Source organism: Lactuca sativa, chromosome 1, assembly GCF_002870075.4.
Source record: "Lactuca sativa cultivar Salinas chromosome 1, Lsat_Salinas_v11, whole genome shotgun sequence".
Lineage (NCBI taxonomy): Eukaryota > Viridiplantae > Streptophyta > Magnoliopsida > Asterales > Asteraceae > Lactuca > Lactuca sativa.
Window position 1 is genome coordinate 163901702 of NC_056623.2, and position 144179 is coordinate 164045880.

General features: G+C 39.4%; 1 protein-coding gene across 2 annotated transcripts; it reads right to left on the bottom strand.

Annotated features, from left to right (window-relative positions):
- Positions 1 to 38239: 38239 nt before the first annotated feature.
- On the bottom strand, positions 38240 to 41839 carry LOC111908302 (putative zinc transporter At3g08650). 2 transcript variants are annotated; one of them, XM_023904124.2, is made up of 6 exons: positions 41682 to 41838; positions 40269 to 41036; positions 39910 to 40194; positions 39689 to 39817; positions 39463 to 39560; positions 38240 to 39368 (listed from the first exon to the last, which is right to left on the bottom strand). In XM_023904124.2, the coding sequence occupies exons 2-6, from the start codon at positions 40752 to 40754 to the stop codon at positions 38546 to 38548; spliced, it is 1821 nt and encodes a 606-aa protein (XP_023759892.2). In that variant the 5' UTR covers positions 40755 to 41036; positions 41682 to 41838; the 3' UTR covers positions 38240 to 38545. The 2 variants fall into 2 exon arrangements, with proteins under 2 accessions (XP_023759892.2, XP_052620372.1); XM_052764412.1 differs by having other exon boundaries at positions 38710 to 39363; positions 41682 to 41839.
- Positions 41840 to 144179: the final 102340 nt, after the last annotated feature.

Consider the following 144179-nt stretch of genomic DNA (forward strand, 5'->3'; position numbering starts at 1 on the left):
TGGGCCTTGGGATGCCATTTGGGGATATGGGCTTTTTGAGCAAATGGGTTAGGCCTTGGTTTTGGGCCAAGTAAGAAAAGGGTAAAATGGTCTTTTTTCCATTTAGCAAGTTGTATTATGGAGTGGTCCTTTGATTCTGGGTTATCCAGTTAATTATTAATTGAGATTTTATTTATTGTTAGTTGGTGCGAGGTTATCCGGTTCAACGACCCGAACAGTTATTTGGTTATCAGCGAATTGAGGTGAGTCTCCTCACTGTACTCATGGGTTAAAGGCACCAATGCTGGCTCACTAGATTATGTTATGCTAATTGTCCTTGTGACTCTTGCATGGTATGTTGGGTTAGGCCCATTTGTATGTTGGGCTAGGCTCATGGATCAGTAAGGACTAGGGCCATTGTATGTTATTGACTTTTGCATTTGTATGATCGGGCTAGGCCCCTTGGTTTCATAGGGCTAGCCCCATTATGGTGGGTTGGGCCCAATGTGAGGGCTAGGCCCAATGGTATGTATGGTATGTGGTATTTTGGAGAACTCCATAAGTTTGTGCTTACTGTTTTTATGGTTATGGTTTTAGTTACATTAGGTTTGAAAGGGAAGGGCCCGATGTGATCACAACACATCCATCCATGTTCCCGCTTTGTGATGATTTTGGGATTGTACTATGATGACTGTTTTATTATGAAACACTTTTAGATGTTTGAATAAAAGATAATTAGTGTTTTTTACCTCATAATTTTTGGGACGTTACAAGTTGGTATCAGAGCCTTGGTTTGAGGGATTTCGACACACTCTCGGGTATGTCTGAACTCAAACTAAGGAATTGATAATCTTTTGAAAGAAAATCAGTTTTAAAAGATTTTGTTAGGGGAATAAATTTCAAAAAGGATTTTATAAATACAAAGGGGTGTGATGCGTGCAATCGGCTGAGCTCACGTAAGTGATTCCCAAAATACCCATACATGTTGATACGTTATATGATATGAATGTTTGCATGCTAAGATAAGGCTAGAGATATTTTCAGGAATTGAATGATAGATTGGACTGATATGTAATGCCTTGTAGCCTAGGAAGCATTGGATGCTAGATTAAGAATATGTAATGGTATCAGTAATTTCTAAGTGTATGCTTTAAAAGATTTATACGATTAGGATCATATAGCCCTAGAATGAATGATTTGGATTATTTCATGTTCCTCGTTTAGTTGTGGTCCTAGGGTAGAGTCTTTCATTCGACAGTCTATTTGATTATGTATTGTGTATAATTTGGCTGTATAAGGCAACTGGCAGTGAGAGTGGAAGTTCCTAGCATGGATTATAGTAAGTGAGCTTTGGAGGTTCTTTGTTTGTTCTATAGCTTGGAGTGTTACTGCACGAATGTTGCTTACTTTGTGCTTTATGGAACTCTTAATGATGTAAGTTAGCTATTGAGTGAATATGTTAAGTCACATGTTGCAAACGTTAAATAATCTCATAGTGATGGATTTGACTTTATTTGTGTAGCTCTCATTTGAGTCTAGCCATTGTAGGGTTGAGTCTTTCACTCGAAGGATTATCTAAGCTTTGCGACAAGCGATTATATTCATGAAGTAGTTAGCTGGCATTAGTGAGAGTTCTTCAGCAGCTGATGGCAGGGTGAGGTCGAAAACCTAGGAAATGATTTATTGGGTTTCATTGCACTGTTTAGCGATGTCACACCCCGCTAAAGCGGAAACACGAGGCGTGGCAGTATAAAGGGTTTCATAGCAAAAGTTAAAAGACAACACCAACCATAGTATTAAAAATCATTACAAATTTACAATGGGTTTGAACAACTTTTACAAGAAATTATAATGAAAATAGAAATACAACACATGCGAATGCTCCTAAAAGTGAAGTGTCCCTAAGTGCCACTTACTCGATAATTCCTGAAAAAGCATGTAAAACGAGCGTCAACAATAAAAATAGTTGGTGAGTACTCACAAATAAACAAAATAATCTTGGTTCCATGGGTTGAAATCAAAGTTTTGATAATAGTTTCCAATAATACAAGTATATTGTTAAAATGAGTAAATAAGTTTGTACAAAAACAAAGTTCTTTGTCATCATGAGAGATAAAGTATATTGCCCAAATGAGATGCAACATTCATATTCTCATGGAAGATAAAGTTCGTTACTCAAACGAGTAAACAAGTTTCATTGCTAAAATGAGCTGTCAATTTCGTTGCTACAAGGAGCAAACAATTTCATTGCTAAAACATGTATATAAGTTTCCAGTAGTAAAAGTCCGTTGTTGTAATGAGAAATAGAGTTCATTGCTATAATGAGAAATAAAGTTCATTGCTATAATGAGAAACAAAGTTGATTGCTATAATGTGAAACAAAGTTGATTGCTATATTTGATAAACGAGTTTATTGACATAATAAATAACAAGTTTATTGCTATAATGAGTAACGAGTTTATTGCTATAATGAGTAACCGGTTTGTATGTGTATGAGCAAACAATGAGTTCTCAACCAAACCTATGACTGAAGCCCTATCAAGATGTATGCTTATCGTTCCATAGATGAATATGGTATCATGCACTCCAGCAATAGGGTGAGTGAGGAGTTGTCAATTCCTAATAGCGCTATCCATAATGACCATTGGCTCAAATAGTTAATGGTTAGAGATAAGGGAAGGGCCTTAATACGATAAGTTCTCATGTTCCGTGTTGCATAGACATACATAGAGAGATATAGCAATAAAATAGCAATCATGTTTGATACAAATCAATTTAAATACAACATTCAAATAATAGTTTTTCAGGACATGCTTTTCCACCCCAAAACATAAAAACTAAAAATAGGGGAGTGCGTGAATACTCACAATATGCAAAATATAGCAACCAAGTTTATACGAGTCAAATAAATACAACGAATATAAATAGTTTAGGACATGCTTTTCCACCCCAAAACATTTAAAAATCGCAAATAGGGGATTGGTGAATACTCACAATATGCATTGAGATGATGCAAATGGTGCCTTGACTATGCTCCACTCGTACCACTATCGATTCCTACAATAATGGTATTCGCTAGTGAGTCTCTAATCGAAATCTAACACTAGTATACTTACTACTACAATAGAATTATGCCTATAGTGTGCCAAAATTTAATATTGATAAGTTATAAACATTTTTCTGTTAAAATTAAATTCCAATGAATCAATTGTTATATAACAATTTAAGTGTAATTTCTCACTATTGAAATGTTAATATTTAACATTTTAAGAGGCGTTCCAATGGTTAAACATTCGAAAACTAAATCAATTAAGTTATAAAATTTCCCAAACTTTGAATTTCAGTTTTAATTGAAGTCAAAGACCTCAAGATAAATTTTCTTGAATTTTTGATTTGTCTAACTATTTTTCACCATTTTAGTTTCTTGAATAACCATAAAATCATGAAAAATACTAAAAAGTTAATAAAAATTTACCAAACTTCAGATTTTGGTTCTAAATGTATTAATAGACTTCTAGATACATTTTCATGGATTATGGATATGTATAACCATTTTTCATATATTTAATTCTCTAAATTTATAAAAATTCATGAAAAATAGCATTCAAAGGATAAAAATTCTCAAACTTTTTATTTTACTGTTATTACACATTAATAAGCTGGGAAAAATATAAAAATCGATTTCCAAGCTGTTTAATTATATTTTATGATTTTTGAGCATTTATTCCAATAAAAATTGAAATAAATAGAAAACAGTTTCCAAAATTATCCAAACTTTTTATTTAACTGTTATTATACATAAAGTGGCTGGGAAAAATATAAAAGATATTTTTCAGTGGGTATTTCTATTTTTCCTTGTTTTATCCCCTTAAATAATCATTAATAGAAGAATAAATAATAAACAGTTAAAATAAATTACCAAAAAATTTTGTAACATCATTTACAGTGTAAGTAATCCGGGAAAAATACCAAAAGTGGTTTTCATATTGTATAATCCGGTTTTGGGTATTTATGTGTATTTAAGTGTATTTAAGTGTATTTAACCTTAGAAAATAGGAGAAAAATAGTTTACAGTAGAGAAAAATCATAAAAATGTTTATGTAACCTCCTAATGTACAACATGATGCTCTGGTAAATGTTCATGAATTTTGGATAATCGGAACTAGTTTTCCTATTTTTAGGCCGTTATAATTACCAAAAATTGGGAAAAATAGGAAGGCATGATGAAAAATTCTGAAATTACTTTTATGAGTCTCCCACCAAAGGTAAGAGCTGTGAAAATTGTTAGATACAATTTTCACACTCCCTAAAGTGGTTTTGTGATTTATTATACCCAAACAAAAAGAAAATAGAAAATCATACTAAACAACAACATAAATCAATGAAATTTAATGAGAGGTCATTATTCACCATAGGGGTCATCCACGAACTTATTCCGGATTTATAGACCTCTGGAAGTATTTTATGTGATTTATGCCCTTGTTTTCTTGTAACAATTTTAATAAATCAAGGAAATGATAAAAACTCTTGAAATTTTTCAGATGTTCATATTACCTTAATGGGAATCTGGAAGAATTTTTATCTGAACAGAAAAGAACTTTTACATATTTTTATAGACAAAATCATTTACATGCACTACTTTGATCATCAAGCTCTTTAGCTTGGTGTTCATCACATGCATCACGGTTTGAAGATCATGCATGGACATATGTTGGTCATAGTGATGTTTTTAAGGGAAATACTTGAATGCATAAGGTGTATGAACCTTTAAAACTTGTAAAAATCCAAACTTTAGTGTTTGACATAGGTTTTGGTCCTTGGATTTGACCATTAAACAACATGCATGTTGTTCTTGGGTGAAACCCTACCACCATCATCATAAAAACCGTGAGTTGGTGCTAATGTTCATGATTTTACATTAGAATGGAGTAGAAGATGGAGAAAATCCATGAAAACAAGTAAAAGTTGAAGGAAAAGAGAAGGAAAATGAATGGGTTTCGGGTTTACCTTTAAGAACACCTCAAGATGATTAAGATATAGAGTTCATGGTGTGTTCTATGACCCATTTTCTGGAGAATTTCATGGTTGAGGGAGGGAGGAAGAGAGAATAGAGAGAAAATGAAGTGAGGGAGTGTGAGAGAGAGAAAGAGATGGAGTGGGTGAGTGAAATTGATTAATGACTTGGGAAAATGGTGTATTGGGAAGAGGAGGAGGGTCTTGGGAGAGGGGGGGGGGGGCTGAGATTTTGGGTGAGAGAGGCTCCCTCTCTCTTGTTTGTTTTATAAAAATTTCAATCTTTTATAAAAATATCAAACTTTTTATAAAATATACACTAAAATCAAGTTTTTATTCATAAAACCTTTATTTTTTTATTTATAAATTAAGGGTAATGTTAATGAGTTAAATTTTATTTGCCTTGGATATATTATACTAATTTTAATTATTAGAAGATAATCTTACAAGGTTTTTAATTATTTTTATAGAATTTTTAAGGTTAAAGTTTGTAAATATGAGTTTTTAGGGCATTTTGGGTTTTTGGGAGTTTGTAAATCTTTGGATATCAAAATTACTTGAATTTTGAGACTTCAAACTATCTTAGACTTTCATAAATCTTATTCAAATTAGAAATATTGTTTGTAATTTATTTTTATTGGTTTATTGGCATTCTATGTAGTGATTCCGAAATTCAAACGAAACCGAGGAATCAAGTATACTAGTCTTACTCTTCAACTTTGACTTAAGTTTCTATGAGACTTTGACCTAATTTCTATTTCTAGGTCAAGTGCATGATGTGTGTATATGATTCATGAAATGTTGTTCGAGTCAAAGAGTGACCCAAATATGGATAGTCACTACAGCTCAGTAGATGTAGAATTCACATATCAATGTGAAATCTAAGTACACTATCCATTGATTCTAATTGTTTCCAAGTTTCTAGTAGGTTATAACTTAGCTTCTAGTTACTAAGTCTAGTATGTGTAGTGCCTATATGTGCAACTAAGTCTAGTCAAATCTAGAACCGACTCGAATTTTGACAGTTGTCACAAGCGAGTACTTAGAGTATCATTTTGAGAAGGCGACTTAGAGGATTCGGGATGATTCTTTAGGAAAGTATGGATAGGTGTGGAAGGTAGTATTGGTCCCGTACTACTGAAAGCACATGATCCATAGTCGAATCGAGGAGAGTCAAGGAGAGTTTAGGAAGTCTATTGGATAAGGATTGATGGTTATGTTCTGATCATTTTTATGATTTCTTTTCAGAATGGTTATGAGCACTCATGGAGGAGGTTCTCATTCTGGATCAGGCTTAGGTGCAAGTTCGAAGCCGATTGATGAGCGGATGTGGGAGTTCATCTTGTTGGAGATTACCCATGGTATTTTGGAGCAAACTCTAGTGATCTTCAGTATGATCAAGGAGGGGATTATGGAGATTTTGGATGAGTGTTTGGACGCATTCCGTACTGAGGTTATGGCTATTGTTGGAGCTCACACTCTTTCTTTCGGTGAGTTTCGTGCTTGTGGAGCTCCCCAGTTCTTTAGGGAGAAGGACTCCATTGCTAGTAGGAGATGGTTAGTGGATATGGTGAACACTTTCCGGATGAGTTTCTGCCCCGAGGGGTCAAAGGTCAAATTTGCCTCTTGTCTTCTAAAAGACAGAGCCCGGGATTGGTGGGAGGAGGTAGACTTCACTTTAGGAGGCGAAGCCCTGGAGATGATGACTTGGGATGAGTTTGTGATCTAGTTTAGGGCCAACTTTGCACCAGCTATTGAGGTGCAGCAATTGGCGAGGGAGTTTCAGGACCTTCTCCTGACGACTGAGACTATAACAGAGATCACTACCAAGTTCTGGGAGAGAGTTTTGTTGGTTCCGCAGTATGCAACAGACGAGGAGATGAAGAATGTAAGCTATCATGACATCCTGAAAGATGAAATTATGAAGTTTGTGATTTTTTCAGGGTGCTAGACCCTAAATGATATGATTTCTAGAGCCTAGGAGCGTGAGATTGATTTGGAGCACCTCAGAAAGAGGTAGTAAGAGCAGACTCAGATTACGGTCAACTAGGTGAAGAGGCACAAGACTCAGGATTCATGTATGGGAGGCCATTAGGGTCGGGGTCGTTGTGCCAAGTGTGGGAGTATCCTTGAGGAAGGATGTCGGGAGACAGGCTGAGGATGTTTCAGTTGTGGTCAGATGGGTCATTTTAGTAGGGATTGCCCTTGTGGGTCGGTTCTGATGTGTTTTCATTGCATCTAGGTGGGCCACAAGAAGGCCGGTTATCAGATATTGAGGGGTGGAATAGTGAATGCACCTGCTCCAGTTACTTTGAGGATCACTGACAATCATGAGGGTAGGATAGGAGCCCCAACAGCGAGGAGCCAAGCATTGCAGTTTCAATCGGGGGAGGCCAGAGTTTCATCAGATGTTGTCGTAGGTATGTTATTTTTTATACTCTTCCATATCTTATTATCAGTATTTGTAGTTTCCTTGGAATATTGTGTTGGTATGTGTAAGCATCATATTTACTTTTGTTCTTTGTTATTGCCTGGGTTATATCATTGAGAATTGTTATATGCCATTTTTGCATGCCAAGAGTTATTAGTGGATCGTATCTTGCTAAGTGGGATTCAGTTTGTTCAATGTTGTTCCATTTCTTTGATGGGGTCAATTCAGGGGTATCATTTGGAAGATCTATGGATGAATTAGCATGGTTCAACAATGAAGGCAGAGTTCAGACATGTTAGCATTTGTTTAGGTAGGAACGTCAGTTGTCTATGGAAGGACCTTTGGGTCCAATCACTACCGTTGCTAAGGAAGGAGTGATAGCAAGAAGATGAAGGTGGCAGTCACATGAGTTTGTTTGGACATTGGAAGTGCCAGGGAAATTTCATAGTCGCAAAGGTTTAAGATGGTTAGAATGCAGAGACCGTTATGAGAATGCGAAGTTGGAGTGAAGACTCGCCAGTTTCGGTCAAGAGTTATAGCCTTTGTCACCAACATAAAGGACTTAAGGATTGGTGTTGTATCATGGGGGAGCGATTGGGGTTATTGGACTTGCTAAGATTTCAGGAAGTGTTCATCTAGATTTCGGGTGTTTGCGCAATCATAGAGAAGGGCTAGTAATGGAATGCTAGTATTGGCAAGCTCAGGTTGCTGACAGTTTGAATGATAAGGATGTAAGATGGGTTAGAAATCCAACAAATTTGTGTGGGTTGGAAGAGCATCGGTGAATCCAAATGGGGTAGAATCGTTCAGATCTGCAAGAGTAGAATCAGGTGTGGAATTAGGGAGAGTTTCACATCCCAGTCAGGAGGGAAGATGAATCAAGTGGCCGTCTGGATTGAAATTATGTAGGTTGGAAGTTTAAGAAACTTCCAATAGCTAGGTGACGCATTCTTTGTGATGTATAGCAAGCATGTGGGTTGATCCAGGTTGAGGGTTGTGTTAGATCCTCTCTGCTTGTTCTTTTTTGATGAAGGCTTTGGGGTTCGAAGCATGACCCGAACACCTGATTAGGGTATAGTTAGATGCTTGATAGACTCATGGTGATTGTGGTCGGTGTAGTAGATGGACGGTAAGACCATGTGCGCGGCCATGGCAACATGGAAGTGTTGTAAGACTACGAGATAGCCGTAGCATTTACTAGGATATTAGACAATTGTGAAATGTTGTAAGCTTGCAGTAGGATCTTAGTATTCACCAGATTGAGGTAGACCATTGTTGGCGTGGTCGTTGGTATAGAGGAGGATTAGCTCATGCCTTGGCCATGGTGGACACTATTGACGGAAAATATCTCCATGTTATGGTGGGAGGACCATTGGGGTTCGAGACAAGGTTAGTCCTAAGTAGCTATCAATTGGATGAGACCTGTGGGCATGGCCCGTTTGTTGGTATAGACTAGGTGAGACCTGTGGGCGAGGCCCGTATGGTTATGACAGTGCAGGTGAGACCCGGTAGGGGTCGGTCGTGACAAGGTATTGGATCATGGTTAGAGTGGGATCACTATGTGGTTAGTGAGTGGCATAAGAGTGATTCATAGGATAGGGTAGACCTATCAGTTGGACTCTCAGGAACCTGGTGGCTGGATCAAGTGTGAGATTGGCAGTCTTAGTAGTGGATTGAAGATTTTTATGTCCCAGTTTAGTGGGAAGTCGTCGTGAATCAAAAGATTTTGAGTGAAACACAAGTGTAAATCCTAGGATCTCAGGTTATGAGTTATGGGTTAAGGAGTTTGTATGCTAAGGGTATCAGTTGAAGGGTTCAGGGTCAAAAGGATGTTTTCAGTTATGATGGTAGAAAGAGGCTCTTGTGATTGTGTTTTGGATTGGTTCCACCTGTGTGGAGGTCAGGCAAGTTATGGGACTTCAGAATTATAGAAGTAACTTATTGGTTCGATAGTTAAAGGAGCAGTGATTTTTTCAGCACTAGAAGGTTTTGTGCAGAATGTTGGTTCCCAGGAGGCTGGTAAAGAGTGATTTCGAGAACGAAATCTAATTTAAGTGGGGTTGAGTTGTAACACCCGGTTCCAAATCGTTTCCTAATTCGGGGTCGTGACCCAAGGATTGGTTATCATAAGGCTTAGGGCCTTAGGGTGTGGGTAATGTAGGTTAGATGATCAGGGAGTTCGGTTTATGATTTGAAGACCAAGGGTATAACCGTGAAGTGGTAGTACGAGCTTTTAGGAATTTTGGATTTTAGTTCGAGAAGTTTTAAGTCAAGTATGAGTTGTAAAAGTGTAGAGCTTCTTGTTACCTTTCTGTGGATATAAGGATCATCGAAATCGTACTTAGAACGAAGAAGATATGGCATTTGGAAGTTTGAAGGTTTAAGGGCCAAACCTAGTATGTGGGGCGTACTTGGTAAGTATGTTGGGCGTACTAGGCAGGGAAGTCATGGGTGCTCTTTGAAGTACGCTGGGCATACCAGAAGTACGCATGGTGTACTCCAGTCAGACCCAAACCCTAATTTAGGATTTTGGACACTATTTAAGCTCCTTAACTCAACACCAAATCCTATTATCTTCAGCCTCAATCCCATTGCACCCTTGAAACAAAACCCTAGCCCCCATTAGTGTGGTTCTTGATCTTTTGGTGGTATTTCATGCATTTTGGTGCTCATAGAAGAAGGAGGAGCTTCTTGGAGAAGTGTGGGATTGCTTGGAGCGTTTGGATCAGGGCTTAGTGCATCTTGATCTACCTTCTAGAGATATAAAGTTTTTAACTTGATGACTCTAGGTGTTAGATCTAGTCTAAGGAATGTTTTGGGTTCATTTTGGTCCTTAGAGTCACCCATGTGAGTATGAGATACTCCAAGAGCTTAGAATGTTGGATCTTGGCATTTGTGAGGTCCCTTGTTGTCACACCCCAAAACCACGAACGACGGAAACGTTCAGGGGTGGAGGACGTCATATACAGTATCACAACAGTGTAAAATAGTAAAGAAGCAACAACATCATCCATTGCATTATAAGTAAAGTTTTAATACATGTGTTCTTTCATTGTAATAAGACACCAAAAATATATAATCAAAATAAAAGACGAGACTTGTCTGCTTCGTCTTCTCAAAATTTGGCCACCGTACCTGTCTACTGATGACCTGAGAATACAAGTTATTTTGAAAGAGAGTATCAGCTTTAAAGCTGGTGAATTCATAAGTATTTAAGTGTCATTGTCTTGCTTTGAAAAGCTGTTTTAAAAGTCATGTAAACCTTTAAATGAAAATGTTGATATAAGTATGAAAAAGACCTAGAAAATCCCTTATTTTCTATTATTATGAAATGTAGTCTTCAAACAAGACCCGAATGTTTTGTAAGTAAAATGGTAGTTTTTTCTTCTATTGACTAGTACTAAAGTACTTAGTCTAACTCATCGTTTATGTGAAAGTATCACAAAATAAAGTAAACAGGAAAAAGTATAATCATGTAAGTGTTATCCCTAGATTACCAGGATTAACACGACATCACCGAAGCGAAAGGGTATAACCTAATGAACATCTGAAGATTATCCAATTAACCTCTGTAGCGAACAGAAGGTTCCAGGAATGGTTAGTCCCGTAACTGGCTCTACATCGCTGTAAGAGAAATAGATAACCTAATGAACATCCGAAAATTGTCCAATTAACCTCTGTAGCAAACAGTAGGTTCCAGGAATGGTTAGTCCCGTAACTGTCTCCTAATATAAGTAATAACCTTAGGCATTCGTAGATGTCCATTAACCTCTGTAGCGAATAGTGGTTCCAGGAATGGTTAGTCCCGTAGCTGACTCTACATCGCTGTAAGCAAAATAGATAACCTAATGAACATCCGAAGATTGTCCAATTAACCTCTGTAGCGAACAGTAGGTTCCAGGAATGGTTAATCTGGTAACTGACTCCCGTTGAACTAGGATGGGCTGGATGATTTACTGAAAGTACTAATAAATCATCTTTACGAATCGAGTTTCAAGTATTCATGTAAGTATACACAGGTAATTGTATCTACGTAAAGGTATTCATGTAATGTGTTCATGTAAGCGTATTCATGTATCATGTAAGCATATGTACAGGTACTCATGTATCAGGTAATGTACTAGTAAAGACTCATGAATGAACTGACTCTTGTGTGATTCCTTGTAATAGGAATAATGTTTGATATCTTCTAACTATCCCTATGATAGTTAACTGAAAGGTAATTGGTTGTTCAAGTAGGTTTATACACCCTTGTTACACAAGAGTGTGGGAAACTAAATGAAGGATGAAAACTATAATCTCTAACATATATATGAACATATGCGTATAAGTATAGTTTGATTCAAGAAGGTAAAAAATGGTTTTGTACGACATTTAAGAGTTTTGAACAATAATTAACAATGACTTGATGTCATTTTAATAAACATTTCAAAAGTAATATGTTTTGATAACAAAGTATTTTTAAGATAGAATGCATCACATTTTGTAGTATGTGAAATCTATTGAATGAAAACACAGTTATAAAATACATATACATGATTTAATAACATGTTGTTTTCTACTTGTATTCCCCCCCCCCCCCCCAATTAAAGCATTTAAAATCATTTAAAACATTGATTAGGGGTATGAACTCACCTGTAGATGGTGGTTTGGATGAACTGGACGGTGTAGGATTGTTAGGTGTCAAGTGAGGACTTGTACACACACTACGATCCTAATGAACATATAATCACACATATATGCACTCAATTAGTCTTAAATTACTAATTGATAATGTTAAGACATCCTAGAACATAATAAACACTTTATATAAGTGTTTTAAGCCCTAAGGATTGCATCTAAGCTATTGTGGGGACAAGGCACTTGGGTTTAGGGTTCCAAAGGACCCTATACTTGAGTTTACTCTCCATATAGCATCACACATGGAGTTTACGGTTGTAAACTCTTGAGTTTACGGCCGTGAACTCCTAATCTTGGTGATATTTTGTGTTTTGAAGTTCCAAATGATCCCTAGAATTATTCCAACTTGGTGGTTTAATTCTTGGAAGGGTTGAAGGCATAGAAACACCCCTTTGAGGAGTTTACGGCCTTAAGGCCATTTCCTTTAGAGTTTGCGGCCGTAAACTCTTAAGGATGGGTGTTTTTGATGCTTTCAAGTCTCATACTCATGTGGTATAGGTCTTAAACTTTTATCCCAAGCATATGAAGGCCTTAGGCACACTTTGGTGCCTTTGTTTGATGTTCACGGCCCAAGAACCTTATTAGGGCCGTGAACTCACTTTGAGGGGTGTTTTTGATGTATTTTGGTCCATGATTTAAGTGGGAACAATTCCATGTAAATGTCCAAGGCTTTAGGTGTCTTAAAAACACACTTTGGTCCATGATTTTGGAGTTCACGGTCCAAGATCTTCTTGGGCCGTGAACACCCAAAACTTGGTGATTCTTGGTTGTTTTCATGTCCCTAATACACCTATATATGAGTCCAAGGTAGTAGCATAACACGAGGGAAGGTCTAAGCATTGTTTCGGGAGTTTACCGCCCAAGAACACCTTGGGGAGTAAACTCCTAAATCTAGTTATTTAGCTATCTAAATCATGTTATAAACACATAATAAGCTTTCTAACACTACTAGAGAGAGTTACTCAGGTTTTGGTATAAAAACCCGAAGATCCGTGAGAGAGAAAATGGCTTTTCTCTAGTTGGAAATGCGAATAATGAATGAATTTGGTTCAAAATTCTATTTATAGTCCAGAGATATTTTTGGCAGAAAATATTTTTATTCCTGAAATGATTTCTAATATAATAGAGTGTTGGAATAACAGTGTTGCACGAAACCCTGGTGCATCCACTCTCCTGATATCTCCTGAAGTGTAAACCCTGAATTACTCAAACTTACACAAAAAAGTCTGAAAATTTACTGTGACTGTTATAACTTCTATTGAAGTGATATTGTTTGTATAGAATGGAAATTTCGGGTTGTCACACTTGTTCATAAGAATGTCATCTTGATGAGTTATTTTGGTTCACGCATGAGTTTGGGTGTTTATTATGGATTTTATTAAGGATTTGATCCCATTAAGCCATGTAAAGGAGTAAAGTTGCCAACTTTACGTGATAAGACATCTCCTTATGGTCATATATGAGTTTGAAAGTCCTTGTCTTAACCATTAAGAGCTTTTATGAGATTTTTGGCTCTCTTCTGAGTACGTTGGGCGTACATAGGAGTACGCTCGGTGTAATGCGTGGTTACGCATCAACGTCTTGTACCTTGTGCTTCAGGGGTACGTATGTGTGGCGTACCCTTCTGGTACGCGAGGCGTACTACCTAGTATGTCAATATTGAGCCTTTTAAGGTTTGGGCCTTGTCGGTTTATTTGACTCCTGACTTTGGTCCGTGGATAGACTAAGGGCTCTCTTGGAATTAGGTCTATGATGGTTTTTAGACCCAATTAGGAAAATGGGCCATATTGGGCCTTGGGATGCCATTTAGTGATTTGGTCTTCTTGAGAAAATGGGTTGGGCCTTGGTTTTGGGCCAAGTAAGAAAAGGGTAAAATGGTCTTTTTTCCATTTAGGAAGTTGGATTATGGAGTGGGCCTCGGATTTTGGGTTATCCGGTTAATTATTAATTGAGGTTGTATTTATTGTTAGTTGGTGCAAGGTTATCCGGTTCAACGACCCGAACAGTTATTTGGTTATCAGTGAATTGAGGTGAGTCTCTTCGCTGTACTCGTGGGTCGAAGGCACCAATGTCGACCCACTAGGTTATGTTATGCTAATTGTCTTTGTGACTCTTGAATGGTATGTTGGACTAGGCCCATTTGTACGTTGGGCTAGGACCATTATATGATCGAGCTAGGCCCATTTGTATGTTGGGCTAGGCCCATGGATCAGTAAGGGCTAGGCCCATTGTATCTTATTGACTTTTTCATTTGAATGATCGAGCTAGGCCTATTAGTTTGGCAAGGCTAGGCCCATTATGGTGGGTTGGGCCCAATATGCGAGATGGGCCCAATGTGAGGGCTAGACCCAATGGTATGTATGGTATATGGTATTTTGGAGAACTCACTAAGCTTTGTGCTAACTATTTTTATTGTTATGGTTTCAGGTACTTCAGGTTCGAAAAGGAAGTGTCTGATGTGATCGCAACACATCCACCCATGTTTTCGTTTTGTGATGATTTTGGGATTATACTCTGATGACTGTTTTATTATGAAATACTTTTGGATGTTTGAATAAAAGATAATTAGTGTTTTGATTGAATTAAAAATGATATTTTTACTTCATAATTTTTTGGACGTTAAATTTTTTACCCCTCGTCACTAAAAGTGGGTATTGTTTGGTCTATTTAAGAAGAGATCTTACTCGCTCGTTCATGGATTGATGTAGAAGAAGATTCAACCCACAAAGAAAAGATCTTACTCGCTCGTCCATATGGCATAGAGTATAAATTTTCTACCCCTTCGACTACTTTTTGGAGGAGAGTCTTCGACATATACAACTGTCAAGTCGTTCAACCTCAAAGAAAAGTTATACTCTACGACATATGGAAAAACGCACACGCACTCACAACTCAGTTTACCATTGTGTTTCGTAGGGTGATGCATGAATCTGGAAATGGTGAAAACGAAAATACTTTGCTTGATAATTCTCTTAAGGATTACCGTGTTGAAACTAGAAAATATTTCAGGCTGTTGAGTTTTGGCAAATTGTGAGGCGTTGCCCCAAATGGCGTCAAATTTGAAGTCTTTTTCTTCTGGAGTTCAAGTGGTCTTGTGATGTTTTAAATTTCTATGGTTTTTCTTTGAATTTCTATGGTTTTTTTAATTTCTATGTAACACCAGTTCCAGGTATTACTTAATTTATTTAAAGAGTAAATTACACGAATGGTCCCTATGGTTTAGGGTAATTTGTGTGTTTGGTCACTAACTTATTTTTTTAACTCGGAAGGTCCCTACTGTTTGTTTTTGTTATGCGCTTGGTCCCTGTCTCACCTAAAAAGACTATTTTGCCATTGATTTTTTAACTTATTTAAATAAACACACCCTCAACCCCAACCCCATCACATTACCCTACATACCACACTATTTTTCCCTATTTAAATAATAGTCTTTTTATGTAAGACAGGGACCAAGCGTGAAACAAAAACAAAAAGTGGGGACCAAGCGCGTAACAAAAACAAACATCAGGGATCTTCCGAGTTAAAAAAAAAGTTAGGGACCAAGTGCGTAAATCACCCCAAACCATAGGGACCATTCGTGTAATTTACTCTTATTTAAAATCTAGGGTTTTGGTGTGTGGACTTGGCGAGTTGGGAGTCCAACTCGTCGAGTAGAGGGAATTTTAAGGATGCGGAATCTACACCCTATTCGACGAGTTGGAAGGCTGACTCGACAAGTAGGCGCTATAATAATAAAACCCTAATTTTAGGGTTTTCACCGTATATAATCTCCTTATGAGCATTGAGGCTGACCTCCCATCAGCCTCCAAACCCTAAGAACGTCTGTGCTAACCCTAATCTCTATTCTCTCCCTTTTTGTAAGCTAGAGTGATCTTTGAAGCTTAAGAAGAAGGAGATAGTGAGAAGATCCAGCAAACCAAGCACCCATCCTCGAGCTTAATCATCTTGTGAACTACTGTAAGTCTTCAAGACTCGATTTTTATCAAAGAATATGGATAGATCTTGAGTTTACTCTTCATTTCCTACCTTTCTTGTTGTATGCATGCATAGGATTCATAAAGCTTGCAACTTTATGAATCTCCAGAGCAAAATGGTCCCAAGGTGGGCTAGATCTGGCTTTTGATTGAGCAAGGACACCATGCAAGGGGTTAGGGCTTATTTCCCTCTTTATGGCCATTTTGACCTAGGGACATGTATTGGACATGCATGTCCATAAAGCATCCACCTTTGGAACGTTTTGAGGACGAGAAACCTTTCTGGAAAGGAGGGATTTCAGATCCCTAGAGTTTTGGATCAAATGGCAAAGCTTTGGAGCTTTCCAACCTTTATTAAGGACCTTAGAGCATTTGGGACGGTTCTAGAAGGTAAAGTTGGAAACTTTATCCTTCTACGCACCTTAGGGCTTCAGATCTAAGCCCTGGAATCCTTATATTTGGTGTATAATCACAACTAGCAAACATGAAGGGGGATTCGGCGAGTTCCCATAGCAACTCAACAAGTCAGGTTGGATTTCCCCATTTTCTATATATCAAGCAAGCTCGGCGAGTTGACTAGGGTTTTATCAGGTCTTCTGGACTCGGAGGGAACTCGACGAGTCGATAGATGCATTCGACGAGTTGAAGTCAACATGGACCATTGACTTTGAGTGATGACCTTGGTTTTGACCGAGGTTGACCACGGTTGACTTTGGGGGAAATTTAGGGATTATGACAAGTCTATCTTATGATGCTTTTCGGCAGTTGAGTCGGAGCAGCACGAGGGACATACCTGATTGAAGTTTGTCAGTTTAGCATTCGCGAAATGTGAGTCTTGTCACCATACCAATGGGTTTAAGGCACCAGCCCAATTTATGATATGTGGATTATTAGTTGATTATGAATTATGTTAGTGTGGCATTGTAGGCGGAGACCACGTAGGGGTTCCCATGGCATTTGGTATAAGACCTTGGAGGGTTTCCATGGCATCCTAGTATACTTGCATGAATAGTTGTTTGTTATCTGTTTGGCAGAAAGACCATGTGGGGGTTCCCATGGCAGGAAGACCATATGGGGGTTCCCATAGCAGATAGTAAGACCACGTGGGCGTTCCAGTGGCACCAGGTGTAAGACCTTAGAGGGTTTCCATGGATTCCTTGTATGTTGGTATGCATGGCTTGTGTGATATATGTAGTTTTATAGTTAATGTGATATGTGTTATGTGGATTGTATGTGGGGTATGCTCTGGGGAACTCACTAAGCATTAGCTTATAGTTTGTGGATTTGTTCAGGTACATCTGAACCCAAGGGCAAGGGCAAGGCTTGATGGCGTGGCGTGCACTCTCTCGCTAATATTTTGTGGGAAACTCTGATGGTTTTAAATAAAGATGTAATGAATGTGGATTTGAAAACATTATGTTGGGATTTCATGATTTATGGAAATGTGTTTGATTAATTAAAAATGAAAATTTTATTTTGAAAATTTGGATTGTTACATTACATGTTTTTAATGGAATTTAAGTTTTTAAATGCAAAAATGGTCTCTGTGGTATGCATTTTTTCCGAGGTTCAGTCCAAGCCTCGACTTTTTTTGCTTCATGGTCCTTTTGGCCTAGCTTGTATGTGGATTTGGTCGCTCCCAAAACTAAAAAGACTAAAATGCCCTCCTAATATATTTTTATATTTTTTCTATTTAATTTTAAGTTTTATTAATTAAAAAATTAAGGGCCTCTCTCTCTCTCTCTCTCTCTCAAAACCCAACCTTAGTCAAACTAAAATTAAAATCAAAACCTTAAGAACAAATCGTTTTTACTCTTCCAGATTAAAAATAAACAAGAAAAACCAAACCAAACCCACATTGTGCCCCCATTTCTCTTTCTCTCACACATAAATAACACAAAAAACGTATCCATCTAACAAGTATCTCTAAAACACCAAATCAGTTAACTTATTTTTGCTACCATCATCCCACAACAGATCTATAAAATCAAAATGAAGATTAATATAGAAAGCATTAGCATCACCCTCAGGTCTATTTCTAATATAGGCGATGAAGAAAGCTTCCATTTCTTTAATTTTGACATCGTAAAGATTGGAGAAATTAGTGCTCTCCTAAGAAATAGGTCAACAATGATGAGGATTATAAATCAAAGACAAAAATGGTTTTTCCAACAATTCTTCCTATAACACTCCTTTAAACTCACCACCAAAGCTTAATCTCTCAATAAAAGATCATTAAATTCACGGGAGTTTACCAGTTCTCAGGAATCACCAATTACCACCTGCTCTATTCCCTACTAATCCTAGATTTGTTGAAAGAGCAGCAAGATCAAAATTCACTGGAATCGCAGAAGAAAACAAAAACATCAACATACTATCAATGTTTTCAACTCAAGATAACACAATAATAAGGTGATTCCAAGGAGGAATCATCAGTTTATGAACATATCCTAGGTGGGGAAACTGAAACTGAAACATGAATGAAAGGGTAGAGAAAGGGGAATGGGTGAATACATAGATCAAATAAACAAGTGACTGGTAATCTAGAGTTTACCAGTTCCAAGTTGGATCGATTAAACCAAATAAATGAGCATGGATATTCAGAATTCTGAAAATGGCTTTCAAAACAGGGTATAAATTTGATGATCAAACCTCCATAACCAGAATACTTGAATCGGTGGCAGAGGAAATCTTGGATAGGGTTAAGCAACCTCTGAATCAGCCTTTGTTGGTTGTTGCTGTAAGAATCGACGATAATCGGCCTTTGTGTGAATCAGTGTTGACCGTTAGCCTCCATTCCTTCCTTCACCACCTTTGATCCATCTCCACAGTATCCACCAAAGATCGATCTCCACTATCAACAACAAATTAGGGGTGAGGATCATCATCAGTGATGGCATTATTTAAGGCTTGTCGATTGTGAGAGAGAGAGAGAGAGGTGTATGTGGGTCCCTATTTTTCTTTAATAAATAAAAATATATTTTGAAAAAATGGAAAATAAATTTAATAAGGGTAATTTAGTCATTTCAGTTTTTAGGAGGGACCAAATCCATGTACAAACTAGGCCAAAATGACCATGAAGCCAAAAAAAACCGAGGTTTAGACTAAACCTCGGAAAAAATGCATACCACAATGACCATTTTTGCAGTTTTGTCTGTTTATTTTCTATTTTAATTAAAAAAATAGCATGGCAAGTGTGGCAACCCGCACCATGCAAATGATAAGTTTTGGCTAAAATATGGCAAATATGACGTGACGCCTACATGGACCGTGGCAAGTGTGGCACCACACCCACTAGCCTTATAGGAGTTTTGGGTGGGTGATTCAAGGCTTATGGGTCAATTTCCCAGGCTTTATGTGTTAGAAGTTGATAAAGGCTTTTTTATTGTAGAAAGATGATTAATGAAAAGACTGGAATAAACATATCAGGGGTCGTACCACTAATGCTTTCAAATCCTTTCTTAGTTACGTGGAGCTCAGTGTTGATATCGATAGATGGTTGTGGGAGTTAGAGTCAGATGGTGTGTTCGTGGTTAATAATACCAAATGTTACATTGATGATGCTACCCTTTAGTCAGATGGTAATGGCAATAAATGGTGTAATTGGTCCTATATACGTTAATGTTTTGTGTGGCATGTCTTGTTGAATAGCACCAGGAAGAATGTGGTAGATAAGAATTAGATTACATATGTTTTCCAACATGAGATCTGTTTCAAACACAAGAATTAGACTACCAAATCAATTGCTCATCAAATTTGATAAAGTTGGGAATATCAAACTAAATGAGCAGTTAGTCTTACAAGATGTCTTGTTTGCAGGGGAAGATCCAATGTAGAGCCCGGGGTAGCTCGGGATGCCCCTCAAAATGTTTTTTTTAGTAGTGTAATTTTTTTGTAAAATTTTTTTTTATGTTGCGGTGATACCCTAGAAAAAATTTGGGCTACCCCCAAAAAAATTGTGGTACCCCTTTACTTTGACTTTGGCCCCGCCATTGCTTGTGTGCTTGTGTGCCTCAATTTTAGTTAAATCTTGTATCTATTACTTCCTTAACAGCCCATGATAAGGATTTAGTAGTCATGTTATACTATAATCATGCTATTATTAAACATATTTCAAGAAAGAATGTGATTTGCAACGGGGATGTTATGACTAAACTCTATTTGTTGAAGGTCAAAGAGATGGAAACAATTACAGCTGTTATTACTACACAAAGATGACATCAAAGATTATGTCATTCATCTTTTGATAAAATCAAGTGTCTTGATCATGTTTTTAATTGTGATAAGCATGACAATTCCATTCCTTGTATTGTTTGTCCTGTTGTTCAACATAAAAGACTAGGTTTTGTTTCTTCAAACAATATTTCTAATAAAACATTTGAGTTGGTGTATTGTGATACTTGGGGGGCCTTATCACATAAATTCATACCAAGGTTTTCAATATTTTATTATTATTATTGATGACTGTACAAGGTACACATGGATCTATTTGATTAGGAATAAGCATGGAGCACAAAATATAATTCCTCGGTTTTTAAGCATGATACACAGACAATTTAATACTCATATCAAATCATTTATATATGATAATGCAAAAGAGTTTCATATCAATGCATTTTTTCAGAAAGAAGGTGTCCTGCACCAATGATCATGTGTAGAAAGGCCTCAACAGAATGCGGTAGGTGAACAAAAACATCAACACTTATTGAATGTTGCAAGAGCATTATTTTATCAAGCACATCTTCCTTCTTCTTATTGGTATGAATGTGCCACAACAACCGCCTTTTTAATCAATCGTACTCCTTCAAGGTCTATTGGGAACATTTATTCATTTGACAAATTATATGGGAAATTTCCAGATTATGATCACCAAAGATCATTTGGTTGTTTGGTATTTGCTTCTACTTTTCCTGCACATAGATAGACAGAAGTTTCAACAAAGGATTAGGGATGCAGTTTTCATTTGTTATCCTATGGGAATGAAGGCGTACAAACTTTTAGATTTGGAATCTAAACATATTTTGATCTCTAGAGATGTATTCCATGAAGACATTTACCTGTTTCAACACTCATTAACTGAATCTACTACAAATCCATTTATTATACAAACCTTACCTCATCATATTGATCCAATGGTTGATCATCTTGTTTGTCCTTCGAATGATTTAGCTAATATTGAAAGTGATGATAATACCCTTCTTGATAATCCAGTTTCAAATGCTCCATTCCAACGACCATCAAGAAACAGGAAACCTCCATCTTACTTACATGAATTTCATTGTCATCTTTTGCAATCTACTTCTCAACCATCTACTGTTAACTACCCAGTTTCAGATGTTATTTCTTATGAAAAGTTGTCCCCATCTTATCAAAAATACATTTATGCTCTTTCTACTTAAGTTGAACCTACTACTTATAAAGAGGCGTGTTAATTTCCATAATGGATTCAAGCTATGAATGAAGAATTACAAGTCCTAGAGTTGAACAACACATAGTGGTTCCATTACCTAAAGATAGGAAACCATTGGAGTTATAAATTGGTGTTTAAGACAAAAAGAAGAGCAAATGGGTCAAAAGAAAGATATAACGCTTGGCAGCCAAAGGTACCAATAGAAAGATATAAGTCTCGTTTGGTAGCCAAAGGTTTTAATCAACAAGAGGGCGTTAATTTTCTTGATACTTATTCTTATAAGGTTTCAATGATCACCTTGAGATCGTATATTGTATTTAACGGTATTTATAATACATACAAGATACAAAGAGATAATAACAAATACTAGATTGCAGGAGATAATATAAATCTTATCTATTCTTAAGTTTTATCTCTAATACCCCCTTTCAAGCGCAAAGGTGGCGGACCAACACGTAGCTTGGCACAGAATTGCTCAAATAAGGGTCGTGGAAGACTTTTGGTGAAGATGTGTGCAAGTTGTAGATCAGTGGGCACAAACCGTGTGTACAACTTTCCGGAAGCAACGAGCTCTCGAACAAAGTGATAGTCAATATCAATGTGTTTGGCATGTTTATGAGATATTGGATTTTAACTGAGGAACAAAGCACTCCTGTTTTCACATAGCAATGTGGGACGTTCCAGAGGCAGAGCAAAAGGTTCCCGTAAGAGATGAGTTATCCACACTGTTTCAGTTGTCGTGTTAGCCATAGCTCGGTACTCCGATTCACAACTCGATCGAGAGACAGTAGGATGCTTTTTAGCACTCCAAGACACCAAGTTTCCTCCGAGAAAAATAGAATAACCATAGATGGATCTCCGTGTTTCAATACAACGTGCCTAATCTGCGTCTGAATAACTAAGAAGAGAAGAAGAACGAGGATGAGTGAAACATAGCCCATACGAGAAAGTACCCTTAACATATCGGAGAATCCGCATTACAAATTGAAGATGGTAGGAGCATGAAGGAATTGGCTGACTTGATTAACAACATATGACAAGTTAGGACGCATAATTGTTAAATATTTAAATGCACCTACTAAAGATCGATATGTGGTTGGATAAACAAATGGTGATCTAGTGGAAACAAGCATATATGTGGTGGATAATGGAGTGGATACTGGTTTGCAGTCAAGAAGATCAACTCTAACTAGAATATGATGTGCATATTTGGACTGAGATAGAAACAACCCATCATCCATATATGAGACCTCGAGACCCACGAAATAGTTCAATGTTCCAAGATCCTTAACAGCAAATTCCGAGTGAAGATTGGAAATGAACTTGGGAACAAGAGGTGGATGATTACCGGTAAGGATGATGTCACTAACGTAGACAAGTAAGTACAAGATGTAAGAGTCGCGTTTGAAGACGAATAGAGAAGTATCAGCTCGACTGCATATAAAACCAAGTCTAACAAGAAACAAGCTTAAACATTGAAACCATGCTCGTGGTGCTTGTTTGAGCCCGTACAACGCCTTCTTTAGTTGACACACATGATTGGGAAAACGATCATCAACAAATCCGGGTGATTACTCCATGAAAACAGTTTTAGCTAGTTTTCCATTTAAGAAGCATTATTTACATTCAATTGATGTAAGGAACATTTATGCATGACAGCTAGAGACAGCACAATACGAATAGTTGCAAATTTGACGACAGGACTAAAAGTATAAGTATAGTCAAGCCCAAAAATTTGACTGAATCCTTGAGCAACTAAGTGAGCCTTGAATCTGTCAATAGTACCATCAAAATTGTATTTAATGCGATAGACGCATTTAGAACCTACAAAATTGGATTCACGTGGACGAGGCACCAAGTCCCAAGTATGATTGGAGCGTAAAGCTCGCATCTCATATTCCATTGCAGATAACCATCGTGGGTTTTTGGCAGTTGTTTTGTAGCCATGAGGTTCTTTGGAGGCAAATAGAAGTTGATGTAAGGGAGACTGATGGAGAATAGCGAGATCAACTATGTGTCTTGGTTTCACAATACCATCTTTTAGGTGTGTTATCATTGGATGAGTATTATGATGAAACAGTTAGTGAAGAAGGCAGATTTGGAGATGGAGTCGGGTCATCAGCAGGAGAAGGAGAACCTACAGTTGTTGGCTGCTGTAGCGGTGGAGATGGGGCTACTATACGATCAGGAGTGGCAGCCGAGCTAGGAAAATTAGATGGTGGACATAAAGAACATGGAGAATCAGTGGCTGCTATAACAGTTTGTGTCGAGTCAGAAGGAGATGAATCTAGAGATGATGGATCAGATAGCAAAGATGTAACACCGTAAATTTCAAAACAATTTTTCGCATTTTATAAAAACATAATTAATTTATTATTCATAAAAACATCATTGTTTGAAACTCAAATTCATATCATAAAACAATCCCAAGATCTCATAACATAAAAATCCCGTGTGTGTACTGATCAAGCTGGCGCCTTCCTGCGATCCTCACTAGTAACTGAAACAAACAACACCAAACACTGTAAGCACAAAGCTTAGTGAGTTTCCCCAAAATACCATATATATATATATATATATATATATATATATATATATATATATATATATATATAACACATATTAGCCACTCGAGGCTATAACTCTTTGGTTCCGTGCACCCAACTCTATGAACCCTCAGGCTCTATCTCTGTGAACCTTCCGGTTCTAACTCTGTAGCATGCACAGCATAAATCACATAGAATAATGCAGTGCAACACATAACACATATATAGCATACAACACTGTATCACATAACTCTAATTACCTACTCAAGGTAAAGTATAGTGAGAAGACTCACCTCGCGTATCTCGGTAACTCGTAAAATCCGGAAATCACTAGTGCTCGATCTCCCGAGCTATAGTCCTCCTATAACACAAGTATATCTCTAATTAACACTATCCCAACTATGGTTGACTAATTCTACCAAGTCAACACTGGTCAACCCTGGTCAATGGTCAACGGTCAACCCAACTCGCCGAGTCTGGCGTAGACTCGCCGAGTCCCTACGGGAACCCGATTCCTCTGAATCCCTTCCGACTCACCGAGTCACTCACCCAACTCGGTTACTCAACCCCTGGTTCGAAAGCACGGAACAACTCACTCCAACTCGTCGAGTCTGCCAATGGACTCGACGAGTTCATTCCATGCACAACTCCAAACGACCTTCTGAGGTCAGATCTGTTCCACTAACTTATAGATCCAGTCTTTCCAAGCTTATTTATCACGTAAAGTTTATGTCTTGGCGCTCATATCACACCTATTGACTCATAAATGGTGTTTTAACCTCAAATACAATGATCCCAAGCCAAAACCTCCATAGACTCATATAAAGCTTGGATAAAGAGGCACTCTGGACCTCCATGGGTCCAGATCCATAACCTTACTCGCTTAAGGGACCATGGGGGCACTAGATCTAGTCACAAAAGGGCTCAATAAGCCCTAATTCAACATGAACATCACCACAACGGAAAATGGTTCGAAAATAGTACCTCAAACCTGATGTTCTGGACATCAGATCTTCAGGAAGTTAACCCTCTTGCTTCCTCTTGCTGTAGCTTCCTTTCCCTTGCTAGAAAACACCTCCAAGGTCGACAATGGCTCCTTCTCTCACTCCAAACACTCAAGCTCACTAGGGTTTCGCTCTGGGGGCTGGTGAGCACAAATGACGGCCATAAGTCCCTTTAAATAGGTCCCAAACCCGAGAAATTAAGGTTTCATTAAACAGCGCGGACTCGCCGAGTCCACAAATGCGACTCGTCGAGTCCGGTCATTAATCCGGGTGAGAAATCACGTCTCTACTCGGCGAGTCTACGCACCAACTCGCCGAGTTCTTCCACAAAACTTGAAATAAAATAAATAGATATAATACCTGAAATTCCGGATGTTACAATTCTCCCCAATTGAATCAGACTTCGCCCTCGAAGTCTCATCCCTGAAATAGCTCCGGATGCTACTCATGCATCTCTCGCTCTGGCTCCCAAGTCAACTCGGATCCTTGCCGATGTTGCCACTGAACCTGCACCAGAGGCACCTCCTTGTTTCTCAGAACCTTGATCTTCCGATCCATAATAGCAATTGGCCTCTCCGCGTAGTTCAGGCTCGCATCCACTTGAATGTCCTCTAACGGCACTACTGCCGACTCGTCGGCTATACACTTCCTCAACTGAGACACGTGGAAGGTATTATGAATTCGCTCCAACTCCGCAGGTAGCTCCAGGCGATACGCTACCCTGCCCACCCTTGCAATTACTCTGAACGGCCCAATATACCGGGGCCCTAGCTTGCCCCTCTTCCTGAATCGAATCACTCCTTTCCAAGGAGATACCTTCAGGAGAACATAATCACCGACCTGGAACTCAAGCTCGGATCGTCGCCTATCCGCATAACTCTTCTGGAGGCTCTGAGCGGTCAACAATCTCTGCCTGACCCGCTGTATCTGCTTGGTCCTCTGAAGCACAATCTCCATGCTACCCATCACTCGTTGCCCTACCTCTCCCCAACAAATGGGAGTCTAACACCTCCTCCCATACAACAGCTCAAAAGGCGGCATACCAATGCTCGAATTATGGTTGTTATTGTAGGAGAACTCTGCTAAGGGAAAATACGTGTCCCAACTTCTGACAAAATCCAACACGCATGCTCGGAGCATGTCCTCGAGCATCTGAATCATCCGCTCGCTCTGACCATCAGTCTGTGGGTGGTATGCGGTACTAAAATGCAGCCTCGTACCCAACTCCTCATGGAATTTCTTCCAAAATCTGGAAGTGAAACGCACATCCCGATCCGACACGATCGAGATCGGCACCCCATGCCACGATACCACCTCTCTCACATAGACCTCTGCTAACCTTTCTGCTGAAGAACTCTCACTAATGGCAAGAAAGTGAGCACTCTTTGTCAAACAGTCTACTATCACCCAAATCGCATCGACGCCCCTGGCCGTTCTTGGCAATTTGGTGATAAAATCCATGGATATCTACTCCCATTTCCACTATGGTATTTCCAGTGGTTGCAACTTACCATGCGGTCTCTGATGCCCGGCCTTAACCCTACGACAGGTTAGGCACCTCTCAACAAACCACGCCACATCTCTCTTCATACAGGGCCACCAATACTCTCTCTTAAGATCCAAAAACATCTTAGTGGCCCTGGGATGGATCGAGAATCTCGATCTATTAGCCTCCTCCATCAAGATGGTACGCGTTCCTCCAACAAACGGTACCCAAATCCGACCCTGGAAAGTCATAAGACCTCTGCTATCGGTTACGAACTCTGATACCTGACCGATAACTCGTTCTCTCTTACGGTTCTTCGGTCTTACTGCCTCAGCTTGAGCCCCTCTGATGGTGTCCAACACCAGAGTCATCACCGTCAATCTCGTACAAATATCTCGAATCGGGGCGTTCTCTGCCCTACGACTCAGGGCGTCGGCTACCACATTAGCCTTGCTCGGGTGGTAAAGGATTTCACAATCATAATCCTTTACTACATCCAACCATCTTCTCTGACGCATGTTCAGGTTTGGTTGATCCATCAAATACTTCAAACTCTTATGGTTCGTGTATATCGTACACCGATCCCCATACAAGTAATGGCGCCAAATCTTGAGGGCGAACACCACAGCCCCCAACTCTAGATCGTGGGTGGGATACCTTGCCTCGTGTGCCTTGATGTGTACGCTATCACATGCCCTCTATGCATCAACACCGCGCCCAACCCAGATATCGATGCGTTACAATACACCACGAAGTCCTCTATTCCCTCTGGAAGAGCCAACACCGGGGCTTCGCACATTCTCTGGCGAAGAGTCTCAAATGAGGCATGCTGCTCTGGGCCCCAGCTGAACACCACACCCTTCCGGGTCAACCTGGTGAGAGGAACAACAATCTTGGAGAAATCCTTGATGAATCTCCGATAATAGCCGTCCAACCCTAGAAAACTCCTGATCTCGGAAGGAGATTTCGGCACCTCCCAGCTCAACACTGCCTCGATCTTGGCTGAATCGACCAAGATCCCCTTTTGGTTAACGAGGTGACCAAGGAATTGCACCTCTAATCGCACTTGGAGAATTTGGCATAAAGCCTCAACGATCTCAGCACACTGAGGATTTCTCGCAAGTGCTCCTCATGCTGCTCCCTGGATCTCGAATACACCAAAATGTCGTCAATGAACACAATCACTGATCGATCCAGCATCGGTCTACATACCCTGTTCATGAGACCCATGAACGCTGCAGGTGCATTGGTGAGCCCGGATGGCATCACCACGAACTCGTAATGCCCATAACGAGTCCTGAACGCGGTCTTCTGGATATCCTCCTCACGCACCCTCATCTGATGATATCCAAATCTCATATCAATCTTGGAAAACCAAGATGCTCCCTGCAGCTGATCGAATAAATCATCAATCCTTGGCAAAGGATAACGGTTCTTGATCGTTAGCTTATTTAGCTCTCGATAATCTATGCACATTCGGTGCGAACCATCCTTTTTCTTCACAAAAAGGATAGGTGCTCCCCACGGCGAGCTGCTCGGCCGAATAAACCCCTTCCCCAGCAGCTCCTGAAGCTGCGAGGATAACTCCTGCATCTCTGAAGGTGCAAGGCGATAGGACGCCTTGGCAATAGGAGCTGCCCCCGGAATCAAATCAATGTGACACTCAACCTGCGTCTCGAGAGGCTCACTCGGTAACTCCTTGAGGAAGACGTCCGGGAATTCCCGCACTATCGGAACCTCCTCAACCGTACTCGGTCTCTCTGCACCAACTCTCGTATCCACCACATATGCTACAAAACCACTACAACCCTGTTGTAGGCTCTGTCTTGCTCTAGCAGCCGAACAAAATGCTGAATCGGGATGGGTACCCACGCCGTACACCGTAAGAACTCCCCCACTTGGGTCTCGTATAGTCACCAGCTGCCGCTCGCAATCGATAACGGCTCCAAATCTGCTCAACCAATCCATGCCTACGATGACACAGACGTCCCCCATCGCAATTGGGACCAAATCAATAGGAAACTCTACACCGAAGATATCGAGTACACACCCTCGAATCACCTCTGTGGCATACACTGCTCTCTCGTCGGCGATGGAGACTCTCAGAGGTCGACTCAACGCCTCCCGACTAATACTGATGTGCTGACTAAAAGCCAAATATACAAAAGATCAACTCGCACCCGAGTCAAATAACACCAAAGCAGGTACAGAACTCACAAGAAAAGTACCTACGCATATCATAAAATAAGCACAAAATCTCAAACATCAAAATAAATACACGAAAGAATACATACCAGCCACGACATCGGGCGCTGCGTGGACCTCCTCCACAGTCAACTGGAAGGCTCTCCCCCGAGCCTTCGGCGTCTCGGTCTTCACCGGCCGACTATCTGGAGCTCTAATCGCAGCAGGGGCAGTCCCCTGAGAAGCTCCCTGTGCTGAGCCTCGCAGTAGCGGACACTCGGCCTTCCGGTGTCCGGTTTGGTTGCAATGGAAACACACTGCAAACCCCTTGGGGCAGTCCTTGGCCATATGCACCTCCTTGCCACACTTGTAGCAAGATCCAACTCTACAAACTCCATCATGACCCTTGCCGCACTTTCCACAAGTGCGGCCCTTCTGGCTCCCTGCTCTGGGATCAGCGGGCTTGGCCCGCTTGGATGCCGGCTGGGACTGTGACGGTCGCCGATCCCTCCCCTAGGCTCCGCCTCCTCCCTAGCTTGAGTCTTTAGCTCGATCTCCCTCTTCCGGGCATTTGCCTGAAGCTCGGAAAATGTTCGGTACGAGGAGTTCGCCATGAACTCCCGAATATCTCTCCTCAAAATAATCAAATAACGGCTCATACGTGCCTGCTCAGTAGACACGTGCTCAGGGCAGAACATCGCCCTCTTATGAAACATCCTGGTAATAACCGTAACAGACTCCGTACCCTGCTTGAGGGTTAAAAACTCCTGTGCCAACCGATCCCGTTCCACCGGGGGAACGTACTCATCACGAAACATGGTGGTGAACCTCTCCCAGGTCACCGCAGCAAGCTCTGCTGGAGAATAGTGTGCTGTCGTGAACTTCCACCAATCCTTTGCCCCCAGGCGAATCTGGTTCAGCGCAAACCGAACCCTCAAGTGCTCCGGGCACGAGCATGTATAGAAACACCCCTCAATGTCAGATACCCATCTCATCACTGCAATCGGATCCTGCGTCCCATCAAACTCTAGTGGCTTCGTGTTGCTGAACTCCCTGAACAACAACGAGTCACCCCCTTGTAGCCTAGCAGCAGCAATGGCTGTGGTGGCCGCTACAACAGCAGCTTCAGAAAGAGCGGCATAACGCTCGTCAAAAGTCTCAATCCGTGTGGTCTTGATAGACCCAAACATCTCTAGTATCTCTGCCCTGATGGCCGCAACCACCTCCTCATGGATGATCCGACGAATCTCCTCATCACTGGTCTCACTGCTCTCTGGTGCATGATGTGTCCTCACCATGATCTACCTCTGAAAAACAACATACGATATATTAGAAACTCACTCGAGCATACTCGCACTCGATAACTCGTCCCTCCTTGATTCACGGCATCCCGAAGATTCTTACTTGAACTGTACACCGTCCCGATGTTTTCAGTAGTACAGGCCCAATACTACCTTCCACACCACGTCAGTATACAACCCAAGTCCTCCTCCTAGGATCCCAAGTCCCAAGTACTCTATTATGCAAAATCCTTTCTCTAACAGATCTCTCATAAGCTCCTCGCTGCTACCTACTCACTCTCAAGCATCTCATAGCAGCTCACCTCTCCCTAGGCTAAGGCATCACAAATCAGGCCACTCTAGTCCTAATAGGAGTACCTAGCCCACTCTAGCACGAGAATACATCATATCGGTATCATAAGCATATAACATAAAGGTATCTTGGGAATGACCATTCGGGCGCTGACTGATCGTACACACGACTCTACTCTGTGTTTTCCAAAAATCTTTTACTCTTTTTGAAAATCTTTCTCAAATCCTCAGTTTGAGTTCAAATACGCCCGAAGGTGTACTCGAATCCCTCAAACCAAGGCTCTGATACCAACTTGTAACACCGTAAATTTCAAAACAATTTTTCGCATTTTATAAAAACATAATTCATTTATTATTCATAAAAACATCATTGTTTGAAACTCAAATTCATATCATAAAACAACCGCAAGATCTCATAACATAAAAATCCCGTGTGTGTACTGATCAGGCCGGCGCCTTCCTGCGATCCTCACTAGTACCTGAAACAAATAACACCAAACACTGTAAGCACAAAGCTTAGTGAGTTTCCCCAAAATACCATATATATATATATATATATATATATATATATATATATATATATATATATATATAAAAAAAACATATTAGCCACTCGAGGCTATAACTCTTTGGGTCCGTGCACCCAACTCTATGAACCCTCAGGCTCTATCTCTACGAACCTTCCGGTTCTAACTATGTAGCATGCACAACATAAATCACATAGAATAATGAAGTGCAACACATAACACATATATAGCATACAACACTGTATCACATAACTCTAATTACCTACTCAAGGTAAAGTATAGTGAGAAGACTCACCTTGCATATCTCGGTAACTCGTAAAATCCGGAAATCACTAGTGCTCGATCTCCCGAGCTATAGTCCTCCTATAACACAAGTATATCTCTAATTAACACTATACCAACTATGGTTGACTAATTCTACCAAGTCAACACTGGTTAACCCTGGTCAATGGTCAACGGTCAACCCAACTCGCCGAGTCTGGCGTAGACTCGCCGAGTCCCTACGGGGACCCGATTCCTCTGAATCCCTTCCGACTCACCGAGTCACTCACCCAACTCGGTTACTCAACCCCTGGTTCGAAAGCACGGAACAACTCGCTCCAACTCGTTGAGTCTGCCAATGGACTCGACGAGTTCATTCCATGCACAACTCCAAACGACCTTCTGAGGTCAGATCTGTTCCACTAACTCATAGATCAGTGATCCCAAATACAATGATCCCAAACCAAAACCTCCATAGACTCATATAAAGCTTGGACAAAGAGGCACTCTGGACCTCCATGGGTCCAGATCCAGAACCTAACTCGCTTAAGGGGCCATGGGGGCACTAGATCTAGTCACAAAAGGGCTCAATAAGCCCTAAATCAACATGAACATCACCAAAACGGAAAATGGTTCGAAAATAGTACCTCAAACGTGATGTTCTGGACCTCAGATCTTCAGGAAGTTAACCCTCTTGCTTCCTCTTAGCTATAGCTTCCTTTCCCTTGCTAGACAACACCTCCAAGGTCGACAATGGCTCCTTCTCTCACTCCAAACGCTCAAGCTCACTAGGGTTTCGCTCTGGGGGCTGGTGAGCACAAATGACGGACATAAGGCCCTTTAAATAGCTCCCAAACCTAATAAATTAGGGTTTCATTAAACAGCGCGGACTCGCCGAGTCCATAAATGCGACTCGTCGAGTCCGGTCATTAATCCGAGTGAGAAATCGCGTCTCTACTCGGCGAGTCTACGCACCAACTCGCCGAGTTCTTCCACAAAACTTGAAATAAAATAAATAGATATAATACCTGAAATTCCGGATGTTACAAAAGAGGAAGAAACATCATCAAATTCAGAGAAAACCATCTTTGATTGGTCGGGTGGAGAAGTAATACCAGTGAAAGGAAATTGATTTTCATCAAAAACCGCATCAAACGCTCTAAAACGTTGTAGTTAGGAGAGGAGTGATAAAGTAGCTCGAATGGAATTTTGTAATCGAGAAGCTTAGAGGGAAGGCGGTTGATAATATAAGTTGCTAAACATAACACATCAACCCATAAAGTAGTTGGGGCACTCGAACTAAACATCATTGCAAGGCCGGTTTCTGTAACATGACGGTGCTTTCTCTCCGCTCTACCATTCTGTTGCGGTATTTGGGCACATGATAAACGGTGATGTGTGTCATTATTGACTAAAAGGGTGCTAACATGATTATTAACAAACTCTGAACCACCATCTGTTTGAAAGGTTTTCAATTTGCATGCAAATTGAGTTTGAACAAAGGAAAGAAAAGATGTTAAAACTATAATAAAATCTGATTTCAGCTTTAGTGGATAGAACCATGTAAAGCAAGAGAAGTCATCAACAAACAAACAATAGTATTGATATCCTTCTGCAGAGGCAACGGGCGTAGGACCCCAAAGATCACAGTGAACTAAGTCAAGAACTTGAGAAGCTCGTTTAGTATTAAACTGGAATGGTAATTTCTTGCTTTTTGATAATTGACATGATGAATAAACATGTGGCTTAAGCAATAAATACGTAACATAAAAGCACCATTTTTATTTAATAAAGAATAATGTCAAATGAAACATGCTCTAATCTATTATGCCACAATTCAAGAGATGCATGTGATTTAGAAGATGGTAAAGTTGAAAGAAAAACTTTTTGTCCTTGCTTGAGCACATACAAACCATTCTCACATTTTCCCCTTGCCAATATTCCCTTTGTTGCCTGATTCTGAATTGCAAAGAAAGGATTAGAAAATAAAACATCAATCGGAGAATCATGCGTCAGTTTACTGATGGATAGCAGATTCTTGGTGATGTTGGGGACAACAAGAACATCACTAAGTTTAATATCTTGAGAGAGACATTTGTGACCAATATGTGAGATAGAAGAGTAATTACCATTACCAAACATGACCTGATCATTACCATGATAGTGATTGTTAGAGTCAAGATTACTGGGAGAAGAAGTCATGTGAGTGGTAGCACCTAAATCAACATACCAATCAGGTGAGTCATTAGTCACATGACACCGAGCCTCAAAGGATGCGCAAGACCACAAAGAAACAAATGATTTTTGTCAGTTGCATCAACAGGATGGCAAATTGTTGAAAGATGATCACAAATGCTTTTGAATTTAGCACCAAATTCAAAGACTGTGGAAGTAACTTTCTGTAGCTATCGAAGGTTATCTTTGAGAACATGCATCCGTTCATGGGAGTCCTAGCGATAGGCAATCTGCAAAGCAGTCCAGGCTTCATAGGCAGTAGTGATGCTGAGAGTTTCAGCCATGGCAGCCTCGGTGAGAAAGGCCTGAATGATTAAAAATTCCTTTTGATCATCTTCTAGCCATGAAGTGTAAGTAGGATTGGGACTAGACGAGTCGGCAACATCAGGGGCTATCGTTTTGGAGGGGCCAAAAATAATGTCATCAATATGACCTGATAGCTTCTGATAAGCAAGCATAATTGGTAAATGATTACGCCAAATGAGATAGTTGGTGGGGAAGAGTTTGACCGTAATCATATGAAGAATAGTGTTGAGGGATCTGAGGAGGTGCCGCCGGTCATGATGAGGGAGGAAGGGAATAGAAAACGTAGCTTTGATACCATATAAGGCTTTAATAATCACCTTGAGATCGTATATTGTATTTCACGGTATTTATAATACATACAAGATACAAAGAGATAATAACAAATACTAGATTACATGAGATAATATAAATCTTATCTATTCTTAAGTTTTATCTCTAATAATTCTCCTGTGTTCAAACTTGTCACTGTCAAGAAGGTTGGCCTTTAATACAGTTAGATGTCAATAATGCGTTTTTAAACGGTTAATTATAGGAGGAAGTTTATATTCAATTGCCACAAGGATATGTTCATTCTCATACCCAACATAACAACATTCCATTAGATTGCAAATTGGAAAAATCTCTTTATAGCCTTCGCCAAGCGTCAAGGAAATGGTATGCTAAATTTTCATCATTCTTAATTTCAGAAATGTTTATGCAATCAAAGGATGATGTTTCCTTATTCAAAAAAGGAAATGGTGATAATTTCGTTGTTTTACTAGTATATGTTGATGACATAGTCATTACTCGTTTAATAGACCTTGGAAATTTAAAACATTTTCTTGGTTTAGAAATTGTCAAAAGTGCAAATGGTATTGTCATTTCACAACGAAAATACGCTCTTGACTTATTATAAGATACATGAATGTTAGCAGCTAAACCAATCTCATATCCAATGGATTCTAAACATAAAGTTTCAAAATTTAAAGGAGAAGAATTTGAAGATGCATCTCAGTATAGTCGGCTTGTTGGTAGATTATTCTATCTTTGTAACATCCTAACTTTAAAGACCAAAAATTTCATATTTGATATAACAATTTAGAAAATCGTTTATAAGAAAATATCATCAAGTCATATCATTTCATCAAAACCACAGTCACATGTCTCATATTCATATCATGAAAACAATAGTAACATCATAGTACAATCCCAAGAATGTCATAGTGGAAATCCTCTGTGTGTGTGTGATGCGCAGTTACCGTGCCAGCTCCTTCCCCTTCGCTGAAGAGGTACCTAAAACAAAACTGAAAACTGTAAGCATGAAGCTTAGCGAGTTCCCCCATCATACCACATACCATACATAACACATATTGCATAACATAACTGGGTACTAACTACCCCTTCGGTCCTGTCGACCAGTACTTTGCCTAACATATCCGGGTGCTGGCATCCCATTCAGTCCTGTTGACCGGTACCTTGCCTAGCATATCAGGGTGCTAGCCTACCCCTTCAGTCTTGTCGACCGGTAACCTTGCCTAACATATCAGGGTGTTGGCCTACCCTTTCGGTCCTTTCGACTGGTACTGGGGACTATTTCACCCCTACTCTACCACATAGCATCCTAGTGTATAAACATACAAGTCATATACTTCCTAACTTATCTGGGTGCTGGTATACCCCTTCGACCCTATCAACCGGTACTGGGGTCTATCCTACCCCTTCTATCACATATCATATATCATCATAGCATACTAGCACATAATCAAAACAGATAACAATATACCAGATAATTATCACAAAGACAATTATCTCTACTATAACTCTTACTAGTGGGTCGTCCTTGGTGCCTTCGACCCACTTCTACTAGAAGGTAACTCACCTCATGTCGTGAAGTGCCTGAACTATCCTCGCTGTCGGGATCAACTCCTCTCAATTCCTACACATAACAATCTTCCTTAATTACCATTTCATGGTTAACTCAGGTCAAATTCAAAGTCAAGGCAAACACCTTGGTCAAAGTCAACTATAGGTCAAAGTTAACATCTAGTTGAATCAACAACTTGCCGAGTTCCATAATCCTTAGAACGCAAAAACTTCGACCCTACTCGCTGAGTCTTTCAAGAGCTCATCGAGTTCTCCTTTAAAAAAAGTCGGGACCTTCTACAACTGACTCGCCGAGTTCATCCTTGAACTCGTCGAGTCCTGCATCATGCAAGATGGCACATTTAGTCCTGAACTCGCCGAGTTCTCCATGAGCTCATCAAGTTTTTCTTCATGCAGTTGGAGCTTAGTCTTGAACTTGCCGAGTTTTGTTCTTGAACTCACCGAGTTCCATGATCTTCAGGTCCACAATGAACCCAACTGGCTGAGTGTTCTTCCAACTCAAAACATTGCCCATTATCAGAAGAGGTTTGGGGGAAATTATGACCCGACTCGCCGAGTCGTATGAGCGACTCGCCGAGTCCCTCCTTGACCAAAACTATTCCGTCGATTTCAGTTGGTCTTCATGCATCCAAAACATATATTTGACCTCCTAGGGTCCATATTACACATAAAGTTACAAACTTGACGTTCATGCATGGGGTATTTGGCTCAAATGGTCCTCAAAAGGGGTTTATATGATGCATGGGACTCCCATGGCCATAAAGTTGGCACCTTTATGCCATGGGGTCCCTTTAAGGCTCTGGATCTGAAGTTATAACTCCCCAAACAAGCTTCTACCCATTTATGGTTCCATAAAATGCTCCATAAAACCCTAACTTACCCCCATGGAGGGATCTAAGGAAAGAATAAGTAAGGTATAGGCTTTTACCTCAAATGAGTTGGAAAAGTGGCACAATCTTTGGATCTACTTGCTTCCCCGAGAACCTTCAAGCGTTCTCTTCCTTCTTTAGCTTCAAAATCACCACAAACACACAACTATGGCTCAAGAACACTAAAAATGGACTAGCCTTTCGTGAATGTTGTTAGGAGGTGATGGAGGTCGTAATGAAGGCCAGTTAAGGCGTTTAAATAGGGTGCAAACCCTTAAAATTAGGGTTTCATCCCGACATGCCTACTCGTCGAGTCAGGGAATTTGACTCGACGAGTAGGTCCTTCCACCTGCGTCCAAGTTTCACCTTTACTCGACGAGTTGGGGCCTCCAACTCGCTGAGCCCCAGAGTAAATGTGCAAATATTCATATTAAAAGTACATACCAGGAACCGAGCGCTACAATATTACTTTAACAAGACCTGAAATTACATATGTTGTTCATCGATTAAGTTAAAGGATGTCTAAGCCCTTAAAGCCTCATTATCATGTTGTACAACATTAGTTACGATTTTTTTGAAAACAAATTCGGGACAAGGATTATTTTTGTCATCTAAATCTTTTTTACAATTACGTGCCTTTAGTGATTCTGACTGGGCTGGATGTTTGGATACAAGAAGATTCGTAACAGGTTTTTATGTCTTCCTTAGAGATTCATTAATCTCGTGGAAATCGAATAAGTAATGTACAGTCTCTCGCAGCTCAACTGAAGCAGAATACCGAGCATTGGGTTCTATGATTTCTGAGATTATTTGGTTACGACATTTACTTAGATTTTGGTTTTACTTCCTCCACTCCTATCTTAGTCTTTTGTGGTAATGAGTCAGCCATCAAATTGGCAACCAATCCAATTTTCCATGAACGAACGAAACACTTGGAAGTTGATTGCCATTTTGTATGTGATAAAATTTTGGACAAAACAATCAAGTTAATGCCAATCCATACTTCCCACCAACTGTTGATATTTTCACTAAACCTATATCATTCTCCAAACTTCAACCTATCATCTCCAAGATTGCAGTTAAAAACATTTTTAAGTTTCCATCTTGAGAAGGGGGGGGGGGGGGGGGGGGGGGGGGGTGACATTTATTATTTATCAATGCTATGTCGTTTTATAGTAGTTTGTTTGTTTGTTAATAAGGTAGTTAGGTATGTGGTGCAAGTTAGCTTAGCTGTGTTTGTTGTGTGTATGTTAGCATGGTATGTATAGGTAGTATAAATACTCTTTGTAACAGATTAGTCTTGGTAATGAGAAAATATGTTCCCATTCGTGATCGGTTGTTCTTAGTCCAATAGGCATTGATGTTCCTTCGGTTTTATGTCCTTCATGTGATTTGCATTCAAAAGGCATAAGAAAAGTGTTCCTGTTTTATGAGGTGGTTGTTCGGATTTGGTTGTGGGTTGCGAATCGGGTGGTCCTTCCTCTTCCACTTAAGGTGATCCTTTTGACTACAATTTGGCTGCTTTGGATTATATAAAAGCAATATGTTTATTCAATCGTCTACCATCTCACGAAGTAGTATATGTTTGAAAAGATTGTAATTACCTCTTCAGATTGGTTCAGGAATAAGATCAATAGAGTTAGCATTAGTACATTACTTGGACTTATGGTTACAAATCTTAATCCATAATATCTCATTGTAATTGTTTTGCTTTCTATCTCCTTGCTTTGTCTTCTTTAATAAAATTCAGCGGTTCAAATAAATACATGACAACCCAAAATGATGCTGATAAGAGATTTTTATATACCAAGATAAAATAAATCAAGATCATTGAAAATGCAACGAACTAACAACAATATTCATATCAAACGACAAAAAATAAGATTAAAATTTCTGTTTCTCTATAAAGTTTAGTAAAATTCGTCGTATGTTACAACCCCAACACTTAACCATTAAAAATATTACGAATTAGTGAGCCACCAATTAGATTTTAAAGAGCCATACGCCATAACAAGCAAATAATAATATCCTATTTCCCGTGCTCCCAAAATAAAACCCTTTTTCTATGTTGTACTCAAAAAGCATAAGCTACCAATATCAGATGATCATCATCTGATATTAGATGACTGGAACACAGTAGTAATGTTCCAGTCATCTAACCAGATAGAACAAACAATTCAAACAATTATCTGACGGCCTCAGGCGCCGAATTACAATACGGTGTATGCAAACAAACCAACTTGGTGGACATAAGACAAACGGTGGCAAAACCGACACCGGCCACCACACCCGCCATACTTTTCCGGCGATCCAACCTCACCGCCCTTTTAAACATACTCAAAAAACACGGTATCAAACCACCACACGCGAACACCATCAAATGGTCCAAACCGCTATAATCAATCCCCGCAAGTATCGCGCCAATCGCCGAAACCGGGCCCACAATTCCAATCAACCCGGACCCCGCCAACGCCCCGTACCAACTATCAGTCGCTCCAAATATACAACTCGCAACTGCCGCTCCGCGGGTCAACCCGTGGAGACAAACGGGGAGGAGCATGTGGCGGCCGAACCCGTACGCTTTTGGTGCCGCCACACCTAACGCGAGCCCTTCCACTAGGGCGTGGAGGGCGATGGTTAGACATGAGAGGATTGATTGGAGGGTGGTTGGGGAGATGGTGAAGGTGGGGGAATAACGGGAATCCGGTAAGGTGTTGGCGGAGGTTTTTTTCCGTGCGGCAAGTTTGGTGGCGGCGGTGGTGGTGATGTGGGTGAAGGTGGCGCCGGTGGCTAGGAGGAAAGCGAGGGTGAAGAAGTTGAGTTTGGAGGTGAAGAGAAGTTGGAGGGGCCGCCAGGTGGCGAGGAGGAAGGCGATGCCGGAGGATATTCCGGTGAGGAGGGTGTGGTGGAGGTGGAAGGCGAGGGCAAAGGCCACCAGGATGTTGCCGCCTAGTAATGGACCCAGACCAAAGAGTAAGGAGACTAGGAAGCCGGATGCGCCTTCTGAACTACATTTAAGAAAATTTTGTTAAAAAAAATTTAAATTGAAGAAATTAAAAAAAAAAAAATTGAACTCAAAATAATTCAGGAAAAGTAACTTACTTGTAATTGAGGCCGAAATTTTGGAACATGGCTCCAAGAGCTTCCATGGAGGCAACTGAAAGAGTGGCTGCTGATGCAACATGAGATGGAGATGCTTCCTATAAAAGTAAGACAGAAAGAAACCGTTCAAATATTTTTCATTAAGAATCTTGTGGAATTGGAATTGGAATTTGAGATTCCATTCCATGGTAGGTTGAAAGGAATCCAATTCCATTCTTCCGATTACCTTAAATGCATCCGGAAGAACCTCAGCAACAACCATCCAGATCATACACCCTGCTGCAAACCCCGTACAAAATGGCAACATTTTATTGAAGGCATCAGCACATATAAACGAAGGCACTGCTACAATAGGCTGTCAAAATAAAAATATAATCAACATAAAATATCAAAGATTGAAACTTTCAATTATTTAAAGAAAAGGGTAATAGGGTATTAGTATTATACCTGGGGCAAAGATGTAATTACACTCCATAACATAGCATTTTGTGGAGAGACTCCTCTTGATGCAAGAACCATACTAACAGCTAACCCTTCTGGAATATTATGAACAGCAATAGCCAAAGTTACCAAAAGACCCTGAGAAAGACCTTTTGATCCAGCAAAAGATACTCCAACTCCAGAACCTTCCCCAAAAGAATGAAGTGTCATGATCCCAATTACAAGAATAACCTTATTTGCATCTGCTCCTTTTATGTCCAACATACTCACTTCACCATAATGCTCAAGAAACTATAAAAATAATAAAAATGTAATAATACCCACAAAAGATAAGTTTTAAATGAGGTTATAGATTCAGTACATACCTGTTTACATAGCCAGATAAAGATGCCACCTGTCAAAATACCCATGACAACCCAACTACCACTACCATGATCTCTTCCTTCTTGTATCAAATCAAAACTTGCTGCTAACATAACTCCTGCAGCCATTCCATTACATATTCCTGCCCATTGAGCATCAAGTTCAACAAAGAAAAATGGCAAAGCACCCAAACCAGTAGCAGCAGCCATGGCTAATGTAAACAGAGCAACAGTGGTCACTGAAACCCTGTTGTTTGAGTTTGAGTTTGAGTTTCCACTCTTTTTTCCATCAAGTTCTTCGTTAATGGTGTTAAAGACTTCACCTAAGTTGTTTCCATCTATAACACTTCCTATGGTGTCCTTCAATGGAGCAGTTATTAGCCTCTCTGTAGTAGTAGTCTTGTTTTCTGAATCTGATGTAGCAGAAGTTGTATATAGAACTAGTGAAAAGAGAAAGAGTATGAAGATTTGTTTATGTATTGAACCCATTGTGTTTGTTCCTAATTCCTATACACAACCTAATCTATCTTGATTTCAACAGAAAATCTCCATGGTGCACTTCTTATCAACACTTCTATACCAATATTACCCTAATCACTGGGAGAAATGACTTTGAGAACTGTTTGTTAATGGAATATAGTGAATCAATCCTTCAGTTAAAACCACATCAACTCATCAAGCAAGTTCAGCTAAAGCAGAGTTCAGGTTTTTTGAATATAAACATGAATCTGCATTAGCCTTCTTGGACACTTGAGCTTGTGTGTGTCTCACCTGAAATTTCAAGAAAAAAGACGATAAAATTGGGAATATTATTATAAATCTGCACCTTATGTGGGTCATCTCAAAACGGAAACTAAAAACATTGAGCATCATCAATTTCAGAAGTCATGGGATGAATATATTTTGGAATTCTGAATTTAACCTAGATAATTCATGACTAAGTACTACACAATTTCAGAATTCATATCATCTGAGCAGCTAAGACTGTTGCCTTGAATTCTGTATTAAATCATAAAAGCAATTCTCAAGCGGAATTCTACAATTTTAGTTGGATCAACGGATCAAGAGCATTGTCTTCGTTTGAATTGAAATTTCATTCTATCACTGATTCTAGTAGACATAATTAATCACTTCTTAATTTCTTAACCTTTATTGTATCACAGATTACAACCCAAATTGATCACCCAGTTTAAAACAAAAAAATGGGAGGGATCAAAATTGTAACGCGAATCTCCAAGCTTTACAGCTAAGAAGCACAGCAATGAAGCATCCATTATCGAAACGTATTCAATTTCGGACTCCAAAAACATCTACTATAAAAAAATTAATTGATCTATGAGAAAAATGATCTGAAGAAAAAAAAACCCTAAGACCTAAAAACGTAAACCTGAGAGTATAAAAAATCAAGGATCGAACCTGCTAATCGAAGAAATCAGCCGTCATGGACAGTTATTACGGCTTCAAAAATCCCGAATGCGTAGATAGAGAGACGACTTTAACAACCCACGGATGACGGAAACGCAGATTCTGCCATGAGAGACAAAAACCGCGGTTGTGACGACGAATTCCGCGGTCGAACCCCCTGTTTTCTTATCTATTTTCACTTTCAGTCCCTATACTATTTTATTAGTTACATCCGCGTCACGATTTTTCTATAGGGTAAATTACTTTTTATACCTTCACGCGTTAATTCAAAAATAAAATTTAGAAAACTTAAAAAATGAAAACCTAGACAATATCATAACAAATCAAGAAATATAATTCTAATCATGATTGAAAGCAAACTATAATATTTATAAAAATCAAACCCAAAACCCAAGTGATATATACTTCAAACTCATTTTGTACTAGAAGTCCTTTATAATAACAAAGATTTATTAATTACAATGCAAGCAATGATACACAATAAATCAAAGTACGGTTTTTAAACGATGTTTGGGATTTTTTTTTATCTAAATTAGCTTCACATGATAAGTTAATTTGAATTTTTTATTACATAAAATATAGTTTGTTATTATGGTTTTTTGTGTTATGGTGTCCTTAATAACCATTTTGATTGTTCGGAATGAAAAAAATAACTCGTTAATAAACAAATTATCAAATTTTTACTTTTCGGTACAATATAAACTAATTTAAACATTTCTTAAACTACGTTTGGTACTTAACAAGCTTATAATGCAATTTCAAAGACCCTCAAAATATTTTTGGTTTCGTCATGACAACATGTGGAGACTACTAATGAATCTCGCCAAACTATGATTGTTATTATAAAATTTGATGTTCAAACATTACTTCAAACACCAATTTCTCCCAATAATTAAGCTCGAGATGTAGAACCATATGCCTTTTGAATTAACCTTTGACCTAATCGCATGCATTGTCGTTAACTCATGGTCTATTGATGTTACATCAACCTTCACCAGTCTCCTTCTCCTTACTGGTGTATGTCAATAAATCAATGATAGTATCTAAAGAAAAAAACAATATAGGTTATGTAACATCCAAAAATACGACCCAAAATTTTTTGTTTTAATAATAATAAAAAATCATATACTGAACGTCATATCATAAAACCATACGTCAAATATCTCAAATCATAATAAAATGTCGTGAAACAACTGTATCAAATCAGACTAAGAATCAAAACAAACTCCCAGGACAAAAACTGAAGTTGTGGTGTGTACGATGACATCATTCCGAGCTCTTCCCTTTACTTGCGGAAGTACCTGAAACCAAAACTAAAACTGTAAGCACGAAGCTTAGTGAGCTCCCCCAAACTACCACATACCATACAATGCATATAAAACACACACTGGGCCTTGCCTACTGCATCGGACCGAAGTCCGAAAACTGCATCGGATCGAAGTCAGGAACTGACTCCATCGGACCGAAGTCCGGAAACTGCATCGGACCAAAGTCCAGAACTAACTGCATCGGACCGGAGTCCGGAACTGACTGGGGCCTTGACCCCTGCATCGGACCGAAACTGACTGAAAATAGCATAGCATAAACATATCAAATAGCATAAACACATATACTGTATACTGCATCGGGCCGTAGCCCGGAACACTTAACACATAAATCCTATCTGAGCCATGAAGGCATCAGACATACTAACTACTGCATCGGACCGAAGTCCGAAACTACTGCTAACTAAACAGGCGGGCATTGTGGCCGTAGACCCATTCTTACTAGAAGGAAACTCACCTCGTAATCTGGCTGCTGAATGAACTACTCGGGAAACTGTCTGTTGCTGCTCCGGTACCTCCCCGACTACAATTTCCATAATTACGCTAAATCAATCACTGATAACTACACTGAGGGTAAAATGACTATTTTACCCCTGCTCAAAGTCAACCTATTGGTCAAAGTCAACATACAGTTGACCTGACTCATCGAGTTGGGTCACCAACTCGTCGAGTCCTTACTCTCACTTTCTTGCTTCTGCTCGCTACTACTCGTCGAGTTTGGCATAGACTCGACGAGTTCCTCTTCGATACTAACACGCAGTCAATCTGCATCCGACTCGCCGAGTTGTATGAACAACTCGTCGAGTCCTCCTTCAACACATGAACACTCTGGCTGTGACTCGCCGAGTTGTATGAACAACTGTTTGAGTCTGTTCTTGAGATATGAAGATTGCCTTGGACTCGCCGAGTCAGGGCATTGACTCGCCGAGTCCCTCTATGAATAAGTTCTATCTCCAACTCACTGAGTCCACCCATAACTCACTGGTTCCACCCGGCATGACACATAAAAGGGGAAGGAATCGGGGACTCGCGACCCGACTCGCCGAGTCTAAAGAACAACTCGTCGAGTCGTTTGCATGCAACACTACTACGATGATTCTGCTCAAATCTGATGCATATAACTTATAGATCTGGGTTCATAAAGCTTAGTTACCATGTAAAGTTTCCAACTTTACGTGTACATATGCATGAAAAAGGATTTAAAGGCTAAAAAGACACTTAAAGGAATAGATGTAGGGATTTCAAGCAAAAGGCTCCATAAGGGTGTTAGATCCACGACTTAGGGACTGAAACATGACTAGACCCGAAGGCCAATCACCCCAATGTGATCTCTCTACCATAAATAAGCTAAGGAATAGATTAAATTTTCTAAATGTGATTCAAAAATAGAGAATCAAACATAGAAACAGAGGGAATCCGATTTTTACCTCAGTAACTCTGTAATAGATGCACAATCTTGGATCTCCTTCTACTCCCTTGGATCTAGCTTCCTTCTTCTCTCCCAAAACTTCAAGATTCACATAATAAGTGCTCAAAATGCTCAAGGAAAGGTTAGGGGTTGCTAAATGATGCTCTGAGAGTGAAGGGGACGAGGTTGGGGCTCATAACATGGTCTAAATAGGGTGCAAAACCCGGGGATTTAGGGTTTCATTCAGACTGATGGACTCACCGAGTCCAGGATATGGACTCGCCGAGTCGCCAACTTAAATGTGCTTGAAATCCCGTCTCTACTTGAAGAGTCGGGCTACTGACTCGTCAAGTTCCTCTTGAAACTTGAATAAATAATAATATTAAATAACATACCAGAATCGGGGCGTTACAACTCTCCCCCACTTGTCTCAGACTTCGTCCTCGAAGTTTGCTGCTATTGCATCTGGGAACAACTCTGGGTAGTGCTCCCTCATCTCCTCCTCTGCCTCCCACGTCCACTCAGATCCCTTCCGGTGCTGCCACTACACCTTTACCAACTGAACCACCTTGTTCCTCAAGGTCTTCGTCTTTCGATCCAAGATCGCAACCGGTCTCTCAATATAATTCAGGCTGCCATCAACCTGAATGTCCCCTAAGGTTACAACTGTTGAATCATCCACCAAACACTTCCACAACTGGGAACACATGGAAAGTGTTCTGGATCTGGCTAAGCTCCGCCGGAAGATCCAACCGATAAGGGACCCGACCCACCCGGGGCGAAACCCTAAAAGGACCGATAAACTTGGGGCCCAGCTTGCCCCTCTTCCGAAACCTGATGATACCCTTCCAGGGTGATACCTTCAGAAGGACCATATCGCCCACCTGAAACTCCAAGTCTGAGCGCCTCCTGTCGGCGTAACTCTTCTGCCTACTCTGCGCAGTCTGCAGTCTACTACGAACCTGTTGGATCAACTATGTCGTCTTGAGCACCAGCTCGGTGCTCCCAATGACGCGTTGACTGACCTCGCCCCAACAAATCGGGGTCCTGCACTTCCTCCCATAAAACATCTCTAAGGGAGGGCGGTCAATACTCGCATGATAACTGTTGTTATACGAAAATTCCGCTAATGGAAGATATGTATCCTAACTACCACCGAAATCTAGGACACATGCCCGGAGCATGTCCTCAAGAGTCTGAATCATCCTCTCGCTCTGCCCGTCCGTATGAAGGTGGAAAGCGGTGTTGAAATGGAGACGAGTACCCATCTCGTCGTGAAACCGCTTCCAGAATCTGGAAGTAAAACGGACATTTGTGTTTGACACCACTGATACCGGCACTCCATGTCGTGCCACAACCTCTCGCACACACACACACACACACACACACACATATATATATATATATATATATATATATATATATATATATATATATATATCGGCTAGCTTCTCAGCCGATATGCTCTCCTGGATCGGTATAAAATGAGCACTCTTCGTCAACCAATCCACTATAACCCAAATCGAATCCACTCCACGTGTGGTCGTGGGAAGCTTAGTGATAAAATCCATAGTGATATCCTCCCATTTCCACACTGGAATGTCCAACGGCTGCATCTTGCCGTGAGGCCTCTGGTGCTCCGCCTTAACCTTCCTGCAGGTCATGCATCTTTCCACATACCAGGCGACATCCTGCCTCATGCAGGGCCACCAATAGTCGGGTCGAAGATCCCTATACATCTTCGTTGCCCCTGGATGGATGGAAAATCGAGACTTATGGGCCTCGTCCATCAACACCTGCCGTACTCCGCACTAGTACGGTATCCATACTCTCCCGTGAAGGATAAACAATCCTCGGCTGTCGTAGTCAAAAGAAGCTACTCGGCCCACAATCCTCTCACACTTCTACCTTTCCTCCTTGAGGCCCTCGGCCTGCGCCTCTTTGATTTGCTCCAATAATGGAGTAATCACTGTCATCCTCAAACAAATATCTCTGATCGGGGCCGCTGCTTCCTTGCAGCTCAGGGCGTCAGCCACTACGGTGGCCTTCCCTGGGTGATAAAGGATCTCACAGTCGTAATCCTTCCACATCTAACCATCGCCTCTGCCTCATGTTCAGATTCGGCTGATCCATGAGGTACCTCAAGCTCTTGTGATCCGTGTAAATGGTACATCGGACGCCGTAGAGGTAATGTCTCCAAATCTTGAGGGCAAACACCACTGCCCCTAGCTCTAAGTCATGTGTAGGATACTTAGCCTTGTAAGGCTTCAACTGTCTCGAGGCGTAAGCTATCACACGGCCTCGCTGCATCAGCATTGCTCCCATACCTGTGATCGAGGCATCACAGTAGACTACAAAATCTTCTATTCCCTCTGGCAGGGTAAGAATCGGTGCCTCGCACAATATCTGTCTGAGGGTCTCAAATGTTGCCTGCTGCTCAGGCCCCCAACGAAACGCCACCGACTTCTTGGTTAGTCAGGTGAGCGGTACTGCTATCTTGGAGAAATCCTGAATGAACCTCCTGTAGTACCCTGCCAAACCTAGGAAGCTCCAAATCTCAGATGGAGACTTCGGGGCCTCCCACTGCATCACGACCTCTATCTTGGCCGGATCTACCAAAATACCCTTCTGGTTGACAAGGTGCCCAAGGAACTGCACCTCGCGCAACCAGAACTCGCACTTGGAGAACTTTGCGAAAAGTTTCTCCCTCCTCAAAATCTCCAGCACCTCCCTCAGGTGCTCCTCGTGCTGCTCCCGAGTCTTGGAATACACCAAGATATCATCTATGAATACTATCACAGACCGATCCAGCATCAGCCTGCACACGTGGTTCATGAGATCCATGAACGCGGCTAGGGCGTTAGTGAGCCCAAATGGCATCACCACAAACTCATAATGTCCATACCTGGTCCTGAAAGCAGTCTTCTGCACATCCTCGTCTCTGACTCTCATCTGATGATACCAGGAGCATAAATCGATCTTGGAAAACCAAGACACTCCCTGCAGCTGATCAAACAAATCATCTATCCTCAGAAGTGGGTAACGGTTCTTCACCGTTACCTTATTCAGCTCCTAGTAGTCTATACACATACGGTGCGACCCGTCCTTTTTCTTCACAAACAAAATCGGTGCACCCTAGGGCAAACTGCTCGGCCTGATAAAACCCTTGTCTAGCAGCTCTTGCAGCTGCGTAGATAACTCATGCATCTTTGGCGGAGCCAACCGATACGGTGCCTTGGCTATCGGAGCCGCACCAGGGATTAAGTCAATCCCGAACTCGACCTATCTCTCAGGAGGTATTCCAGGCAAATCCTATGGAAATACATCCGGGTAGTCTCGCACTACCGGAACATCATCAACTGTCGTCTTGCCCTTCTTCTGGGCATCTAAAACATAGGCAACATAACCGACACAACCCTGCTGAAAATAACGCCTCGCTCTCGCTGCTGAACACAGAACTGGTCCGCGTTGTGGCCTCTCGCCCTGAATCACTAACTCTCCCCCACTGGGAGTGCGAACCCTCACTAACTACAGCTCACAATCTATCACTGCCCCATTGGGGCTCATCCAATCCATGCCTACTATGACCTTATTCCCTCGTAGGGGAATAAGGACCAAGTCCACCGAAAACTACTCATCGAATAACCGTAGGGAACATCCTCTGTGCACTCTCGCAACCCTAACGGTCTTGTCATCTGCTATCTCGACCTCGAGTGGACAATCTAGCTCCCCTGGAGCTCTGCTAAACCTCTTACTAAGCGCAAGAGAGACGAATGATCGGGTAGCCCCCGAATCAAACAATACTGTAGCTGAAATGCCGTTCACTGAGAACGACCCTATACAAAACATATAACCATAAGAAACAATCAATAATAAATGCAGAGATAAGGGATAAATACGTACCCATCACCACGTCAGGAGTCGTTCGCGCCTCCTTTGCTGTCAGCTGAAAAGCCCTACTCTTCGCCACCGGCGTATCAACTCGGCCCTGACGACCATCTGTAATCCTCAAAGTAGCAGGCGCAGGTGCTAACACCTTCCCTGCAGCTGCTAAACTCGGACACTGGGACTTTTTATGTCCCCTCTGATTGCACTGAAAGCAAATCAGATCTGACGCCGCAATGGCGGTGGTAGTGGTTGTACAATCTCTGCTCATATGCCCAGTCCGGCCGCACTTGTAGCAACCGACACTCCCTGCCTTGCACGCCCCATCATGCAATCTCCCACACTTGCCACACCGACCGTGGCTCTGCTGACTTCTGGATCTATGATCTGAAACCTTGGGCTTTTTTCCCGAACCCCCTGTACCTGGAGCTGCCTCCGGCTTCCTCTTCTTTTCCATCTCAAGGTCAATCTCTCTCTCTCGAGCCCTGGAAATCATGTCATCCAGCGTTTTACAGCTGGACCGGCTCACAAACTGGCGGATATCACTCCGCAACATCTCATGATAGCGGGCCTTCTTCATTTCCTCATCTTCTGCATACTGAGGAACGAGAAGTGCCCTCTCCCTGAACTTGGCGGTAATCTCCGCCACTGTCTTTGTAGTCTGGGTGAGGTCCTGAAACTCCCTCGCTAACTGCTGCACCTCGATAACCGGTGCGAACTCAGCTCTGAACCTGGTAGTAAAGTCAGCCCAGGTCATGGCATCCAATGCTGCGTCATCTCCAATGACATGTCCGACCTCCTCTTACCAATCCCGTGCCCTGTCCTTCAAAAGACAGGACACCAATCTAACCTTGTCCTCCTCGGGACACCTGCTCGTGCGAAAAGCGTTGGCCACATATGCCAACCATCTGGTACTCGCTATGGGGTCCTGTGCCCCGTGATAATCTGGAGCTCCACATACCCGAAACTCCTTGAATGTAAGCGTGTGCAACCCCATCATGGCCGCCACCTTGGCACGAAAAGTGCCCAACCTCTCATACATCAGCTCTAGGACACCCTCCTTGATCGAACCGAAAATCACAGGAGTCTGCTCAAGTATGATGCGAATAATCTCTGAGGTGAGAAACTCCCTGGTCTACTCATCTAGAAGCTTGGCTCCCGAGCCTGATCCTGATCCCTCTCCAACACCTGAACTGCCGCTTGCTGGTCTAGGGCGCAAAACCACCATTCTGAAAAACACATTACGATAAATGTCAGAAACACTGATATATCTCGAGGGATCACTACTACTACAGGCCTTCCGGTCTCATCTCAGTCTTCCTTGATTCAAGTACGGATCCTCTGCTTCCAGTAGTATGGGCCCCTACTACCTTCCACATCTATCCGTGCTTTCCTCAAGAACTGCCTTGACTCCACTAAGCCGCTACTACTGCTACTGATCTCTACTACTCTCATCCTAGGCTTGCCCTAGGGAAAATCTCTGACTCAACTTAACCAGTCCTCAGCTGCTGAAGGCCTCCTTGTAATACCAATTAACCATTACCTGAATACCATCACATGTGGCGAGGCTCAAATAATCCTTCGAGTAAAAGACTCGTCCCCACAACGGTTAGACTCAAACAAGAGCTGCGCAGCAGGGCCAAGTCCAACACTCTGAGATTATTCAACCATGCACACATGTGATGTGGCGTATTCACCCAATGGCTAACTCCCATCACTCAGAGTCCCACAAAGCACAAAGCAAACAGCATTCGGACATGAAAAACTACTCAAGCAATTCTATCCTCATAATGAGAAGTTGTACTAACATACAATGCTAAGCTCATGCTATCAGGCATAACCTAAACAGGCTATCCTACTGCTGTCTACTCAATACTAGCATGCAATTCTCATAAAGCTGAAATACATAAAGCAGGCACATAAGGCATCCTCCTAGATCCTTAGTCCTATACTAGCATGATGTTTTACTGAAACTGAAACAAATAATCATAATATAAACTTGTATGGGTAATTTAGGAGTACTTACTTGAGCTCGGCTGATCGCATGCACCACACCCTTTTCTCTTTTAACAAAACTCTCTTCTTTCTAAGTTCTTTTTCAAAAATGTCTTTCTTTTAAAACCATTTACCATTTCCTTAGTTTGAGTTCAGACGCACCTAGGAGTGTATCCGAATCCCTCGAACCAAGGCTCTGATACCAACTTGTAACATCCAAAAATACGACCCAAAAATTTTTGTTTTAATAATAATAAAAAATAATATACTGAACTTCATATCATAAAACCATACGTCAAATATCTCAAATCATAATAAAATGTCGTGAAACAACTGTATCAAATTAGACTAAGAATCAAAACAAACTCCCAGGACAAAAACTGAAGCTGTGGTGTGTGCAATGTCATCATCCCGAGCTCTTCCCTTTACTTGCGAAAGTACCTGAAACTAAAACTGAAATTGTAAGCACGAAGCTTAGTGAGCTCCCCCAAACTACCACATACCATACAATACATATAAATCACACACTGGGCCTTGCCCACTGCATCGGACCGAAGTCCGGAAACTGCATCGGACCGAAGTCTGGAACTGACTGCATCGGACCAAAGTCCGGAACTAACTACATCGGACCAGAGTCCGGAACTGTCTGGGGCCTTGACCCTTGCATCGGACCGATGTCCGGAAACTGCATTGGACCGAAGTCCGGAACTGACTGAACATAGCATAGCATAAACATATCAACTAGCATAAACACATATACTGTATATACTGCATCGGGCCGTAGCCCGGGACACTTAACACATAAATCCTATCTGAGCCACGAAGGCATCAGACATACTAACTACTGCATCGGACCGAAGTCCAAAACTACTGCTAACTAAACAGGCGGGCATTGTCGCCGTAGACCCGTTCTTACTAGAAGGAAACTCACCTCGTAATCTGGCTGCTGAATGAACTACTCGGGAAACTGTCTGTTGCTGCTCCGGTACCTCCCCGACTACAATTTCCATAATTACGCTAAATCAATCACTGATAACTACACTGAGGGTAAAATGACTATTTTACCCCTGCTCAAAGTCAACCTATTGGTCAAAGTCAACATACAGTTGACCTGACTCATCGAGTCCTTACTCTCACTTTCTTGCTTCTGCTCGCTACTACTCGTCGAGTTTGGCATAGACTCGACGAGTTCCTCTTCGATACTAACACTCAGTCAATCTGCATCCGACTTGACGAGTTGTATGAACAACTCATCGAGTCCTCCTTCAACACATGAACACTCTGGCTGTGACTCGCCGAGTTGTATGAACAACTGTTTGAGACTGTTCTTAAGATATGAAGATTGCCTTGGACTCGCCGAGTCAGGGCATTGACTCGCCGAGTCCCTCTATGAATAAGTTCTATCTCCGACTCACTGAGTCCACCTATAACTCACTGGTTCCACCCAGCATGACACATAAAAAGGGAAGGAATCGGGGACTCGCGACCCGACTCGCCGAGTCTAAAGAACAACTCGTCGAGTTGGTTGCATGCAACACTACTACGATGATTCTGCTCAAATCTGATGCATTCAACTTATAAATCTGGGTTCATAAAGCTTAGCTACCATGTAAAGTTTCCAACTTTACGTGTACATATGCATGAAAAGGGATTTAAAGGGTAAAAAGACACTTAAAGGAATAGATGTAGGGCTTTCAAGCAAAAAGGCTCCATAAGGGTGTTAGATCCACGACTTAGGGACTGAAATATGACTAGACCCGAAGGCCAATCACCCCAATGTGATCTCCCTACCATAAATAAGCTAAGGAATAGATTAAATTGTCTAAATGTGATTCAAAAATGGAGAATCAAATATAGAAACAGAGGGATTCCGATTTTTACCTCAGTAACTCTGTAATAGATGCACAATCTTGGATCTCCTTCTACTCCCTTGGATCTAGCTTCCTTCTTCTCTCCCAACACTTCAAGATTCACACAATAAGTGCTCAAAATGCTCAAGGAAAGGTTAGGGTTTGCTAAATGATGCTCTGAGGGTGAAGGGGACGAGGTTGGGGCTCATAACATGGTCTAAATAAGGTGCAAAACCTGGGGATTTAGGGTTCCATTCATACTGATGGACTCGTCGAGTCCAGGATATGGACTCGCCGAGTCGCCAACTTAAACGTGCTAGAAATCCCGTCTCTACTCGACGAGTCAGGCTACTGACTTGTCGAGTTCCTCTTGAAACTTGAATAAATAATAATATTAAATAACATACCAGAATCGGAGTGTTACAGGTTATGAGCATTAGTGGGTTGGCTTCAGTGATACTATTTAATGCCTTAGTGTAACAACCCTCGATAGGGTCTATTTGAAAACATATTTAAAAACATTTTGTCCATGTTTGATATACCTCTTATTGAGTCTAGTAAGAGGTTAAGTTCGACCCAGTCCAAATCAATGTGTCTGATACCCTTGCATAATGTTGTTGGGTTATGAGAGTACTTAGACAACGAAATGGACAGATGGAGAAACATAAATAATCATAACCATTAAAGGACCCATGTTCACTAGATCTAGGCAACTAGTACATAAATAAAATCAAGAGGGATCAAACACATGCACTTGGATTCTTTGACTTCTTTCATTTCACCGGTTGATCGGACTTGATGATCCAACGTAGAATCCTTCTTTCATGACCGCATCCAAGAAGAAAACAACAGCTAGGAAAGCACCCCACGTAGCACTACACCAAAAATCAGCAAGATCTAAATCTGGATCGGCTCTACAAGGCGTGTGGACGTTTATTAGGGTTTTTCTAGATCTTTGAGAGCACCACCGAATTCTCTAGGGTTTTGACTAATTTCTAGAATCTCCTAGTTTCATTCAACTAATTAAACTATTAATTAATTAAGAAACAAGTCCAAATAATTTATCTCTTTTTTAGTTATACTCATATTTGTTCTTACGTGTAACCCAAAATGACACTTCTATTTATAGTAATACTACTAATTTGTTGTGGCTATGTGTACCATTCTTTAACAACTCCTACTTGCACTAGAGGCCAACAATAGTCTAGTCAATACTTACTATTAATAGATGGCGAGTATGTAGTCCAATTACATCTACTATTGTCACACCCCGGGCCTCGGTCGGCGACGGAAACGTCGGGTTGTGAGACGTTCGAAGTTGGATCACATGTATTGAACACGCATTGTATAGTACAAAATAATATATAACATGAATATCACTTCCATTATGAAATAAATATTACATTGAAATTTTTTTTAAGTACTAGAATTTCTATTACAATTAGTACATTAACAGTTAGACATAACAACACATGACACGAATAACAGCTAGTATCATGGTATGACCCATGGATGACATTTGGGTCATTGGTCTTCTTATAGTGTCATGGTATGACCCATGGATGATATATGGGTTACTGGTCATGTGGTAGTTTCTTATAGTGTCATGGTGTGACCCATGGATGAAATATAGGTCATTAGTCATGTTGTAGTTGCTTATAGTGTCATCGTATGACCCATGGATAACATATGAGTCAGTGGTCATGTTGTAGTTGCTTATAGTGTCATGGTATGACCCATAGATGACATATGTGTGACAACTCGAAATTTCTATCTTATAACAATCCCTGCATTCAATCAAAGTCAATCTTTCAATTGCTAAATTTTAGCAGTTTTGGAGTGAGTTTGAATGTTTTAAAGCCTAGTACTTCAAGAGATAACAGGAGAGAGGATGCCCTAGGGTTTATTGTGCAACAATAAGGTCTCAAAACTCCAAGAGTTTGGAGTTTACGGCCTAAAAATGGTGTTTATGGTCGTAAACCCCAAGGGGTATAAATATGACACTTAGTCATATTTATCACTTTTTCTCATTTTCAAGAACTAGAACATAAAAATCCTCTCAAGTATCATCCGATTTTCCTTCTTGATCTTCAAATTTGTTAGTGTTTCTTGCGCTAACTAGTTGACATCTTACTTAATCTAGTGATCTTACATTATTTCATCCGTGAAATCATTCCATTTGTGTAGATCTTCAAGTGTTCTTAGTTTCACCAAGAACACCAAGAACACACACTAGTGTTCTTTGACCTTAAACACCCAATCAAGCTTCTAGATTGTAAGTACACTTATCCTAGCTTGTTATATACTTGAGTTGGACTTGTTTTCACTTAGAAATCACAAAGAAACACAAGATACAAGGTATTTACGGCCAAGACATGTTATTGGTCCGTAAACCCTTATAAGTAGGGCAAAATGCACCCTAGTCCCTCCTATAGCCTTGGACACTAGCCTAGATCACATCCTTGAAGTGTTAAGGACCTTAAACATAAAAGAAAACATGTCCACATAGAGTTTACGACCGTAAACTCATAAGGAAATGGTCCTTAGGCCGTAAACTCTATAAAGGAGTAAGATTGTGCCACCATGACTTCCTAAGGCTTAGACTTGAAGTAAGGATGCTTCTTTATGACTTATAAGACCTTAATACACAAAATGGTACTTAATACCATGAGTTTACGGCCATATACTCATGGGGAAATGACCATGGGCCGTAAACTCATGAGTTGTTCCCGTTTGGACCATAAACTCCTTTGAGAAGCCCTACACTCCTTGGATGCAACCCTAATGTGATTTCATGGGGGGAATACAAGTTGAGTCATGATAGTTATATCAATCACATGGGATTAATAACTATCAAACTATAGATTTACTACACCTTTAGCTATTTTACTTAGTATACTACTTCAACATGATTTCTCAAAACATCTTTACATACTGAACTCTTTATCAAATTGTATTACATACTATATCTTTCCTTTTAAACTCTGTTACATCTATGTTTCAGACAAATGATTTCGTATACTCTGAACTGTTCTTATCAAACAAACTGCTTTTAAATCATTTTATAAATTGACATAAAGTCATTAATTCTTATTTACTAAACTTTTCAAAGGTTTTATAAAACTTCTCTGATACTTTTATATTGTCAAATGCATGCCTATATATGTATAGTTATATAAGTAATGTTTAAAGGACTTAGGACTGCTAGCTCGCTTTAATTCCTTTTCCTTGTTTGGATGTGGCCTTAGAGTATCGGTTATTTTTCCGAATGTCGTCTAAATATTTGTTATATATTATGTATACATATATAGACATAAAAGTTTTGTCAGTCAATTCAGTACCTTTGGGTAGCAAAGGCATACTTTCGGTTATACACGTACATTACTAGTAACTATAATAGGTATAGTTAGGAGATACTATTTACTATTCCTAGTACAAGGAATCACACTAAGAGTCAGTTCATAAATGAGTCAATACATACACTACACTAATACATACTATACAAAGAGACATTAATACATACTATACGAAGATATACTAATACATACTATACGAAGATATACTAATACATACTATACGAAGAGACACTAGTACATACTATACGAAGAGACACTAGTACATACTATACAAAGAGACACTAATACATACTATACAAAGAGACACTAGTACATACTATATGGAGAGATACTACTACATACTACATGAAGTCATACTTCTACATACTCATGGACTGACCATCCTACACTTGGCTGCTTGCAACAGAAGGTGTGTTCATCTACGGATGTTCTTGGTTGTATTGTTCGGCGAGTTACCACGCCGTATTTATCCTATACAAATGGATACTTTCATAAGGATTATATTATTTCCTTATTACCTTTATTTTGTGAGACATTCACATAAACGATGAGGTAGGATATATTTTGATATAAATATATTATTTCTCCTATTACCTTTATTTTGTGAGACATTCATATAAATGATGAGGTAGGATATATTTTGATATAAATATATTATTTCCCCTATTACCTTTATTATTTGATACATTCACTTAAAAAAAGAGGTAGACTATATTTTTATAATAATAGTTATACATGGGAAAAACCATCATATTTACAATGATACATAATTTCAAAACTGTCGAGTCTTGGTAGATGACTAGTTTTTATACTAGTAGGAAATATGAGATTTTCTAGGATCTTTTATACTTATACAAACTTTTTCTCAAACAATTACAAGTCTTAAATTACAGTTTTTACAAATCAATGACACTAAAATACTTATAAATTCACCAGCTTTATGTTGATACTCGCTTTCAAAATACTTTGTATTCTCAGGTCACCAATAGACAGGTACGACAACCAGGTTTTGTGAAGACGGAGCAGTCAAGACTCGTCTTTTATTTTGATTATTCATTATGTTGTTTTATTCTATGAAAGAACACACTTGTATTTAAAATTATACTATTAATGCAATGGATGATGTTGTTGCTTGTTTACTACTTTGCATTGTTGTGATACTTTACATGACGTCCTCCGCCCCGAAACGTTTCCTCCGTTCTTGGTTTTGGGGTGTGACAGATTGGTATCAGAGCATTGTTTATAGTGAATTGAGTATATCAACACATAAAAGATATACAGACTATAAATACAATGGGATTAAAAATACTCTGACCAAGAGTTTACTTTTAAATAATAAAATATTTAACTAAGTATACATACTTGCATTCATACTAAAATCAGTGTCACAATGACAAGAACAAAAGTATTATGATTGTTGGATATCACAAGTAAGCTCGGGGATGTATGGTTAGTCCTGGGAGTGGCATAGCCTGATCAACTATGCTGGTCTGAGGAGTGATTAACATATGCCCAAGAATGGTTGTGATATGGCAACAAGTCTAAAAACTTACCAACACTACTACAATGAGAACACTAGGACAGAACATAAGTCTAAAATACTATAGGAGTATTTTGTGTTACTATAATTACTTATTTGGGAACTAAAAAGATCTTCATTACTAAGTCGATAGTTGCTAAGTGGGTACGCTAAGGTTATATGTAACTAGGATGTCATAGACTTAGAATCTGTGAATTTTTGCTTTACCCTGTTCCTTGTGAATTTAGAGTTAAGGTCACTTATTCGAAGGCCTATCCTGTTTTGATTACATATAACTAGTATGCACTTTACAAATAGTGATGTAACTAATGAAGATTATCTAATAATTATCTAGTTAGTTCGTCTAATAATTATTTCCTTACCCCAATTCTCGCGTAGATAACATGGCTGGATTCCATCCTCACGGCGATCCGTACCTTCCGAACGGAGGCAATGCTAGATGGTGTGGAGAACAACCAGAGGATGATCATCCAATCCCTTTGAATGATCACCATGCTGAAGACTTTTCGGATGGTGCTAACTCTGAGCCCGAGGTTGATAACCTACCCCCGATAGCTCCCACTCCAAATCCTAACCCTCGTCCGACTTTTCATGGCCCGACGCCTCCTTGGGTAGAATGCTTGGAAACATGGAGCAAAGAGCAAGATCAACCTATGCCATTTAATGTAGACTGAAGCTTCTACAACTTAAGTGAAGGGGGCTCAGCAGACAGAGTTCTGCCAATCCTGGTCCGTAGAGTTGCCCGAAACAAAATTCAGGGCAGAGGTTGATGCCAATTCAAGAATGCATACCATTCGCACCAATCGCCTTGAAAACACTTGTGAGAGATCTGAGAGAGACCATGAGACCCTGCTGCAAGCACTAGCTGAAACTCGAGCCAAAGTCATAGAGCTCCGAGTACGCCAGAGTGTCTACGAAAGATACCTGCTTGATATGGAATGACAATTGGCTGAACTGAGAGTTCACCAGAGGAATGCCCATCACCAGTAGGAGAGGCTTTATTTTGCTTCCTTGTTTTAAGGAACCGTTTTCCTGTCTATGTCCCATGTGGCACTTTTCTATGAAACTATCTTGTACTATAAGTACTTTTAGTTAGGCCTTTCTACTGTCAAAAACTTTTCTACTCTGGATATGATTTAAGATCTACTACAAGGTCAATTTTTCAAAATTATTACATCTTAAACATCAATGATATTGACAGTCGGCTAACTTCTGTGTCACTCTTTGTTCAAATACTTTCATCATACCATCGTTAGAGTCTATTTGAAATTCATTCTAGTAAAGATATTGGACTATAGTAATTCAGCCCCAAGATCATTTACAATTCTCTTTCAAAGGTTGGATCATGTTATCCACCAACCAATAATACACTGGTTTGGATGGAAAACGTCTTGAGACCATTCTATGAACTTACTTCTGCTCCTTACTAGGACTGCATCATAGGGATGTAGGTCAAACCCTCGAGAACATACTTCTACTATTTACATGAATGACCGAAATACATCTAGGTTCAAACATAATCACTCACGAACTCCTTTTCTTTCGTATAACAAAATCATGTCGTCATCCAGAAATAGTCAGCCGAACAACGAAACCCCTATCCTTCATATCGACGCTGCTAGATTCCAAGCCGCGGTAACAGCTGCCGTGACAACTGTCCTTGCAAACCTCAGCTTTGGCAACGCAAACAAGACTAGCAAAGGAGTTGAAAATTTTGATTGTTGTATCGATCCGGGAAACCAACAAATGACAACAGTCACGGTTACACTTCGGAAGTTTGCCCTCGTATGGTCTGATCGATGCTAAAATGGCGGGGGTTACCACTTGTTGCTGTAGAATTCTAGGGGTTGGAACTAAAGTTTTTTTAAAGTGACTTTACATGTTCCAAAACTTGAGGGAAATTTTTGTAACTTTCAAAGCTTTTCAACTTCATAACTTCTGAGTTAATGGTTTATTAAAATGAAAGACTCTTCATTTTATGTAACCTATGTGTTCATTAATGGACTTTAAAAGGAAAACTTTTAGTAATCCATAACTTGAGGACAAATTATGGATTCAAATAAAACACATCAAGATCAAGAATTAAACTAACAAACTATTTGCAAATAATTCATATGATCTTCTAAGCTCATAAATGTATGAACATTCATATCAACAATTTCAAGAATCATAAATAACATATACAAAACTTGAAAATTTGATAATAGCCATTGTAAATGGATTAGCATAACCATTACACCATCTAAAACAAGTTTTATAAGACCAAAACAGTTTAGGGTAATATTTCTAGTCCATTTCCCGCAGCAAAACTCGAAAATCTACATTCAAGGCCTCCTACTCATCGAGTGCAAGAACCAACTCGATGAGTAGGATGGAATAACACATGAACTCGTCGAGTCCCCCCATTGACTTGGCGAGTTCACTCAGTAGAATGCAGAAATCTTGAGTTTTTTCAACAATTTGCATCAAGTATCAAGAAAACAAGCCTAGGCTCTGATACCACTGAAGGGTTTTGAGAATTCTAACACTCCTAAGGTGTACATGAAACCCTAGAAACCTTGGATCTATGTTTTACTAAGATACATGCAAATTTGATTTTCCAAGGTTCTTAACCTAGATAGCATGGCATGGGGAACTTTGAAACATAAAAGCTAGTAGAAGAACATACCTTTCTTGTTGTTTGGATTCCTTGAGAACCTTGTGAGAATAACACCTCAAATGTGATGCATCAAATGTTTCACACAACACCACAACACTTGGAATAACTTTGAGAGAAGTACACTATCACTCAAAATTGGCTAGCCCTCTTGTTCTACACATAGTGTCGACTTTATGTAACACCGTAAAAATTTGAACAATTTTTCACTTTTGAAAAACCATGAAATATAATTTGCATTCATTAATAAAAACATTGTATCGCCATTGTATCAGTACAAAACCCCAAGATCAAAATATTTAAACTCCAATGTGCGTGTGTAAGAGTCATTCCGTCGCCTTCCCGTGATCATCACTAGTACCTGAAACACATAACACATAACACTGTAACCATAAATGCTTAGTGAGTTCCCCAAAATACCACATACTGCACATACGCCATTCCAGGCCATAGGATCTCCTGATCCAAGTGTCTCAGGGATTTCCATCCCAGACTCTGTTGACCTTCCGGTCCATATCATCTTGACCTTCCGGCCCACATCATGCTCATATCACATAACATATCACACATAAATTACATCACGTATACATCATACACATAAGACCCTTCGGTCACATATAATTACCCCATTGGGTAAGGCATAGTGAGAAGACTCACCTCAGACATCTCGGTAAATCTCTGGCTCGGTAGAAATATTACCTAGCCTCCGCCTATTCACACAAAGTAATACTTCTCATAAATATAACTCTCGAGGCTAGACTCAACCCTTTATTGTCACCCTCAGAAGGGTAACAGACTATTTTACCCCCCCTCTTGACTCAAGGACCCTATTGTTGACCAAACCCTAAAGGTCAACAAAGTCAACGGTCAAACTTTTACCCAACTTGCCGAGTGCACTCCGGCGACTCGGCGAGTACACACATGTCCACTAACTCTCTTTGTCCCGCTTGGTACGTCGAGTCCCTCCCTATGCTCGACGACTCACAACTGGCATGAATCGCGGGGCTACCCCGACTCAACTCGCCGAGTATCAAGAACAACTCGGCGAGTACCGCCTTGAACTCCAGTCCTTTAATCCCCTTATGACTCACTGAGTTATCCCCCAACTCGGCAAGTCTACTCACTGAGTGATTTGCGTGAACCCTTAACCCTACTCGTCGAGTCTCAAGAACAACTCGGCGAGTTCATGCCATGTACCAACTCTATTGACCTCCTGAGGTCAGATCTGTGCCCCTAATCCATAGCTCCGACCTTCCCAAGCATAAATGTCACGTAAAGTCTGAATCTTGATGCTTATATATCAACCAATAGGCATCAAATGGTGATTTAGTCCCAAATACTTTGACCTAAGGTCATGAACTCCATTGTTCTTCATAAAGCTTGAAGAATAAGGCTCTCTGGACCTCTATGGGTCCAGATCTAAAGTCTCATCTCCAGAAGGGACTATTTGGACCTCAAATCAACTTAGACAAGGGCACAAGAAACCCTAAAACCACATATCCTTCCCAAAACAGAAGAAGAGTCGAAATAATACCTCAAATGAAAGGATCTTAGCTTTTAGTCCACATAATAGCAACCTCCTTTGCTTTCCCTTGGCTAGAATCTCCTTCTTCTTGATAAACAACACCACAAAGATCAACAATGGTCACTCCTTGCCTCTCAAACGATCTGAGACTCTCTCTGGGGTGTAGAAGCCGCAATAGACTGCCATAAAGGCCTTTAAATAGGTCCCAAACCCTGGAAATTAGGGCTTCACTAAACAACGTGTACTCGCCGAGTCCACCCATGGACTCGCTGAGTCCGGACGTGAACTAGAATGAACATCCGCGTCCCTACTCGGCGAGTCTTGGCACCAACTCGCCGAGTTCCTCCACAAACTCCAAAAATTAAATGAATAATGTACCTGGGTATCCGGATGTTACAATTGTCCCCCACTAGAATCAGACTTCTCCCTCGAAGTCTCACTCTGAAAACAACTCTGGATGCTGCTGACGCATCTCACGCTCCGGCTCCCAAGTAAGCTTTGACCCTTTCCAATGCTGCCACTGGACCTGCACCAGAGGCACTTCCTTGTTCCTCAGGGCTTTGATCTTTCGATCCCGAATTGCCACCGGTTTCTCAATGTAGTTCAGGCCCACATCCACTAGAGTATCCTCTAATGGCACCACCACCGACTCATCGGCTATACACTTTCTCAGCTGCAACACGTGGAAAGGTATCATGAATCTGGTCCAATTCTGCAGGTAGCTCCAAGCGATACGCTACCCTGCCTACCCTCACGATCACTCTGAACGGCCCAATGTACCGGGGCCCCAGCTTGCCCCTCTTCCTAAATCGGATCACTCCTTTCTAAGGAGATACCTTCAGGAGCACGAAATCACCAACCTGGAACTCGAGCTCAGATTGTCACTTGTCCGCATAACTCTTTTGGCAACTCTGAGCGGTCAACAACCTCTGCTGGACATGCTGAATCTGCTCAGTTGTCTAAAGCAGATTCTCTGTACTACCCATCACACACTGCCCTACTTCTCCCCAGGAAATGGGGGTCCGACACCTCCTCCCATACAACAGCTCAAAGGGTGGCATACCAATGATCGAATGATGGCTGTTGTTGTAGGAAAACTCCGCTAAGGGAAAATACGTGTCCCTACTCGCGCCGAAATCCAGCACACATGCTCGGAGCATGTCCTCGAGCGTCTGAATCGTCCGCCCACTCTGCTCGTCAGTCTATGGGTGGTATGCGATACTAAAATGCAGCCTCGTACCCAACTCCTCATGGAATTTCTTCTAAAATCTGTAAGTGAAACGCACATCTCGATCTGAGACAATCGAGATCGACACTCCATGTCGCGATACCATCTCTCTCACGTACACCTCTACCAACCTCTCAGCGGAAGAGCTCTCACTGATGGCAAGGAAGTGAGCGCTTTTCGTCAACCTATCCACAATCACCCAAATTGCATCGACACCCCTAGCATTCATCGGCAATTTGGTGATAAAATCCATGGTGATTTGTTCCCACTTCCACTCGGGAACCTCCAACGGCTGCAACTTGCCATGCGGACGCTGGTGCTCAACCTTAACCTTGCGACAGGTTAGGCACCTCTCAACGAACCACGCGATGTCCCTCTTCATACAGGGCCACCAATATTCCCTCTTCAGATCCAAGTACATCTTAGTGGCCCCGGGATGGATCGAGAACCTCGATCTATGTGCCTCTTCCATCAGAATGGTACGCGTTCCGCCCACAAACGGTACCCAAATTCGACCTTGAAAAGTCACAAGCCCTCAGCTATCGGTAACGAACTCCGATACTTGGATAACTCGCTCTCTCTTTTGGTTTTCTGGTCTCACGGCCTTGGCCTAGGCCCCTCGAATGGTGTCCAACACCGGAGTCATCACTGTCAGTCTCATACAAACGCCTCGCATCGGAACACTCTCCGCCCTACGACTCAGGGCATCAGCTACCACGTTAGCCTTACCTGAGTGATACAGGATCTCACAATCATAATCCTTTACCACATCCAACCATCTCCTATGTCGCATATTCAGGTTGGGATGGTCCATTAAGTACTTCAGGCTCTTATGATCCATGTAAATGGTACACCGAACTCCATACAGATAGTGACGCCAGATCTTGAGGGCGAACACTACTCCCCCCAACTCTAAATCGTGGTTAGGATACCTCGCCTCATGAGGCTTCAGCTGCCTCGATGCATATGCTATAACATGCCCTCTCTGCATAAGAACTGCTCCCAACCCTGATATCGACGCGTCACAATATACCATAAAATCCTCCATTCCCTCCGGAAGGGCTAACACCGGGGCTTCGGATAGTCTCTGGCGAAGTGTCTCGAAGGAGGCCTACTGTTTTGGACCCCAAGCAAAAGCTACACCCTTCTGAGTCAACTTAGTGAGTGGCACGGCGATCTTGGAGAAATCCCTGATGAACCTCCGATAATAGCCTGCCAGTCCTAGGAAACTCCTGATCTCCGTTGGTGACCTCGGCACCTCCCAACTCATCACCGCCTCGATCTTGGCCAGGTCGACCAATATCCCTTTCTGGTTAACGAGATGTCCCAGGAACTGGACTTCTCGCAACCAGAAATCACACTTGGAGAATTTGGCATAAAGCTTCTCCGATCTCAAAACCCCGAGGATCTCCCTCAAATGCTCCTCTTGCTGCTCTCTAGATCTCGAATACACCAAAATGTCGTCGATGAATACGATCACCGAGTGATCCAACAGCGGTCTACACACCCTGTTCATGATATCCATGAACACCGATGGTGCGTTGGTGAGCCCGAAAGGCATCACTACGAACTCGTAATGCTCGTAACGAGTCCTGAACACTGTTTTCTGGATATCCTCATCTCGTACCCTCACCTGATGATATCCAGACCTCAGATCGATCTTGGAGAACCGAGATGCTCCTTACAACTGATCGAACAAATCGTCAATCCTCGGCAACATATAACGGTTCTTGACCGTCAACTTGTTCAACTCCCGGTAATCAATGCACATCCGGTGTGAACCATCCTTTTTCTTGACAAAAAGGATAGGTGCTGCCCACAACGAACTGCTCGGCCGAATAAATCCCTTCCCCAGCAGCTCCTGAAGCTGCGAGGACAACTCCTGTATCTCGAGAGGCGCAAGGCGATAGGGTGCCTTGGCGATAGGCACAGCCCCTGGGATCAGATCGATACTAAACTCTACCTGCCTTGCGGGAGGCACACCCGACAACTCCTCCGGAAACACATCTGGGAACTCACGCACTATCGGAACCTCTTCCACTGACCTTGGTCTCTCTGAATCAACCCTCGTGCCCATCACATACGCTATAAATCCCTTATATCCCTGCTGAAGACTCTATCTCGCCCTGGCGGTTGAACAAAACGCCGACCCAGAACGTGTACCCTCGCCGTACACTGTAAGAACTCCCCCACTAGGGTCTCGCATGGTCACCAGGTATCGCTCGCAGTCGACGATCGCTCCAAATCTGCTCAACCAGTCCACACCCACGATGACGCAGACATCTCCCATTGCAATGGGGACTAACTCGATCGGAAACGCTACCCCGAAAATCTCAAGTACACAACCTCGAATCACCTCGGTGGCATAGACTGCTCTCTCATCCGCTATGGAAACTCTCAGAGGTCGACTCAACGCCTCTCGACTAATACTGATGTGTCGGCTAAACGCCAACGATACAAAAGATCGACTCGCACCTCAGTCAAATAACACTCGAGCAGGTACAGAATTCACAAGAAAAGTACCTACGTATAACATAATATAAGCACAATATCTCAACATAAAATGAATACATGATAGAATACATACCAGCCACGACGTCAGGTGATGCATGGACCTCCTCCGCTGTCAGCTGAAACGCCCTCCCTCGCGCCATTGGCGTCTCGGCTTTCACCGACCAACTCTCACTAGCTCTCGCGGCAGCAGGGGCAGATCCCTGAGGTGCTCCCTGTGTCGTCCCTCACAACTGTGGACACTCTGCCTTCCGATGCCCGGTCTGGTTGCAATGAAAGCAGACCATGAATCCCTTGGGGCAATCCTTGACGATATGGCCCTCCTTGCCACACTTGTAGCAAACACCGACCCTATAAACTCCATCATGACCCTTGCCGCACTTTCCGCAAGTGTGACCCTTCTGACCCCAGACCTCGAATCGGTGGGCTTGGCCTGCTTGGCTGCCGGTTGAGACTGTGCCGGCCGCCAATCCATCTTCTAAGACTCGGCCTCCTCCTTGGCCTGCGTCTCCAATTCAATCTCCCTCTTCCGGGCATTTTCCTGAAGCTCAACAAATGTCCGGTATGATGAGTTTGCCACAAACTCCCGAATGTCTCTTCTCAGAATGCTCAGATACCGACACATACATGCCTGCTCGTTCGACACGTGCTCAGGGCAGAACATTGCCCTCTCGTGAAACCTCCGTGTAATCTCTGTAACCGACTCAGTACCCTGCTTAAGGGTCAGAAACTCCTGTGCTAATCGCTCCCTTTCCACCTGGGGAACGTACTCATCTCGGAACATAGCAGTGAACCTCTCCCAGTTTACTGCAAGAAGCTCAGCAGGAGTGTAGTGCGCAGTCACAAACTTTCACCAGTCCTTTGCTCCCAAGCGAAGCTGGTTCAGCGTGAACCAAATTCTCAGATGCTCCGGACAGGAACATGTGTAGAAGCACCCCTCTATGTCAGAAACCTACCTCATCGCGGCTATCGGATCCTGAGTTCTGTCAAATTCTGGTGGCTTCGTGTTGCTGAACTCCCGATACAACAACGAGTCACCCCCTTGCGGCCTGGCAGCAGCAACAGCCGTAATGGCTGCAGCAACAACAACATTAGAAAGAGCAGCATACCGCTCATCAAAAGTCTCAATCAAAGTGGTCTTAATAGACCCGAACATCTCTGGAATCTCAGCCCTGATGGCCGCAGCCACCTCCTCGTGGATAATCACACTCTTCTCATCACTCGTCCTGTTGACCTCTGGTGTGTGGCGTGTCCCAACCATGATCTCCCTCTAAAATACAACATAAGAATATTAGGGACCCACTCGAGTATAATCACACTCGATAACTCCACCCCACTGGTTCCTTAGTGCCTTTAGGATTCTTACTTGGACTGTGCACCAAACCGGTATCTTCAGTAGTACGGGCCCAATACTACCGTCCATACCACATCGACATTCATCCCAAGTCCTCCTCCTTGAGCCCCAAATCCTAGTGCTCTACTCTCACTATCATGTGCTACTCGCTAGCAAATCTCTCATAAGCACCTCACTGCTATCTAAACACTTTTAAGCATTTCTAGCAGCAAAACCCCTAGACTAAGGCATCATATATCAGGCCACTCTAGTCCTAATAAGAATACCTAGTCTACTCTAGCATGCATATCGTAATTCATCATATAGCATAACATAGCATGTCTGATAACACTTATTATGAGAGTATTTTGGGAAATCACCGTTCGGGTGCTGGTTGATCGTACACACGGATCTGCTCTGTTTGTCTCAAAACCCTTTTTACTCTTTTTCAAAAACTCAAATCCCAAGTTTGAGTTCAGATATGGCCGAAGATGTATCCGAATCCCTCAAACCAAGGCTCTGATACCAACTTGTAACACCGTAAAAATTTGAACAATTTTTCACTTTTGAAAAACCATGAAATATAATTTACATTCATAAATAAAAACATTGTATCGACATTGTATCAGTACAAAACCCCAAGATCAAAATATTTAAACTCCAATGTGCGTGTGTACGAGTCATGCCGGCGCCTTCTTGCAATCATCACTAGTACTTGAAACACATAACACATAACACTGTATGCATAAATGCTTAGTGAGTTCCCCAAAATACCACATACTGCACATACGCCTTTCCAGGCCATAGGATCTCCCAATCCAAGTGTCTCAGGGGATTTCCATCCCAGACTCTATTGACCTTCCGGTCTATATCATCTTGACCTTCCGGCCCACATCATGCTCATATCACATAACATATCACACATAACTTACATCACATATACATCATACACATAAAACCCTTCGGTCACATATAATTACCCCATTGGGTAAGGCATAGTGAGAAGACTCACCTCAGACGTCTCGGTAAATCTCTGGCTCGGTAGAAATATTGCCTAGCCTCCGCCTATTCACAAAAAGTAAATACTTCTCATAAATATAACTCTCGAGGCTAGACTCAACCCTTTATTGTCACCCTCAGAAGGGTAACAGACTATTTTACCCCCCCTCTTGACTCAAGGACCCTATTGTTGACCAAACCCTAAAAGTCAACAAAGTCAACGGTCAAACTTTGACCCAACTCGCCGAGTGCACTCCGGCGACTCGGCGAGTACACACATGTCCACTAACTCTCTCTGTCCCGCTTGGTACGTCGAGTCCCTCCCTATGCTCGACGACTCACAACTGGCATGAATCGCAGGGCTACCCCGACTCAACTCGCCGAGTATCAAGAACAACTCGGTGAGTACCGCCTTGAACTCCAGTCCTTTAATCCCCTTCTGACTCACTGAGTTATCCCCCAACTCGGCAAGTCTACTCACTGAGTGATTTGCATGAACCCTTAACCCTACTCGCCGAGTCTCAAGAACAACTCGGCGAGTTCATGCCATGCACCAACTCTATTGACCTCTTGAGGTCAGATCTGTGCCCCTAATCCATAGATCCGACCTTCCCAAGCATAAATGTCACGTAAAGTCTAAATCTTGATGCTTATATATCAACCAATAGGCATCAAATGGTGATTTAGTCCCAAATACTTTGACCCACGGTCATGACCTCCATTGTTCTTGATATGTGTATTTTTATATATATTTTTATGCACTTTATCTTAATATTTTGGCCTTATTTACTCTATTTTAGAACTAAAAAGTACTCATAATACTTTAAATTATGTTTTGCAGCTATTTGTTGTCGATAAAGCACAAAAGAAAAGACTGAAGTGGAAACCGGGTTTAGAAGCTAAAAGAAAGAAAAGAATGCTGAGGTAGCGAGTACGCCCCGCGTACCTTAAGGTTACACCCCGCGTACCTGCTTGTGCCAGATATACTTGATCGCGTGATTATCTTGAGTACGCGCTGCGTAATCCTAAGTACGCCCAGCGTACTTAGGTCGGCCACAAAGATTATAAATATCGATTTTTAGCTAACCAGGAGGGGGGATTCGACTTCTAACCTAATTTAGTCGACAATTAACTTCTGTTAAGCCGTTTTGAGGGTCTAGAAGGCGGCCGGAAGGCCGTTAAGCTAACGGAAGCGGAAATCGGAAGGATTGGAGAGCGGATACATGTTGATTATCATATGGTTTGCTGACGTGACCATGTTTAGCATTCTATGGTGGTACTTTTCTGTATTTAGTTTCTGATTTAGGTGTAAAAACCTTTTACTTTGTGTTTATGATTGAATGAAGCTTTGATTATTAGACTAATTGCTATATTAAATAGTTTATTTGTGTTTAATTTATCTTGCCAAGCTTGTTTAAAGATCCTCATGTGTTAATGATGATTATTTTCTGTTAATTGTTAAGTGAATTGAGTTGCTTGAACATCCGCTTGATTTGCTTGTCTCTTATGATTTTTGATGACCATCGAGATTATAAGACTAGAACTAACGAATGTGAAACTAGGATTAATTTGAGAATAAGTAAGTTAATGTGTGAGCCTTGTTTGATGACCATCAACAAGAGGTTGATTAAATGTTTACATTAATTAACTATATTTACAAGTCTTGCTTGATACGAACTGAATACTAGGAAGCATGTTAGTTTAATCAACTGATCACTGTTTGAATTGACTTGTTTGCTAAAGGATTAGTTATAGTGAACGCGAATCTAATCATTTTAGGAATCGGTGAACGTGAATAAATGAATTTGTGTATGCAATTGTCTATGTTTCTAGAGTGTAATTTGTTTAAACCAAAGTACCTGAAGAGATTTGCTTTCCTGTTAGTTTATCGAGAGTTGTTAATTGTTAGTTTGAGATTTATTAAACCATTTTCTTTATTATTTCCGTGTGATCTATAACCTATAATCAAATATATTAAATTAATCCACCGTTCCCTGTGATCGACACCCGACTTACCTAAGCTATACTGTAATCTGACTAGGTACACTGCCTATAAGTGCATAGTTAGTCTAAGTTTGTTAGGTTATAAATATTAAAATTAGTGGGTACTTTCGTGCACATCAAGTTTTTGGCGCCGTTGCCGGGGAACGGCTTGTCATTAATTTATTTTATTTGATTATTCGTTATTTGTTTTTTGTTAGTTTTTATTTTTAGTTTTTATTTTTAGTTTGATTTTCGATGATATCATTTCACTTGTCGGGAAGGTTCTTGTTTTTATTTTGCAGGAATTTGGGATTGTACACATTGCTTGACTTTACTTTTGGCATGGGTTTCGGGAATGAAAGCGACTAGGGAATTCTTGACCTGCTTAGCCTACGACTTTGTTGATTTGCCCAACTCAATCCATGAGGCGTAGTATAGCAAGGCGTATTGTGGTGGTTAAGTGGAAGACCGAGCTCTTGCTGTTTTTGACTAGTTAGGTCACTTCTTGTTCTGCTTTTAGTTAAAGGTGCAAGGAAAACAAAGGAAATATTCTAACGGGTCCCGAAAGCGGGTATTTTCGTAACCAATTCTTGCATGCAAAAGTTTTTTGATCAACCGTTGTCGTTTGATCTCGACAAAGATAAGTGGTTATGATGTCTCACATTTTTAATTTTTTTATCACTCATCGTGAAGTCATCATAAGCTGAAGAAATTAAAAAGGAAAAAAAATAAATAAGTTTTAAGTCCCCTAGATTAAATAATTAAAAAGAAAAGGAAGTTAAATTAAAGAAAAAGAAAGGAAGAAAATTAAACGTACGCCCCGCGTAAGTTATATTACGCCATGCGTAATGAGTCCCGAATCGCGGATGAACATTTCAGGGGGATTGAGGTACGCCCCGCGTACCCTTGTGTTACGCCCCGCGTACATAAGCGACCAGGTAAATATATCTTGACCCTTTGACTTCGCTGTTATTTTCAACCCCATCTCCTTTATCGCATACGCTGTGGACGGAAGAAGCCTCCAAGATCCTCGATTTTTTTTTCGTTTCTTGTTAAATCCAACACACAAGTAAGCTTCTCGGTTACTCAATATCATGTATTTATGTTTCAATCGGTGGAATAAGCTGCATTTAGCTTTTGCTCGAAATCTAGGGTTTATGGGGTTCTTGAATTAGGACCGATTTCGCAAATGTATGTGTTGATTAGGGCTTGAATGGACCGATTTCGGTTAATACACTAAACCCTCGAACCTAATTTCGTCTTAATTCCGTCCCACACCATCGTTTTGACCTTGGGGTCGTACGCCAAGCGTACCCCTGTGACTTTGGGTTCTCGACTAGGCTTCGATTTTTGATCGCTATGTATGTTCCTGCTAAATGTTTTCTAATAGACAAAGATCACACAAGGATTGATTCATATTTTAAGTGTGGTTTCGTTCTTTTTACTGCCTATGGACCACTCGATTTGAACTTGTGTTGATGCCCCAGCTGTGTTTGTTTGGATATGGGCTATGACCTTAGCATAAGAAAAGGGACTGGGACCAGGACACAGAATTACAAGCCTGGACGTACGTCCAGCGTACGCTGGATGTACGCCCAGCGTAACGCCATATCCACCCCCATTTTTTTTGGTTTAAAAATCTATTAATGCTGTGATATTTGGTTTGGTTTTGTGTTTTTTAATATGTACAGATTATGGCTCGAAGGACACAAAGAACCAACCCTCCCGAGGATGTGACCGATCATCGCTTTTTACAATTTCCGCAAACGCTGAACGATGCTACCCGGGCGCGTTATGTCACCAACTTGAGCTTGCTTCTCACAAAGGAGATTGATATTGCACCCTCATTCGACTGGGAGTTGGCTACCAGGACTGGACTTGATGCATTGATCCAGGAATTTTTGCAATACACACACTCGGACGCGAGTGGTGTGGAATTGTTTGTGTGTCAGGGATGGGCGCGTTTGTTCAGGATCCAGGAGCCTGTGTATCGGGAGTTTTTGCTGGAGTTCTACGCTACAGTTTCCTATGATCCTAGGAAGCCACTCGATGACAGGACAGCCTTTGCTTTCAGACTGGGAGGAGTGAGCCGGGAATGCAGCGTGATAGAGCTTGCGACTCGGGTGGGTATTTACACAGCCGACGAGACGAGGAGTGTCCATTTCCCGACATTCCTTGCTGACTGTCTCACGGAACGGCCGGAGGACTATAATGAGAACACCTTTTGGGCCGAGATTACGGGAGGAGTCTATACACCATCTACCGCTCGAGGGGGGATGATTCGGTCCACTACATACCGAATGTTGCACCGGTTGATTTCTATGTCTCTCACGCATCACAAGAATAGTGAGAGAGTGCCTTCGACGGACCTGTATTTCCTATGGGCACTAGTTACTCCAGAGAGGCACCTGAACCTTCCAGTTGCTTTAGCTGCATACTTGGGACGGAGGGCCAGGGGACTCAGGGGAGATAGCCCGATATGCGGAGGGCATTTTATCACACGGTTAGCTCGATCATACCAGTTGATGACACGTGAGATCACGAGATCGATGGTGTTTCACGACATGAGGCCGATGAGTCTTCAGCTACTGGAGTCGATGCGCGTATTGGAGCGGGGTGGTGACGGTGTTTTGAGGGTTCGAGCAGATGATGAGGCAGAAACGGAGGGTGCTGCCGAGCCACAGCCGAGACGGGTCCAGCGGCGTCGACCTGCTCCTCGGGGAGCGCAGCAGGGACCTGAGCGGGAGATCGATATGCGCTACTTAGCTCAGGGCATTGATCGTCTTAGCGAGTATGTTGCACATGTGGACGCGCAACAACGGTGGCAAGGGAATGCATTGAATGCATTCTTTGCTCACCAGGGGTTTCAGTATTCGGTTCCCTTTCCACCACCATTCCAGTCACGATTTGATGGGGCCGGTACTTCTGGGACACAGCCACATGATGATGGAGATGATGAGTGATCCTTTTTATTTTGTTTTATTTGTTTTGTGTTATTTTTAGTTTAGTTTAGTTTTTAGTATTTGGTATGTAATTAAACTTTGATTTAGTTTGATTTAGTTTGTTTTCCATGTTGATGCTCTTTGGTTGTTTAGATTTCTGCAGAATTTTCGCCCTTAGGAAGCTGGCAGTAAGTTCAGTAGCTAGGTCCGACTGTTGCTAGAGAGAGCGGTATGAGAGTTGAAGATTATAGTTGAGACCCACGATTTGTCATAAGTGTGGGGTGCATATTTATTTCGGAAGCGATCGTTTTGAAGATTGGCATTGTTACGATGTTTTGACTCTTATGATTCCCATACTATAGAGTTTTATTTCGACGCGAGGAAGACGTATCGTCCCGGCTGCCATGACATGGTTGACATTTTCCTATGTTATGGGGGATTTTTCATCGCGAGTAGAGGATGTCATTCTTGATGAGACGACGTGGTCGACACTTTCCCACGTCATGGTTACTATGCTTTGCATTATTTGCACCACATTTTTGAAGATGGCGGTCTTGGTTTTATTTTTCGGCAAATTTAGAGGCAGCAGTTCCAGTTTTCAGTCTTTCGGCGATATTTGAAGCAACTTGTAGCAGCCCCATTCGATCTCGCCACAACTACCCAGGGGAGTCTGTTCCTTTTTCTCCCTTTTTATGTTCTTAATTTGTTTTAGCATACAATGAGGGCATTGTATAAATTAAGTGTGGGGTAGGGGATCGGTAAAAGTAAATTAAAATTAAGAAAATTGAAATTGCTAGATTTAGGAGTAAATTAAAATTAAGAAAATTGAAATTGCTAGATTTAGGAAAATTTAAAAAAAATTAAAAAAAAAAAAAAACTTGAAATAATAGTTTAATTTAGAAAAATCTAGTGATAATTTAAAATTTGCTAATATTGTATGAAATGATCCGATGAGAACTCAAATGTTTAGTTGAGCCAATATACGTTATAGTGCATTTGTGGCCTCCCTTATTTTAGTGAAATCATGGAACAAAAACATAACCCCACTTGGTTTGAGGGATGCAATATGTTTAGCATCCTAAACCTGAAATGTATCCAGGAAAATTATTATCATTAACCAATAAAGGTTGAGGTTGAGCGCCTCTGCTTAAGCATGTAGGGTTTTGAGTGAAAAAAGTGAGTTACATGTGAAAAAAAAAAGAGAGAGAATTACGAAAAAGTTTGAAGAATTTTGGAGCAAATAAAGTGAAGATCAAAAGATCAAAATTCCAAGAAATCCAAAAAGTTGAAGATACCAGAAATCAATTCAAATAAGGTGTTGAATTCAAAGAAATCAAAGATCAAAATGCCAAAGAAATGAAGAATTCAAATAAAGCTCCATAGTGGTATCATAAATTGTAATTCTAGAATATGTATGCTTAGGTTGCTCAACTAAAAATACTTTGAGGTTAGGAGGTTTTCTGCGGATGGATTCGGAGGGTTGCATAAAATGAGCATTGTTCGGAAAAAGTGGGCGAGTGTTTATGAAGATTGTGAGTATTTAAAATATGGGGGGGTACTTTAGGAAAATGTTAGACACAAATGTACGCGTTGAGGTCTTGGCATAATGGCTGAGTTTTAAAAGGATTGTTTAGTGCAATATTGGTAAAATAAAAGTAAATTTGCTTGGGGGCAAGCAAAGGCTAAGTGTGGGGTATTTTGATATGTGTATTTTTATGCACTTTATCTTAATATTTTGGCCTTATTTACTCTATTTTAGAACTAAAAAGTACTCATAATACTTTAAATTATGTTTTGCAGCTATTTGTTGTCGATAAAGCACAAAAGAAAAGACTGAAGTGGAAACCGGGTTTAGAAGCTAAAAGAAAGAAAAGAATGCTGAGGTAGCGAGTACGCCCCGCGTACCTTAAGGTTACACCCCGCGTACCTGCTTGTGCCAGATATACTTGATCGCGTGATTATCTTGAGTACGCGCTGCGTAATCCTAAGTACGCCCAGCGTACTTAGGTCGGCCACAAAGATTATAAATATCGATTTTTAGCTAACCAGGAGGGGGGATTCGACTTCTAACCTAATTTAGTCGACAATTAACTTCTGTTAAGCCGTTTTGAGGGTCTAGAAGGCGGCCGGAAGGCCGTTAAGCTAACGGAAGCGGAAATCGGAAGGATTGGAGAGCGGATACATGTTGATTATCATATGGTTTGCTGACGTGACCATGTTTAGCATTCTATGGTGGTACTTTTCTGTATTTAGTTTCTGATTTAGGTGTAAAAACCTTTTACTTTGTGTTTATGATTGAACGAAGCTTTGATTATTAGACTAATTGCTATATTAAATAGTTTATTTGTGTTTAATTTATCTTGCCAAGCTTGTTTAAAGATCCTCATGTGTTAATGATGATTATTTTCTGTTAATTGTTAAGTGAATTGAGTTGCTTGTTAAGTGGGTACTTTAGGAAAATACCCACTAATTAATATTACATCCTCTTGTTGATGTGCACGAAAGTACCCACTAATTTTAATATTTATAACCTAACAAACTTAGACTATCTATGCACTTATAGGCAGTGTACCTAGTCAGATTACAGTATAGCTTAGGTAAGTCGGGTGTCGATCACAGGGAACGGTGGATTAATTTATTATATTTGATTATAAGTTACAGGTTACACGAAAATAATAAAATGGTTTAATAAATCAATTAACAATTCTCGATAAACTAACAGGAAAGCAAATCTCTTCAGGTACTTTGGTTTAGATAAATTACACCTTAAAACATAGACAATTGCATACACAAATTCATTTATTCAATGTTCACCGATTCCTAAAATGATTAGATTCGCGTTCACTATAACTAATCCTTTAGCAAACAAGTCAATTCAAACAGTGATCAGTTGATTAAACTAACATGCTTCCTAGTATTCAGTTCGTATCAAGCAAGACTTGTAAATATAGTTAATCAATGTAGACATTTAATCAACCTCTTGTTGATGGTCATCAAACAAGGCTCACACATTAACTTACTTATTCTCAAATTAATCCTAGTTTCACATTCGTTATTTCTAGTCTTATAATCTCGATGGTCATCAAAAATCATAAGAGACAAGCAAATCAAGCGGATGTTCAAGCAACTCAATTCACTTAACAATTAACAGAAAATAATCATCATTAACACATGAGGATCTTTAAACAAGCTTGGCAAGATAAATTAAACACAAATAAACTATTTAATATAGCAATTAGTCTAATAATCAAAGCTTCGTTCAATCATAAACACAAAGTAAAAGGTTTTTACACCTAAATCAGAAACTAAATACAGAAAAGTACCACCATAGAATGCTAAACATGGTCACGTCAGCAAACCATATGATAATCAACATGTATCCGCTCTCCAATCCTTCCGATTTCCGCTTCCGTTAGCTTAACGGCCTTCCGGCCGCCTTCTAGACCCTCAAAACGGCTTAACAGAAGTTAATTGTCGACTAAATTAGGTTAGAAGTCGAATCCCCCCTCCTGGTTAGCTAAAAATCGATATTTATAATCTTTGTGGCCGACCTAAGTACGCTGGGCGTACTTAGGATTACGCAGCGCGTACTCAAGATAATCACGCGATCAAGTATATCTGGCACAAGCAGGTACGCGGGGTGTAACCTTAAGGTACGCGGGGCGTACTCGCTACCTCAGCATTCTTTTCTTTCTTTTAGCTTCTAAACCCGGTTTCCACTTCAGTCTTTTCTTTTGTGCTTTATCGACAACAAATAGCTGCAAAACATAATTTAAAGTATTATGAGTACTTTTTAGTTCTAAAATAGAGTAAATAAGGCCAAAATATTAAGATAAAGTGCATAAAAATACACATATCAGTTCTTCATAAAGCTTGAAGAATAAGGCTCTCTGGACCTCTATGGGTCCAGATTTAAAGTCTCATCTCCAGAAGGGACTATTTGGACCTCAAATCAACTTAGACAAGGGCACAAGAAACCCTAAAACCACATATCCTTCCCAAAACAGAAGAAGAGTCGAAATAATACCTCAAATGAAAGGATCTTAGCTTTTAGTCCACAGAATAGCAACCTCCTTTGCTTTCCCTTGGCTAGAACCTCCTTCTTCTTGCTAACCAACACCACAAAGATCAACAATGGTCACTCCTTGCCTCTCAAATGATATGAGACTCTCTCTGGGGTGTAGTAGCCGTAATAGACGACCATAAAGGCCTTTAAATAGGTCCCAAACCCTGGAAATTAGGGCTTCACTAAACAGCATGGACTCGTCGAGTCCACCCATGGACTCGCCGAGTCCGGACGTGAACTAGAATGATCATCCACGTCCCTACTCGGCGAGTCTTGGCACCAACTCGCCGAGTTCCTCCACAAACTCCAAAAATTAAATGAATAAATAATGTACCTGGGAATCCGGATGTTACACTTTAGTAGCCCATAGGGTCCTTTTATAGTTGTGTCACAAATAGGGTTACAACATGTAAACCCTAATTGACATGGCTTTTCATATTCCATGATCCATGGGTTTATAACCTCCATGGACTATCCATGCAGCACCTTATGGGTTTTAGCCCAATTCAATAAAACATGGATCATTAGCCCATATAAAAGAATGGATGATTTGCATAATTAACCCCATATATTTAATTAGTCTCTTTTTGATCACCAAATTAATTCTTGATAAAAACTAATTAAATAATATTATTAATGTATTAGAACTTATAATATATTAATAAACCACAAGTGTCCTTTCACTCATTTAGTCTATCCAAGTGTTGCAATGCCATGTAACCCAAAATGGACCATGCTAACCGGGTCAAGTACATTCCAGAAATAGTTATGAACTTAGACACCTAATCCAACAATAGTTGCATATAGTGTCATAGTATAATCCATGGATGAATTATGGGTCATTGGTCATGTTGTAATTGCTTATAGTATCATGGTTTGACCCATGGATGACATATGGGTCATTTTTCATGAAGTAGTTGCTTATAGTGTCATGGTATGACCCGTGGATGACATATGGATCATTGATCATGTTGTAGTTGCTTATAGTGTCATGGTAAAACCCATGGATGACATAACGATCATTGGTCATGTTATAGTTTCTTATAGTGTCATGGTATGACCCATGGATGACATATGGGTCATTAGACATGTTGTGTTTCTTATAGTGTCATGGTATGACCCATCGACGATATATGGGTCTTTGGTCATGTTATAGTTGGCTATAGTATCATGGTATGACCCATGGATGACATATGGGTCATGTTATAATTGCTTATAGTATCATGGTATAACTCATGGAAGATATATGGGTCATTGGTCATTTTGTAGCTGTTTATAGTGTCATGGTATGACCAATAGATGACATGTGGGACATTGGTCATGTTGTAGTTGCTTATAGTGTCATGGTATGACCCATGGATGACATATGGGTCATTGGTCATGTTGTATTTGCTTTTAGTGTCATGATATGACCCATGGATGACATATGGGTCATTGGACATGTGGTAGTTGCTTATAGTGTCATGGTATGACCCATGGATGACATATAAGTCATTGGTCATGTTGTAGTTGCTTATAGTGTCATGATATGATCCATGGATGAGATATGGGTCATTGGTCATATGGTAGTTGCTTATTGTGTCATGGTGTGACCCATGGATGACATATGGGTCATTGGTCATGTTGTAGTTGCTTAAAGTGTCATGGTATAACTCATGGACGACATACGGTTCATTTGTCATGTTATAGTTGTTTATAGTGTCATGGTATGACCCATGGATAGCATATGGGTTATTGTTCATGTTGTAGTTGCTTATAGTGTCATGTTATTACCCATGGATGACATATCGGTCATTGGTCATGTTGTAGTTGCTTTTAGTGTCATGGTATGACCTGATGGGTTTTGAGCACTCTAACAACCTTATGGTGCACATGCAACCCTAGATGCTTTGGATCTATGTTTTCTCCAATTATACATGAAATTTGATTTTCCAAAGCATACTTCTTAACTAGCATACAATTTGACAATTGAAAAAAATAACCGGTTAGATCACTTACCTCTAACTAGGACTTGTAGTTCTTGGCCTTCAAAAGCGATAGCACCTCAAATGTGATGCCTCTAATGTGTCACAAACACTAAGTGCAAAACGAGGTTTGAGAGAATAAGTTTCTTAGCACAAAATCGATTAACACTCTCCAAGAATATATATGGCAATCGATTTTGGCTACAGGGACTTCCTTTTATAGTGTGACAAGTGCTAGGGTTACATCCATTCAAACCCTAATGCACCATGACTCTTCATATTACTTAGGCTCCATGGGTTAACCTCCATGGACTATCCATGTTGGTTTAGTCCATCCTAAATAACCATGGATCATTGGCCCACGCTATAAGAATCATTGATTTACCAAATCAGTCCACGTATACTTAATTAGTCTCTTTTGATCACTAAATTAATTCCAAATTAATTATTGATAAATACTAATTAAATATTATGATTTCATATTAATATATTATACTTGTAATATATTAACAAATCACAAATACCTTATTCTCAAAAGTCTATCCTATCAATTTGCATTAATGAAGGTAACCCAAAAGGACCATGCTACTCTTGGGTCAAGTACATACCATTTATAGTTATGGGCTTAGACACCTAATCCAACGGTCTCCCACTTGGATAAGTCTAATAACTATAACTTCAAGCACGGCTTAAAACCGACTAGCACTCGTAGCTCTTATAAGCCGTTGTCGAACTCTAACTCAGTCAGTGTCGCGTCCTTTAGATAAGGGATCATATAATCCTCTGTTATTCAAGATATCAACCGGACAAATACATGGAACAATGCTATTCTTATTATCCAGCAGTTTGTTTCTCGATTTCCGATTTGTTTGACAGAGAACTTAATTGAACACATCAATTTAGTCCTGACCGGTCCCGACACATAAGTTAAAACAAAATCATCGAAGGACCTAAGATATCACTTTTAATACTCCAAGAGTTAAAAGGAACATATAAACTTCGACATTATATGCTTGTACTAACTATTCATCAAATCACATACAACAATGCATTTTATAAAATCAAGTTACTGATGCATTTTCGCACTATCAATGTACAACCAACTCATATATCTTAGTTTGAAGACTTATATGATATTATCGTCTAACGATCACTTGTGATAAATTCCATGAAGTGATTCAAGTGAGCATGGGTTTAATGTAATACTCAGACCTTATAAGCACTCATGAATGTTGTAGCAATCTCTCACTATGTCTAAAACACTTCAGACAATCTACAAGCCAAATTCATGACAGTCTTGCCTCAATAACTACTTCCAAAGTAAGAACGACTGGTGATAGTTTGAATAATATAATTATTCTGGAAGTCAAAACATGCAAAATGAAACAATAGTAAACTATTGACACAAGATAGTAACTTTACTCATAAATAAAACACCTTTTATTTAATCATCAAATGTCAATTACATTTTATCTATGGCAAGTTTCAAAATATCTATCTAATCATTAAAACTAATATCATCATTTAGCCCAACGCGTCTCGCATGCTAAAAATGTTTAACCCTACTCAGTCGCTTCATGAGGTTATCTGATGGGTTCTCATCTGATGATACCCTCTTTACCACGAGGAGTCCTTCTTCTACCCGATGTCTTATGAAGTGGTATTTCCTATCGATGTGCCTGGATCTCCATGATCCCTTGGTTCCTTGGTTAAGGCAACCGCACCCTCATTGTCATAGAAAATCTACATAGGCTCCTTTATAGCTAGTACAACTCCAAGGTCTCCGTGACATCCCCATTTTCACGGCCAGAAAAGACAGATTTTTGTTTATGCTTTATAAAAATCGGAGTATCTCTTTCAATAAAAAAGTTGCAGAATTTGTTCCTAGAAAAACATGATAATTTAATTATCAAAGCATTTATGAAGAAATGTATTTTTATTCCTTTTAAAACATTTGGGATGTCATCGTGAATACAGAAACATAAGCATAAACAGAATTTACATTCATTTACACTAATGATCTATATCTCCTTAATCTCTCAGTGTAATGTAACTTCACATCGTCACCTGTGACACAAGTAAACTGAGTGGGTCAGGTCGGGAAACCTGGTGAGTACATAGGGTTTTCAACCCACAATAATATAATTATTATGTTTACTCATCAAACAATTAACCCAATTACCCATCCCCATTATCTTCTTTATTCCTAAGTACCCTCCCTAAGGATTTATCCTAGGGGTCGTCTCCTATATCATATTTACCTCTCATCTCCTTATATCGCGTCTCCTTATATGTTTGTTCCTAAGGACTCTCCCTAAGGACCATCGCCTACATCGCATAGACAGAGGAGTGCTAGGTCATTGAAGCGGGCAGTATAAGCTTCAAGATTTGTGCCCGACATTCTGAGGTTCCAAAGTTCTTCTTCGAGTTTTTGTATTTCGTCCCTCAGGCAATACTCCTTTAGCATCAGTGGTTTCAAGTCTTCCCAGCTTATGGAGTTAGCCATTGTTGGAGTAAGCGACTTAACTCGGCCTTTCCACCAAGTGAGAGCCCTACCAGTGAAAGTGAATTCCGCATACTTGACCTTGCTCGTTCCAGGATAAGCACAGATTTCGAAGACTGGTTTGGTCCTTTCGAACCATTGCATCAATGTGATGACGCCCCCGCTCCCATTAAAGGTATCGGGTTTGCAATTTGTGAATTCCTTGTAGGTGCATTCCTTTGTGCACCCCGAACTGTCACGCTGGTTAGAGGGTGTAGCACCAGTTCCGGATCCACCATTGCCATTAGTGCCGATTTGCGACATAGATGCCGCCACAGCTACTGCTACTGCAGCCTGGAACATTGTCAGATCAAATTGTGGAGGCAGCGGCGGAGGAGGTGGTGCTGCGTTGCTGGAAGGTCTTGGTCTTTTCCATGGCGGCATAGTTCTGTCATAAGTTTTAAAATGACAAGTCGGTAAGAATTCAATAGTAATAACGAGTCGAGGGTTACTTGTTTTATCTCATTTGTATTTTATCCCGACTTTATTGCATTAGCAAGTAATTCATAGAAAAAGTTTATGCAATTAAACTTATGAATTAAATAGTGGTGACTCAAACGGAGTCATGTGTTCGGTTCCGTGACTGACCAACTCCTAAGAGTCACCCGATGTGCCCCAGTTATGTGCAACTCAAAATCTTAATAAGATGTTGATCCTAATGTGTCTGCCCTAAGTCCACAACCAAACAAGGAACAGGTCCTAACGCAGGCTCACCATTTCTAGGCCAGTCATTTCTTAATCACAAAAAATGTCAACACAGAGGTTGGTGAGTTTGGTGAGTTCATAAGCATTGGTATGTAGTTATGAAAACCTTTTCTTGTAAAAGTAGTGTTCGTTCCAGAAAATACAATATTTTCCTTAATACGTAAAAATGTAGTCTTAAAACCCAAGACCAAAATGTATAAGTAACGTTCCTTACTTATAGTAATTAATGCAGTTTAAATTGATAAAAAATCATTTGATTTTAATGAAATCCCTGTAAATCCTATGTTTGTTAATTCTTAATGTGAGTTATTATAACCATGCTATGACCTAGATGGCCTGAAACGACGTTCTTCAGGCGTCGGGAATGTTATGACAATTGTTACCCTGACCTGCCGGTCTAGCTGTTGCATGCAGCTAAGGTGTGGGTTTGCCGGACCCAATATAGATCTATATACACCTATCACGCTCTCCATCCAGGAGACTCTGGTTAAGATACAAGACTTATTTGTAAAGTGAAGCGAATGTCTCACAAAAGTCATTAACAAATTTACGTGTAACAAAATGAAAACCCCTTTTTGTCTAGATAACACTCTTTAGTAGTGGGTTTGTTATGTAAACATATCATAAACTATACCTATTATAGTTTATCCTAACTGTTTTTAACGTATTTGAAACATAAACCATACTTATTATAGTTTATCTATAACATTTGTAATGCAAAAGAACCCCATTTTATGTGAGTTGAATGTATAGCAAAACATAAGTATGTCTATCATGCATTATCTTGTATTAATTATAATGACACAGGACTCTGACAATTCCGTGAGTATTCTCTTTTATATAAATATTCCACAACAGAAAACATAGGTAAAATATGAAACCATCGAGGATTAACACTTTGCTCAACATGCTACAAAGTGTGATGGAGGTTGCAAGCTGTCAACTTGTTTGTAACATTTCTGCACTGTTTTGGAAAAATCACAGAAAAATCATACGACGTAGAAAACTGAATCCGTAAACTCTGAGAGTTTAGAAAATTTTTCTAATTTGTTCATAAAATTTATCATGATTTTTAGATGTCTCTAACTTGTGTGAAAATGTCGATATTCACAGACTGGTCCGGATTCGTAGCTACAGTGATAGGAAGTTTTGTAAAAATCGTCAAAAATTGTAGAAAAATTGTATGAACATGTGCAAGTAATCATTTTAAGGTATAAACCTGAAATATTTGCATCTAATATAGTTTTGAAAACTAAAATGTTTAAGTTGACCAAAACAGTCCGTGAATGGAGTTACACTTTTCTGATGAAAGCTGTTGGATAAGTTTAGTTATGTTCTTGGTGTTTTAACTTGTATCCCCCCCACCCTTAAAACTTAAGATAACATGATAATTTAGGGGTATGAACTCACCTTATGTGATTTTAGTGGATGATTTTTGAAGAAGAGAAGTGTTCCACTCAAGAACATTTAGAAGATTGTCTTGAAGGTTTGAGAATCTAACACCAATGTGATGGAATTTGTTTAAGCAATCTATGATTTTGAGTAGGAGGATGTGTAATAATCATAGGAAAGATGATGATACTTACCAAATGAAGGACAAAAGCCTAGAGTATGCCTTGAAGTTCTCGAAATTGAGGGAGAAAGATGAGAGGGTTTGGAGTGTGATTCTTGGTGGAAAATGAGAGAATGGATGAAGTGTGAGGAGAGAGAGTAGATGTTCCAGCTCTAATAATGTGGGAAGTGGCTGGAAATGATGAGAAAGTACATTGACATGACCTAGGTATGGTGGAAGGAGTGTGGATGGTCATGGAGTGGGTGTGGGTGGTTGTTTGTGTCATAATCTAAAGATAAGTCAACACTCCACCCCCTTGTACTTTACCCACTAAATCTTGGATAAGATTGGCAATAAAAACGTGATTAATTATGTATTTTGGGTCTTCATTTGTTAAAATAAAGTTTTGGGTGAAAATCCCACGTTAATATGACAAAAAAAAACGGGCTTAAAACGAAGTTTGGGTCAAAAACCGGAAATCTGGACCGAACCTGCCAGGTTCGGCCCTAAGGGAGTGAGAACCGAGAGTGGAGAAGGAAGGGATCGAGAGTAGAAGGGAGGACCGAAGGTGTGAGGGGAGAGAAAGGAGCAGGAGGCGAGGCTTGGTCTCGGTTGTGAAGGCGAGGTTCGGTTTGGCTATGAAGGCGAGGTTCGGTTCGGTTGTGAAGGCGAGGTTTGGTCCTCGGTTCAGAGGGAGGTTTCGGTCCCCTAGGGTTCGGCTCCTTAAGAGGGTTCGGCTGCTTAAGACGGTTCGACTCCTAAGAGGGTTCGGCTCCTAAGAGGGGTTTCGGCTCCTTAAGGCTATTTTTCGCGTAGACATCCGTTTTTGAGCTGTTTTTGACCCAGTTAAGGGTCAGGATGACCCAAATGATTATAAAAAGTTACGGAAAATTTTGAGAGAGATTTGGGAGAGATTTAAATGAGAGAGAGATAGAGTGAAAACGATTGAGAGATGTTTCGTTTGTGACATTTTTGAGTGTCCGGCTTCGCAACACAAGGTCCGTAAACCCCGTTAAGCGATGTTTAAGGGTCCTACACACTCCCGATGAGTACGCCACATGGTTTTATCGGTTTGGTTAGTTACTTAACACAATTTTAGGTTAAGGAAATCTAGATGTACGAACTTTTCAATTGATGATTTCTCATTAGAATAGTGAGTTGTATAGTAATTTCATAGCGTAAACCCTAGTATACAAGGGTTAAATGAGTTGACCGGTTTGACTCATTGACTTTGTTTGACTTTGACTTAAACTAAATTTGACTGTTGTCACAGTATAGGCCTCTACTACCACTCATACTCGTCCCAAGTATTGTCTCGCACTTTTCCAAGTCACCATACAAGAAAATCACATAACAACTTAACACATAAGATAGCAAACGAAAGTTTTATATTATTCCTTGAAACGTTTACATAGTGTTCAAGTTCACCCTAGACTATGCGTCTAATAGGCTATATCATACAATACTATGGCTACTGCATAACTCGATCTTCGGATATGAAGTCCTCATCCTTGATCCCTCGCGTTGTTATCTGCTTCATCGACGATCATGTGAAATGCCTTTGGCTTTGGAGGTGTATTTGGCCTTGCCGCTTCATTTTTCTTTGGGCAGTTCTTCGAAATATGCCCATAGTTTCCACATTTGTAGCACTTCTTGTTGTCGAATGTACAATCTCTAGAATAGTGACCGGTCCGATGAAATTATAGCACGTCACTTCTCCATTGCATCTTCCGAAGTGCTTCTTCTTGCACTTCTCGCACCATCTTGCCTCATTTCGTCTTTCTCCTCCAGACTTCAGAGATTTGCTGTCCTTTTTTGGACCTTGAAGATCCTTCAAACTTCCTCTTCTCTCCAACTTCAACCTTGCTGGCGGCTCTTCCCTTGATCATGTCCTCAACAGACTTGGCAGCCCAGATAACTGCCTCTAGAGTAGGCGCCTGACGTACTGGCACCACATACTCCCAAGGAAGTCCCTTTACGTACTTGTCGATTTTTGTCAGCTCGTCTGGGACAAGACGCAAGGCAAACTCCATTTTCTCTATGAAGTTGTTGGTGTAATCATCGATGGACATGCTTCCTTTCTTCAAAGTTAGGATATGGTTCTCTAGCTCGAGCAGGTTTTGGGCTAAGCAATACTTACGCTTGAATTGCACCAAAAACTCTGCCCAAGTCATTTGCAGGGGCTCATTGGTTCTTAGAGTCTTCCCCAGGGTGTTCCACCAGCGAACAACGCCTCCTCTGAATTGACGTACTGCAAACGTGGTTTGTAGCTTGCCTTTGCAACCACATGTCATGAAGGCTAATTCCATCTCTAAGAACCAATCCATGACTCCGATCGGATCTTCCTTCCTAGTGAAAGTCGATGGCTTGCAAGTTAGAAAATCTTTGTACTTGCATCTATTCCTCTCGACTCTGTCAACTTGATTGTTCCTCCTAATCACCGGTGGATCAGCTTGACCAATGGTCCTGCTGTCGTTCCCTTCCTCAGACTGCCCGTTATTCAGGTCGGGCTGTTCAATAGGCATTGTAATTTCCTCTAGAGTTTGTTGAAGTAAATGCCTTGTTTCCTCCATTTGACGATCCAACATCATCTGGATCAACGCTTGCACTCCGGCCATCGTGATTGGCTCAGGAGTGGCTACTACAACAGACATTTGCTTAATCACTGGTGGTTGATTCCTGTTTCCATTCACATTCCCAGCTCCACTGCGGGTTCTTTCCATTTCGATCTATTCACCAATTTAAATGTTCGGTGTGTAGCGACGAGAATTTAGATAAGAAAGATTTTATTTACGATCGACGTGTAAATCTCCTTATCATCCCGAAAAGTTACATGCCAGTTCTAATACCGTAATTAAATGTTTAGAAATCTGAACACATAAAGTTTCCAGATCCGGTCGGCAACAGACCATAGATCCAATCATACATTTAGCATCATAACTCATTTAACACATAAAAGCATGTTAGGCATTTTCACTAAATAAGCTAGTGATTGTGTCTATTCAGGTGTATTACCTAAGCCACTCCTCACAATCATTGCTTATCATTCTAAGTTTAAGTCTAGAAATAAATCCATATTCCTAGTGCGCTTAAACTAATGCTCTGATACCAACTGTGACATCCCCATTTTCATGGCCAGAAAAGACCGATTTTTGTTTATGCTTTATAAAAATTAGAGTATCTCTTTCAATAAAAACGTTGTGGAATTTGTTCCTAGAAAAACATGATAATTTAATTATCAAAGCATTTATGAAGAAATGTATTTTTATTCCTTTTAAAACATTTGGGATGTCATCGTGAATACAGAAACATAAGCATAAACAGAATTTACATTCATTTACACTAATGATCTATATCTCCTTAATCTCTCAGTGTAATGTAACTTTACATCGTCACCTGTGACACAAGTAAACTGAGTGGGTCAGGTCGGGAAACCTGGTGAGTACATTGGGTTTTCAACCCACAATAATATAATTATTATGTTTACTCATCAAACAATTAACCCAATTACCCATCCCCATTATCTTCTTTATTCTAAGTACCCACCCTAAGAATTTATCCTCAGTGTCGTCTCCTACATCATATTTACCTCTCATCTCCTTACATCACGTCTCCTTATATGTTTGATCCTAAGGATCATCGCCTACATCGCATAGATAGTATTGATTCAGGGATTACTCCCTCAATACGTGCCCAACAAGGGTTAGGGCATCATCGCATGAATACGTAGTTACAGCATTGCCTGAACTCGTAATTCATAGTAAGGGGTTAGAGTATCATCGCATGAATACTTAGTTACAACATCGCCTGAACTCGTAATTCATCACCTACAGGTTATGAGCCTGCTGGTGTTTCCACGAGGTTGTCTATAATAGTCTGTGGTCACCATCTATACTCTGGTAGATGACTACATCTCTAAATTGCCGGACAAGGTTATAGTATCTTTCATCCTACATCACCTATCTATCCTCACCTAATTATTATCACCTATCTCTCACCATTTTATTCTATCACACATCAACTATTTCATCTACCCATGTTTTATCCCAACATATTTGTAGATATAAAATAAATATACCATTTAAATCTTTTAAAACACGTATAAAATCATTCATCCAGCATAGACAGCAAGTATTCAAATAATATGCGCACATAGCACGTAATTTATATAAAATAACTTCATATCTATGTGTAAGATGAAAGTAACTATGCACTCACCTGGTAAGGTGGTGAATCGGCACTTCGAAAACATAAGTTATTGAAACATTACTATATTGAAACATAAGTTATGCTAAAGATAGGGTAGGCATAGCTCACTTACAACGGGTTTTCTCGAAAACCGGGCTTCGCCGGAGCAACGTTCTCGAGCCGAAAGACTCTTTTCTCAGGAATTCAGGTTCCTCGGGGCTTCCTTCGGGTGCTATGGGTTTTACCTAGGCTTTTTTTTTTGGGGGGGGGGGGGGTTAGGGGGCTAGAGAAAGAGAGAGTCTAGAGAGAGAAATAATGGTTTGTAAGGTGTGAGGAATGGAGGAACCCGAAACCTCTATTTATAGGTTGGAAAACAGCTATAATCGTCGAGTAGGTCCTCCTACTCGTCGATTCCATGCCACATGTCACCTTCTGGTGGCTTGCCTTAGGGAGAAAGCATTGGCTCATATTCAACCACGTCACCTCTTTTGCAGTAGCACTCTGCCGACTTCTAAACCACGTAACTTTTGCATACGAGCTCCGTTATCGACATTCTTTATATCCACGCTAAGCTAAAAACAAAATGTACAACGTTCATTTAGACTCCGTCAGCTAATTCTCGACCGATCTTAAATTTAACAATAGGAGGAGTTTAGATTGTTAAATGACCGTGAAGAATTCGTAACTCCTTCATACATACTCTGTTTTCATCTCTCTTTTTACCTTTGAGTCCCTATTAATGAGATCTTAAACTCTCATTTAGGTCACGTAAGCCAAAAACCACTCGAACTAAAATTTGAGTTTCGGGCCGTACATTGCTAAGCTGAAACTTCGAAAAATCATAACTTCCTCATACGAAGCCAGATTTTGCTGTTCTTTTTTATGGATGCTCTCATGTTAACATATTCTATGACTTTCATTTAGATTAATAAGGCTAAAAGTCGCTCTATCATAAACTCAATATTTACGTCTCCCGGTGCCGTGCCGGTTTTGCCGTAAAACTTCGACGGGCCATAACTTCTTCGTTATAACTTAGATTTCGGCGTTCTTTATATGTATGAAACCCTTGAGACATATTATAAAACTTGGTTAAGATTATTTATTCTAAATAATCTTATGTGAAAAAGTCATTTTCGACCCCTATTATCTCTAAATTTACTAGCCCGGATCTGTGGGCGTTACAGTCTCCGATGAAGTTCTTCAGCCATATCGCCTCCTTCGACGCTTTGCTTACTTCTATATACTCTTATTCACACATTGAATCACCTACATTCTTCTGTTTGGAGCTTTTCCAAGTTATTGCTCCTCCATTCAGGGTAAAAACCCAGCCCAACTGAGAGTGTCTGTCGATCAGAAAGTTGGCATCACTATACCCTGTGACTCTTAAGTGATAACTCCCACCTAGAGTAAGGACCCAGTCCTTAGTCCTGCGTAGGTACTTAAGAATATTCTTGACCGCAGTCCAGTGAGCTTTACCAGGATTCCCTTGATATCTGCTGACCATGCTCAAAGCAAAGGCCACATCAGGGCGAGTACGAGTCATAACATACATGATCGAGCCAACTGCGGAAGGATATGGTACTCGACACATCTCAGTTATTTCATCCTCTATACTCGGACTCTGAGTCTTACTCAATTTGGTATTTCCTTGGATGGGTAAGTCATATTTCTTGGAATTTTCCATGCTAAACCATTTCAACACCTTGTCCAAGTGGGTACTTTGACTAGTCCACTTAGTCTTTTACTCCTGTTTCTCAATATCCTTATCCCTAGGATGTAAGCAGCTTCTCCAAGGTCCTTCATAGCGAAACACTTCCCAAGCCAGGACTTAACCTCCTGCAAGGTTGGAATGTCATTTCCTATGAGTAGTATGTCATCTACGTACAACACCAGAAAGCTAACTGTACTCCCACTAGCCTTGACATACACACATGACTCATCCTCGCTTCTCGAAAATCCAAACTCTTTGACTTTCTCATCAAAACAAAGATTCCATCTGCAAGATGCTTGTTTCAATCCATAAATGGATTTCTCAAGCTTACACACTCTATTAGGGTACTTTGCATTGGAAAAATCCTCTGGCTGACTCATGTAAACATCTTCAGCCAATTTCCTATTAAGGAAAGTGGTTTTGACATCTATTTTCCATGATTCATAATCATGAAATGTAGCTATGGCTAACATAACCCTTATAGATTTAATCTTCGCTACTGGTGAGAAGGTCTCATCATAGTCAACTCCGTGAGTTTGAGTAAACCCTTTGCAACCAGTCATGCCTTACATGCGTGTACTTTCCCATCCATGTCGGCCTTCTTCTTGAAGATCCATTTGCACCCGACTGTATCATGACCCGGTACGTTGTCAATCAAGTTCTAAACTTGATTGTCATACATGGAGTGAATCTCGCTGTACATAGCCTCTTTCTACTTTGCAGACTCGTGGCCTGCCATGGCTTCCTTGTAATTGTTAGGTTCATCTAAATTTACCAGTGTGCTATCAGTAATAAATGTATCACTCTCAGATGTTATATGGAAACCATACAACACAGGTGGAACACTAACTCCATTGGAGTGCCTTAGAGGTATGGATTTGTCAACTGTTTTAGTGGGAGTTTCCTCCTCATGTTGATTGCTAGTGTTTGAGGTTCATACACTGCTTGACTCATGAAGCTCTTCAAGGGCAATTTACCTCCCACTGTCTCCTTGGCCTATGTGTTCTCTCTCGTGAAAGACTCATCTCCTCACAACGAAGACAACATTGTCACTCGGTCTGTAGAAGAGATATTCAAAGGATTTTTGTGGGTAGCCGATGAAAAGACACCGCTCACTATAAGGTTCGAGCTTTTCATGAGTATCGCGTCTCACAAAATCCTCACAACCCCAAACCTTGATGTGTGCTAACGAGGGAACCTTCCCTGTCCACATCTCGTGAGGTGTTTTGGCAACCTTCTTAGTTGGGACTAGATTAAGGACATAGGTGGCGGTCTCTAAGGCACACCCCCAGAATGAGATAGATAACGAAGCTCTACTCATCATGGAACAAACCATGTCCAACAAGGTTCGATTGCGCCTCTCAGCCACACCATTAAGCTGTGGTGTCCTAGGTGGCATCAATTGTGAAAAATCCCACATTCTTTAAGATAGTCTTGGAACTCGATACTAAGATACTCACCACCCCGATCGGATCAGAGCATCTTTATCTTCCTGCCCAGCTGATTCTCCACTTCTTGTTTAAACTCTTTGAATCTTTCAAAGGTTTTTGACTTATGTTTGATTGAGTAGATATAGCCATATCTGCTGTAATCATCAATAAAAGTCACATAGAAGCGGTTAGCATCCCTTGTGGCAGTTTTAAATGGTCCACACACATCGGTGTGTATGAGATCCAACAAACCTTCACCCTTTTCACAAGTACAAGTGAAGGGTGACTTGGTCATCTTTACAAGTAAACAAGATTCGCAAGTGTCATCCGACCTTAAGTTGAATGACTCCAAGACTCCATCCTTTTGGAGTTGGCCTATGCGCTTCTTGCTGACATGTCCAAGACGACAATGCCACAAGCATGCCTTATCCAAACTATTGGAAGAATCAATGTGCAACACATTATTTCCTAAGTTGTCTACAACCATCACATTTTCATATACACCATTACAAGGCAATGCTTTAAAATAAAAAACACCATTATAAAAAGCATTAATAGCACCAATTTCATTATCAAATGAAAAACTAAAACCTTGTTTGTACAAACCATGAAAGGAAATAATATATCTCGCCATATCAGATGTGTAGAAATAATTATTCAGATCTAATTCTAACAAACTACTAAGAAATAAAGAATAAACTCCAATCTTGGTGACAGGTGAAACCTTCCTATTCCCCATGATCAAGTTCATCTTCCCGTGCTCCACATCCTTACTTCTTTTTAGTCCCTGCAAATCAGAACAAATGTGAAATCCACAACCTGTATCAAGGACCCAAAAACAAGAATGTGATGATTTATTAGATAGAACAGTATAAATACATGCATTGGTGGCCTTAACCTTCCCAACTTTGACATCTTGCAAGTATTTTGGACAGCTTCACTTCCAGTTCCCTTTTTCATTACAATAGAAACACTATGCTTCCTTAGGAATAGTAGAAGGACTAGTGGAACCACCTTTGGTTCCACTTGAAGAGGATCCATCAAGAGACTTTCCATTGCAGCTATTAGAGGGAGCCTTCCTCTTCTTCCCTTTCCTATGTCTAATTGCTAGGACAGGGGCAGTAGCAGTAGGAGTAGAAACAATAGACTTACCTTTAAGACTACTTTTAGCAGTCCTCAAAAAGACTTGAAGCTTGCTAAGAGTGACCTCCTATTTGTTCATAAGATAGGTCATATGGAACTGATCCTAACATGGAGGTAAAGAGTGTAGAAAGATATCTATGGCCAACTCTTCATCGAATTTCACATTCAACAACTTCGGCTAGCAGTCCATAAACCTTTGCATTTTCTGCAAGTGGGTCGTGATAGGTTCTCCATCGTTCATCTTTGTTGTTATCATGGAGGCAATGATTTCATACATCTCTTGACGAGCACTCTGATGGTAGCTTTCCATCAGGTCTTGGTGCATCTCAAAAGGGTAGAAGTCCTCATAGGACTTTTGGAGTTCAGTTGTCATAGTAGCCAACATGATACAAGACACCTTGGTGGCATCCTTCTCATGAGTCCTATACTCAGCAATCTCCTCAGGAGTAGCAGAAGACACATGAATTTCCTTAAGCTCTTTGTCGAAGATATATTCCTTGTCCTCGTAACGAGTAACCATCCTGATGTTCCTGATCCAATCATTGAATTTGGAACAATCAAAGATAACTCTCCCACACAAGTTCATTAGGGAGAAAGAGCTAGTAGCTTTTGAGCCAGAAGCAGTGTTGGAAGACATCTGAAAAAGAAAGACAAAGTTTAGATTAGATAAGAGTCCTTAATATAACACCCAAATGAAATATTAAGGCTAGGACCCACGAAGAGGGATGCCGTAATCCAATTGAAAAATATTTGAAGGTAGGTAAATGATGATTTACCAATTTCCACCATGAAAAACGAAATTGATTATTAGGTTTTAATTGGATTAAAATTCCTAGATTCCTTTGAGATTCATTGAACTTTTTAATGGCATGTTTAAATCTCGTTTATGCCCTTCCAGTTTATGACTGGGATATCGAGGATCGCAAACAAGGTGTGAATAACCATGTAAATGTGCTTGGTACAGTCGATGACATTTATCACCTAATCAATGTTTCGGTTAACCACACATGCTCCATTGAACTATCACAAACATCAAGCTACCCTTTGCCACCCTTAATAGTCCAAGTTAATATGACGATTAACCACACACGCTCCATTAACGACTTGGTAAGGTGCAAAGGGCAATTTCATGGATTAGCATCAATTTCACATTTTTCCTAAAGTAACTAAGATTGGGAATTTAATAAAACATTTAGTTACTTTAGAATTATAATTATACTTTTAATGAGAATTAATGTCCTATCCTACCTGTTCGGCTAACGTCCCTCCACCAGTCAAGGAAGCAGTGGGTGAGAGTGGACACACATTAAACCACCATTTTATAGTCAGTAACCTTATACCCCCTTATATACCAGCTTCATGAATAAGGCCTACTAACGGTAAGACTGACTTGTCTTATACATACATACATATATATATATGTATATATATATATATATATATATATATATATATATATATATATATATATAATTATTAAATTTTAATATTATAATAGTATAAGGGTTGAATTTTAAACATTTAAAATTCTAAGGTTTGGAATTAAAGTATTCATAAGAGTGACTTTACAAATTCAAAAACTTGAGGGCAAGTTTTGAAACTCTTCAAAACTTTTCATTTCCATAACTTATGAGTATAATGACTTTTAAAGAAAAAGACGTTTCATTTTCCATAAATTGAGGGCAAGTTATGGAATTCATTAAAGGCATTTAGATCAATATTTTAATTAACAAAATAATCAAATAATTTATCTATGATCTGGTTAAACTCATAAGTCAAGATAATTCATATCAACAATTTGCATGAAATTAACCTAATCATATAAACTAGTACAAATCTTGAAATTTTGATAATTATCTTTCAATTGGATGAGCATGATCACTACCATATCAAGAAAAAAGATTTTATGTTTCAAAAAATAGTTTTTGGTAATGATCTTAAACCAATTCTGACAAAAAAACTCGAAAATCTACAACTAGAGTCATCAACTTGACGAGTGCATGAACCTGACTCGTCGAGTCAGTCAGTGGACTCGGCGAGTTCATCAGTCAGAAGCCAGAAAATTGATTTTTTCAATTTGGAAAATTAATAAGCATCAATTATAACAGATAACAATCCTAGGCTCTGATACCACTGATGGGGTTTGAGCACTCTAACAACCTTATGGTGCACATGCAACCGTAGATGCTTTGAATCTATGTTTTCTCTAATCATACATGCAATTTGATTTTCCAAAGCATACATCTTAACTAGCATACAATTTGAAAATTGAATAAAATAACTAGTTAGATAGCTTACCTCTTATTAGGACTTGTAGTTCTTGGCCTTAAAAAGCTTTAGCACCTCAAATTTGATGTCTCTAATGTGTCACAAACACTAAGTGTAAAAGGAGGCTTAAGAGAATAAGTTTTTTAGCACAAAATCGATTAACACTCTCCAAGAATGTATATGGCATCCAATTTTGGCTTTAGGGACTTCGTTTTATAGTGTGACAAGTGTTGGGATTACATCCATGCAAACCCTAATGCAACATGACTCTTCATATTACTTAGGCTCCATGGGTTAACCTCCATGGACCATCCATGTTGGTTTAGCCCATCCTAATAACAATGGATCATTGGCCTACACTATAAGAATCATTGATTTACCAAATGAGTCCCTGTATATTTAATTAGTCTCTTTTGATCACTAAATTAATCCCAAATTAATTCTTAATTCAATACAAATTAAATATTATGATTTCATATTAATATATTATACTTGTAATATATTAACAAATCATAAATAACCTTATTCTCAAAAGTCCATCCTATCAATTTACATTGATGAAGGCAACCCAAAAGGTCCATGCTACTCTTGGGTCAAGTACATACCAATTATATTCATGGGCTTACACAACTAATCCAACATGACCATGGATGACATATGGGTCATTGGTCTTATGGTAGTTGTTTATAGTGTCATGGTATGACCCATGGATGACATATGAGTAATTGGTCATGTTGTAGTTTCTTATAGTGTCATGGTATGAGCATGTTTTCCATATGGGTCATTGGTCATATGGTAGTTGCTTATAGTGTCATGGTATGACCCATGGATGAAATATGGGTTATTGGTCATGTGGTAGTTGCTTAAAGTTTCATGTTATGACACATGGATGACATATGGGTCATTGGCCATGTTGTAGTTGCTTATAGTGTCATGGTATGACCCATAGATGATATCTGGATCATTGGTCATGTTGTAGTTGCTTATAGTGTTATGGTATGACCCATGGATGACATATGGTTCATTGGTCATGTTCCTTGGGTAGTAGTGGCTATTTAGTTTGGATTGTTCAAAATATTGATCAATATAAATGAAAAGAGCATAAAAACAAACTTTTTTATAATGAATTAAAAACTTTAAATCTGTCATGAAAATTTAGTCAAACTAAATGAAAACATTTTTTTACCTTAGTTAATTTAAAAACAATATACATCCAGAAATTAAATAACAAACAATATAATTTAACTTACTTTATGTAATTAGAATCATATATATAATGAAAATCTCAAATCCTATTTATCATCGATTAGATGACCTAAATTTTTGCATATGCCGTTACGCACATAATAAAATCATATCCAAAATAGATTAAAAGTAAATAACATTAATTCCTACTCTAAATTGACATCACTGAAGAACCGTTTTTGGAACTCCTTCTTCATTTTGATGTTTCTAGCCAAGATTATCATGTAATATATTAAATGTTGATTTTGATCTCTCGTGTTTGACTTCACTACACCTATCTCGTATTTTGCATTCGTTATATCGTCTGAGACTTCCTTCTTCGACAGAGCATCTAGAACTTCGTTGATATTTGTCTCGTCATTCAAAAATCATTGGAGAAGAGCCTCCATTACTATCATTCTTGATTCTAAACTTTCTAGGTCTTCTCGAATGGTGGCGATGAAATCTTCATTCAAGGTTGCGTTTGATGCAAGATAAGCCATTAACTAGTGGACGACATTATGTTACGTTATTTATGTATATTTACTATTCCAATTAATAGCCATATATATTAATTACTAGAGACCTTTCAATATATGCCCTTTATTCCTGTAAAATCCCCCACATATGCATATTACCTACCACCAAATCTTATACATCTTACTTTATTCCAAACTAATGGCTTCTTCATCTAATGCTATCATTTCCTTGGATATTTTGTTTGAAGTAAAGAAGCTTGCTCTCACCAAAAGTATTGATGATGTGTACTCATTTATTCACGTGAATGCGATCAAAGCAAGGCTTGATATGTCCATACATATTCATGAGGAGAAGAAAAGGTGGATCGAGGCAACTAACTTGATTCACAAAGATGTTGTATACAAATATCTTGATTACGAGATCAAGGTGGAAAAACAAGAAGTAAAATATCTTGAAGACTTTCTTGGTATGAATAAAATGATAAATAAGAAATGTAATGAGCTTAGTAAATAGACTAGATCTTAATTTTTATTTGAATATTTTGTCATTTTAATATTTATACTTTGTTATCTACTTGTTATTTTTTAATATAAATGTAGTTTTTTTATTCTATATATGTTCTTCTAACATTAGATTAGTTACTTTGATGTTAAAATCTATTTCAAATTTTTATTCTATTTTGTTCTAACATTTTTATGTCAATCTTGTATAATTTGTTATAATGATTCATATTACAAACATATATTGATAAACAATTTAAAAAGCAAACATGAAATTGATAAAGATAAATATAAATACAAATATAGTTTGGGTTGATTCGTTTTGACAAAAAAAAACCCTTTGTAATCCAACATTAATGATTGTATTTACAAGGGCAATTAGGTCACTCTTTCATTAATTAATTGGTTCTTGATACGTCATAGATAATCGCACTGGTTGTTTACTCAAAAATGTAATTTTTTTTAATAATGCATTTTGATGAAAATACCCTTAGTAATCACATATTTGGAATTATTTCAAGGGTAATTTGGTCTTTGTGCATTCTACATCTTTTAGGCACCATGATGTTTCCGACTCCGGCGTCACACCCCAAAACCGGAACGGTGGAAGCGTTCGGGGGTGGAGAACGTCATGTCAAGTATCACGGGATATGTATATGGTAAGCAAGTAATGAACAACCATTTCATTTAGAAAGAAGGTGTTTACAATGTATGTGTTCACAAAAGACGTCATAAACAAATAACAAAACAAGACTTGAAGCTATAATGCTCCATCTTCTGAAGTCCCAGCACGAGCACCTGTCTAATAGTCTCTTGAGAATACAAGTTATTTGAAAGAGTTGATAAGCAATTAAGCTGGTGGGTTCATAAGATTTTAGTGAAGTGAGTAAGTTGTAAAAATGTGGTTTAAAATGTATGTGTAAAGTACTGTAAGCTGTAAGGTGTTGTTTTGTAAAGTTTGCCTGTTCCTCGAGAAAATCATATATTTCCTACTTAAAATGGGAGTTGAGTAAAATGACACTATAAGCCTTTTTATGCGTAATAAGTGGGTACAAGTTACATATACTTGGAGTAAACAAACAATCGATTATGCGCATCTGCCCTCAACCTACAACCCGACGGGGTTCAGTAAGTAAGGCGGATAGCACATATTCCATTGGTTATTAGATCGTTGTCATATATAACCTTGGGGTATTCACTTGTTACTCATGGAGTTATTTGTAATGGTTCCTTTATGTCTAATGGAGAGTTCCTTTTAAGAAAACCTATATTTATTATAATAAAATATTGACTATGGTGATTACTTTTATAATAGCTTTGTTTATACTGCTATATATAATTTGGTATCGGGTAGATAATAGATTAGGTGACCTCGGTGTAAACCCACATCCAACGGGAACAGGACGTACAGCGAAGAACACACATCCTATTATCTGTCGGATATTAGTGTTATATATAAACATGGTGTATAAACTAAGGTATTATAGAGTTAACTCACTTAAATTCTTTTAAAACTGTACTGGCTTAATAAAATGGATTAAGCCCTTAACTGGGAAATCGCTAGTTTTGTATATCAAAAGTACTGACTTTGAAACGAAAGTTTTGTACTAGAAAAACTGTGCATTGACTCTGTGTCCTATGACCTGATCCATACTTGGTACCCTTATGATGACTTAATGTATACTAAGCATAAATATATATAGATTCGGGTGGATAATAGATTGGGTGACCTCGGTGTAAGCCTACATCCAACGGGAACAAGACGTACAGCGAAGAACACACATCCTATCAGCTGTCGGCATCTACTTAACATATATGTATACTATAGTGTATACATTACGGAATCAAAAGGTTAGCATCATGGTCCTAAATTTTAAAAGTAGCCTTCTACCAAGACTCGATTGTTTTGAAAGCAGTCTTCTACCAAGAGCCTACTGTTTTGAAAGCAGTCTTCTACCAAGACTCTACTGTTATGAAAGCAGTCTTCTACCAAGACCCTACTGTTTTGAAAGCAGTCTTCTACCAAGAATCTACTGTTATGAAAGCAGTCTTCTACCAAGACTCTACTGTTCCTTTGTCAACTGTAAAGTACATTCTCCCTAGTTTATAACCTACCTCGATTAGAGAATAGATCAACCTTTAAGTGTTACCGACACTTTATGAAAGTAATGGGTGAAAATGAGTACCCTGATGTCGTTTATAATGACATACGAAGGTACTATCAACCTAAAAACATAAGTGTGTTTTATTACGGTCATAATGTGAAAGTTAGAACCCCTACTAACCCACTCTCATGTATGGAGATTTAGGGAGCCAAACGCGACCCGAGCAAATCCATCCAATCCGTGTAATTCACATTAAAGTTAGATCCTGTCTGCGTGTTGTCATGCTATAGCAAATTAACTTTTTAGTTCTGTTCTGTTCATTGTACTAGAAGTAATGAATAGCATTCTCCTAAACTATACCTATAATAGTTTAATAATGCTCTAACTAGACTGTTACTAAAAGACTCATTTATCTACAAAGTTATGCTTATACTTTAAAATGGAGTTTTGTATAACTATAAAGTAACATAACCTTTAGAAGAGTTTTGAAATGTTTTAACAACTTATAAATAACATAAGTAACATTTTGAAAGAATGTTTAACAAAAAATAATTACACAATTATCATTGTGTTCGACTTGTATTCCCCCCTTAAAACAATTAAAATAGTTAAAAGATTCATTACGGGGTATGAACTCACCTGATGTGGGTGATTCAAACGGGCATGCGCGTACGGATGAGAAGTTCCACGAATGAAGTTCCGAGACACAATAAGTCCTAAATGATATTTAAGGACACAGAATGACATGAATATAGTGTTTATAAACAACTATATGAAAGGAAACACCTTCCGGGACTAGGAAACACCTTCCGGGACTAGGAAACACCTTAACCAAGTGTTGGAATCACATGTGATTCAACCTAGGAGGGTATAAAGGCACTTATATGAGTTTACTACCATGAGTTCACGGCCCAAGGGAGTTTAGGGCCGTAAACTCATGGTTACTCATGGGTTAGTGCAAGTATGAAAGCTAGGGAATGTTTTAGGGACATTAGCTTTAACCTAGGATGAGAAAGACCACTTCTTTTGGCACTTTTGGGGTGTTCACGGCCCAAATGAGTTTACTACCATAAACGCATGGCCAAATATGTTTATGAGGGTCCTAAAGGTCATAAAGAAGCATTCTAAATTCATGCCTAAGCCCTTGGAAGTGTTTGTGGCATCAAAACGCCTCTATTTTGAGTTTACGGCGCATGGACCATTTGGTCATGTGTTTGCGGCCGTAAACACATATGAGTGATGATATTTTGGTTGTTTAGGGTCCTAAACACATCTAGGTAAAGTTCTATGCTTGTCTCTTGGGTTATGGAAGGCATTTAGGGCATTTTGGCACACTAAAATGGAGTTAATGGCCCAAGAACTTCCTTGGCCGTGAACTCACTTTTGGTCCTTGATTTTAATTGCTTTTGATGCCTAAACATGTCAAGGTTTGTCCCATGTTTGGTTTCCAAGGTGTAGGGGTCATTGGGCACACTTTGGCCCTTGAAATGGAGTTTACTCCCCAAGGTGTTTTTGGGCGGTAAACTCACAGATCTTGGTGTTTTCCTATGATTTCTAGTGTATTAAGCATATATAAAGCTTTAAAACAACACTAGATAGAAGTACTCACTTTCCGGAACAAAAGTACGAAGATCCTTGAGAGAGAATTTGGCTTTTCTGTAGTTGGAATTGTAACTAATGAATAATTTGGTTCAGAATTCTACATATAGTCTTGGGATTTTTGGCAGAAAATATTTTATTCCCGGAAAGAACTCTAATATGATAGAGTTTTGGAATAATAGAGTTTCACAAGACCCACGTGCAACCTCTCTCCTGATATCTCCTTAAGTGTAAATCCTGAGTTGCTCAAACTTGTCCCAAAAGTTTGAAAGTTAGCAGAAACAGACTTGGCTTCTATTGAAGTGGAAATTTTTGGGTTGTCACATCATCCCCCCGTTGTAATGAATTTCGTCCTATAATTAGCTCTCTTAGCATTACTACTGGGGGTTGAGCTCTTCTGCTTTGTAGAATACTCACTCGTAGACCTGGCAACTTGCCCTAGTGTTCTTGATAGGATTCATACTTGGTCCATCTATCATTACCTCGTGCATACGAGCCGTATATAATTAGGATTAGTAGGACTGTTGGATGTGCGACTCCGTTCTAGGTCCACAACTCAATGGAGAATAGGAGATAGGGTGGAAACACACATACTAGATCTGCGTAATCATACTCATATACCACCCTCGCGTATACACTAAATCATAATAGGCGGGCTGTATTCGTCCTTAGCCTCTGTGCTAGAACTTGGTCTGCTGGACGAGTGGTATGTCGTGACGGTCTGCGGATATCTGACGATAATACTCTGGAGAATAAAGTACTCTTCTCATGAGTACTTCGGGGTTTGGAATGCGAAAGATAAAGTTTAGGTTTAGGTCGAACCTTTTATACGAATGACGAAAGTTTTGAGAACTTGCCGATCGAGGCGATAGAAACATATGAACTCAGTATGGTGAGGACCATGCCAACTCACGACGAAAGGAAAACAATGGACTCTATACTGAACAAAGTTTTGGTAAAATGAAAGAAACGTCTGATATACGACGATGTATCCCTGGTATGCTTGGTACTGTACTCCTAGTATGTTCATCAATGTACTCCTTGTAACTGTTCTCTTGTTTCCTGTTTTCTACTTGAAGTTAACACTCCTATGTATCGTACCGCTATGTGCACATACATACAAATAAAAGTGCTTTATTAAATGAAGGGATACTTTTATACCATAATCCCCTGCGGTACCACTACCATCGCCCGTCATATACCAGCTGTGCATTTTTAAGATGTGCCAGACGGTCGACTGAGTATCTCTGCCTCAAATCCTAAACCAATTAAGGAATGAGGACCTAAGCGGAGTCACTCACTCTAAGTCTGCAACATCTTAGTTGTGCACAACCCTGGGGTATATGGTGAGCCATAATAGCTTCTCTAAGGGATCTTTTAGTTCTATGAATATTACGACCTAATTTAACATGTGAGTTTGTTACAGTTACTTTTAAGTGTCATCCCCAATTATTAATTTTATATGAATATAAATTAATTTTAAAAGTAATTACTATTTTGAAAACGTACCACTACTCGTCGACGACTCCGGGGTAGGTTCTCCTGCGGTGATCATCAAAATAAGTCCATCCGCGCCTGAGTTCTTGATTATTAGGCAGTCCCTCTTAATGTGTCCATTCTCACCACAGCCATAACAGGCTCGGTTTTCTTCAGCTCCGAGGACTTGGGAGATCGGTTGAGCTGGTGCCCTGCAGTAACGGACTGTGTGTCCCTTTTTGTGGCAGTTCAGACACTGCATTTCTCGGCACACTCCAATGTGGTGAAAGTTGCACTTTCCACACTTTGGAAGGTTTCCAGCATAACGACTGGCAGATGCTGAAGCAGTAGGCGTCGTAGCGGCGTACATAGTACTCGCTTGTTGCTCTTGTGGTATGTCTTGTGTTGTTCGCTTCTTCTTTCTCTTGTTCTCTGACTCTTGATTATAGTCCTCTTCCCTTGATGACTCGGGAATAGGGACTTTTACGCTGTGACAGACTCCATGATTGATGAGTCGCTGAGCCAAGCGTTTAGCACTATCGAATGTGGCTGCGTTAGACGATAACACATTTCCTTGGGTCGGAGCAATCAGACCCCAAATGTATCTCTCTATCTTCTTATTTTCCGAGGTAATCATCTTGGGACATAGAGCTGCTAGTTCGCTGAACCGGTCCGTGTAGGTCACTATGTCTGAGCCGACCATAGTGAGATCCCACAACTCTTGTTCCAGTTTTTGAATCTCGCCTAACGGGCAATATTCTTCCCGCATTAACTCCTTTAGGTTTTCCCAACCTATGGAGTTTGCCACTGATAGGGTCAGTGACTTAACATGGCTGTTCCACCATGTTAGGGCCTTGCCATCGAAGGTGCAGGCAACAAACTTCACTTTGCTTCCTTCAGGGCATGAACATATTTCGAAGACCGACTCTGTTTTCTCAAACCATTGCAGGAGGGCAATGACTCCTTCAGTCCCTTTAAAGGACAGTGGTTGACATCTGGTGAAGTCCTTGTAGGAGAAATCTCCCTGGCGCACAGGGACCTCACCTTGAGTAGAATCGGTAGGCGCTTCGCCTCCACCTGTACTGGTGGAGTGATATTGTGCCATGGCTGTTGCCACAGCCTCGGCCACTGCAACGTTCAACGTTGCTGCATCGACTTGTGGAGAAGGTATGGGAGTTATCGGAGTAGCGTGTCTGGGTGATCTGCGAGGAGGCATCTTTGCTAAAAGAAAACAAAGATGAGACGGAATAAGTCTATAGCAACGGACACAAGCCGAAAGCTGAAAAGACAAGGTTATCCTAGTTCTGGATGTATCGGGTCCTGACTTCCACAGGGTTCTAGAAACAATTCATAAATGAGTGTATATCTAATAAACTCTATGAATTTGAAATAACTATCCTCGAATGAATATCTGTTTCCTGAATAACTGTTACCAGTTGCATGTAAGAAAATAATTCTAACACATGAAATGTGAGCAGTGTTTCCACTCGCTCGCTAATTTAACCTAGTTAATATTTTATTAGTGTGACGCGTAAGACGTTTTTGGTTACTTGGGCTGATCTTTCCTTGAAATCTTCTCATTGGTTTGTCCTTGTTCCTCCTGAACTCTTCTGTTGTCTACTATGAGGAAGTGGTTACGTTTATCTGGGCTTGTCGTGCGAGAATGAAAGTGACTAAAGAACCTATGAGCTTTAAGGTAACTTTATGGGGTGATCCTTACGGAATCTTCCTATAATTATACTAGGTATACCAGTTGGTATTGTATATAATTGAAGATCAAATAGACCTTCGAACAATTGATCCCACCTCAACACTACTTCCTTAAAAGGAATGGATAGCGAAGCGTCAGTCACAGATTCTATGTCTATAAGGTCTTGATTATATATAAAACTTTATGAACATACCCTGTAAGATTATAGACTTATCCGCAAGGGTCTTTTAAGTTATCACATAAGTTATGTATCTGGACTAAAATACTCCTATAGTATCCTAACGTAATGTACTTGGTATGATCTAAAATCGTTATCACGTTATAGTATCATAGAATACTCCCATAGTACTCTAATTCTAATTGTACTTGTTCTGATGTTCTCTTGACTGGTGATAAGGTAAGTTTTAACCCTGTTGCAACACCACATCATTCCCAAACACATGTTGGTCACATCTCAAATGAATATAGTTGATCAGGCTATATTGATCCTAGCTATGATTACATAACTGTTCAGGTTGACGACAGTGTCCAACCTCTAAATACTTTTAGTTCTGTTCTCCTCGTGATCCTAGTTCTATTATGTACATGTATGAGCAAGTAGGTATATTTTTATAACTATAGTGACATAAGAACATGGTTTGGCATGCGGAATTAAAGTTTGCACAATTGAACATGGTGATTTGGATGTTTAAGAGATATATTGAATGTATATGGTGTTACACAAAAAGGATCTAGATCTAGACTACATAAATAACACACACTTAAATAACACACACTTACACATTCACTTTTACATCTCTCAAGCACACCTCTACAAGTGGTATGAACCCACTATTTATAGAGGTGTTTACATGTCTCTCTCTCACTCTCTATCTCTCATGAGTCAAAAGGCAAATACTCCACATGCAAGTGGGTCTACACAAGTCAAACATTTACATAGTCATGAATGAATAACTTTGCACACCAACATTCTCCCCCTCAAAGTTAGGAATGAATGACCCACTTCAAATCTTCCAAAATCAAGCACTACGCGGTTCGAGCCTCAAAGGTGACACATGTCGAAACGAACTTCAATCTTCAATTCTTCCACGACTCTTCAATTTGGGCTCTAGGATGTGAGACCATACAATCCGAGCAGCAACGAATGATTAACTTCAAATAATCACCCCAAAGTTGCGCATAAAAACACACCCCAAAAATCTTCAATAAACCAAACCCATTTCGAATACATCACTTTCAAACTTCCAATTGCATCATCTCGTGAGCTTTAAAACTTCAAGATCACTTCGGTCTTCAAATCCGCGTAATATGAAAAATTCAAGTTCGAATTTCCATATAAAACTTCTCCCCCTTTTTATAATCGAAATTTGATTATAAAACTGCATGGAAAAAGAACGTGCTCTATTCGGAATTTCTCATGTCAAAACTCCCCCTTAACATGTGGCTTAAACTTTGTGCTTCAATCCGGAAAACCCAAAAAATATTCAATTTTTATTGTCGTTCACAGATCGCCTTTGACAAAATTTCTGAAAAATGGGTAGAAATTGTCAATTCCAAAATTCTGCAGTGACCCGTTGCGCCCAAAACAGCTTAATATGCGAAACTCTAGCCCATTTGCGAAACCGGGCATAAAGAGTAAATTCGCACAAACTGCAGGGACCAGATTTGAAAATTCTGCAATTTCATCATTTTATGACCCCATTTGCGAAGTTGGGTATAAGTTGTCAAAAATGTGAAACTACAGGTACTCGTTTTGACAATTTCTGCATGTTCTTCAAACTTGCGAAGTTGGGCTACTTGTGTTATTTCTTGAAAAGAGCAGGGACCAAATGCGAAACTCTTAGCTTTCTTCCCCAATTCGCATTCTACTGTAAAATTCGCATTCTTCATTCACACCTCTTTCTTCGCATGTTCCAGTCATTTTTGAGTTCATTCGCATTTCAGTTGTTTGTCTCACCAAATGCGAACTGAATATCATCATTAAATTCTCTTCACATTCTATAGATGCGAACACAATCCAGATCTCCGACTCCAAACTTGCGAAATCCAAATCAATTAACCTGAAACAACAAATCGTGAACTTTTTATGCGAAATGTTTTGACCCACAAAACCAAATGCGAACTCAATTGATGTCATATGCGAACTGATTTCATAGATGCGAACCATCGATCCTCTAATTTTCAATTACTCAGCCTTCACTTTTCATACAACGCGTCGACCCTGAAAAATCGATAAACACCAAATGTCTCATTTTTTTAGATCGATTTTCAGATTAAACGTCATATTTGAAGAATGATCATCCTGTTCTTCATCATATTCAACATGTTCTTCATCATATTCAAATTTAGGAATCAATGTTCCGATTCCATCAAATTTATCATCTCAAATCTTTGTTCTTTATCCCTTAGAATCAAAATCACCAATCACAGTCTTTGTTCTTCAGTTATCAAAAGCCCTTAGAAATCAAACTCCAAAATCATTACGACTCCATTATGTGCGGACCCAACAATCTCGTTATCTGCTATCAATTTACAACCATCGTTCTATTCTTTGATTAACTCAAAAGTTATTGATTGATTTTATCAAAATCAAAACAATGATTAACAAATAGTTGTTCACCATCGGCTTATATTACTACCGATTCACAAGTCGAGATTCAAAAACAAACACAAATCAATTAATCAGAAACGTTGAATTGAAATCGGAACTCAAGATCAAGAACAAAATCGATTTTAAGATCGACGCTATTACTCAAAATCGATTCAGACTGCAAAACAAGCATTAATCGATTACTTTGAAACAATGGCAAGAAATCGGTACTCAAGAACGATTGATTAAAGAACAAACGATAAAGAACAAGTCCAATGGTACAACCAGATAAAGCTGTTGTACAAGTTGAGTTGACGAACAATACATAGATCGATTGAATTATATGAATCAATGGGCTCCACTTGTTGAAAACGGATGCAATTATACATTGACTTTTTATCGGATCAAAACTAAAATATGGGCTCCTTACTCATGAACAGTAACAGATTTAAGATTGGGCTTCAAATCGAGAATTTGGATTAAAAAAAAGGATTATGGGCTCAAACTTCAAATACGAACAGTAATTGATTATTTTTGGTTTGAATTTGACCTTAAAAAAAATTGATTGGATCAACAATAAGATTTGAAACGAATTAGATCCAATGAATCAAAACGATCAAAAATCAAGAATGCAAAGCATGAATCAAATATTACGAGAGATCATAGAGAGAGACTCACCAAAATTGATCAAATTGCGACAAAAATTTACCAAACCGAGAATCATTCTTCAAAAGTCACGTTGATCGTGAAAACCAAGCTCTGATACCAATTGTAGGGACATAAGAACATGGTTTGGCATGCGGAATTAAAGTTTGCACAATTGAACATGGTGATTTGGGTGTTTAAGAGATATATTGAATTTATATGGTGTTATAGAAAAAGGATCTAGATCTAGACTACATAAATAACACACACTTACACACTCACTTTTACATCTCTCAAGCACACCTCTACAAGTGGTACGAACCCACTATTTATAGAGGTGTTTACATGTCTCTCTCTCACTCTCTATCTCTCATGAGTCAAAAGGCAAATACTCCACATGCAAGTGGGTCTACACAAGTCAAACATTTACAAAGTCATGAATGAATAACTTTGCACCCCAACAATAACTTGTAGTTATAATCTAAAATATATCATTATCCAGAGCACTTAAGCCCCATTGTATTTATAGACGTATATCTTTTATCGGTTGATATACTTAGTTCACTATAAACAATGCTCTGATACCAATCTGTCACACCCCAAAACCGGAACGGCGGAAGCGTTCGGGGGTGGAGGACGTCATGTCAAGTATCACGAGATATGTATATGGTAAGCAAGTAATGAACAACCATTTCATTTAGAAAGAAGGTGTTTACAATGTATGTGTTCACAAAACATAGACGTCATAAACAAATAACAAAACAAGACTTGAAGCTATAATGCTCCATCTTCTGAAGTCCCAGCACGAGCACCTGTCTAATAGTCTCTTGAGAATACAAGTTATTTGAAAGAGTTGATAAGCAATTAAGCTGGTGAGTTCATAAGATTTTAGTGAAGTGAGTAAGTTGTAAAAATGTAGTTTAAAATGTATGTGTAAAGTACTGTAAGTTGTAAGGTGTTGTTTTGTAAAGTTTGCCTGTTCCTCGAGAAAATCATATATTTCCTACTTAAAATGGGAGTTGAGTAAAATGACACTACAAGCCTTTCTATGCGTAATAAGTGGGTACAAGTTATATATACTTGGAGTAAACAAACAATCGATTATGCGCATCTGCCCTCAACCTACAACCCGACGGGGTTCAGTAAGTAAGGCGGATAGCACATATTCCATTGGTTATTAGATCGTTGTCATATATAACCTTGGGGTATTCACTTGTTACTCATGGAGTTATTTGTAATGGTTCCTTTATGTCTAATGGAGAGTTCCTTTTAAGAAAACCTATATTTATTATAATAAAATATTGACTATGGTGATTACTTTTATAATAGCTTTGTTTATACTGCTATATATAATTTGGTATCGGGTAGATAATAGATTAGGTGACCTCGGTGTAAACCCACATCCAACGGGAACAGGACATACATCGAAGAACACACATCCTATTATCTGTTGGATATTAGTCTTATATATAAACATGGTGTATAAACTAAGGTATTATAGAGTTAACTCACTTAAAGTCTTTTAAAACTGTACTGGCTTAATAAAATGGATTATGCCCTTAACTGGGAAATCGCTAGTTTTGTATATCAAAAGTACTGACTTTGAAACGAAAGTTTTGTACTAGAAAAACTGTGCATTGACTCTGTGTCCTATGACCTGATCCATATCGGGTACCCTTATGATGACTTAATGTATACTAAGCATAAATATATATAGATTCGGGTAGATAATAGATTGGGTGACCTCGGTGTAAGCCTACATCCAACGGGAACAAGACGTACAGCGAAGAACACACATCCTATCAGCTGTCGGCATCTACTTAACATATATGTATACTATAGTGTATACATTACAGAATCAAAAGGTTAGCATCATGGTTCTAAATTTTAAAAGTAGCCTTCTACCAAGACTCGATTGTTTTGAAAGCAGTCTTCTACCAAGAGCCTACTGTTTTGAAAGCAGTCTTCTACCAAGACTCTACTGTTATGAAAGCAGTCTTCTACTAAGACCCTACTGTTTTGAAAGCAGTCTTCTACCAAGAATCTACTGTTATGAAAGCAGTCTTCTACCAAGACTCTACTGTTCCTTTGTTAACTGTAAAGTACATTCTACCTAGTTTATAACCTACCTCGATTAGAGAATAGATCAACCTTCAAGTGTTACCGACACTTTATGAAAGTAATGGGTGAAAATGAGTACCCTGATGTCGTTTATAATGACATACGCAGGTACTATCAACCTAAAAACATAAGTGTGTTTTATTACGGTCATAATGTGAAAGCTAGAACCCCTACTAACCCACTCTCATGTATGTAGATTGAGGGAGCCAAACGCGACCCGAGCAAATCCATGCAATCCGTGTAATTCACATTAAAGTTAGATCCTGTCTGCGTGTTGTCATGCTATAGCAAATTAACTTTTTAGTTCTGTTTTGTTCTGTTCTGTTCTGTTCATTGTACTAGAAGTTATGAATAGCATTCTCCTAAACTATACCTATAATAGTTTAATAATGCTCTAACTGGACTGTTACTGAAAAGACTCATTTATCTACAAAGTTATGCTTATACTTTAAAATGGAGTTTTGTATAACTATAAAGTAACATAACCTTTAGAAGAGTTTTGAAATGTTTTAACAACTTATAAATAACATAAGTAACATTTTGAAAGAATGTTTAACAACAAATAATTACACAATTATCATTGTGTTCGACTTGTATTCCCCCCTTTAAAACAATTAAAATAGTTAAAAGATTCATTACGGGGTATGAACTCACCTGATGTGGGTGATTCAAATGGGTATGCGCGTACGGATGAGAAGTTCCACGAATGAAGTTCCGAGACACAATAAGTCCTAAATGATATTTAAGGACACAGAATGACATGAATATAGTGTTTATAAACAACTATATGAAAGGAAACACCTTCCGGGACTAGGAAACACCTTAGCCAAGTGTTGGAATCACATGTGATTCATCCTAGGAGGGTATAAAGGCACTTATATGAGTTTACTACCATGAGTTCATGGCCCAAGGGAGTTTAGGGCCGTAAACTCATGGTTACTCATGGGTTAGTGCAAGTATGAAAGCTACGGAATGTTTTAGGGACATTAGCTTTAACCTAGGATGAGAAAGACCACTTCTTTTGGCACTTTTGGGGTGTTCACGGCCCAAATGAGTTTACTACCGTAAACTCATGGCCAAATATGTTTATGAGGGTCCTAAAGGTCATAAAGAAGCATTCTAAATTCATGCCTAAGCCCTTGGAAGTGTTTGTGGCATCAAAACACCTCTATTTTGAGTTTACGGCCCATGGACCATTTGGTCATGTGTTTGCGGCCGTAAACACGTATGAGTGATGATATTTTGGTTGTTTAGGGTCCTAAACACATCTAGGTAAAGTTCTATGCTTGTCTCTTGGGTTATGGAAGGCATTTAGGGCATTTTTGCACACAAAAATGGAGTTCACGGCCCAAGAACTTCCTTGGCCGTAAACTCACTTTTGGTCCTTGATTTTAATTGCTTTTAATGCCTAAACATGTCAAGGTTTGTCCTATATTTGGTTTCCAAGGTCTAGGGGTCATTGGGCACACTTTGGCCCTTGAAATGGAGTTTACTCCCCAAGGTGTTCTTGGGCGGTAAACTCACAGATCTTGGTGTTTTCCTATGATTTCTAGTGTATTAAGCATATATAAAGCTTTAAAACAACACTAGATAGAAGTACTCACTTTCCGGAACAAAAGTACGAAGATCCTTGAGAGAGAATTTGGCTTTTCTCTAGTTGGAATTGTAACTAATGAATAATTTGGTTCAGAATTCTATATATAGTCCTGGGATTTTTGGCACAAAATATTTTATTCCCGGAAAGAACTCTAATATCATAGAGTTTTGGAATAACAGAGTTGCACAAGTCCCAAGTGCAACCTCTCTCCTGATATCTCCTTAAGTGTAAATCTTGAGTTGCTCAAACTTGTCCCAAAAGTTTGAAAGTTAGCAGAAACAGACTTGGCTTCTATTGAAGTGGAAATTTTTGGGTTGTCACATCCGGACACCATCATGTCATTTCAATTCTTCAAACCCTTCCTGAAGATCAAACTTGTCATTATCAAAGAAAACCCCAAAATCATCGATAGAGAATCGATTACAAAATCAATTTTTCCCAATGTTATTGAAAGTGGTACTTAGTCCATGATTAGTGCATGAAAGTAGGGTTTTTTTCTTAGCCTGTTATACATAGTATTTCACATTTTGCCCGTTTTTTAATTAAGAATTGATATCAACTTATACAATGTGTAATTTGTAAGTAGAATGTCGAATACAACATGTTTTAGTTCGTTGGATGATCTACCAGTAGAGATTTTGACTCGGATTATTGTAATATTAGGGTCAGAATCTGCAAAAGACATCATATCTACAAGAATTTGGTAATTCTGGATACACATTAACTTAGGAAGGTATATTTGATGAAACACAACTTGATTTTATTAGTTATTAACTGCATATTTCAATTTCTAAAGTTTGAAAAAAGATGTATGCAGAGGGGGAAGAAAGTGAAGTGTTCAAAGAAGCATCCCTCCAAATTTTTCAAGGGATGGGTCCCAAAGAACTTAAGGCTGATATATTTATACACAAATGTGTATCGAATAAAAATATTGATGCTATGTATAGACAATGAGTGGTATGTCTAATTTTAGTAATTTTTGTAATTTGATTTAATTTATTTTTAGTGTCATTGGTCTTAATATTGGTATTGTTTTAGCTGTTAACAGGAGGACTGCTTTTGTAATGACAATTTTGATTTTGGTATGAGTTTGCTGGGTGAGGCAGGAGATGAAGATCGTCTTGAGGCAATTTATTTGCTTGGGATGATCCGCATATCAAGAGGGCCTCCTAAGAGTGATGAAGGTATGAATAATATGTACATTACAATTTATATATAGTTAATTAATACATGTTTATAAATTGTGCAATGTATTGGCCACATAAATCTTTAATTTTAGTATTAATGTCAAAGACTAGATTTTAGAATATTTAGTGTTGTGTTTTATAATTTGCAATACTTATTGAAGCTACTACATTGGATTGATAGTTTTTCAAATGTATGAACCATGGACGACATATGGGTCATTAGTCGTGTGGAAGTTGCTTATAATGTCATGGTATGACCCATGGATATGTCATTGCGTATATTTAGTGTTGTGTTTTATAATTTGCAATACTTATCGAAACTACTACATTGGATTGATAGTTATCTATGTATACCTGTAGGTAAGTAACTACTTGAATCGCATTTCGTTTTGGTCCGAAAGATGGATTATTCTCAAATTATGTTGAAGGTGTCTGGGAATTTTGGAGAGTGTTGACGTTGTTCATAAACTTGCAACTGATAACATCACATTCGAATGTGATAGGGAAGATCATTCTGTTGATGGGGCATTATATGTTCGATTAGATGAGGATGACAACCTATAGAGGTTTTGCAATGTGTTTCGTTGGTACATAGAGTATGGTAAACTTTGTAGGGTTATTAGGTATTTGGTGATCATCATGAATCATTAGAAGATTGTGAATCATTAGAAGATAATTTGTAACACTCTTTGTATTATACATATATATTTTAAAGTTATTTTGTATTACTCTTTGTATTGTACATATATTTCTAAATGGATGCATATATCTTTTGGAAGACAACAAGAAATATGGTTTTAATTATTAAGTATCAATGAATTTCAATAGTGTTTATATTAGTTTAGTTAAATTTAATTGGTGTGTTATAATCATCAATTCAGTCAGGCATGTTAATTTAGTGTATGTTACTTTATTGACAATAGGTATATTTTGTTCACAATTTTATTTTTTTAGGTTATTATTTTGTTAATGGATACTATAATAAAGTTTCTATGTTTGTTATGACCTATAATTATGTATTTCATTTCGTTAATAATTTCATGTATGTTAGTATATTTAACGTTTTCAAATATTGAATGATATCTACCAAATACTTTGACCTAGTATCTATCCACCACATCGAAATCACGACTAAGGGTTGTCATAGGTTCTCTCATACACTCTTTCTTTGAAATTGTGTTATGCACTCCTCAATTTCAGTTAAAATTGTCTATAAATATTCGAAATAAATACAACCACTTTGAAATAACAAGTGAGTAATAAAAATCATTTGGATACACATTTATGATATGGTGTAGCTATTCAAAATCAATACAGTCACTTTGAAATAACATGTGATTAAACACATAAAAGATTACAAATATATTTCCACTTGATTTACAAACAATAATACTCAATGTGACTAATATCAAACTTAATGATTAACACTTTTCATTATTTTTTCTCTAAATAATAGCTAAATGAATATTTTGTCAAGTGACTAATAAAAATCATTCGATACACATCTGTGATATGGTGTATCTATTGGAAATCCATACAACCACTTTGAAATAACAAGTGGCAAAGGCATAAAAGGTAGGAAAGCTATTAAACATGTTCAAGTTCAGTCACTCGTATAGTTATGAGACCATATGTACCGAATTTTTGCTACACTGAAATCATGTGAGACAAACTGAATTTTATGAGTTAGACACATAAACATTTACCTTAAGTGACGATATATGACACTTTGCCACTTTGTTCATGTGTGTGATGTATATTTGTCACTTTTTATGTATAGAGTAACTAATGTTACGAACTCAATTATATATGGTTACTCCTCCCAATTAGTAAGTAGCTGAACATTCCGCCAAAATATTCCAGTTCACTTCAGCTACTTAATTATTATAAGGTGTGACAATATGGTTTTGCATAGTCACTCGATGAGGACCTTCAACTACTTAAAATATTGTATGAGTAGTTGTTTGTTTTCGGCATCGAGTGACCAAAGCCTGTTTTTGTAGTAGTGGTTGGAGATCCCTAACCCCATTCAAGAACAATGAAGGGAAGGGTAGAACATCTATTTGTCCTCTAAATCCATCCATCTACTTTGGTGAATTAAGGATTTTCATGTAACAATTAGTAATTTCTATTATTAGAATATATAAGATTACAAAAAAACTATTTAACATCACAAATTAGAGCTTAATAGGGCTGTAAATATTTGTGTATAAATTCTAGATGATCCCCAACATACAAACACATACAAAAATTTTCTATTGTATTCTTGATCCCCACAATTGAACACTTTATTCTATATTTCTTGTCTACTAGTTGGTTTATGTAGTCTATTTGTGTAATTTTTGACACAAATGTTTTTGAACACCATAAAGTTGATAAGGTAAATAATGAAAATAAAATAAATTTTCTTCTTCAGTAATATAGCTTTCCTTCTGTTTTGTGTCTTTTTGTATTAGAAGCCAACTTGTTACTAACCATGTTCAATAGTTTTTTTTCATTGATCATTAAGGGTTAAGCTATAAGAATTAATTTGGAATGGTTTTAGTAGTCTACCAACTAAAGTCCACTAGCTAAATATTTACTTTCCCGACTCCAAACCACCCTTACTTGATTAGTTGTTGAATCAAAAAATTATGTTTTTTTTGGTGATTTTATTATGGTTGCCTCTCTTTTTGGACAATTTATTTTGTATAATGTTTTCATGGTTTTTTTTGCATGTTCGATTTACTACTTGGATTCATAAATTTTAGGCCAAAAGATAACAATGTTTATATGTATGTTAAGAATTATGCATATATGACATAATACTGATGCTAGAGAGGAAGAAGGGGAAAAATAAGCTTCCATAATTTATGATGGATGAATAAAAGAGACCCACTGTAACAAATTGTGTGATAATTGTTATATTAACCCTAATACGTCTTGTTTAGACAAAAAATCGTAAAATTGTAACAACTTGATGAAGACATAACAAATCATAGTTTTCATTTTGTTTCGAGTTCACATTCCATGATTTTGCAATGGCGTAGAAGGTAATTTTGTTAAAATATCATCACTAGCCTAATAGAATCAATATTATTATCTAGAAAAAGTTAGCTTGCTCTAGAATACTTTGGAGGATTCTAGAACATTATGGAAGAATATGGATGATTACCGAATATATTAGAGGAGTCTAGAATACTCTAGAATGACATGAAAGACCCTGGAAAGTTATAAAACATTCTAGAAGACATTGCATGATCCTAGACCTCTGTAGGACATTATATAATGTTCTAAAAACATATAAAAGCTTATAGAACATGATAGATAGTTCTAGAGTTATCATGTAAATACCAAGTGTATATTAGTATCCAGAAACTTACTTAGAGACCTATAAATAGTGTGGAGCTCAGTTGCTCCAAACCATCCAAGAAACACTTCAAGAAAAGCAAAGTATATTAGTCTCGCTAAAGTGTAAGTTCTTCTTAAGTGGTATTAATAAAACTATTATTGTATTCTATATAAAGAGTAGTGCTTAACAATCTGGTATCAGATCAATGTTTATTGATAGTGAGAATGTGTGATTCTTTTTGTATCGTGAGTAGTTCGTGACTCTACAAGTTTAGTGTCGAAACAAGATTGTTTGGCATAACCGAGGTACTACCAACACGATGGGTGATCTCCAAGTCGTTGGAGGAATCAAGAAACTCAAAAATGAAAACTAAAAAATGTGGGCAACATCTATGACGTCCTGCTAACAAGGACAAGCGTTGTGTGTGGTTGTTAGTGGAAGCAAAACTAAGTCGCCTGAAGAATACATTAATAGCAATCTGCACAAATGGAAATCAAAGTAGGAAAAACAATGTTTTCCTTAAAGACCATAATTGAAGAAGAAATATTAAAGAATATTTGGGATGAAAAGACATTGAAAGAAGCTTGGGACACATTTGTGACACTTTTCTTAAAGAAGAATGATACAAGACTACACTTTTGGAAAACGAGCTTTTATCAATATCACAAGGTGACATGACGATCGCTCAATATTTCCACAAGGTCAAGTCGATATGTCAGGAGGTTATTGAACTAGATCCGCAATCCATCATTACAAAATCTCGAATGAAGAGGATCATCATCTGTGAACTGATGAAAAAATATAGAACCTTCATTATTTTTGTACAAGGATGAATTGTTTAACCATCACTTGTAGAGTTTGATAATTTGTTTGCTAGCCAAGAAGTTATCGCCAAGAAAATGGGAGGCATCACGCTGATGAGTGGAAATGAGGAACTTTATACAAGTAAAAGCTGAAGGAATTTCAAGCCACCTGTTAAAGAAGGATACAAAAAAGTTAAAAAGGGAAGAGTCGGCAAGGAACCTCACAACCATGGAGATCTCAAAAGGCCGACAATAATAGTTCTCGAGGAAGGAAGTTTGAAGGGAACTGAAAAAATTATGGAAAGTAGGGCCACATGTGCAAGGATTCGTGGTCAAAGGAAAAGTCTTTCGAAAGCAATTTGATGACTTCCAAAAAGGAAGTAAAGGATGAATGGGATGTTGAGGCACTATGTGCCATAGAAGAGAATAAGATTAAAAGAGGAAGGGTAATGTTCGTGGATGCCATGGTAAATGGAGGATACACCAATGCATTGTTAGATACTAGTGCATCTTATAATTTACTTGCTAAAGATGAAGCTAGAAAGTTGGGTATTATATACACCAAAAATCCAAGTCGGTTGAAGATCATTAACTCTTTATCCTAGCCAATCATTGTGTTGCATATGGTGTATACCTTTAGATATCAGAATGAGAAGGCACCATAGACTTGACAGTGGTGCATATGGGTAGCTATCATATGGTATTGGGAATGGATTTCCTAGACAACTTATGAACCTATTCATTCGAGAGAGATGATACCATGTATATCAAAGAGGTTTCAATAATTCATATTGTACCCTTGGAGAGAAATATAATAAGGTCCCAAATCCTATCAATTATGCAACTCAATAAATGTCTCAACAATAGTGAGACAAAGTTCATGACAACTTTGAAGGAGGAAATTTTTCCCTCGAAGATGGATGTTCCGAAGGAGAATAAGAACATGACATCGCAAGAGTTGCATAAAAAGTCGCATCTAAGAAAAAAATGGATCCTATGCTGGATAAATTGGATAAGGCAAATAAGAATAAAAACATAATGATTCGTAATAGAGACATAACCTCCCTCACCAGAGCAACATCTAATCACAGTAATCGGATCAAGAAGGGATCACGACATAACACATTAATATTATGGGTATTAGCAAAATATAACACAAGAGACAACCAACATGGTTACAAGTTTGCCAACGGGAAGCATAAGAAACTATGCAAGATAGTTTAATGGAGTCAGGATCAGTATTATAGTGCAGCAAAAGGCAACCAAGAATGTCATTGTCAACTACCAAAACAATATATGAAGTAGAGGCTACAACAACTTAGGAAAAACAAAGCATGTGGAATAGAAGACATTCTAAAGGAAGAAATCAATATGATAAATATCAAGACTAATGGCCAAGCAGCGTATACGTTCAGGAAAGGGATGAGTACTAGAAAATATAAGAGTTTTCGTTGTCAGTTCAACATGATACGAAAAAGGGTGGCTAGGGTTAAGGGGGTGTTAAATATCATCACTAGCCCAATAGAATCAATATTATTATCTAGAAAAATTTAGCTTCATCTAGAATGCTTTGGAAGATTCTAGAACATTATGGAAGATTACAAAATATACCGAAGGAGTCTAGAATACTGAGAATAGCATGGAAGTCCCTAGAAGGTTATGGAACATTCTAAAAGATAGTGGATCATCGTAATCCTCTCTAGGACATGGTATAATGTTCTAGAAACATATATAAGATTATAAATCATGATAGATAGTTCTAGAGTTGTGACATAAATACAATGTGTATACTAGTATCTAGAAACTTCCTTAGAGGTCTATAAATAGGTGTGGAGATCATTTGCTGCAAACAATCCAAGAAACACTTAATGAAATGCAAAGTGTATTAGTCTCCCTAAAGTGTAAGTTCTTATTAAGTGGTATTAATAAAAGTATTGTTGTCTCCAACAAAAAGAGTCGTGCTTATTAATGTTCACATAAAATACATAGATATCTAAACTTTAGTTGCAAAATACAGATTAGGGTTTCTCACTTCTTTTTCATCACTATTTTTGAATAAACAAAAATTTTAGTCAAAAACAACAAGGGATTACAAGAAATGGAAGGATTCAAGAGCTGTTGAGCCACATATAAGCAAAAAAATCACCTATGTTTGAAGAAAAACAGATCAAGCTTCATGATTATTTCTAGATATAGATTTTGGTTGTGGTTATTCATGAAGAAGTACATATCTAGCTATGTTAACAATGACACAATTGTTTACTAAAAATCAAGAGAGTTTGAAGAAATTTTGTTCTAAATCATATGAATACAGTAAAACGACTCCATTAACAACCTATTTCTCAAACATATGTATGATAAAATGGCTAGTTCATGCAACAAACTAAAATATATTAGAGAAAAATCCAACGAGAGAGACCTAGTTTCAGGATTGATGAAGTGGTCATGACTGTTCCCCGAAAACTCCATGGGTCGTCTGCTTTCGCCACCAGTTTTCATGATCATTATTGCTTGGCGTTTACTGCTTACAAAAACATATATTGGGAATTTAGGTGAGAATGGTGTGGATGATTCTCTGTTGGTAATATATAAGGTGTGGAAAGGAGACAGTGGAGTGGAAGGAAAAAATGAAGAATGATATTGTACGGAGATTGTACATCTCTAGCTAGGTCTATAATTAATCCTCAATTAAATGCAAGTTATATAAATGAACTTTTCAATCCTTTTTCCCATTTTGTTTCTAATAGACATCAATAATTGTGATCAATAAAGATATTAACATGCTTCAAAGTACTATTTGATTTTCTTAGTGAAGAATGTTTGTTGTATAAATATATAACCTAGCTTTATCCTTTTGTTAGGAAGAATATTTGTGTTCACATTGTATTAACCATTATGTTATTATTTTGAACTTTCTATATTAAATCTTTATTGTAGATTTTTATGAATTTATTGTAATAGTGTTTTGTGTGTGTGTATATAATGTCTACACGTCCACATAATATATATATCCATCCATATTTAAACCTATATATATATATATATATATATATATATATATATATATATATATATAGGTTTAAATATGGACGGATATATATTATGCGGACGTGTAGACATTGCTATTCTATGAAAATGACTAAGAAAATATGTTGTTTGGTAATGTGAATAAGTTCAACCTTACATAACTATTGTCATTATCATGCATTATCACTAATTAAATCATCTATAAGGGTGTTAAATACTTTTTTTTTTTTATAATTCTCATTCTGCCAGAATGTTGTCATAATGTGTTATTGATAATCATATTCTATAAGAATGAAAATATATGAAAAACAATATGTGGGAACAAAATAAATAAGAATTAATGAGAATGCATCATATTAAAAATAGTTGTGTGATTTTAAATGTATTCACATTAACAAAAAACTTATTCTATTAGTTATTCTCATAAAATAGCATTGTCCACACACATATTCACATTACCAAATAACTTATTCTCTTAGTTATTCTCATAGAACAACACTATACACACGCGTTTGCACAATAGATGTAATCCACATTGTTAGAATAGATATACACACCTATTCACTGCAATCTCATCTAGAATCAACACATCAAAAAAAATCAAAATTGATATACATGACTTTGGTCGCAACTCTGTTGCCAATGAACATTTGGGATTCTACATGTCTCTTCCTCATTAGAGTATGTTGACGTATTCACCAAGGATTACAGTCTGCTCTTTCCCATGACTTTAAGTATTGTTTGAATGTTATAAAATTCATTCACGATAAATTTGTAAAGGGACGTTAGACTAGAATCAACATTCCCCAACAAAAGATTACTTTAATGTTGCACAAATCAATTGTAGTTATTTTCCTCTTCAACTTCGAGCATTGATGTAAATGTAGAAAAGAATTGATATCATGAGTCTCTTTATTTTGTGGTTTGTTTCATTCCTTTCTAATCGTCTATGCAACGCAATGAATTCTTGAAAGCATCTAAAGTTTAGTTGTTTCAAAAAGAAACACAGTGATCGGGAACAGTGATTAGAGAAGACGATGGAAATGAGTGAATTTATGTTATTGTCAGACACAAAAAGATAAGTTCAGAAAAAATATATTATGTTATGGTGCTATTGTTACAAATTGGGATGGATACATGGTGTTAAAGAAATATAAAAGTTATCATGCATAAAGTACTTGTCTTTTGTAACTTAGGGTCGATGGAGAAGATGATTGATGTCGGGGGGTCTTGTTCATCGATGAAATAAGGTGTTGGAGGGGTGTAAGTCGACAGTGGTGGAAATGATTGTGGGGTGGTTACGTTTGGTGGATTAAATCCTTTTCTATAATAAAAAAATTTAAATGAAAAGAAATTATAAAATAACTATGAGTAAATTACACGAATGGTCCTTATGGTTTGAGGTAATTTGCACGTTTGGTCCCTAGGTTATTTTTATAACTTGGAAGGCCCCCACTATTTGTTTTTGTTGCGTGCTTGGTCCCTGTCTTACCTAAAAAGACTATTTTACCCTTGATTTTTTTTTAAATAAACACACGTCTAATTGTAAGTCCCCAAATCGCTACGTATCAATCGAATTTCACTGTGATGGTGCGGAATCCCAATCAAGTGAATGATGCAAGATATAATATGGAACAAGAACACGATGATTAACCTTCAATGCACACTATATTCAAGATAGTCTGGTACATAAGATTCCTGATTACACTTTGTTTTCTCTCTGTTTCTCTCTAGAACGTGTTCTTGGCTTATGGCAGCCCCCAAAAACGTCCCTCTCAAAATACAAGGCTAAAATAAAACTATTTATACCTAGACCTAATAACCGAAGCCCATCCTAAAACCCAGAAAAATACAATATTAAGCCTAACCGAAATCACTTGTGATTTTGGTCCAACCAACATCAAATAATGGTGTTTTCAGTCCTAGATCGAGAACTCTAATAGCTTAAGAAAAGCAAAGTATAAACCAAAATTTATTACCTAACAGTCTCCCATTGGTTTATAGCTTTCTTTTCTTATGTCCTAACAATCTCCCCCTAGGTTTGTAGCTTTGTTTTCTTTTTGATCTTCTCTTCATGCTTGGCTTCAGCTTTTATCTTCAATTTCTTCACAATTTCAAGATGATTATATGAATTACTACATGAATGATTTTATCTTGAATAGTTGGACTTCCTTCAAAGATTTGACCTTGAATGCACATTGGGTGTAGAGGCTTCTTGTAAAGGTTCTTGAAAATCAGGACTTTCAGCTTTGAAATACATCAGAGATAATAACAAAGAGACCGATTCTTCTCGATCGCTTCATGAGGTTTATAGATAGCAGCAAATTGATTGAGGAGGATTTAATGCAATCTGTCACATAACTTCAAGTATAGCTTCACCTTGGTTCTGAGGTTGAAAGATTGAATGTTGAAAACTAATCTTCACTTATTGTTCCTTCGAATGATAATTCTTTAATGATCACCTTTGCGCCTTGAAAAGTAACCATGACTAAAAAAATACTTGTGGATCACAGAATCATAACGACCCTTCTCACCACAGTTGTTCAAGGACCCAACCTTGGCTCAGAAGGAGACTATTCGCAGTATTTCGTGTGAACACAGAAGAACACATTGTGATTTGTTGAGTATCGGAGAACTACTCATAGACTTTTTGACATTAGCCCTTATATATCCTAGATCACAGACCTCAATGTAGTTTTTCAAGTTAAAGAAGCTAACTTGGCCCTTGGCGAGACGTTCATCGATAATCATGCCTTGTGAGGTGCATCGCCCTAGTGCCATGACATCTGTACAGTTTCAAACTTTTAATTCCTTAAATACGACAATTCTTAGAAAGATATTGCCTAACTGACAATTTGTACAGTTTCAATCCTTCAATTCCTTATGACAATGGAGTGAAGTGTAATGACCATTTACTCCTTTCCTATTTTCTTCTCATTGCTTAGAAAATTCCGATATAGTCTCCTTGAGTCTCCTATGATTTTTAAATTCGCTTTTTAAGAAAAACGAAACTTTGGGAAAAAAATAAAAGTAAAAATAAACTTAGTACACAATAGAAATAACTAAGAAACAAAAATAAAGTTAAAAATACAATCAAAATAAAATATTTTTTTGGATTTTTAATTTTCTAAAAAGGAAATAAAACAGAAATATACGTATTTTTGGAATTTTAAATTTTATGATTTTTTCTATTTTTGTTTGATTTTTTTAATTCTTCCCCTAAATTTGTGCATAAAGGAAAAATATGAACAAATTTAACAAAAACAAAAATAAGATACAAAATGTATAAAACAGAAACTTTTGGGACCAAAGTTGTCAAGCAATTCAATATCGTTTATCAACACAAACACCTTCATGTTCAACAGCGAGATCTACATATAACCTTTAGTTAATTCAGTTTTAAGGGCACTAGAACGTGTTCCCCAATTCACGACATACGCTAGCAATCAAGGAATTCCAAATAGCTCTTTACTTTAGGTGAGTGCTCAATTATTTGAGAGAGAAGATAGATATAGAGATGCATATGTTGTGCACCAGGGTGGATCTCTTCCAATCACGCAGATGGACAACATATGAATAACATAGATAAAGGGATCGAAAGTTGCATATGTTGTTTCCCAGGTCGTGTAATGACGTAATTTTTCTTAACAATTTTTCATTTTTCATCACAATAAAACTCATATAATATTCTCAAATCTCATGTTATCAACGTCATCACAAATAAACATTTCCCAAAATCTCAAAAACATAATCTTCTGCCAGTGTGTACAAATCATGTCTGCGCCTTCCCACGATCCTCGCTAGTACCTGAAACACATATCACATAACATGGTAAACATAAATGCTTAGTGAGTTTCCCAAAATACCACATACAGCACATAGGCCACTCGAGGCTATAACTCGGTATGAACCTCTGGTTAATGTGTCTCAACGGAACCGTCCAGTCCCATAGCTCATTGGACCCTCCGGTACGGTCTCTATCGTTGGACCCTCCGGTCCGATCTATATCGTTGGAACCTTCGGTCCGGTCTATATCGTTGGACCATCCAATCCGGTCTATATAACACATAGCATATATATAACGCAATGCACATAAATCTCAAACATACATATACACATAAGAACCTCCGGTCTGCACATAGATACACATAATCAATACTCTCTTTATGTTCTCATCTCTTAAGAATGGATAGAAGACCATTCTACCCTTCCATGGCCTCTCTTGAATCAGTTTGACCCAAAACCCTAAATTCAACGGAAGTAAACTCCAGTCAACGGTCCAAATTTGACCAGACTCGTCGAGTGCACTCGTGTGACTCAGCGAGTCCACGCGTGTCATCTGAATCCTCCTAAGGCTTCACTCGACTCGTCGAGTTAACCTTTCACATGACGGGTTACCACTGGTCACGAATTGCGGGGGAAACCCGATCCGACTCGTCGAGTCCTCTCATGGACTCGGCGATTTCCTCCATGGCAATACTCATTTGACCTTCTGAGGTCAGATCTGTTTCTCTAACTTATAGATCTGGCCTTCTAGAACCTAAAAGTCACGTAAAGGTTCAATCTTTATGTCCATGTACCACACATCTAGCTCTATTTGATGAAACCAAACACCCGAAAAGCACCACCGAAAGGATGTCACACCAAAACGATATCTTACTCCATGGATACCTGAACCCAAATAGGAACTCCTAAATTTGGATCAAAACCAACCCCTCTGCCGCTAATTTACCCTTCTGACTTTCCAAATATGGAACTATAGTGGTCTGGTTTGCCACCAGACCGTCCGCTCAAGATATCATCACGTTATTCACTCCTCAAATAACAGACCCTGATAACTCACTGCCCCTCTGATTCTCACAGATAAGCCCAATAATCGGCTACCGATCACCCATGCCAGGTGTCACACCCCAAAACCAAGAACGGCGGAAACGTTCTGGGGCGGAGGACGTCATGTAAGGTAATCACAACACAGTAAATGTAAATAGGCAAACAACATCATCCATTGCATTAAATATATAAATTTAATACATGCGTGTTTTGTACAGTTTTAGACACCAAAAATATAACGTAAATCAGAATAATAAAATGATGAGTCTCGAGTACGCTCCATCATCTCAAAACTGGCATCGGTACCTGTCTACTGATGACCTGAGAATACAAGTTATTTTGAAAGAGTTTATCAGCATTAAGCTGGTGAGTTCATAAGTATTTTAGTGTCAATGTTCGTTGTCAAAAACGTTTTAACCTGTCTCAATGTATAAGTTTGTAAAAGTTTGAATCTCTCAGAAAATCCTATATTTTCTATAAAAGTAGCCTTCTACCAAGGCTTAACTATTTTGTAAACTCGTCTGTTGTAAAAGTGTGTAATTACCCAAGTATAACTATCATTTGATAAAATATAGTTTGTACATTAATGCTTAAGTGAGATTATCACCAAAATATGTAATGGGTAAATCATTGTAGTACTGTAGCTTTGTATAATAAGAACTACTGTTGTACTAATTACTACTACCTTAAACCGAATTTATATTAAGGTATAATGTGATAATTGCACCATACTATCGACTGATAACAACGACATAAAGAACGGTCGTAATAACGGAATGACGTTTGGCACCCGCAGACCTGCAGGTCCGGCTGTAGCTAGCAGCAAGGTGTAGGATAGTCAATCCAGTATAGATCTATACGCAAACTCAACGCTCTCCCTCCAAGTGAATTCTGGCTACAACTCGGGCCATGACATTTAAGGCATGCTCCGATACAGTGGATCACATTTGTTATCGTATTCTTGCATATGTGATGAAATGTTTCTTGTTCTAGTATAGTTGTATATGTTCTCATAGTATAGTTGTATATATTCTCTTCCTAGTATAGACTCATGAATGAACTGACTCATTGATCTAGCAGTTGTAATAGTATAGTTCTGTGCTACCCCGATGGTAACTTGTTAACTGTGCGTCTAGTACGTATGATTATGGAAGTACTTTTATGTCTATATATGTATATTTGATATATAATTAACATGGAAACGACCTTCGGATGATCACCCAAAATCCCACCAGACGACATCCAAATCGAGGAAAAGGAAATAGGGTGGATGGCCTTCCTAAGCCCTTTAAACATTATTTATACGTCTATACATATATGGGCATGCAATTTATAATATAAAAGCATAAATAAGTATTTATAAGACATTTGAAACATAAGTATTATTTTTAAAGAAAGATTGACTTGATGTCAATCTATAAAACAATTTTGAAGGCGTAGATTTGATTAAAACAGATTAAGTATAAGGAACATTTGTTTAAATCACAGTTGCAGTGTAAATTCGAAAAGTAAATCGGTTTGGAAAACATTTAGAAGTAAAACAGTTTGATAGATAGTTTGAATAGTGGTAAAATCACTGGTTTCCCTAGTTATTAATCACATGTGATTAATGCAATCACATGTGATTGAAACAATAACTATAAGTATTTAACTTGTATTCCCCCCCCCCATTTGAAAGCATATAAAAGCATTTAGAATATTTAAAAGGTTGATTAAGGGGTATGAAACTCACTTGATTGATTGAAGAAAGTGAGATGGAAAACCGGGCAGAGTTTCGTCTCGGAAAACGGATTTTTCTCGGGATTCTCGGGAATCTCGGGAGTAAAATCGACCCTCGGGACTTGAGCAAAAAGACCAGAGCTTCGGGTTATAATGGGCACGGAAAACGAGGCAAGGTTGTGAGAGAGAGGAGAGAAATGAGCAACATTTTCGGAAAGCCTCGCATCCTATTTATAGGAAGGCTGAACCGCCTCCGAACGCGGGGCGTACGCTCGTACGCAGCGCGTACGCGTACGTCATGCATGACCGAAGCCTCGACTACCTCGGCTCGGATGGGACGGGTTGCTGGGTACGCGGGTCGGATGGGACGGCGGGTCGGACGGGACAGCGGGTCGGACGGGTCGGAGCTTCGGACGGGTCGGACGGGTTAGATTTCTTCGGATAGTGCGACATGGACGATCCGAGACCCTCGATCTCAGTACGCGGGGCGTACGAAGGTACGCAGGGCGTACTTCGGTCCAATCCGATGACTCCCCTTCGGATATTACCAGGAATTTATAATTAAATTTATATTTATTATAAATAAACTTCAAAAATTCATATCTCCCTCATACGAACTCCGTTTTTGACGTTCTTTATATCCACGCGAAGGTGAGACCATGATCTACAACTTTCGTTTAGATTCCGTTGGCAATTTCCGAAATTATTTTTATTATTTATTTATTAAAATGACGTGATTAAGGAATTTCTTCAAAAATTCATAACTTCCTCATCCGAAGTCAGATTTGGACGTTCTTTTTATGTACGCAAACCTTGATATGATTCCTACTACTTTATTTAATCCGAATAAGATTTTAGGAAGGTTACATTTTGACCTAAATTTGATCAGATTTACATTTCATTGACTCGAAATATCGGGTTGTCACACCAGGCATAACAAACGATCCCAAACACTCTTCCATAGATGAAAGTGTCACATGCTACCGGAGACCCATCCACTGGACTGCTGTCAGAATCCGTCCGAACATCGAACCCTCAACACCCTGTCCTCAGACACAAGAAAATAATCAAGCTCGCTTAGAAGTGTCCTCGAACATCTAAAATCATATGCCCCGAAGCGTCTCAATGACTTCCTTCTCATAACAACTATCTCGGCTCATTGTCACACACCAGACACGAAGCTCACTCTACCCCAAGCGATTACTATAATCCCAACTAAAATCGTCTAACCCTCGACCTCTGTCGACAACCACCCACTGGACTCATGCTTCTCACGTTCTTTCCCATAAATGAACCGACCCACCCAGTTCCAAGACACCAGATGAAAACAATACCCCTTCCAAAAAGAAATCCATCTCTAAATCCAGAGTCTCAATCCATTTACTCCATGCCCCACTGGAGTCAAACTTAACTCGAGAGTCTGGCTCGACACGAAATTGGAACCACCAGTCCCAATAAAGCACCCAACTCATGACTCATGACTCGCGACCCACTCGTACATCACTTCTCTGATCTCTTCCCATTACGGTCTCCACAACCTAACTCAGGATATAATGATTCTCGACCATTATGGGGACCTCTGTCTCTTTCCTGATCTGACCACCAGGCTCTCGGATACTCAATGCAATAAGGCTACTCAAGGCTACTCAATGTAGTAAGGCTACTCAAGCTAAGAACTCTCCCGAGTCATGCTCTGACTAACGAATAACACGGTTCCTCATAGAATTACAAAACCCTCTCACTGAATAGTGAGTACTACGGCTCCTTGCAGTATGACAACACCCACTCTGACTAGTGAGTACTAAGACTCCCCGTAGTATCACAACACCTTCTCACTGACTAGTGAGTACTACGGCTCCCTATAGTATCAGATCCTCTCACTGACTAGTGAGTACTACGGCTCCCCACAGTATCACAACACCTTCTCACTGACTAGTGAGTACTACGGCTCCCCGTAGTATCACCACACCCTCTCTCACTTACTGGTGAGTACTACGGCTCCCCGTAGTATCACCACACTTTTTCTTGCTGCAATCCACATTCTTAAATAATCTCACTTGCAGTCACTAGCTGAAGGGCTCCCACTGGAATCATAGATACTTGATACTCCATTTACTATCTCGTTCAAGCCTCAAAATAACTCGATACTCAGGTCATCATGCTCGGCTACCTCGATACACCATCACCGAACCTCACGAAGTCTTTCCTCACCCACCGATCTCCTATATATGGTATCATACCCTGATATCGCAAAGCATCCTTTCAAAGTCTTGCAAATAATCTTCCTTTCGCACCACTCGTAACTCTGAAATATTCCACTCTCAATTGAAACACGGAGGAGTCATCAGCGACTCATAACATGTAGACGACAATCCGAAACTTCCTCCTCTATTGCTCAAAACTAATGCTAACGACCCTGAAGTTAGTTGCCCAATCAACTTCTTCCCTTCCCACACTACATATAATAGCCCATACATTGAACTAAAAATTCTCAACCGCCGAACTAACCTTACAAGCCAACCACCTCGAATTCACCATTATAACCTTGAAGGATTCCTAACCACCACAAGGGCTCCGACCAATGGCCACTTGTCGTGGAGAAACTCATCCTTTTTCAAACACGAACCACATGCACTATCTCGCTCTGCACCTCGCCTTCACCACCAATAACCATGGTCTCAAGAATCAGTACCGCATATCTCTATATCTATTTCTCTAACCGCTCTTGAACAAATCTCTGATTTCCTCAAAAGTACCCTGTTCTCCCCATTCAGGGTTCGAACCATCACCAATTGGTTCACCAACAATCTATCCCACAGACTGTTTTTACCAGTAACATCGCACCTATTCTTGGAAGGTGATGCGCAATGCTCAATGATCTCCCCGATGGAGATCAAGCAACTCAAATTACCCTGAATCTCATATGAAATCCTCAGAAACTTCTCATCATGACTGCCTCTAGTCCTTTAGCGTCTCGTACCATCCCACTACCAGACATCTCAACTGTCCAGTAGTAACCCTGACTCTCAGTCTGAAAATAATGGACTGACATACTCCCCATCCTCGGCTCCTAACCAACATCCCACCACATGAATTATCATAAGAGCAGAGACCTCATTTCCACACTCGATACCCATAATAGAAAATAAGAGCCACCACTCCGATATACTCATCTTGATCATCCATTGCTGCAGCTAACACATGCCCTAATATGCTTAAATAGGGTGTATCCTGGTCCTTGACCGTCTTAGTCCCCATTGACAACCTGCTCATACTATATCCTTACCTAGCAACAGACATACTGCCCAGATACTCCGATGAGAGATCGTAACCAAAGCTACCCCACAGGGCTCACCCCCATCCTCGGTAACCGGGAATCTCAATATCTCTCCTGTTTCCTACAGGCACAGAAATAGCACCGCTCAGGTCACAGAAGGTGACATCTCCACTATCGGTTGATCGCTCAACTCAGACCATAATCCTCCATAAACACCATCCTTACTCATCCCTGAGTCCTGTGACTGCTACTGGCATCTCACCAAAAATTACTCAGAACTAAACAGATTTCCCTCTCAAGGTATGCTTCATCGAAACTCATGCAACACGACCCTCTGCCCCCAGACTCTATCACATCTGACCTCAGTCAAACAATCCCAACGGGATAACTGGAAAAAGGCATAAGCACTATCTATTACGAATCATGATACTCAACCCACGTTACCTCTTTCCAATATGTCTAAGATCATGGTGCTCGAGCCATGGCATCACCTCTCAATCTGCTACAAATCATGGTACTCGAACCATGATATCACCTCTCAATCTGCTACAAATCATGATACTCAAACCATGATATCACCTCTTAATCTGCTACAAATCATGGTACTCGAACCTGATGGGTTTTATGCATAAGAAACAATCCTATGTGCTCATACAAACCCTAATGCTTGGATCTAGGTTTCTCTATTGTACATGATTTGAATCCAAGACTTACAAACCTAAATCTATCATATATAATTTGAAATTATCATAAAGAAAATAGATCTAAGTGTTTTACCTCTTTCAAGTAGCTTGAAATCCTTGTAATCCTCTTGATCTTGAGCTTAGAGTCACAATTGTAACTCCTCTAATGGTTCACAAACCCCACAAGAAAGAAGGCAATATGAGGAGAGATGAGAGGTGCTGATATCGGCCCTAGGGTTCTCTTTGAAACCTGTGTAGCCAATTTCCATAGACTAGGGGTCTTATTTATACTTGCAGGCTGCTAGGGTTTTAGTCTAAACCCTAATGGACAGCTTAACCACCAAGCAGCCCAAGGAACCTTCTAGAATAAGGCCTTAGACGAAAATATGATGGATCCCCATCATAATTTCATCCCCCCTTAAGTCCATAAGGTTTCTTTAGCCCAAAACATAACTATCATACATTTGACAGTTATAACCCTTTATTTAATTAATCTCTTTTAGTCACCAAATTAATTCCTAATTATTTTATGACCAATACTAATTAAATAAGTTTGATTTCTCCTTTAATATATTATTCTAATAATATATCAATAAACCATAATATTCTCTCTTTCTCTCTAAATTACCTTGTCAAGTTGCTTTGGTGAAGGCAACCCAAAAGGACCATGCACAACCGGGTCAAATACATACCAAATATAGTTACGGGCTTAGACACTATTCCAACAGTCTCCCACTTGGATAAGTCTACTAACTATATCTCACATATGACTTCAGAATCTGATTAGCAATCGTAGCTCTCATACTTTGCTGTCAACTCTGATCAGCATGTCCTTTAGATAAGGGATCGTATAATCCTTTGTTCTAGATATTGTGCTGACAATACTTATTGTCCAGCACTTGTTTCTTGATCTCTGATATGTTTGACATAGAATTTAATTGAACACATAAACTTCATCTTGACCAGGCTCGACACATAAGTAAAACCAAATCATCAAGTGGCCAAGATATCACTTTTATTCTCATAGTGTAAAAGGAACAGATCAACTTCGACTCATATGCATCTATTATTTACTAATTGAATCATGCACAACAATTTATTTTATAACATCAAGTTACTAATGCGTTTACACATCATCAATGCATAACCAACCAGAAAACAACAACCATATCTCTAAGTTTTAAGACTATATGATATTATCGTTTTGCGATCACGAAGTGATACCAGCAAACGCGGGTTTATTCCAATGCTCAAATCAAATTCATAAGCACTCATGAACTTTGCAGCAAACCTTTGCTATGCCCAAAACCTTTTAGACACTCTACAAACAATTCATGTCAGTCTTCACTCACATCTATTTCCAAAACATGAAAGACCGTGGACCGTTTGAATAATCTTATTATTCAGGAAGTCAAAACATGAAAAAATTGAAACAATAGATAAATAACCAACACAAGACAGTAACTTTACTTATAAATAACACAACTTTATTTATTCATCAAATGTCAAGTACAAACTATCTGTTACACGTTTCCTATCTAATCCAAACTTATATCATCCTTCAGCCTAATGCTCCTAGCGTGCTGCAAGTGTTTGACCCTACTCAGTCCCCTCGTAAGGGGGTCTACTGGATTTTCTTCCGATGATACCCTCTTCACAACTAGGAGTCCCTTTTCTACCCGATGTCTGATAAAATGGTATTTTCTGTTGATAATTCGAGATCTACCAAGATCTCTTGGTTCCATGGTTAAGGCAACTGCCCCTTCATTATCACAGGAAATTTCCATCGGATCATTTATGGATGGCATAACTCCAAGGTCTCCAATGAAGTTCTTCAACCATATAGCCTCCTTCGACACTTTGCTTGTCGTAATGTAATCTGATTCGCACGTTGCATCAGCCACGGTCTCCTGCTTGGAACTTTTCCAAGTCACTGCTCCTCTATTTAGGGTAAGGATCCAGCCCGACTGCGATCGGTAACTATCCCGATCCGTCTGAAAACTAGCGTCACTATAGCCTCGTACTCTTAATTCATCACTCCCACCGAGTACTAGAAACCATTCCTTGGTCCTTCGTAGGTACTTAAGAATATTCTTTACCGCAATCCAATGAGCTCTACCAGGGTTCCCCTGATATCTGCTGACCATGCTCAAAGCGAAGGCCACATCAGGACAAGTACAAGTCATAGCGTACATGAAAGAGCCTACTACGGAAGCGTAAGGTACTCGACTCATATCAGCTATCTCCGCCTCTGTACTCGGGCTTTGAGTCTTACTCAACTTGGTATTGCTTTAGATTGGCAACTCCCCATTCTTGGAATTTTCCATACTAAAATACTTTAGTACCTTATCCAAGTATGTATCCTGACTAAGTCCAATTAGTCTCTTTTCCCCGTTTCGTACTATCCTTATTCCCAGAATATAAGCAGCCTCTCTGAGGTCCTTCATAGCAAAATATTTCCCAAGCCAGGACTTGACCTCCTGCAAGGTTGGGACATCGTTTCCTATTAGTAGTATGTCATCAACACACAATACGAGGAAGCTCACTATACTCCCACTGGCTTTGACATATACACAAGATTCATCTTCGCTTCGCAGAAAGCCAAACTCTTTAACTTTCTCATAAAAACAAAGATTCCATATGCGAGATGCTTGTTTCAATCCATAAATGGATTTCTCAAGGTTACACACTTATATTTGGATGTTTCGTATCGACAAAACCCTCTGGCTGATTCATATACACATCCTCAGCCAACTTCCCATTAAGGAACGCGGTTTTTACATCCATCTGCCAAATTTCATAATCATGAAACGCAACTATCGCAAGCATTACCCTAATAGACTTTATCTTTGCAACTGGTGAAAAGGTCTCATCATAGTCAACTCCGGGAGTTTGAGTAAAGCCCTTCACAACCAATTGCGCTTTATAAGTGTGCACATTCCCATCCATGCCCGTCTTCTTCTTGAAGATCCATTTGCACCCGACTATCTTACGACCCGGTACATTATCAACCAAGTTCCAAACTTGATTGTCGCACATGGACTGAATCTCGGTGTCCATCGGCTCTTTCCATTTAGCAGACTCCGAGCCTGACATGGCTTCTTTGTAGCTGCTAGGTTCTTCCATATTCATTAGTGTTTCATCACTAATAAACGTATCCCCTTCAGTAGTAATATGAAAACCATAAAACTGGGGTTGAACACTAACCCTATTAGAACGTCTAAGAGGTAAGGACTTGTCAACGGGTTTAACAGGAGTTTCCTCCTCGGGTTGAGCGCCAGTGTTAGAGGTTCCTTCATCTCTTTGTTCTTGAATCTCTTCAAGATCAATTTGGCTCCCACTGTCTTCTTGGCTTATCAATTCCCTTTCTCCAAACACTCCTCTTCTAGCAACGAAGACAACATTGTCATTCGGTCTATAGAAAAAATAGCGAAAAGACTTATGTGGATAGCCGATGAAATAACACTTCTCACTATGAGGTTCGAGCTTGTCGTGAGTCTTTCGTCTTACGAAATCATCGCAACCCCAAACCTTAATATGTGATAACGAGGGAGCTTTCCCTGTCCACGTGTCATGAGGAGTCTTGGTAACCTTCTTGGTGGGAACTAAGTTAAGGATGTCGGCGACAGTCTCTAAGGCGTACCCCCAGAAAGATATTGGTAAAGAAGTCTGACTCATCATATAACGACCCATTTCAAACAAGGTTCGATTACGTCTCTCAGCCACACCATTCAATTGTGGCGTTCTCGGAGGCGTCAATTGCGAAACAATTCTGCATTCTTTTAGATAGTCGTGAAACTCAAGACTTAGGTACTCTCCTCCTCGGTCTGACTGAAGCATCTTGATTCTCCTGCCCAACTGATTATCCACTTCATTCTTAAAACTCTTTGAACTTTTCAAAGGTTTCCGACTTTTGCTTAATTAAGTAGATATATCCATATCTGCTATAATCATCCGTAAAAGTCATGTAGAAGCGGCAAGCATCCCTTGTGGTGGATCTAAAGGGCCCACACACATCAGTGTGTATGAGATCCAATGGACCCTCACCCCTTTCACAAGTGCCAGTAAAGGGTGATTGATCATCTTCCCAAGTAAACAAGATTCACACGCGTCATCGTCCCTAAGGTCGAATGACTCCAATCAAGGCTCTGATACCACTGATGGGTTTTATGCATAAGAAACAATCCTATGTTCTCATACAAACCCTAATGCTTGGATCTAGGTTTCTCTATTATACATGCTTTGAATCCAAGACTTACAAACCTAGATCTATCATATATAATTCGAAATTATGATAAAGAAAAAAGATCTAAGTGTTTTATCTCTTTCAAGTAGCTTGAAATCCTTGTAATCCTCTTGATCTTGAGCTTAGAGTCACAATTGTAACTCCTCTAATGGTTCACAAACCCCACAAGCAAGAAGGAAATATGAGGAGAGATGAGAGGTGCTGAAATCGGCCCTAGGGTTCTCTTAGCAACTTGTTTAGCCGATTTCCATAGACTAGGGGTCTTATTAATACTTGCAGGCTGCTAGGGTTTCAGTCTAAACCCTAATGGACAGCTTAACCACCAAGCAACCCAAGGAACCTTCTGGAATAAGGCCTTGAACGAAAATATGATGGATCCCCATCATAATTTCATTCCCCCTTAAGCCCATAAGGTTTCTTTAGCCCAAAACTTAACTATCATACATTTGACAGTTTATACCTCTTTATTTAATTAATCTCTTTTAGTCACCAAATTAATTCCTAATTAATTTATGACCAATACTAATTAAATAAGTATGATTTCTCCTTTAATATATTATTCTAATAATATATCAATAAACCATAATATTCTCTCTTTCTCCTTAAATTACCTGGTCAAGTTGCTTTGGTGTAGGTCACCCAAAAGGACCATGCACAACCGGGTCAAGTACATACCAAATATAGTGACGGGCTTAGACACTATTCCAACAGAACCGTGATATCACCTCTCAATCTGATACAAATCATGATACACGAACCATGACATCACCTCTCAATCTGCTACTTAGATCCTTCAGAATACCCCCTGTATCAAGTATGGATCCTCTGCTTTCGGTAGTACAGGCCCATACTACTCACCACATCTACACATACTTTCTACACGGACCATCCTAGAGTTTCTAGGTAGCTGCTCAACCTCTTCGATCACCAATTCCGCCACACGAGTTTGCTCCCCAGCAAAATGCTCTACTCTGCCAGCGCACTCATCTAATCATGGTCACCCCCTAGGCTCTCCCTAGGTTCTTACTCTTCTCCGCCATCAGCTGCTGAAGAACTCCTAACGATGCCAACCAACTACCTCCTGAATATCGTCATATTTACTTAGTAGCTGACTCCCATCATCGAGAGTTTTACGAATCACGAAGCAAGCAACATTCGGGCATCGAATAATCTCCACCAGCACGTAAAACCACTCTAGGGTACAACTCTATTGGCTCTATTCACACTCAGCAGGGGTCACCGAACTCAAGCAACTCTACCCCATGCGGGCATCTAACTACTCTCTCAGTAGGATCCTCTAATTCTCATCTAAGTATCTCTCCTAGATTACTCCTCTACTCAAATCCATCTCGACATAGGATTCCTGCTGGATACTCTTACTCAGAACAAACTCAAAATCACATCACATATAACAGCAACTCCTAGGCTAAGGCATCTCAGATCAGGCCACTCTAGTCCTAAAACATGAAGTACCTAGCCTATATCTAGCATGCATAATATCTCATAAAATATCTCATAACATCTCATAACACAAAAGTAAGGGTATTTTGGGAAATCACCGTTCGGGCGCTGGCTGAACATACACACTGCTCCGTTCTGCTTTTCTCAAAAATCTTTTAATCTTTTAGGAAAAATTGTTTCTTTTATGAAATTTTTTTCTCAAATCCATAGTTTGGGTTCAGATACGCCCGAAGGTGCATCCGAATCCCTCAAACCAAGGCTCTGATACCAACTTGTAACGATGTAATTTTTCAAAACAATTTTTCATTTTTCATCACAATAAAACTCATATAATATTCTCAAATCTCATGTTATCAATGTCATCACAAATAAACATATCCCAGAATCTCAAAATCATAATCTTCTTGTAACACCCAAGCTTCCAAGTCATTTTTGGGTGAATTGAAGGAAGAAGAAAGAGGGAAATCATTGAAGTCTCAGGGATTGGCCTTAGATATGGAGTTTGTGGAACCTTTCTGAGTTATTGAAGGTAATAAGTCATTTCTTTCCTTTAGATCTTCTTTGGTTGTGAGATTTGGGGCTTTTTAAGCCATGGATAGTCATCCATTTGAGTTAGAAGCTGGATCTGGAGTTGCTACTTCAGATCCAAGCAAATTATGGTCTTGAGAAGCATAAAGTTTCAGCCCTTGAGTTGATTATGGAGCCTCCTTGCCTTAAACCCTAGTTTATGGTGTATTTTGCCTAGATCTCCTTCTCTACACGTAAAGTTTGCAACTTTACGTGAGGAATAGGCTTGGGAAGGGTAGATCTACGGTTTGGAGTCCATGCATGACTCAAAATTCCTTTGCATGTATAGAGATTTGAATGGACTCAGCGAGTCCTTTGAGTGGACTCGGCGAGTAGCATGAAGATGAGGAGGAACTCGACGAGTGGGATGAACAACTCGTCGAGTCAGATGAAGTTGGGTAGGAACTCGGCGAGTTGGATGAGCAAATCGGCGAGTCTGTTGAAGGTTGTCTTGGACTCGGCGAGTCTGTTCTTGGACTCGGCGAGTCAGGTCGCGAAACCCCAAACACTTCGAGTTGAGACTCGAATTAGTGAGTCGAGTGGAGACTCGGTGAGTTGGACAAGTCAGGACTCGGAAATCGGTAGACTCGGCGAGTCATGGACTGACTCGGTGAGTCGAGATGCGAATGGAAGAACTCTGAACATATGAACTCGCCGAGTCAATAGGGTGACTCGGCGAGTAGGGTTGGCTTGGAAGGTTGACTTCGACCAAGACTTTGACTTTAACCGGAGTTGACTTGGTTGACTATCGGGGGTCAGCTAGACTAAGTGTTGCATTGATTTTGGTAGCTCGGGAAGCTAGTGGTGCAGGAGTTCAGAGAGTTGCCGGTCAGCAGCCAGTGGGATCATCAGCGAGTTCATCCAGTGCAGGTGAGTTTCCCTTTGTATGAATGGGTCTACGGCCACAATGCTGGCCCATGTAGTTATGAGTAGAAGACCCGGGGGTTAGCCCTAGGCACAGTATGCTGGTATGAGATTCGGGACTAGGTCCAATGATAGAGGGTGGGTTCCCAAGGAATGGTTTATGTGATAGTTTATACTTGTTGTCTGTGTGATACTTGTATGTGCCTGGTAGGGAGGTGAGTGTGGGCGAGGTCCTGTATCTCATCAATAGCAGAGTGTGGATGGTGTTCCACATCTCAGTAGCAGCAGATCAGGGGCGAGGCCCAAGTTAGGGAAGGAGTGAGAGTGGGCTGGGCCCGTACCTCACTATCAGCAGGAGTATGGACGGGGTTCCATGACTCATCAGTAGCGGGACAAGGGCGGGGACCAGAGATAGGCGAGGCCTTAGGACAAGATCCGTTAGAATGTGTTAAGCTTATGTGATGTGATGTGATATGTTTATGTGCTATTGTATGTTAGTGGGTGAGGCCCTGTGATAGGCGAGGCCTAAATGAAACAGATCTGTATCCGAGCGGGGCTCGAAGCCAGGCGGGGCCTGGAGCGGCGGGGCCGTTGTAGCGGGCGAGGCCCAAGGTAGGGGTGGGCGAGGCCCAGGATAGCTAGCGTGGCCCAGTATGCGCAGTATGTAGTTATTCATGGTATGTGGTAGGGTGGGGAACTCACTAAGCTTTGTGCTTACAGTTTTCAGTTTTGGTTTCAGGTACTTCCGTTAGCGGATGATGGAGCTCGGGGTGATCACATGGCACACACCATAAATTAGTCATCCTGGGAATGTTTACTCTGATAACGATCATGTATTTTGGAAACTATTACTCTGTTTATGTTTTGAAAACATGAATTTGCTTAATGTGATGTTTTATTAAAAGAAATTTTTAGTCTTGAATTTTGGGACGTTACACTTCTGCCAGTGTGTACAAATCATGCTAACGGCTTCCCGCGATCCTCGCTAGTACCTGAAACACAGATCACATAACACGGTAAGCATAAATGCTTAGTGAGTTCCCCAAAATGCCACATACATCACATAAGCCACTCGATGCTACAACTCGGTATGACCCTCCGATCAATGCGTCTCAGCGGGACCCTCCAGTCCCATAGTTCGTTGGACCCTCCGGTCCGATCTCTATTGTTGGACCCTCCGGTCCAGTTTATATCGTTGGACCCTCTAGTCCGGTCTATATAACACATAGCATATAAATATATATATATATATATATATATATATATATATATATATATATATATATATATATATAACGCAATGCACATAAATGTTAAACATACATTTATACATAAGACCCTTCGGTCTGCACATAGATACCACTCAAGGTAATGTATAGTGAGAAGACTCGCCTCGTATGATATCTAGTATACTCTCGTTCTTGATATCCCCGATCTAGCCTCCTCTTATTAAAATGATAATATCTCTAATCAATACTCTCTTTATGTTCTCATCTCTTAAGAATGGGTAGAAGACCATTCTACCCCTCAATGGCCTCTCTTGAATCAATTTGACCCAAAACCCTAAAGTCAACGGAAGTCAACACTAGTCAACGGTCCAACTTTGACCAGACTTGTCGAGTGCACTCGGGTAACCCGGCGAGTCCATGCGTGTCCTATGAATCCTCCTAAGGCCTCACTCGACTCGTCGAGTTAACCTTTCACACGACGGGTTACCACTGGTCACGAATTGCGGGGCAACCTAATCCGACTCATTGAGTCCTCTCATGGACTCGGTGTGTTTCCTCCATGGCAATACTCATTTGACCTTCTGAGGATAGATCTGTTTCTCTAACTTATAGATGTTGCCTTCTAGCACCCAAAAGTCACATAAAGGTTCAATATTTATGTCCATGCACCACACATCTAGCTCTATTTGATGAAATAACCCTTATAATGGTGTCTTAGGCTCATTACTCTTATGTGACTGCATAAAGCTGGGATCATGGGACTCTTTGGACATCACAAGGTCCAGATCTGATGTTTATGCCTCAAAGGGACTTCACTTTCATCATAACTCAACTTAAAAGAGGGTAAAGAAACCCTAAATTCATGAGATCTACTAAATATACGAAAATAGGTAGAGATTTATACCTTAACCAACAGCTTTGAATGGAATAGTAGTAGATCTGAGCCCCTCCAACAATTTAGCTTGAACACTCTCTTTCTTCCTTGCAAGAATGCACCCAAAATGATGAAAATTAGCTCTCTCTTTCGATCTATGCTATCTGGATCAATTAGGGTCTCTCAAGGGAAGTATGGCCGCAATTGAAGGCCATAAGGGCCTTTAAATAGGTCACAAACCCAGACAATTAGGGTTTTCCTCAGCAGCGCTGACTCGGCGAGTCAGATACCCGACTCGTCGAGTCCGTTCATTAAACACGTCACCAAAACACGACCCTACTCGACGATTTAAGGCACCAACTCATCGATTCACTCCTCATATCTCGAAATGAAAACTCAAAATATTGTCCCTGGAAATCCGGGTGTTACAGGTCGGATCTTCTGATCACGCATAGGGGACAACATATGACTGACATAGATAGATAGAGACAAACATAGATAGATATATTGGGTTTTGTGTACTATAACAATCCTATGGTGCACATACAACCCTAATAGCTTTGGATCTAAGTTTTCTCTAGTTATACATGCAATAAAATTTCCAAAGCATGAAGCCTACAACTAGCATACAATTTTGGTACATGAATCATAAAACTAGTTAAATAATACCACTTTTTGTAGCTTGTAGTTGTTGGCCTTTCAAGATCTTATCACCTCAAGTGTGATACCTCAAATGGTTCACAAAAACCATGAACAAAGGAGGACTTTGAGAGAGAGGCTAAACACTCCAAAATCGGCTATCTCTCTTCCTAGAATACTTAGGGCCGATTTTAGCTAAGGGATAACACATATATTGTTGGATTCTAAGAGTCATGGGTAAACCCTAATCCATATACTTAGGTTATGATCTGTATCTCATGTGGGCTAACATAAACTTAGCCCATCATGGATCAATAGCACAAACAATATATATCACTGACTTACATAATCAACCCTCATTAATTTAATTAGTGTCTTTTGATCACTAAATCAATTCCAAATTAATTCTTGATCAATACTAATTAAATATTACGATTTCCCAATTAATATATTATACTTATAATATATTAGTAAATCATAAATAGCCACTTTCTCAAATATCCATCCTATCAGATTGTTCTGGTGAAGGCAACCCAAATGGACCATGCTACTCTCAGGTCAAGTACATACTGTTAGAACGTTGTTCTATAAGTATCAATTGATTCTAAGCATGCAAACAAATAAGTACGTAAAAGTGAACACAAATATGACTTGAATACGTTGAATGATTAATGCTTCAACACCTCAGAAGAGCTCAATTAAGAACTTCGACTGTAGAGGTGTTTAGGGTTACAAAACACAAGCGTAATTAATAATACGTATCTTCATAATGCATACATGCATGCATATATATATATATATATATACATATATATATATATATATATATATATATATATAGTCTAACCCTAATAGATAATCACGGATGGACAGGCCCAATCTGGATATAACACTAAAAGCCCAAGACGCAACACTATAAGCCCCAACAATCTCCCCCTCTGCGTCTTTGGGACCGAGATATCTACTCTATTTAGGAACCGAAGGCTTCTTCACTGTCTTGAATACTCTCGGAATGATAGCTAACAGATGGTACCGAAAGGTGATATACCACCGAAGCATATCAGTGAGATTCTTCTTATTAGCATCCGAGTTTTGCTTTCACCGATGTATCAAATTGATAATGTGCTCCAAGCAGTCAGTAGAAAACAGATGTTTATATACTAGAGCAAACAAAAACTTGTGAGCGTCACCCTTCGTAAACATCATAATCAAATGAGTTGAGTCAATTTGCCCTATCTTCATCTTGTTCACATCTCTCGACTTTTGAGGAGGCTTGACCGTCGGCTTCTTGTTCATTAGTCTCGCTATCTCCTGATCCATTGTTGCAACTTCATGGATATAGGATGCCAACATTCTTTTTAAATGTTCTAGAATTGGCTCATACTCCTTGGAATTATTGAGCATAATGTTGTATAGTAAGATCCAATCATGATGATTGAGATTAGGAAGATCTGCTAAGGATATCATCGAAACAGAGTTTGCAGATCCTCGTGTAATCTTGAAATGCACATTTACAAATTTGTCAGCTAGAGTCAGTTTCAATACCTTGACAGTTACAATTTTCTGTGCACTCCATGTCAGGTATTGAAGTTCGCCATACTTTAAGTAAAAGTTGATGAGCTCTCGGTCTACCTTTACACTTGGAAAAGGAACCTCAACAATTGAGTCAAAACAGTGAAATGTAAATGCCTTCCTTGTAATCGGCATACCAAATTGTGAGTCTTTGAAGTTGTTGCAGTCAAAAGAGGCAATCGATTCTAACCAATAGACACTCGGTGATTCAATTGCTTGACTAATCAACACTTCTCGAGTCCATTCAGGAAATAGAGCCTTCTTACATTGTAAGATATCTTCATTTTCTTTGTTGCGTCACTCTGTTTCTTCAGGCTCCTGTGTGATTTTTAGATTGTCATCCAACTCTTTATCCCCTGTCTTTCGTTTTAGAATATCATCAATAGTTTTCGTATCATCACTATCACTATCATTGACAATCTGTTTAGGCTTTTCTGTTGGACCAGAATCTGAAGCTACATTATCCTTTAGTTCTTTTGTGACAATTATTTTCTGAGATCCCTCTCCCCCTTGTTTTGTAGTAACGAAAGGCTCCGAAACACCTTTCATTTCATGAAGAATGGCAAGAGCAGGGAGCAGTTTGGTTGTTAGATGATTGCGGATGGTGAGAGTGAGAATCAGATCATGAGCACCAATTAGATTGGTCAGCATGTCCTTGACATCATTTGCACAACTGCGAAAGACAGCTCTCTCGGTTTTTAACAAGGAAATTTCCTTCTCTGGTTGATCAAGTTTAACTTGCTGAACTGCAATTGTAGAGTCTTGTCGAGCTATATCTCCTTTCAAAGCACTCTCTTTGGCAATGTCGGCATGTAGTGAGTCCAGTTTAGATGAAACCGAACTGATCAGAGAAGTGTTGTCAGCATGGATAGAGGATCGAACATCATCAAACTTCTTTTGTTCTTCCTTCAGAGATTTTGAGAGAGATTCAACTGATTCACGAATCTTAGCAGCATTCGTATCAGCATGCCCTTTTAAAGAATCTAAAAATAGCTGCGTGGTGTAAATAACTTCAGTATCATCAGTAGATGCTTTCTTGCAGATAGAAGTTGATTTCTTGATGGCATCAGCTGATTTATCCATCTCCTTTGTATATTGGTCAATAGACGTCTCCACAAAAGCTTTGAGAACAACCCCTCCATAAGCTTTAGTATCGGCAAGTAGCTTATCCAGCTTTTCATGAATGCTCTCTAATTGTTGGCGGTTGATAGGAGCATCAGTGTCTTCATCAGACTATAGCCGATAGGGACTAAAGTATGTAGAGTCATATTCATCGTTGTCGCCTCCTAGAGTATCAAATGAGTCGGTTGAGTGGGTTGGAGAGAGAGTTTTAGAGATGACAGGGGGTTCGGTTCTAGTAAGTATCCATGTATCAGATACGTTGACCCTCACTGTTTGTTCAGGAAGTGTAGTGGTAGTGACTGGGGTAATAATTGGAGTTGATAAGGGTGTTGTGGGAATGGAAACAGATGTAACTGGTGGTGGTGGTAAAGAGGTTTCAGGAGTGGTAGTGGGAACAACCGAAACTGGGACTTTCGGTGTCGGTGTGGGAGGTGTTTGTTTTGGTGATGGAGGTGGTTGTTTTGGTGATGGAGGTGGGGTTGGAATTTTATCTTCTGCGATTGGAGTTGGAGATTGGGGTGGAGTATTACCTCTTGGAGATTCTTTACGAGATTCTTCTTCTTCATCATCGTCATCATCGGAGTCAGGAGGAGTTGGACACTTGGAGTTTCATGCCATTCGTTTAATATTCTTTGGCTTAGAAGAACTCTCTTTCTCCAACTTTCGCTTTTTGGACTTTGAAGGCTTAGAAGTTTCCATCTCAATTTTCTCCTTCTTTACATTTACCCTTTTTCCTCGATTACTTGGCTTGTCAAGGGCATCCAAAGCAGCTTGTTGTTCCGCAGTTAGAACTCTCGGCTCTGTGGGATTAAGTTTGCTATAATCACCCATCACCTTACTGTGTGCTGTAACATTCCTGTACATGGTCTTCGGAATTGAACCATAGTGACGAAACTTGGTTGGGTTCGAGATGATGATCTTATTCATGTGAAAAGTTGCAATGGACGCGATGAGAGCATCCTTCATCACTAGAACTTCCAGAGTATCGATGGCCCTTTGAGTAATGATAGTCCAAAATCTTCCACATGAAATTTCGGATTGACGAGTGGAGGTATTCAGGCTTTGCACAACCTGAGACCATTTGATAGACCCATAGTCCAGGTTTAGACCATTATACAGACCATAGAGAATGGCCAGGAAACCTTTGATAGTACCATCTGATCCAGCACTTCGTTCTGCCAAGCCTTTGATTAGAAGAGTAAGAAGACCGTTCCACTGAGATGGCAGACACAACTTCTTGACTTTGGCAATGGTTGTCAGTACATAGGTATAGCCCATTTCATACATCATTGTGAAGAGTTGTGTGGTAGTGATAAAGTCAGGGGAAATCACCGAAGAATCCATGGCAAGATGAAGTAAGGAAGAAAACCTACCTTTGGAAATAGAGGCCTTCTTGGAGTGGATTTGAAAATAAATTCTTTCCTTGTTCTTGTCATAAGATGCAGAAGAATAAACTGGAGACAATAAGGACATCAGAACAGCCTCAAATTGGGTTAGGGCAACAACAGGCGGAGAATACTTCAAACATTCCACAACGTGTAGCATATAGGAATCATACACGAATGGAGTGAGTTCAATGATCATGTTTTGATTTGGCTTGATGGTAAAAAGGCCAGATGAAGCTGTTTGATCTTGTACAGAAGAAGAGGTCGCCATTGTTGAACAAGTGAAGAAGATGAACAGTGGAAATCGCTGTTACAGTTTACAAATCTTGAGGTGGTAGAAGACAATTAATCATGCAAGCCCTTTATATACCGTTGCTAGGAGAGAGAAAATCGTGAAGATTGTGACATTATCTCTAAAAGGTAGCCTAAAAAAGCACGATTTGACAGGTTGGATGTTGCTTGGTATACGTCAGCACGCGTGCGGATAGTTACCATTCAAATTCACGCGCCCAAAAAGATTTCGACAATCTGCATTTGAAATAGAATGTGCCATCCGAACCTGAATTGCCCTGGATTCACTAGAGGACAAATAAACTCAAACATACCATCAAGAGAATGGTGAAAATTAAAAATTTTCGTGCATTAGAGTGAAAAAAAAAGATAAAGTAATAAATCAAATGTGTATCGGATGTGTGTGATGTCTGATTATCTGACGAAAACTAGGGGATTCCGGGAAAGAATCGCTTCCTTCGAAGTCAAGAGAGACTCGAAGTGCTTGTGTGGATTCCCGAGAATACGATCAAGTGATTGTAAATAAACATTGAAAGACTTCTTTTCATGATATAGGCTTAAGGTGGCTTGTCTTCAACCGAACACCGATTCTTAAAATAAGACTGAGTGTTGGAAGAAGTACTTGTGAGACTGATGTTGTTTTTTGAACAAGTAGGTAGGTTAGAGGTTGTGATGACAAAAGAGTGTACAGAAATCTCAAAAAAAAATTAAAATGGATCTTTATGGGAAGAATAGTCTTGCTTTTAGACAGATTCATAAAAGACCTCGCAAAGAAAAGAGATTTCATGTGGTAACAAGTAAGATCTTTAATATAGAAATTCACCGTTAATTCATTATGGGTGTTGAATTTCGGGTTTCACTCAGCATGTGGTATACGTATCTAAGATCATAAACACAGATGTTGTGCAACCATAAACCTCAGTGGTAATAACCGAGAGTCTCAAGGGTTACAATCATGAACCGAGAGTAGATGGAGAATGGTTTGAGGATGGTGAAAGAAACAGAAATTACCTGCTGCTATATAATAGGACAAAGCAGAGAAACTCTTAACTCATGTGAGAAGAGTAAGGTAGCTCTAGACCAAGTAAATAAGAATAGCCTGATTGGGAAGAAACGATAGGTTTTTATCGAATCATTAAGCCTTGCTCTAGGTCGTAGAGGCTTGGGTCAACATGCAGCAGCATGCTTCTAGGGACTCTTAACTAGTTCATAAAATACGCATCATACCT

Coding starts and splice junctions, on each gene's coding strand:
- LOC111908302 (XM_023904124.2), bottom strand. CDS start 40,754: ATGGGTTCAATACATAAACAAATCTTCATACTCTTTCTCTTTTCACTA. Junction 39,561..39,688: donor TTCTTCCGGATGCATTTAAG/GTAATCGGAAGA, acceptor TTACTTTTATAG/GAAGCATCTCCATCTCATGT. Junction 39,369..39,462: donor AATTTCGGCCTCAATTACAA/GTAAGTTACTTT, acceptor TCTTAAATGTAG/TTCAGAAGGCGCATCCGGCT.